The 144,179-nt window shown below is 44.9% G+C and overlaps 4 protein-coding genes, 1 long non-coding RNA gene and 2 pseudogenes across 7 annotated transcripts; 2 read left to right on the forward strand and 5 right to left on the reverse strand.

Annotated features, from left to right (window-relative positions):
* Window positions 1–20,261: 20,261 nt before the first annotated feature.
* Window positions 20,262–24,115, reverse strand: LOC136471764 (uncharacterized). The gene is made up of 4 exons (XM_066469520.1): window positions 23,229–24,115; window positions 21,744–23,150; window positions 21,169–21,283; window positions 20,262–20,834 (listed from the first exon to the last, which is right to left on the reverse strand). Exons 1-4 carry the CDS (start codon window positions 23,970–23,972, stop codon window positions 20,617–20,619), a joined length of 2,484 nt encoding a protein of 827 aa, XP_066325617.1. The 5' UTR covers window positions 23,973–24,115; the 3' UTR covers window positions 20,262–20,616.
* Window positions 24,116–28,058: 3,943 nt separating this feature from the next.
* LOC136471765 (receptor-like protein EIX2) lies at window positions 28,059–30,584 on the reverse strand (annotated as a pseudogene).
* Window positions 30,585–33,538: 2,954 nt separating this feature from the next.
* On the reverse strand, window positions 33,539–36,682 carry LOC136471766 (uncharacterized). The gene is made up of 5 exons (XM_066469521.1): window positions 36,328–36,682; window positions 35,395–35,612; window positions 34,266–34,394; window positions 34,015–34,146; window positions 33,539–33,921 (listed from the first exon to the last, which is right to left on the reverse strand). The coding sequence occupies exons 1-5, from the start codon at window positions 36,662–36,664 to the stop codon at window positions 33,808–33,810; spliced, it is 930 nt and encodes a 309-aa protein (XP_066325618.1). The 5' UTR covers window positions 36,665–36,682; the 3' UTR covers window positions 33,539–33,807.
* Window positions 36,683–38,914: 2,232 nt separating this feature from the next.
* Window positions 38,915–40,310, forward strand: LOC136468937 (receptor-like protein EIX2; annotated as a pseudogene).
* Window positions 40,311–40,803: 493 nt separating this feature from the next.
* LOC136468938 (uncharacterized) lies at window positions 40,804–45,048 on the reverse strand. The gene is made up of 4 exons (XM_066467331.1): window positions 43,740–45,048; window positions 42,121–42,416; window positions 41,817–42,014; window positions 40,804–41,328 (listed from the first exon to the last, which is right to left on the reverse strand). The coding sequence occupies exons 1-4, from the start codon at window positions 45,046–45,048 to the stop codon at window positions 40,804–40,806; spliced, it is 2,328 nt and encodes a 775-aa protein (XP_066323428.1).
* A 6,178-nt stretch (window positions 45,049–51,226) lies between these two features.
* LOC136476242 (uncharacterized) lies at window positions 51,227–63,777 on the reverse strand. The gene is given in 16 exon segments (XM_066474010.1): window positions 51,227–51,552; window positions 51,697–51,887; window positions 52,178–52,266; window positions 52,359–52,449; window positions 52,533–52,661; window positions 52,759–52,815; window positions 52,910–53,002; window positions 53,111–53,176; window positions 53,254–53,340; window positions 53,436–53,482; window positions 53,485–53,504; window positions 61,080–61,205; window positions 61,285–61,385; window positions 61,482–61,561; window positions 61,660–61,957; window positions 63,278–63,777. Coding segments are annotated over 15 exon segments (1,524 nt in total). The 5' UTR covers window positions 61,895–61,957; window positions 63,278–63,777; the 3' UTR covers window positions 51,227–51,440.
* A 15,968-nt stretch (window positions 63,778–79,745) lies between these two features.
* On the forward strand, window positions 79,746–83,322 carry LOC136476244 (uncharacterized). 3 transcript variants are annotated; one of them, XR_010763455.1, is made up of 5 exons: window positions 79,746–81,060; window positions 81,148–81,433; window positions 81,787–81,975; window positions 82,162–82,337; window positions 83,272–83,322. It is a non-coding gene; the product is annotated as an uncharacterized lncRNA (long non-coding RNA). The 3 variants fall into 3 exon arrangements; XR_010763456.1 differs by lacking the exon at window positions 83,272–83,322 and having other exon boundaries at window positions 81,790–81,975; window positions 82,162–82,929; XR_010763454.1 differs by lacking the exon at window positions 83,272–83,322 and having other exon boundaries at window positions 79,747–81,060; window positions 82,162–82,929.
* The last annotated feature ends 60,857 nt before the right edge of the window (window positions 83,323–144,179 follow it).

The following is a 144,179-nucleotide window of genomic DNA, read 5'->3' on the forward strand; positions in this document are numbered from 1 at the left end:
GCTATAACCAACAATTGTACTCCTGTTATTATAAAAAAAACAATTGTACTCCCAAATGTCTGGCTACAAACTCTAAAAAAAGTCTGGCCATAACATGCCACCAAGGAGGTCAACCGTTGGTTCACTGATAAACATGTACAACGAGATTGGTCACAGCAACAATTCTAGCATCCCCTGCATTTTCGGAAAGCAACACATGCAGTACTGAGGTATTATCAGAGAAGAAATGAATTATTTGATGATTCTCCAGACCCAAATTTTGGTACTATTTGGTTCAGACTCGTAGAATGCCGTGAGAGCTCTCCAGCACATTTTTTTCTCTACATAATAAAGACCCAAACATTTAACGTGTTTAGTTTAATAGACAAGGGGCCGATTATATCTAAAACAACTATCACCGACTACCTAGCACAATCAGACTAACACAAGTACACAACTACCATCAGCAATACAGTACAAAAGAAGTTACCAGTATACGAGTTTATGAAAAATATCTTATCTTACAATGAAAATGGCTAACTTGAAAAAAAGGTCATGTATTAAATAATATATAATACAGAGATGCATCCTTGTCAAGTTACATGTAACAAAGTACGAACAGAAATACACATGAATAGAAAAGCACAAAGTCAAGCAATAATTAGCAAACACACAAGTTAGCTTCAAATTAGCAACGCAATCAACATTTTGTAACCATTGCACACACAAATAACACGTATGAATCCTTCTAACAAGGTACTTCTCTGTTCCAAACTGTAAATCATTCTGACTTTTTTAGAAACATAGCTTTTGTAACGAACCTAATAAAAACTATGCATCTAAAAAAATCAGAATGACTTACAATTTGGAACGACAGGAGCACCTAATATCTGCACATATTTCAGTGAATACCTTATTATATTAAGTGGCACATTACGTCACCAAAATTTTATATCACCTTCCTTCTGAGTAAGCAAAGGAAGAACCAGAAGAAAAGGCACTCAAATATACAAGTATATAAAAACACATGAAATCAAATTAATGATGGGGTGTTTCTACGCAGGAAGACGATGGGCAAACAAAGATGACAAATCAAAATGGCCTTACTGTGGTCTTTTGTCCAATGATTCCAAAGTAGTTGCCAACTGTTTTACCAATGTCTCAAATGCTTCACTCCGCCATGTCAAATTGTCAATAAAAACCGCAGATGAGTCAGCACACCATCACCAGTAGTAGAACAAATAAACAGCAACAAATACACACACAAAAATGAAGATAACTGAAGTGGAAATAAATCAAAATATAGCACATGGACCAAGGTGAAAAAGAAAACTGAGTCAATAAGCATAGGATGAGGTGAAAAAGAAAACCGCAGATGAGTCAGCACACCATCACCAGTAGTAGACACCGGTGCGGCAAGGCTTTTTGCTCCCGGTTGGAAAACCCCTTTAGTCCTGGTTTCCCAACCGGGAGCACCAATCCGGGACTAAAGATACCCTCCTTTAGTCCCGGCTTGACGCCTGGAACTAAAGGGGGACCTTTAGTCCTAGTTGAAAACATCAACCGGGAGTAAAGGGGCCCTCCAGGCCTGGCCATGGACCGCCACGGGGCAGGACACTAAATGTCCCTCTTTTTTTTCTGGTTTCTATTTTTGGTTTCTTTTTTCATTTAATGATTAGTTTTGATATTAAAATACATTTTCGAATACGCTGCTAATAGTAATATATATGTGTACTTCGCATGCGTAAGTTTTCGTTTGAACTTTGTACATAAATAACAAACGAATATACGCGTACATGCATATATATATATGATGATCATATATATACACACGCTATTTTATGTACATATAATATGTGCATACATACATACATACATACATACATACATATATATATATATATATATATATATATATATATATTACAAAGGTTTGATATATAAATTGTTTATGTCCTTAGCAATTCACTCCTCCGATCTAGATTTGGCATCCACGTTTCGTTCGGGTCATTGTAGAACTCGCCGTTGGGGTTGATGACCTGGTCATTTAGAAGTCTCTCGAATTGCTTTAAGTTGGTCAAGTCGTATGACTCTTTCCCTCAACCATTCAGTCTTCAATAAAAGTTAAAGGAAAAAGTATTTATATATATATATATATATATATATATATATATATATATATATATATATATATATATGTATGTATGTATGTGTATTGCTCATGTAATTACTTATACAAATGAGAGCAATAAAGAAATTATAAATATACGATCAAAATAATATAAAGGAAAAAGTATTTATATACGTACTTTGAGTTGCTCTTCAGGAGTTCTCTTTGAGTACGCCATGATAAACTCGCAAACATAGTATCCGCAGTAGTTGTTGCCCTGCTCCTGCCTTAGAACCCACTTTTACGACAAAAAAATCAATTAGGGTGAATTGAAATCATCATATGATGTTAATTGAATATAAATGTGTAGTTATAGTACTTACTTTGTGTGCGATTACACCCAGTGGCGCTTTGCAATGTTTCATTTTTTGTTCCTCAATGAACCTTTTCCAAACCCTGCTCCCAATAAAATAAAAAAATAATTTAACCTTTAATAATTATTGAGAGATCGGCGCCATTATATATATATATATATATATATATGTTGTTATAGAGAAACTAAATTAATTATCCTTGTATAATATCTATCATGTCTTGATACTCCGTTTGCGGTTTTCTCAACGAGTCTAAGATTTTCAATCTACTATTGGCCATATCGATGACCATCAATATCCAGTGATTGCTGCATAAACATATATATATATAGAATATGTGTGTGTGTGAGAGAGAGAGGTAACTAGCTAGTAAGGAAATATTGATGTCACATATATATGATCGACATTAATTACTTATAATAACACTCACTTGAAGTTGTAGGGGAAGAGTATCTCCTTCTTGTCGCGTTGGTTCACTAAGAAATTCATGAGATTTCTCTCAGGTTGAGGCTTATAATCCTTCGGAGGGTTAGGGTGTTTGTATACGACATACGGATCAACGAACCCAACATCATTATCCTTTCTCTTTCTAAGTTTTATCATCTCATATCTGCATACATAAAAATTGTGAATATATATATTGTGAATATATAATAAAAAATTGTGAATATAGTAGAAAATAATCACACTTACAGATAATAGCAGCTAATAAGACTTTTGTCGAGAGAGTCCAGGTGGCATAGTTGGTGTAATTCTGGAAGCTCGACATAGATAATGTCATTGCCACGGAAGTAATGGTGGTTTCTAATTCTGACAGAAAGATAGATTTGTCCCGCATCAGACGCCGACATGTACCACCCGTTTAGCAGGTACATTTGCGTACCCAGTTCACCTAATTTCTATGGGTTGTATAGACTTTGGCCTGGTATAAATTTCTTGTAAGGATCCACTTCCGGAGCAGATGGTCCTTCAACGAGCACTTCGGTAAGGTTCAAACCAGTGTCCTCATAAAACCGAAGAAATGACTCATAGCCGCCTACCTCCTCCACTAAGTTTAAGTTTGAACCATATTCGTTAGGAACGATAAGGGGGGGATTGATTGTTGCGATTGTTGTCCGAGTTGTGCAACACCTTTTCCTACTCTCTTCTTTTTTTGCGCCACCTCATATGACTTGGTGAGAGAGTGGTTGTTTCGCGGTGCTCTTAAGAGAATCCCATTTTTTTTGTTCCAACTTCTTTCTTAGCTGATCTAGAGGTAGGAAGAAGTATGATGGCTCCGTGTTCTCCCTCACTCATCGTGCCTGTTTTGCACCTTCAAAGAAATCTGTCACTTCTTTTTGTACTGTATCCTTTAATTCCTGTTCACTTTTCTCATAAGATAGTTTTTGGGGAATAACTGGATGAGTATTTGCTTTCTGCTTCTTTGCCAGTGGGCAGGGCAACGGCTTCGTTTGTGGGGCGGACCTCTTAGGGGCTGGCTTCCTTGGAGGTGGGGGAGGCATTGGAGGCCGCCTTGGAGGTAGTGCAGACTTTGGAGGCGGTGGAGGCGTTGGAGACCTCGGCGGAGGAGTTGTGGACTTCCTTGGAGGCGGCGGAGGAGTTGGAGATGGTGGGGATGCAGCAGTGCCTTCGAAGGCATCATCATTGCCCTGAGCACTATGATGGTCGGGAGAAGCAACAGCTGGACTTTGGTTGGCGGAGGCCTTGCTTTGTGAGTACAAAAAATAATGAGATATAAGTAAATGCTTATTATTAGTCATGCCCATAGAAAATTATCAAAAATTTGTTTTGTTAACGTCTGTCCACACCTAATGTCTGCTGGCGGTGGAGCAGACACCCCAGGGATAATGATGTAGCGCTTGTGCCATAGTATATATGCCTTCTCTGCTTCTCCTAGAGTCTTCTCTCCATCACCTCCAAGAATGTCAAGAGCTAGATCCTCATAACCTTTGCTCACTTTATCCACTACGACCCTAGCATATCCAGGTTGTATTGGTGTCCCATGGATTCTTGGTGTCTTGGTAGGGTCTAGAGAAGTAAAAACACCGACAGCGACCTTGATTGTGTCATTCCCCCTTGGAACATGTAGCTCAATTGATGTCATTGGAGCAGTGACATCATCCATGGGGAAGCGCAGCGCTACGTCATCTTGCTTTGGCAGCTCAGTGAAAGCGCAGCTGCTTTTCAACTGACCAGGGGGGCTAATATTAGCATTCATTCCTAGCTCTGATGCCTGCCTCTGGGCACTCATTGCTATCTGCACTTGCTTTCTAATTTCTTCCTGCATTCTTGCTTCCATTGCTTTTTCTCGCTCCTTTGCTTCAAGCACTATTTCCTCTAACATTGTCACCCGTGCTGCTTGCTCCTCCTTGCTTCTCTGGCGGCTTTGGTAGGTTTCCCTGTCATTAGGGAAACCATGAACCCATGGAGTGTTGTGTCCTAAGCCTCTGGTTTGGCTAGTGTGTTCAGCAGTCCCGATGGTATACGTTAGCTCATCCTTCTCTCTATTGGGCTTGAACACACCAATCTCTTTAGCTTCTATAGCAAAAGTCAATCGGCATGCTGCTGTTTCGAGTTTTTGCCCATACACTGCCAGACCGGTCTGTGGGTCGAGTCTTCCTCTATGACTGAAAAACCAATTCTTCGAGCGTGGGGGCCACTTGGCTGATTCTGGTTTGATCCCCTTGGCAATAATGTCCGCTTCCATTTTTTGCCACTTTGGAATGACAGTATCGTAGCCACCTGATCCCATGTCATGGTGGTATACCTTTTTTGGGCATTCTCTTGGTTCCTTCTCACCCATGCCTCACCCTCTGCTGATGTCTTGTACTCTACGAAATCGTTCCAATAGGGCCTCTGTTTCGAGATCGGGCCCGTAGCAGTATTGAAATTCGGCGTTTCGTTCTTCTTGATGTATGTGTTGTATAGGTGTTTCTTCCAAGTCTGGAATTGTGTGGCCATCTTCTTCATAGCCCACGATCAAACTAGCTCCTTCAATTCATCATCGTTGATATCATCATAATCATCCGCTTGCAACGTGAAATGGGCAAGGATATCATTCCAGAGCAAATTCTTGTCAACATCAGAGACAAAACTAACATCAGGCTCGTTGATCTTTTTCTTCCATTCACGGATACTGATCGGAATTCTATCCCTTACATGGTACCCACAGTGTTCCATGAATTTCCTTTTATGTGGACCAAGTGGTTCGCCTGTCTCGATGTTGAATTCCGATATTATGTACCGGCCCTCCAGTGGTTTCTTCGGTCCTCGAACATTTTTGCTCTTCGCCGTTGTGGTCGCCGATCCAGAGAGCTACATATAAAAAAATAATAAATAAATATCTTTTGTACATAGAAATATATACAATATTCACATATAATATATATTTAGTATATATACCTAGCCTGTATTTTCTTGCAAAACATTTTCTTGCTCATTTTCAAGAGCTAGGTATTGACTTCCGTCATCAACATCCTGCTCACCAGCATTGGCAATAATATTCATTATTTCTTCCTCCATGTTGTCTCCCGGGGCAGCCATATCTAACAAATTTAACAAAATTTAAGTCACGTATATAAACAGGTCATATATATACAATAAGTCATATACAAATTTATCTAAGTCACATATATATAAACAAGTCATATATGTAAACAAGTCATATATGTACAATAAGTCATAAACAAAATAAATCTAAGTCACATATATAAACAAGTCATATAAACAAGTCATATATATAAACAATTCATATATGTAAACAAGTCATATATGTACAATAAGTCATATACAAAATAAATCTAAGTCACATATATAAACAAGTCATATAAACAAGTCATATATATAAACAAGTCATATATGTAAACAATCATATATGTCAACAAGTCATATATGTAAACAAGTCATATATGTAAACAAGTCATATAAACAAGTCATATATATAAACAAGTCATATATGTAAACAAGTCATATAAACGATGAATTCGCCCTAGCGAGAACGACGAATTCGCCCTAGCGAGAACGACAATTCGCTCTAGCGAGAACGACAGGGTGAATTCGTCGTTCTCGCTAGGGCGAATCATCGTTCTCGCTAGGGTATACAACAACGGGGCGACGTTGCTCCGCATATACAGCAACGGGGCGGTGTTGCTCCGCATATACAACAACATGGCGACGTTGCTCCGCATACAACACAACGAGGCGGCGTTGCTCCGCATACAACACAACGAAGCGGCGTTGCTCCGCATACAACACAACGATGGCGTTGCTCCGCATACAACACAACGAGGCGTTCCTCTGTATATATCACATACAAACACATATTGACGTACGTAGGGGTTAGCGGTGACGATCGACGTACGTACGGGTCGGCGGTGATGGGCGTCCGGAGGCGGTGATGACGAGGGCGGTGTCGGTGGCTGGGCCGGGTGGCGTCGGTGGCGGCACGAGTGTCGTGGCCGGCCGAGCCGGGGTGGAGTCGTTAGGGCCGCGCGCATGGCGTCAGTGGCGGCGTGGCGGCGGGCGCCAAGGGCGGCGTGGAGTCAGGGGCGACGTGCGTCAGGGGCGGCGTCGGGGGTATGGCGCGGTGTCAGGGGCGGCGTGGCGTCGGGTCGGGCCATAGTGTGGCGTCGGGGCCGAGCGTCGGGGCGGTGGGGCGTCGGGGCGCCGGGCTAGGGTGGTCGGGGGGCGGCGCGTCGGCGAGCGCGCTTAGTCGGGGCGTGCGCCGTCGGGGCGGTGGGGCGCCGGTGTGCGTGTGGGTGCTTGCGAGGTGCGGCGTCGGCAGCGGATCGGACGAGCGACGACGGGTCTGTTAGGGCTTGGCTCGGCAGAGGGGAGGACGAAGAAGAGGGGCCGGGGCGGGCGCAGAGGCTATATAAGGGAGAGGACCTTTAGTCTTGGGTGCCACCACCAGCCTAGACTAAAGGCCCTTAAGTCCTGGGCCCTGTTAACGCCCGGGACTAAAGGTCATACCTTTAGTCCCGGCTGGTGGTGGCGCCCGGGACTAAAGATTTTTGGTGGGCGGACAAACTGCAGTTTCGCTGCCCGTCAATTCATTAGAATTTTAATATATTTCTTTTTACATAAATGATAAAAGAATAGTTAATTGCACAGAAAATTAAATAAAAGTCATAAAAATATTTAAAAAATATAGATTCTATTTTGCTTTATTGCACACAGGAAAATTATGTGACCTAAAGTTTTAATTTTTTTAACAAGTTTTAAAACACAATATAGTGTTTAAATTACTATTTCGATAATGCAAAAATATAGTGTTTAATTAAATTCAGAAAAACTCTTGTGTTTTGACTGAAAATTTGTTTTCACATCATTTGAACGTGACATAATCCCACCATCAGACATAAATTTATTTTCACATCATTTCAACGTGACATAATCCCAACATCAAATATAAATTTGTTTTCACATCATTTCAACATGACATAATTCAACATCAAACATAAATTCACAATTATTACATAATATCTCTAATACACACTATTGAACATCAATATATATATCAAGCGGGCACAGTAATGAACTTCTTCTTGACGTATGTCCCTTGGTTATGATCGCGCCGTAACCATGGAGTGTCCTCATCGTTTAGCTGGATGCTAGGGTCTTTGTTCACTGTGAAGGATGAAATTCGGTCATCGTTTTCATAATCTTCTGGCATGTTTGACTTGTCTTCGATTCCGACGATGTTTCTTTTTCTTGAAAGAACTATATGGCGCTTTGGCTCATCATTGATTGGGTGGTTGTCGTTTTTCCCTCTCTTTGGTTTTGTAGACATGTCCTTGACATAGAAGACCTGAGTCACATCCTTCGCAAGGACAAACGGTTCGCCTTTGTACCCAATATTGTTGAGGTCCACTATTGTCATTCCATACTGGTTGTCGACTGCTATGCCGCCTCCAGTCGTCTTTACCCACTAGCACTTGAACAAAGGTACCTTAAAATGAGATGCATAGTCTAGTTCCCATATCTCCTCTATACGACCATAGTATGTTTGCTTGTTCCCACTAGGGTTGGTGGCATCTATGCGGACACCACTGTTTTGGTTGGTGCTCCTTTTATCTTGTGCTACTGTGTAAAATGTATTCTCATTTATCTCGTACCCTTTGTATGTGAGGATATGCCATGATGGCTGCCTAGCCAACAAATATAGCTCCTCATCAATACTCTCATCACCCTGACATTCTTTTCGCAACCAGTCGCTGAAAGTTTCCATGTGCTGACGCGTAATCCATGCTTCAGACTTCCTTGAGAACTCAGATCGGAGGAGGTTCTTGTGTGTCTCGATATACGGATCTACCAAGGAGTTCTATAGAACTGTGTAGTGTGCTTTATTAAAATAATTATCACCCTTACCAATATATGTTTTCTTCCCTAGTGTCCCCTTTCCACTTAGTCTCCCCTCGTGTCGCAATTCAGGAACACCAATCGGGTTAATATCAGAAATGAAGTCAACACAGAACTCAATGACCTCCTCTGTTTCATAGCCCTTGGCGATGCTTCCTTCTGGCCAAGCACGGTTGTGAACATATTTCTTCAGGATTCCCATAAACCTCTCAAAGGGGAACGTGTTGTGTAGGAACACAGGACCGAGAATAGTAATCTCCTTGACCAGATGAACTAGGAGGTGTGTCATGATATCAAAGAAGGAAGGAGATAACACCAACTCAAAGCTAACAAGACATTGAACCACATCATTTTGTAGTTTCACTAGATCCGTTGGATCGACTACCTTTTGAGAAATTGCATTGAGGAATGCACATAGCTTCACAGTGGCTAGACGTACATTTGGCGGTAGAATTTCTCTTAATGCAACTGGAAGCAATTGAGTCATAAGCACATGGCAGTCATGGGACTTTAAGTGTCCAAATTTCTTCTCTGGCACATTTATTATACCCTTTATATTTGAGGAGAATCCAGACGGTACCTTAATGCTATCTAGGCATTCAAACAAGCTGTCCTTCTCTTCTTTGCTAAGAGTGTAGCTAGCAGGACTTAAGTACTGGCATCCATCATCTGTCTTCTCTAGATGCAGGTTGTCTCATTCTTTCAAACACCGTAGGTCCTATTATGCTTCAATTGTGTCCTTAGGCTTCCCATACACGCCTATGAAGCCTAGTAGGTTCACACAAAGATTCTTCATCAGGTGCATCACGTTGATCATGCTGCGGACCTCTAGGACTTGCCAATAGGGTAGCTCCCAAAATATGGACTTCTTCTTCCACATGGGTGCGTGACCGTTGGTGTCCTTCAAAATAGGTTGGCTGCCAGGTCCCTTTCCAAATATTACTTTCACATCATTGACCATATCGAGGACGTCCTCACCAGTTCGGTTGCGAGGCTTGGTCTAGTGGTCTGCCTTACCTTTAAAATGCTTGCCTTTCTTTCTTACGGGGTGATTTGCAGGAAGAAATCGTCGATGCCCAAGGTACACGACCTTGTGACACTTTTTCAAGAATATACCTTTCATGTCACTAAAATAGTGTGTGCATGCATTATATCCCTTGTTTGATTGTCCTGAAAGATTACTTAGAGCTGGCCAATCATTGATTGTTATGAACAACAATGCTCGTAGGTCAAAGTGCTCCTACTTATGCTCATCCCACACGCGTACACCTGGCTTGTTCCACAAAAGTAGAAGTCCTTCAACTAGTGGCCTCAGGTACACATCGATGTCATTGCTAGGTTGCTTTGGGCCTTAGATGAGCACCGGCATCATAATAAACTTACACTTCATGCATAACTAGGGAGGAAGCTTGTAGATACATAGAGTAATAGGCCAAGTGTTGTGACTACTGCTCTGCTCTCTGAAAGGATTCATACCATCCGTACTTAAAGCAAACCTTAAGTTTCTTGCATCACTTGCAAACTCGAGGAATTCTCTATCGATTGCTCTCCACTAGGACCCATCAGCAGGGTGTCTCAACATATTGTCTACCTTATGGTCTTCTTTGTGCCATCGCAACAACTTTGCATGGTCTCTATTTCTAAAAAGACGTTTCAAGCGTGGTATTATAGGAGCATACCACATAACTTTGGCAAGGATTTTCTTCTTAGGACGTTCGCCCTCAACATCACTAGGGTCATCTCGCCTGATCTTATACCGCGACGCATGACATACAGGGCATGCATCCAACTTCTCGTACTCCATGCCACGGTAGAGGATGCAGTCATTAGGACATGCATGCATCTTCTGGATTTCTAATCCTAAAGCGTAGACTACCTATTTTGCTTCGTACATAGTGCTAGGCAATTCGTTATCCTTTAGAAGCATCTTCTTTTGGATTTTTAGTAACTCCGCGAATCCCTTGTCAAATACACCATTCTTTGCCTTCCATTGCAGCAATTCCAATATGGTACCTAACTTTTTCTGCCCCGCATCACAAGTTGGGTATAGCAATTTCTTGTGATCCTCTAGCATGCGGTCGAACTTGATCTTCTCCTTTTCACTTTCACATTCTCTTTGTGCGTCACGAATGGCCTGACCAAGATCGTCAGTGGGCTCCTCCTCTGCCCCTACCTCTTCTTCAGCAGGCTTCTCCTCTGCCCCCACCTCTTCTTCAGCGGGCTTCTCCTTTGCCCCCACCTCTTCTTCAGCTTCCCCCATTGCAGTATCATTGAAGGCACCATATTCAGCAAAAATGTCATCATCGCCCCATTGTTCTTCTTCACCTTCTTCCATTACAACTCCGGTTTCTCTGTGCTTCATCCAACAAATATAGTTTGGCATGAAACCCAACTTGAACAAGTGTGAATGAAGAGTCTTTGAGTTAGCATATTCCATCGTATTCTTACATACGGCACATGGGCAGCACATGAAACCATCGCGTTTGTTTGCCTCGGCCGCACGTAACAAAGAATGCACGCCGTCCATGAACTCTTGGGAGCGACGATCAGCATTATACATCCAATGCCGACTCATCTGCATTACATAACATAAATATCGTATTAAAACCTAGAACATAATTAGTTAATTATACAACATGCATACCACCACAAAAGCTATAAATTTAAGAAAGCGTCGCTACAATGTAGACAATCCCAACTACCACTAAAAACACTAAAGCTAAAATGCACTTCAGCAGCACAAGGATTTTGCGACCAATCCCAACTAAAACAGATAGATCCCCCGTTTGTTCAACATCTTTGGGCTTCTTCGGCTGAATCACTGCCTCATTAGCCGTCATATCTTCCTGTTGTGCAAGATATTTTTGCACGAGTTCAACATACTCTTCCTCCCAGTAGAAGCCTAAACATCCAGTGCCATCCCACTGAAATTAAAACAAAAAAATTAGAACTTTAATCACAACCATCATGAAAATAGGTATAAACTAACCATAGTCATTAAATATGATAAAATAACTCACATTGCAATCTGGACACTTATAGAAAATGCGACCCTTGTTGGGACTCTCCTTCTTCACTCGGTACTCCATCACAATCTTCGTCTCATCACAACACTTGCCGCATGCAATGAGTGGGAGGCCCGGCCTAAGTCTCTTTGGAAACCCATGAGAGGCCGAGGACCCGGAAGCAGTTGCCATCTACCCTCTATACTCATTTTTTAATACACTATAAATTTCTCATTTTATAAACAAATAAATTAAAAAAACTTTAAAATTCTCTATATCTCTAAACAATGAAGTGTGCTATGCATGCTACAAATGAACGGTGAATACTAGTTTTTAATAGCTACTTTAATCTTCCTTCATGTAAATATGCAAACTTGAAGTGATTTTGAGCTCAAATTGCTTACAAATGAAAAAAACCACAATAAAGAACCATATATATATAGCGAACAAAATGAGATAAGACAATGGTGAAACATGAGAGTATGAAGTTGATAACCTTTAGAACCGAAGAATCGACGGAGGAATCGAAGAAATTGACGGAGGAATCGAAGAATGGATGGAGAAAGAGCAAGAACACTGCTTAAATTTGAACTGAAGCTCTCGAGTGGGCTCAAGGAGGAAGAAGACGACCAGTAGGATTAATAGGGGGGACCTTTAGTCCCGGTTAATAGATCCAACCGGGACTAAAGGTCACTTTCCAGTCCCGGGCCATGCCACTAGCCGGGACAAGAGCTTTACTCCCGGTTAGAGACACCAACCGGGAGTAAAGGTCAACCTTTAGTCCCGGTTGGTGGCTCCAACCGGTTGGTGGATCCAACCGGAACTAAAGGTCACTTTCCAGTCCCGAGCCACGCCACTAGCCGGGACAAGAGCTTTACTTCCGGTTGGAGCCACCAACCAAGAGTAAAGGTCGACCTTTAGTCCCGGTTGGTGGCTCCAACCGGGACTAAAGGTCCCCTACCACAACGGCCTGACGCAGGAGCCGTTGGGCAGGGACCTTTAGTCCCGGTTGGAGCCACCAACTGGGACTAAAGGTCTCTCTAGTCCCGGGCGCAATATTTCCCAGGACTAAAGCCTGGTTTGGCCCTTGGATCAAAGGTATGTTCTCTACTAGTGAGAACAAATAAACAGCAACAAATACACACACAAAAATGATTTTTTTAAATTTTTAACACTTTTTGGAAACTAATTTTAAATCTAACACGACCATTTTTTTAAACTAACACTTTTGGCCACGCCTATTGCCCTAGCGCGGCCAAATGCCTGTGTCGCCCCATGCATGATGGCGCAGCACAGGACTGACGTGGCGGTAATCGGGTCCGCTGATCATTGACGGGGTAGATCCTGCTGCGCCACCGATCTTGGCGCGGTAGTGCCGCGCCATAGAGCATGGCGCGGTTGTGCCAAATAAAATCCCGCTGCCAGTCATGCCTGCCCGAGCAGCAAGCAAGCCTAGCCGTCGTGCCCGCCGCCATCCCAGAACGCATCGCGCCGATAGTGGGAGTTATTATAAGTATTGCTTAACGTAAAGTCAATAATGAATTTGTTTCTATTTTTTGTTAAATTTTTTTCATAGCCGTCGCGTTGCTGGTGCGTACGGCTCGTACCCTGCAAGTATGTGATATGCACGATTACTTAGAATTCTTTATGATCATTAGTTCATGTAGCCTACGTATTTAAAGAAACTACCTTTGTTAGTACCTGTGAGGCTCCTTGGGTACCAAGCAGGGCACCACCTAGCTGAGACATGCTGATCTCGTCCTGCGACCAATCTTCCCACTGGTCATCGTTGTCATCGTCGTCCTCCTTGTCTTCGGTTGTAGGGTCCTTGCCAGTGCTATGATGTGGTGGTGTACGCACCGCGGAAGTGACACCTGTCATCTGCTAAGAAGAACCGGCTGGTGTCCTCAAAGAGGCTAAAGACGTGCCACTCGACCACGCCAGGAGTGGCGGTTCCTCATAAGGAGTGTCCATGCAGCTCAGCTTCTGAGCTAGCTTCCTATAGCTCTTCTTCACCTTTTGCATAAATGGACGTTAAAGTTAGTGCATTTCCCAAATACATATACACTGAACAAACATTTTTGGAATGGACAAGTTTATGTTTATCTCCACAAAAGCCGTGAGAACGCCTGGCCCTAGCCCTCTAGACTCATAAAGCCGATACGCTGCTTCGTTGGATAGCCTCGACAATTGTGTCGCCTGGGTACAGAAATGCGGTTGAACAGTTTTAGTATACATACTTAATACCAAATGGATAACAAATTGTACCATTCAAGTATCTTACCACGTATCTTTGTAGCGGGGCTCTCTGTAGCTGTGTGTCCTCTCTAGTGGCAACGTCGTACACATCTTCGATCACATCTTCCTTCGAGTCCTCGTCAATCGCTTCCTCAGTGTATGGGGGCTTGATATGTGTCCTCGTAGACCTGTGAAGCTAGCGCAGGTACTCGTCGAAGGTGTGCTGGTCATGTGGAGGACCCGCATGGACCGGCTGTCGTTCCCTGGTCTCCCACAAGTGGATGTGCGCGTTATGTGTCATGCGCCAATCCTTGGTCTTGTACCTCTTCCTGCGGTCATACCTGCAACAAAACGATGTTAGTTGTACCACACACACCTCTAAATTATAGCTCTATTATTAATCGATAACTCACTTGTGCAATCCTTGGTTGGTGGAGTAAAGAGGTGGTGGGTAGCCTGTCATTCTTCCAAATTGTCTGCAGACCATGATGGGCATGTGAATCTCGACCATGTGGAAGAAAATAAGAGGGATGTTGCAGCGATACTCGTCTGACTCATCCCTAGTGACAGGACTAAGATAGTACTAGAGCTTCGGAGCATCCCAAGGACACCAATGCACCTGAACATTTCATAATTGAGTTAGGCTGTGATATAGTGTAGATCGAACAAGACACATGTATGATAGTAAAGAGAGCGTAACCTGGTGCTATGTCAGGACATCAAGACCGTCCGTGTACTCCCTATACTTACGTCTCATATTCCCTCTAACTAACTCTGATTCCGTCTAGATAAACAAAGCTGTAGGGAGTGTATCATGTCTGTTCCAGTGCTGCATTGAACACGATAATGAATTAGCCATTAATAAACTCATCATATGTAACCATATTGAAGAATATAATAAACTAAAGTACTTACCGGTAAACCAGTATTAAAGGCCTCCTAACGGGCCATCGTTCCCAACATCAAACCTAGAGTAGGTACGAGCAACCCCCAAGGTTTGCGTACACTAAGGTGCGACGACAGGCAACACATAGCTATCGATACGTCCATGCCAGGACTGCGCTGCCCTAGCTGTATGCCGCTATGTTCTCCTACGGCTGGCATAGTATGTCAAGAAAGATCCAGTTGATGGTGTTGCTCGAGACGTCTGGGAAGAGGAAAGCACCAAGAAAGTGCTAGAGCCAAACTCAAGCAAACCTGTCGATCTGAGCCTCCTCAGTCTGTGGGTCTAAGTAATCAAAGCACTCCGTGATCTAGGATGACAAAACACCAGAAGTTTTCCTGAAATTTACCAAACAAAATGAGACCCGATGACTACAGGAAAGCAATGCAAGTATTAAATAAGCTTCAATTTCTCACTTATTTTTCTTGGAAGCCTCGTCATCCGGTGAAAGAAAGCCAGTAAACTGAGCCACCAACTCCCTTCAGTGATCGTTGTCAACTATCCCTGTCACTAGTAGTCCCCCCAACCGAAGGCCAAAAATAACCTTCACGTCCTGCATGGTCAAGGTCATCTCACCACAAGGTAGGTGGAATGTGTGGGTCTCAGGCCTCCACCTGATATAAGAATAGAATGACTGTTACTTGCCTCAAATTTGTTATAAGAAAGTTTACATACAAAGAATGCACTCGCACCTATCTACAGCTGCAGTAAGTAGTGCTAGGTCAAGGGGCGGAAGACCATGGTTGACAACATGGACAAGCTCGAGAAAACCAGGACGCCGTATGTACGGCGAGTAACGCTCGTCCCACTAGTGCGCCCTGGTGTGCGTGCGGGGCCTCAAAGGAGGCAAGGCCATCTCTGTGTCGTTGTCACTCAAGATATGTGCTCGGTGCTGGTCGTCGTACTCCACCTCAAGAATAGGGTACAACGGGTGCTGTGTGGGTGGGGCCACAAATTGATAAAAAAGCATTAGAGTATTCAAATTAACATTATGCAGCATTGCAAAATTTGAACTACTTGTTATGCAATACGAACACAATATGAAAGCACATGTATATATTCAAAGTAACATTAACAGACATATCACGCACTTGTAACATAAACAACTTCACTAGGAATATAAGCATTTGACGAAACTTCATGAAGTCATCAAAATCGACGTATCACGCACTAGTAAGTACCGATGTTTGTAAACTAGTAGGTATACCCAAAATCCCTAACTAAATAACTAACTATAAACTAATTAATAAATACCTAATCAATCCCTAAACCCAAATTCCTAGCTATACTAGAACACACAACCTCGAACCTAAAAACTACCTACGTAAATCACAAATAAATTCACTAACCTAACTATCCTAAATCAGTAAGTATCCTAAATTTGACAAACTATCATAAACCAATAACAATCATAAAACCCTAACTATCCTAAATTACTAACTATCATAAATCACTAATTATCCTCAATCACTAATTATCCTAAAATAATAATAATCAAATAACATGAAATCGAGAGGGAGGTACCTTAGGAGCTGACGGCCTTGACGCGCCGGTGTTCGTGGCGCGGTCGGCGCGGGCGTTGCGCGGCGGGACTGGTCGGGCGTGACGTGGGTGGGCGCGGCCGGCGCGGGCGCTGCGCGGCAGGAGTGGCCGGGCGCGGCGTGGGTAGGCGGGCGCGGTGTAGGCGGCCATGGGAGTTGCGCGGCGGTGGGGCAGAGGTGGCTGGCGGTGGGCGAGCGGGCAGGGCAGCGGGCAGGCGGCCTCGCTACGGGGTTTTATTTGGCGCAGCCGCGCCATGCTCCGTGGCGCGGCACTGCCGCGCCAAGATCGGTGGCGCGGCAGGCCTTGCCCCGTCAGCGATCAGCGAACCCGGTTACCGCCACGTCAGCTCTTTGCCGCGCCACCATGTATGGCGTGGCACAGGCATTTGGTCGCGCCAGGGAAATAGGCGTGGCAAAAAGTGTTAGTTAAAAAAATGACCGTGTTAGATTTAAAATTAGTTTCCAAAAATTGTTAAAATTTTAAAAAAAATCGATGTCTCAAATGCTTCACTCCACCATGTCAAATTGTCAATAAAAACCACAAATGAGTCAGCACACTGTGAGACCCCGTTGATGGGCCTAGCTAGGCCCGACAAGTGATGTGAGCTACTATAGCATCGCAGAACACTGTAGCTACCGGAAGTTTAGTACCGTATCGGTAGTTCAGAGTTCGCCGAACCAGCTTAAATAGCCAGGCCAAGGACGCGTAGTAACCTTCAGTTAACCGTTTTACGCGAAGCGAGGACGAAAGTGTAAGCGGGTTGCTACGTAGGTGGGGCCCACCCCTCGGTAGAGTGGGCCCGCGCCGTGTGCCGGGCCTGGGGCGTTACAATTGGTATCGGAGCCAACTCTCACGGTTTAACGGATGTATGGCTCGGGAGCTCGGACAGGTTGCGCATGGCTCTGCAAAAGCATGGCACTTAGGCCAGGGAGCTGGGAATATGTACGTGGGCCAAGAGAGTCATCCTGGACATTTGTCCTATTTGGGTAGGCTGGTTCGAGAGCTCGACGAGGACGTCGAATCCTAAAGGGTGGGTGTATGTGAGACCCCGCTGATGGGCCTAGCTAGGCTCGACAAGTGATGTGAACTACTGTAGCATCACGGGAACACTGTAGCTACCAGAAGTTTAGTACCGTATCGGTAGTTTAGAGTTCGCCGAACCAGCTTAAATAGCTAGGCCAAGGACGCGTAGTAACCTTCGGTTAACCATTTTACGCGAAGCAAGGACAAAAGCATAAGTGGGTTGCTACATAGGTGGGGCCCACTCCTCGGTAGAGTGGGCCTACGCCGTGTGCCGGGCCTAGGGCATTACAAATGTGTTTTCTACTGAGAACATCCGCAACCACATTAGCTTTTCCTGGATGGTAGTTAATGGTGAGGTCATAATCCTTTATGAGCTCAAGTCACCTCCTTTGCCTCATGTTTAATTCCTTCTGAGTGAATATATATTTGAGGCTTTTGTGGTCACTATATAGAACACACTTAGTCCCACTGAGATAAGAAGCTTTCTAGGACTGGCGGGATACTACCGTAGATTTATAAAAGGGTTCTCCTAGATTTCTGCACCGCTTACTAAGTTGCTAAGAAAAGGAGTTGAGTTTGTTTGGACATCAGCTTGTGAGAAAAGTTTCCAAGAACTAAAGAATAGGTTGACCACTGCACCAGTATTGGCCTTACCGAAGAGTGGAGAAGAATATGTAATATATTGTGATGCCTCTAAGTCAGGATTGGGGTGTGTTCTAATGCAAAAAGGTAGAGTGATAGCTTATGCATCTAGGTAGCTGAGGAAACATGAAGAAAATTATCCTACACATGACCTTGAACTGGGAGCTGTGGTCTTTGCACTATAAATAATAACCCTGGCCTATGATTTATCATCCAACAGATACAAGATTTGTCAAATAATAAACCATAACAAAGTTGGCAACAGAGAATAGCTAGAGGGTACTAATAATTATTACAATACCATTCTACGCACTTAAGTCCTTGAAGATGAGCATTCTCAGTTGGGTGAAGAAACAAGGAAAAAAGCAAGGTTTGATCAAAGACCCATGATGCAACAGACACGAGCAAAGTCAGGTGCAGGATCTTCCAGCGAATATGTGAGACCCCGCTGATGGGCCTAGCTGGGCCCGACAAGTGATGTGAGCTACTGTAGCATCACAGAACACTGTAGCTACCGGAAGTTTAGTACCGTATCGGTAGTTCAGAGTTCGCCGAACCAGCTTAAATAGCCAGGCCAAGGACGCGTAGTAACCTTCGGTTAACCGTTTTACGCGAAGCGAGGACGAAAGCGTAAGCGGGTTGCTACGTAGGTGGGGCCCACCCCTCGGTAGAGTGGGTCTGCGCCGTGTGCCGGGCCTGGGACGTTACAAATGGTATCAGAGCCAACTCTCGCGGTTTCACGGATGTATGGCTCGGGAGCTTGGACAGGTTGCGCATGGCTCTGCAAGAGCATGGCACTTAGGCCGGGGAGCTGGGAATATGTACGTGGGCCAAGAGAGTCGATCCTGGACATTTATCCCGTTTGGGTAGGCTAGTTTGAGAGCTTGACAAGGACGTTTAATCCTTAAGGGTGGGTGTATGTGAGACCCCACTAATGGGCCTTGGGCCGGTCTGGTGATGGGCTAGGCCGAATGACCGAGGACTGTAGCGACAGGGGTGATGTGAGTTATTGTAGCTTCACGGAACACTGTAGCTAGGGGAATTAGTACCACATCGGAACCTAGGAGGCAACAGAACCAGCTTAAAGGTCTCAGTCTTGGAAAGCTGAAGAACTCCGGTTCGAACTTTTTGCGCGAAGCGAGGACGAAAGCGCAAGCGAGTTAATTAGCAGGCGTGGTCCATTCAACGTGTAGAGTGGATCTTAGCCGTTTTCCCGGGCTGGGGCGTTACAAATGGTATTCAGAGCCAACTCTCGCGGTTTCATGGACGTATGGCTTGGGAGCTCGGACAGGTTGCGCATGGCTCTGTAAGGGCAGGTAGCTTGGTTCGGCCTCGACGAGGATGTTGAGTCCTCAAGGGTGGGTGTATGTGAGACCCCACCAAAGCCGGTCTGATGGTGGGCTAGGCCATCGAACTACTGTAGCTCAGGTTATCGGTTACTGCACCACGGAAGCTACTGTAGTAGCAGACTTACTACCACGGAACCAGAGGAAGGGTTGAACCAACCTAAAAACTTGAGCTCTGGGAGGCTATTAACTTTGGTTCGAATCTTTTACGCGAAGCGAGGATAAAAACGCAAGAGAGTTAATTAGCAGGTGTGGTCCATTCAACGTGTAGAGTAGATCTTAGCCGTCTTTCCGGGCTAGGGCGTTACACACACCATCACCAGTAGTAGAACAAATAAACAGCAACAAATACACACAAAAATGAAGATAACTGAAGTGGAAATAAATCAAAATATAGCACATGGACCAAGGTGAAAAAGAAAACTGAGTCAATAAGCATAATTATGGGCACAAATTTCAATGGCTCAATTACAATAGTCGATGGCAAGTATTTTTTTCAAAATATTAAGCAAATAATTGGATGGGTCAACAGAAATACTATTACCTTTACCTCACAACTTACATAATTATGGGCACAAATTTCAATGGCTCAATTACAATAGTCGATGGCAAGTATTTTTTACAAAATATTAAGCAAATAATTTCGGAGAAGTGACACTACACTACACACTGATAAAAACAGAGAAAATGGACACATTATAGGAAAAATATATCACTGTAGACAAAAAGGGATGCAAACAGATGCTTGATTTCCCTTCATCTCATCTCATGCATTTTTTTTTTTACTTTTTCTTTCATCATTTCTACAGAACATCTGTTCCCATAAGATACAGAATCTAGCTAGCTACTTTCATTTATACAAGAAATTACAGTTTTCAGTTCAAGCATTCGCCTCAAAATTGGCTTGACAAAGTTAACAACACGAGAGGCGGGGGGAAAAAATAGCCCCACAGCTTATCAAAAGCCAATCTCATGGGCGATGATGCAACCAAAGAAAAAAAAAGAGTATTTCCGTTGCCCTCCACACAAATCAATGAACAGCCCATATTCTTCTTTAGTCGAGGATAGTACAAACAATATCTCGGGAAGAGTCAGATATCCTAGCAGCCTCGGCAATCCTGAGAGCCATGACGGATTTGTATGCAGCCAGCTCTGCGTTTGTCATGAGAGACTGGGCTCTGTTGCGCAGTTGAATAGCTGTTTCTACAGCCTGCTTTGCCGCACGTTCAGCTTGGGCAACTCTCTGCAAAGCTGCCTCCTCTTCAGCATTGTCTGTCAACCATAATGCACAAACAAATGAAATAAGATTATTCTACCTCAGTAGAACCATAGTGATGTGATAAATACTAGACTGGCCACCACTTCAGCAATCTAAAGTCGGTAGACATATCATATTTAGGGCACATATCTTATTGCTTAAATTTTACTGACAAGTGCATAACAAGTTGGCCCGAGAAGAAGGAAGTCCATGACAAGGTCTTAATGCTATGGATTTCAAATGTCAAACAAAGGAGAAAAATGTTGTTTACTTTGTAGTCCGAACAAGTTCCACATTATCAGATTTAAATGTATTGCTCAGTAGGGTTTGTTATGCAGTAGTAATTACCTAGCAATAAAGCTTCAGGCTTTCCACGACCGGCTTGGCTTTTTTGTCTCTTGAAAGATCTCTTTCGCTTCATGGCAGACTTTTGTGATAGATGTCCTCGCCTTATGGGTGCGCCCTAAGATTGAAACAGTGTATCGATTAGATAATACAATGAATGAAAGCTTGACAAAAAGAAAAACAACAGGACATAGCTGTAAAATGAATTAAGCTTTGGTAATAGGTACTCCCTCCGTCCTTGAATAAATAGATTCCTAGAGTTGTCTTAAGTCAAACTTTTTAAACTTTGACCGAATTTCTTGAAAAAAAAAACAGAGTTATGGTATCAAATTAGTATCATTAGATTTACCATAGAATATATTTTCATAAGGTGCTCATTCTATGACATAGATGTTGTTACTCTTTTCTATAAAGTCAGTCAAACTTAAGGCACGGATTCTAGGAATTGATTTATTTGGGGACAGAGGGAGTAATTGGTATCAGTAGATTGTATAATCAAGGCTAGACAGAAGAAAAGGGAAACGATATAACAAAGCAGTGATGAGCTTGGAAATGGGTGTGACAAACCCCAAAATTACCTGAAACACCCTTAGCAATGGTGCACCTCTCTTGGACCTCTTACTTGTCCAATATTCATATGTAGCATGCACGTTATCATCCTTTCCTAAAGCAGGATATCTGGAAAGAAGCTCACTCAAATCATTTTTTCCTTGGGGATTGTTGTAGGCATCCTTTTCAAATATGCTTATTATCCTCTCAAAGTTTTCGTAAGTGATATGATTCCTTTGAGAGCTGTTTGGATCGGAATCTGCATGATTCAAGTGAATGAGCCACTGTTCATCCTCTGAGTCCATGTCATAAAAAGAATCCCTTGAGATAGCTCGTCCAACTTCATCATCCACCGTCCTGATATAGTCTGGCACAGGGCGTGAGAAAGGATCTGTAACAATCCCTTCCATGTCATCAGAAACTTTATGTACCCCAGGAATTGGGATTGTCTTCCCCAGGGAATTACGCTCACGGCCCACAACATGCAACTCTTTGAATAACAGCCAGTCCCATTTATCAGTGAACTCAAGCTTCCATGCATCATCAACTGCCCACATGTAGGCTTGAGTATGACGATTAACAACATATGACCTCATATCTGAAGGTTTAAGCGAGTACCTAGTAACACCTTGTATCTTCACAACTATACACCACTTATTGGTATCTGATAGTTCTAGCATAACTTCAGCACCCTCTTCCCTCCAGCACCTATCAGCTTGAAGATTTAGAAGGTTTGCTTTGCTGTGAACAGAATCTATGTTCTGTCTCACCTCAGCCAAGGCCAGCTTTTCATTCATTCTCTCGACAGGGCTCTTCAAAGATCTCTTTCTCCTAGTTGATCCCATGGGAGTCGAAACATCACTTTCATCCATGTTTTCAAGCAAATCAAGAGAAATTTCTAATGTTGCTTTAGGTTGGACAGGCTCCACAGGAGGTTCTTGCCTACTTGATCGCAGCTTTAATTCTGTTTGCGTGGCAGCCATGCTGTGCTTCATCCCAATTCCATTGTCAGGTAACCTAGCTATAAGACGCCGCTGATTTCGAGGATGTCTCATAGTTCTCCTCCGCCTTTGATGCTTCTTTAGCCTCAGACCATGTGCCACTAGTCCAGCAACTTGTTCAAGGGGCATGTAGTTCGGAACCACTCTGCAAGGTTCATTGCTGCCCACGTCAGTAGTGGCAAAACCACTGCTTTGAGCACCAGAATCCAAATACAAAGGAGTGTGAGGATAGATTTCTTCAGATCCCCCATCCAGCAGCCTGCTGTGCCGAATCATAGCTGGCAGATACATCGAATCAAGAGCTACGGCATATTGCAAGCTCCAAAAGTATGAAGGAAGTGCTGAGAAATCGACTGACAGCAATGGTTCAGATTTCTTGGAACCATGAAGCGCACACCACCCACAATGCGCAAGAGGCCTATGTAACAATGCAGACTGCAGGAAGAAGCACAAATGTTACACCAATTATACCAGAAACTAAAATAGGGCAGATGAAGGCTGTAGAAAGCTTACAGCACTCCGGCGCTGGAGCTTGACAAAGTGCACCCCGTGGGATGCAAACGCAGCAGCTACACCAGCAGACAAGATGAAAGTAGCAAGGTTCCGGAACTTTCCCCGCTGCCTACTGCGGCGCATCCACCGCAGCATGGGTAGAAGAAGGCCAAGGAGCCGGTGAGAGCTCCCAGGGCAAGACGTATCAACAAGGATGATCAGCGTCTGAGCCCCAGAGTGAGTGGCGGCACCATCTACCAGGGCCGAGAAATGGGCATCCAAAAAGCCAGTTCTTGACGCAAACTCCCGGGAGGAGCATGGAATCGCGGCGGCGAGGTCACAGGGGGCCTCTGGCTCTTGCGGGAGAAGGAGAGGGCTGACCTTCGATCGCTTGCCCTTCCTCCTGGTATACACTATCCCAAACCTCCTGCTGCCGTCCTCGTCCTCAGCGACGACCTCAGCGGCGGAGTTGCTCCGGCGGCGGCGTTTCCTGCTGTACACGATCCCGAAGGACTTCGTCAGAGGTGGCAATACCGGTTTGGGGCAGTCCTCCTTTTGGTGCTGCTGGCCGTGGCTGTGCCCGTGGTTGATGTCGACGTGGAAGGCTGCGGGCTCCTTGGCGTCCCAGCGGATCCGGTCGGCGGCGAGGCGCTTGCCGGAGCGGAGGACCCGGGTGGCGGGGTCGGCCTGGTCCTGGGATTGCGGAGGCTTGGGCGCCTTGGGCATGAAGACGCGAGTGGAGCGGCGGGCCCCGGCGGCCGGCATGGGCTTCACCTCCCCCGCCTCGTCGTCCTCCTCGCCTCCGTCGTCTACCCTCGCGTCCGTCTCGTCGGGCCCGGGGCTCCTCCCGGGGAGGCGGCCGCGGCGGGGATCCGATTGCGATCAGATGGGGGCGAGTACGGGAAGCTTCGGGGGCGGCTAGGGTAGGGTTACAGCGGGGCGATGGCGACGTGCGCGTGCGATTGTGATGAGACTGGGCCGGTCGTGGGCTGTCTGGGCTGTTTCTTTCGAGTTCTGGATCCCCAGAGGCCAAGCTTACATTTGCCCGAGTACGGGTCAGGCAGGCGAACCGCCGCCCGCCGGTTCGGTTCGGGTGTTTTTATCGACTCCACCTCCACTCCGAAAAAAAAAATAATATATCGACTCCACCGGGTTTAAATTACTGTTCCTTTTTTTTTTTGAAAATTTATTAACATACTGTTTGTATATCAGTTTTTTAATAGGAGCACGTATTAACCTCCTGCTCTTAAGCTCTATTTGGTTGGGCTATAACTTTTGAAAAAGCTGTGGTAAGCTATGAGCTTTAAAAAAGCTGCTTTGGCTATTGAGCTTTCAAAGAACCTCACAGCCGCATGGTTGCACCTTTTGGAAAAACAGCGGTCAGTGGGTCTCACCTGTTAGCCGACCCCACCTGTCAGCCACAATGTATTTTTCTGCGCGTTTCTTCTTCTTCCTCGGTTTGTCGATCTGCATGGAGAGCAGAAGGTCGGCGAGAGGCAGTGCTCTGGTGAACCCACAGCTCCAGCAAGGGCGGAGCTGCTCGCACGCTCGCGTGCGACGCCGCCAGCGCGAGGCCACGGTGGAGCACAATCGCCGATAGGAAGGTCTGCGAGGGGCCACAGCCGTGCCTGCTCGAGGGGCCGGAGAGGGGGGGGGGGGCGTGGGGGTCGCTGAAGCCGAGCACGAGAGAGGGAGGAGTGCCGCCACCGGCCAGAGACGCTAGAAGGGACAAGAAAGAGGCGTGGTCTCACGAACGGGGAGAGGTCGGAGACGGGAAAGAAGAAAATAAATTGAACCGGTACCTTCGTAAGTAGTGACAGATGGGTAATTTCTTTGCCCAAAAGCAGATGAAAGCGAGAGAGGAGGTGTTGTGGGTTTTGTACTAGAGCAAAATCAGCTTTGTACCTCAATTTGTTGAGGACCTGGTGACCAGCGAGATTGCTATGTCTAATAAGTAATGAATCATGCGTTTTTTTTAAAAAAAATGGCTTTTGGTTTAAAGCAGTTGTGGCTTTTCACACCTTTCGTTGACTTTTGGCTTTTAGGAAAACAATAGCATGTTAAAAAGTCCAACTAAAGACCTTAAAATAGGATCCACGTCTATTTCTTCCCATCCATCTCAGTCTTTTCATTTTCGAGCGTATGTGCTGTCTGCCGTACGCGCTGGCTGCAGACCCACGACAAAGGAGCTAGATATTGGTGGCCACACAAGAAGAAGGCTGGAAGCGAGGGGTGCTCACGCACAAAAAAAAAATCGCTCGCACGTGAACTATGAAACTATCGCAGAAGCTGTTCCACGGAGGAGGGCACATGGGGCTCAACAACAAGGGGGATGCCCCTAGTGCAACATCATCGAGGAGCATCCGTCCTTGAAGCAACGGTGCCTGAGCAAACTCAATTCACTTATCTAGAGGTGTTTGGCACGGCTCCTCCTGAGGGACTTCTGGCTTCTCAAAAATGGCTCCGACTCCTCTGCTTTTTACTTAAAAACGGTTCCTCCAGAAAAATGTTTGGCATGGCTCTTCCAGAGAAGCCAGAGCCGAAGCTAGGGAGGAGCCTGCCAAACAGACCCTCAGTTTATGGGATACTAGTAGTTCCTCTTTGTTTGATTGTTTCCTATCCAATCCCTAAATCGAGTAATTGACTGCTAGTTACTAAATTTGACTCATGTCTACGTCATCCAATTGATTGGTGGTTCAGTTAGACATTGATGTGTTGGAAATTAAGGAGGAATAAGACAGGAATACAGACTGAGAGTTTAGAATTGCAACCTGGGTGATTTTGGTTTTGTTGCTCAGATATTGGTTACATGTGGTACTGTATGATGGCATATTATATAGATCTGGTCATGCAGTATGTGTGGTATTAATTTGTTGTGTGTGATATTAATATTTGTTTCTATGGATTGTTAGTTGAAATGCTGTCAATTTTTTCTAAAAATTATTGAGTTTTGCACTGATTGAATTGTATAATTCTATATCGGAATTCCCAAATTGATGATATGAAAATAGGGATAAAAACACAAATATCAAAATAAAACAGGGATAAAAAACGCATGCGTAAGGTTGTCCTTTTATCCAAAAATTAACACCGTTAGGTGAACTTTAGAGTAGGGGTAAAGTCTCGCTTTATTTGAAAATCGTAGGGATAAAATCACAAAGTATTTAAAAAAAGGACAAAGTCATCATTTTGCTTCAAAACAGATATAGGAACGCCTAAGCCCCTTCGTTTTTTTAGTGTTTCATTGCTTATATCCGTGCCTTATTTATTTGAACTATCTTGATTGCACTATTTATTGGATGATTACATTGCGAGTTTTCTAACTTGATTAGACTATTTATTTATTGGATGTTTACATGTGCACATGCACATCATCGCTCCGATACCCTCAAGGCTCAACGAAGGCGACCGTGGCATGAACAGTGTCAGCCAAGGCATCCGAGGGCTTGTTTAGATATTTATGCATTCACTTCAATCTACTTGATATAGATTGAAGTGTAATTTAATTTAAGTTTCACTCCAATTTATACTAACATACATGAATTAAAGTGGACTGAGGGTATCCAAAATTTTAGTGGTGCGAGATAGGCTCAGCTCAGCGCGAGGCCGTGAGCCCAGCAGGTCATGGGCTCAGCACGTCTGGTCGAAAACAAAAACAATGACATTTTTTAGGCAAGAAAACAATGCAACGTTAACTGAGCAATTAACGTCGAGTGGAACACTACAAGAGGTATATATTTTGTTACCCTATAAATTTATGTAACTATACAAAAGTGAGGTTGAACCAAAACTATGTCTATATGACGAAAATCGTATCATAGATAAATTATATTTTTGGAAATCTTTTGGTGGTTACATATAAAATCATATCTACTGAAATCATATTTCTGAAAATCGTAATTAATGTACTCATATATGATCGATGCAGCCGAAGACGAAGATCCTCCAACGCCTCAACTCTCAAGAACAGCAGTGGCCCAGACCATAACAAGTGTTTTTTGGCATATATAACCAAAAAAAAATGTCAGCCCAACTAATACGGAGTAACACCAGCTTTAACGCTTCAAGCTCTTGGCTCTGGTTCAGCTCAGCAAACAGCTATTGTTTGCTAAGGAAATGACAATTAAATTCCGGATGATGATGCTGACAACTTGTTGCAGATACTGCATTTTTGTCAATCTCCCAACCTCCCTGATGGGAACTGTCTTGCACATGGAATGGGACTGTGATCTCTGGCCAGTTCACGAATAAACCTGGCAGAATTTTCGAAGCACAGATGCTTTGGTACACTGACTAGCCTAACGAACAGTGATTAGAGATCTGGACCTCGAATGAATCAATAAAAAATCAAATTGATAGTTTAGGGAGCTTAATGACATTAGTGAATAAGTTTAGGGACCACTGATGTGTTGTTTCCAAATTTAAAATGCTGGTGCTGGCCAATAAATATTTGATAGGTAAATCGAGACTACCGCTTCACCAGAGCTAGGGTGTGTTCGGTAGGGATTCTCCAAAAAATAGTTCTCCCAAAAAACACATCTGAGTCTCCATACGGAACAGATTTTTTCGAGAGACAGTAGAAACACTGCAAAACGATTCTGGAATTTTAGTCATCATCAGAAACATTCATCGGATTTTCTTAGAAGTTAGAACACAGAAGCTAGAAAAACCAGTTTCACTTGAGAAATAGAATTAGTTTCTCTCTAGGAACGTTTATTAGAGTAGCCCAATCCCTGCCAAACACACCCCTAATGTTAGATTAACACGATTTTGAAACGTAATTAGTGTTGCAAAAGAAGAAGAATAGTAGAGAACAAATAAAACAGGGAAAACTACTATATTGTTAGGGCATTTCACCGGAAAGTTATGTTATTCAAATTTGATTTGGATCTGAAACATTCCAGCCAAATTAACACTCCCACTCCAAACGGGACTTTAACTATTTTACAATTCTGTACCACATCAAATGGAGATTAGATGGCGAATATCCATTTTGCAGACCTATCTTGTATATGGTCAACACAGCGGAGTATGGCAACCCTCCAAGACTTGAAGAGAAGCAGTGGCCCAGACCATAACCAGAATCCAAATGTCAGCCCAGCTAATACAGAGTAATACCAGATTAGGGCTTCAATCTCATGGGCATGGCTGTGTCCAATAAGTGCTGCTGTAGAGTTTGAACCATTTGAACATGCTATGTCCAGTGGGAAACCACATAGCCCAAAGTTGTTGCTGTAAATTGACGGGTCCACAAGCGTTTGGAGTTGAGAACCTGTTGGCATCTCACCTGACAGATGGTTGTTGGAAAGGTTTAGCAAATTAAGGGACAGCAATTCAGAGATGCTTGAAGGAATAGAGCCAGAGAGTTCATTCAAAGATAGGTCAAGGGTCTCCAAAATCACCAAGTTACCAATGTCTTTAGGAATACCGCCAGATAGATGATTTCTTGACAGGTTTAGGAACCTGAGACCCACAAACTTTGTAAACTCAGGAGGAATGTCACCAGAGAGATAGTTACTTGACAAATCAATACCTGTCATAAGTGCAATGGCTCCTTCAAAAGTATGATATTGCCTCTTCCAGTTTATGTTGATCCGCTCAGTGTATATATATAAGACAAGATGATGTAGAATTTGGTAGCTGATTTGCAGAGGTATGTTGAATTCCAATTTTGGTTGCATCATGGATGTTAGATTGGAGAGATTTCTAGGGATGGAACCTATAAAACTGTTGCCTGATAGATCAAGCAGCTGGAGGAAAGAGAGCTGTGATAGCTGCCAAGGAATACTCCCATGGAGCATGTTTGACCGTAATATGAGCACCCTTAGCAAGGGATTGCTAAATCCTATCCATGAAGGAATTGTATCAGAAAGCTTGTTCTCACCAAGATCCAGAATCAGCAGCCTTCTGCATCGCTTAAGGAAATTTGGGAATCCTCCATTGAGACCGTTATTCGCTAGGTGCACTGATTCTAGTGATAAATTGAAGTTCTTTGACATTTGGACATTCCCAGAGAAGGCATTGCTTGACAAATCAATGAACAGTAGATCATGCATGTTCCACAAGCAGCGGGGGAGTTTGCCATATAACTTGTTGTTTGATAGGTCCAAGATTTGAAGACACGACTGTTGACAAAGCACTATAGGAAATACTCCAGTGAAGCTATTGTTTGCTAAGCTGATGGCAAGCAACTTCCTGGTATTGAGGTATGGTATTACACCAGATAACTTATTGTTGCTAATGTCGAGGAATCGGAGACTCTGGAGGGCTGAGAGGGCTTGGGGCACCTCACCCTCTAGCTGATTGGTGTCAAGATCAAGGGACTCCAGTGCCGTCAAATTGACAATTTCTAGTGGTATTTTCCCAATGAGGTTGTTGCAGAAGATTCCCAGAAGCACAAGACTTGTTAGGTTTCCTACTGAATGCGGAATCGGTCCAGTGAGGGAATTCTATGACAACATGAGACGCTGCAAACTTGCTACTCTTCCAATCTCCACTGTGATTTTACCATATAAGTTGTTGCGGTGGAGAAACAAGGTCTGTAGTTTGGATGCGTTGCTGATCTCTGGAGGGATGCTTCCAGCGAGGGAATTGCTCTGTGCGTAGAACGATGTGATCTCTGGCCAATTCATGAACAGATCCGGAGGAATGACCCCAGTGAGCTTGTTTCTTGACACATCGAACACTCGCATGTCACGCATGTTGGAAAGCGACCGTGGTATCGAACCGTACAATCCATTGGCGGACAGGTTGAGGTACCTCATCCTTTGCCTCATCAATGGTAGGGTGTCCGGTATCTCCCCGGACAAGCTGTTCTGCGACATGTCAAGGTACGTCAGGGTGGAGATGTTTGCCGGGATGCTGCCACTGATGTTGTTGTTGCGGAGGTCAAGCTTGGTGAGCGCCGGGAATGAATCCAAAATTTTAATAACTTTCCACTCAAAAAAAGATTATATCATTTGCAAGGGTTTAGATGAAAATCAAAGCATTTTGTTCTGTTGCCTTTAGATCCAGGTCTTTAGATCTGACGATGTATTTTGACAACCACAACTAATTTTGGCTCTATTCTTTTGCTAAAATGCACTATTAAATATTAAGTCTGAGCGTGCCATGGAGGCCAGCGCCGGGAAGGCTCAGCTCGGCGACACGGCCTGTAGCGTCACACATGATGCCACGCCAGGAGCACGTCGGCTTGGTAGCCAGCCATGAGAGCAAAGGGGATAATGGCTCTTCCCCGCCATTGGCCGGCAACAACGTAGATTTCCACCGGAGAAGTGAGCCTGATTCTTCCTCGGTACCATGGGATGTGGATGTGCAGAGCAACAGAAGAAAGAAGGCTTGCAGGAACCTTGATTGATTCCTTGTTCGGAGCGCCATTGCTAGATGCTGAAGGTTCTCATGCTCTTGTCCACACGAGCAATAAATGGATCTGCTCTGAGTGGATGAACCAAGACACCACCCAGACCAACGCGTTGTTCGTTTTAGCTTGTTTGGCTGATAAACCATAACTGAAAGTACCGTTAGCTAATTTAATATAAAAGAAAAATACTTTTCGTTACTGAAAAAATACAACTTGTAAACCAAATAAGCCCAAATCAACACAGCTTTAGTCGACGAGTCCTAGTGGCAGAGTCAAGGCACGTGGGAGCCTTTAGTCCGGTGTTCACACAACGGCCTTCACAAGTCCTAGTGGCAGAGTCAAGGCAGGCACGTGGGAGCCTTTAGTCCGGTGTTCACACAACATTAAATGAAGGAGGCACGTGGGAGCCTTTAGTCCGGCCGTTTCGTACTGTAGCGGCTCTGGCTCCGCCCTCAATCCCCATCCACCAAAATGAAGGAGGCTTTTCTCTGTGTACCATTAAAAAAGATAGTCTTTTTTTACAGGCCACTAAAAAGTTTGGACTTATCTAGGTGTCATGACACTTTATTTCTTTGCCTCTCAAGCCATTCCGTCCATTTTCGCTGGTAACGGTGTGTAACGACGAGGAGAAAAGACCGAAGTGCCCTCAATCTATGAGGATGAGTGAAATTACCATTTGTCCTGTGTGCCACTCCCTGACAAGCCCTTTTTGGTTCCGGCCCGGAGGCTACCTGCTGGCCATCCATCATCTGCGGAGCCGATTCCGTGGCGTCCAGCCGAGCAGGGCGATGCGACTACGCGAGAAAACAGTGAGTGGCCCCTCTCATCATTGACGCGACGACCAAACATGAATACGAATGACCAGACCAACAGCAACAGGAGTACACACTACTTCACTCAAAACTCTACACGTACTCCTCCGCCGTGCCCTTTCTTTGCCTTTCCTGATATCCGGCGCAGCATCTCGTTCGAACGCTAGCTTCAGCAGAAAGGACTTGCTCAGAAAAAAGAATGCTTGCTACGACGTATGCCAAGATTCCAAGCATAAAAAGCGCAGGATTCCTCCTGAACTTGCTACACGTCGCTCATTTGCGGGGTACCCAGAGGTAGTCGTTGGGCAAGCATTGGTTTTTGGCTGCGATGATGGCACGCAACGTGTTAATTTGGTGCAGTAATTAGGATTAATCGATTACCCTACCGTTCAGTTTTGTCCCATCCAATAGGTTCCAGATCCAAAAGGAAAGCTTCCCGACCTGAGCAGCCTCATCTCAAGTCGATGTAACAAGCAACGGCAGCAGAATGCAGGTGTGAGATACTGCCTCCGTCCGGTAAAACATGTAATTCTAGTATAGTATCATGTTTTACTATATTATATCTTTAAACAGTTATAGATAAAAAAAACTTAAATTATGAAATATATTTTTATAATAGATTAATTTGGAGTTATAAATATGAATATGATTCACTAAAATTTTGATTTATTTGGCACGCTACCCAGAGGGAGTACCATCACCACACCACCAGCGACGCGAAACGAAAAGCTGTGATTTGGACTCGCGCCGCCGAGCAAGCACGCACACGCACGCTTTGTAGAGTTGCGCAGGCAGGCAGGCAGACAGACACAAAGAAAGAAAGGTATCGTGGCTTCCAAAGCATCTAGCCTGCTTCCGCACGCGTAAGCGTAACCCCAGTCGCGCCACGCCTAATCCCATGAGTGATCAGAGACTAATCACCTGGCCATGGCCGGGAAGGAAGAGAGATACAGAGAAATCAAAAGGGCAAGGGTGCTGCTGTGTGCTGCGTTGCTTGTAATAAACAAATTAATAAATGCAGTCAATCCAGAGGCTCCGTTCAGCTTGCTGAATCTTGGCTGAAACTGACTGAAAACACTGTTCTGGCTGAATTGTTGTGAGAGAAAAACACTGTCCCAGTTAAAAAAACGAGTCGAATAAGCCGGATATAGGGTAAGCCGAACGGGTTTGTTCCGCTCTCCCAATCTACCATTTGGCCATCCCGTACGTCCATGGTCCATCCTCACTTTGATATTTTTGCTGCTGCTTCATTTCTACTGATCCTCTCTGTCCGTGCGTGACTATCTTTCCTAATGCATGTATCTTATCACTGACAGAGAAGTTTCGTGTTGATGGGCACCATTAGATGAGAGAGACGCAGGAGCACGACGGGCGTGTGGGCGGTGGTGTGATCTGGGAGCCTGCCCGGCCCTGCAGCAGGGATGGCCCGCCGGGTGCTCTCTTGTTATTTTACTATCAGGGATGGTCCATGCGCGCAGCGAGACCGAGAGCGAGACCGGCCGATGGTGCCGCGGCAAGCCACGGTGGGGTCCGACGTTGATCGTAGCTAGCGTGGTCAGGGAGTGGCACACATGGCAAACGGCAATTTCACTCATCCTCCTAGACTGAGGACACTTCGGTCTTTTCTCCTCGCCGTTACACACCGTTACCAGCGAAAATGGACGGAATAGCTTGAAGGGCAAAGAAATAAAGTGTCATGGCATCTAGGTAAGTCCGAACTTTTTAGTGGCCCGTAGAAAAAGGCCATCTTTTTTAATGGTACATAGAAAAAAGCCTCAAAATGAAGAGCGGCTCTGGCTCCATCCTCAATCCCCATCAACCCAAAATGAAGAGCCGGTGAAGGCATTTGTTTTCTTCACCGACTCCTGCTACAATATTCACACCTCTTAAGCACAAGAATATGAACAGTGGTGAAGCCAAAGCTAGTACTCCCTCTGTTCTTTTTTACATGTCGTATTAACTTCGTCCTAAGTCAAACATATCTTTGACCATTCATTTTAAAATTTTCTTATACTTTCATAACATACGAATTATATACTATGAAATTATTTCTCATAGTGAATCTAAAAACGCAAATCGCGTGTCATGAACCTATCTAATCTAAATTTTTTGAAATCGATGGTCAATGATACAAATATTTGACTTAGGTCAAAGCTAATATGACAAGTAAAAAAAAACGGACGGAGTATAAGCCATGCCAAACAGGCTCAAAATCTTGTTAGGTGGAACCACATTGCCTCTATGATAAGGTTTAAGACATGTCTAGTCCCAGTTTGATTTTACATTTCGACACCGATGGCAGCAAACCTTTCAGGCATTTTGTTTTGACACGACACCAAAAAGTATACAGGGAACAAGCAATTTTCTCTATATAGGTAACATGCAACTGTTTTGTGATTCTAACGAAGCTCATGTAGATGAAAACATTTTATAGGACTTTAATCTCCTTGAGCCAAGCTGTGTGTAGTGGGCAAGGATCTGGCTTTCCTGCTGCAAGCGCCTTCTCGGTGAGGGAGTAAAACCAACCATTCCTCCACTTGAACTGCTCCATTCAAATTAGCATATTTTAATTTAGCAGGGAATAAAACAATGTTCGGGCTTAACTTCTCAATAGATCCTCATTGGTAGGACTTGCCTCTTTCACAGCTGTAGGGAAGTGTGCCACAGCCCTGGAGTAAGCACAAAGCCGCTCCTCTATGCCTTCGCCGAATGTGAGCCCTCTCTCTGCAGCCGCAGCCGATGTTAATTCAGCTATCAGGCTCGCAACCTACCAAGATAACAGTGCAATTCAGTCTCTTGAAAAAAGATCCTTGCTTCTCAGTGATAATTGGACGAAAGATAGCCAATGATTTGGACTGGTTGTAAAACATTCATGACAGAACAAACCTCAGATCGGTAATCTTTTTCCACCACACCAACAGTAGCCCCTGGATGCCGAGCACCAACAAGCATGAAAGCTGAAATCCATATCAACTTTTCTAGCATCTGCTTCTGAAAGGCTTCCTTTTCAAGCACCTGATGGGGTAGGTTGCAGCACAAATACACAATTACTACAAATGATCATAATTCAATACTTGAACATGCAAAAAAAAAAAGTAAGTGCAAGGACCGTTACATGAGAACATCAATAGACGTTCTCAAAAAAAAAGAGAGAACATCAATAGACAAACATGAAAACAGTACATTACTAATTACTAATATTTTGATTCCTATTGCAAGAAGATAATTTTGGTGATGAACCATAACTCCCTGAGCTCACTGACTTTGATGATTTTCATCATTATGGTTATTATAATGTTATTTTAATCTGGATTAGGCACAAGGAATAATAGATTGATATGGAGGATATGATGTTACACATATATAGGCAAGGATGACATAAGGTTTACAGAAGTAGAACCAATCAATGGTGATACTTGCCTAATCAAGATCAATTTATCTATCCTAGCCATATGCGCGCTAGGCCCAACAGGGGCGCACAGGCCCAGAAAGAGGAACCAGACGACAGTCCTAGAGGCTGCCGTACCCCTTTGTCTAACAGTTATGACAAGTAAATGCACAACTTTCATGATTTAAGTAATGTATTACTTGCACCTGCTATGTAATACAGTGTGCAGAAATAAGGAGGTTCCTGCAAATGTATAGGCACAGACCATGATTTTTCAAAACTTTATCTTTGGTACCCATTTTTTAGAATAAACATATTCATTTCCCTACTACTCACATCTTATAGTAGGGAGAAACCATTTTGATGCGTTGAACAAATTTTTACAGGATGAAAATAAATAATGCATAGGGAAGGGATCATGATTTATTCTAAGTTTTGTCTGACACAATTCAACGTAAGGGTCCAAACTTTTGCAAGGGCTGCCCAAACAATTCTTTTGAGTAGATATCTATCTTGTTTGCACCTTACAACAAAAGTAATATAAAATTTGAAAATGGCCAACACAACATGGGAAATTTATGGATGAACGGAATACAGAACTTCTGAAGCAAATGCTCATAACCTCACCTTGCAGGTAAGTCCGCCGTTTTGCAGGCGGGCAGCCACTGCAGGAGCCCAGCTGCCAAATGCAGCAGTCAACCCCTCTGGGTTGGTATCAGTAATCCCATCGACTGGTGGCTCTCCAAGCTTTGATATAGCGAAGTAGGCCAAGACCTGGTTTGCGTCCACTAGACCCTTGCTCTCGAACCATGGATCCAGCATTCCATTCTGGAAGAACACCAAATCTGCTGCAATATTAGCTCACAAGTCCCAACATGCAACAACACTACACAAAAATGGTACACAATGCTGTAGTTAGCATGCATAAGATAGAACCATGGCAGATCACTTTTTGATAAAGTGACTGGAAGTGAAGCCATACTATTGATGGCAGATATTATTTACCAAACTTACATATTTCAGGAAACGAGCTTCTGTGTAATGACATCCTGAAGCTCTTCTGGAATGTTTACTATCCAAAATATTGTACTTGTGAGTGGATGCACATAGGATCTAACTGTTAGAATTTAGAAACAAAACAAATGTTACATAACTTCCCTTGAGTTTGCCAATCCATCAATGATCACTAGCTCAACTGCTAAACCTTCCATTTGTAAAATGGATCCAACCTCTTTTTTGTTACTAGATGAGGACTAGCTCAACTGCTAAACCATGACATCACACCCCTGTTGTGCAGATTGTACATACAAAAAAAAAAAATGAACTGAGTAACCAGAACAGCTTGGCTAATCCAGCTCGATTTGTTCAGTATTTCAGGCACGGCACGGTTTGCCTAAAATGCAAGCCCGATGCAAAAACACGCATAGACAGACCTGATCGCACACAAGCAGCGGCACAGAACGAACGCGGACTCCAACGAGCAAATGCTAGCGCCCACCCAAAGCACATCGGCCGGGAGAGCACAGGCAGACGAGGTGGGAGGAGTTGGAGAGCACGTACCGCGCCAGCGCGACTTGGGGGTGGCCTCGAGCACGCCGTCGAGGTCGTCGTTGCGCGTGCACACCAGTATCGGTCCGGGCGCGTCGTCGGGCACCTTCTCGCCGCGGCCCACGAGGACGTCCCCTCCCGGCGGGCCCATGGACAGCAGCGCCTGGCCTACGCGGCCGCCGCCCACCACCACGGCCGGCTGCACCGCCGTCGTCGCCATCGCCGCGGAAACCTTCGCGATCCTGCGAGCCGCCGCGGAGCTAGAAGAGGAAGAGGGGGAGAGCAGGAGACGGCGGAGGGGAGGCGACGGCAGCAGCGGGGTGACGGAGACGGCGGCTTTGAGGGCCATCTCGATGCGAGTGCGAGGGGGAAGTGACGGCGTTTGGTTTTGGAGCTGGGGTGCCGTTAGCGCGGTAAACGGGAACCACCCGATTCGGGATGGGGATGCGCTTATCTTGTCGGTTTGTGGTCGACGTATGATGGGCCGTGCCGTGCTAGGCCTGTGACCTCGAATGGGCTTTCTCACGTACTACTGTGATTGTCTCATTTTCCTTCTCAAACTTTAAAACGGATAGATTTAAAAAAAAATAAACGGATATCATTTCACTCAGCTCATCTATGTATATCTACATAAGTAAACCTCACTAACTTTGAAGCTATGCATGTAATCTATCCATGTGTCATATTCCAATCTAGTTGCATCTTGTCTTTTTGTTGTGAGAAGTTTTCAAAAACATGTTTCGAAGTAATTAGAATGCTTTGGGATTTATTTATTTTTATATTTTTCATTTTCTAGAGATAAATCTAATTTTTGGAAGCTTTTAGAGATACATTCACGGGTTCTAAATACTTTTATTTGGGGTTTGTATGTCGCAATCTATAATATTTTTCTTTGTCCTATCCCATCTATCTTTAAAGACTTTTTTCTTAGAATTTTTAGAAATTTAGAGATATTTTTCATGGTTCAAAAATATTCTAGGATTTTTTTTAAAAAAACTAAAAACAAAGATGAAAACAGTTCTAACTAGGGTACGGATGTAATTTAAATGGTTATGAAAGATGAGGGGGTAAGATGTCCAGTTTAGGATTTTGAGGAGGAAATCAAATCACACCGCAGTTTAGAGAGGTAAAAGTGATGTTCTTCTTTTCTTATCACGGATACTTTTTTTCTACATATTGCCTTTTAATTATCTTTTCGTCCCACATTACTATTATCTTCTTGTCTTCTGTTTTTTTCTTTCTCTATCGCTCGATTCCTTAAATCTTTTCTTTCGTCAAAGATCATGCCATCTTTGTAGAAAAAAAAATGCATGTCAATTCATGTACTTTAGAAATGCCTCTTTGAGATGGGTGTCTTGGCCTCTCTCACACATAATTTCTACGTACACCACTTATGCCCAAAAAATTAACATTTATGTTTGAAAATTCAATGCTGGAGCGTGATGTTACAATGTATGGAGCTACTGCTCTTAAATCCTGATAGCGACCAGAAGCGTGTAAGGTTTGTTGTTATGAAGGTAGTAGCAATGCAAGCGACTCCTGGTGGCCTCGTGGGTGTTTCAATCTTTTGTTAGCTGGAATAGCCACTACCTCTGCAGTCTAGGAAATCACAAATATCTGTGACGACATAGAGCTTTGGAGCATATGTGGAGGTTAGGGCTATTAGCCACGCTGGTGCTTTTGGGGCTGCTCTCATTATCCATACAAAAAATCCATTTACTAGATGACATAGACAATGACAAGGACAAAGACGTAGTAGAAATGGCCTCTGCAATGGAAATAATGGCGTTATAGCTTTGGTAGTGTCAGTTTCCTCCATCAATAGGGTGACGAGGAAAGGGGTTGATGATGACTAACAATCCAAGTAGTATTAAACAAAAGTCCACTGATTTAATTTGAGGAACAAAGTGTATTCATCCACTGCCACCTTATTGTTTAAGTATATCCACCAGGTTCAAATCTTCATATCCATATTTTGAAATAAACATAAAAATAGATGCATCCCTTTTTTGTTACATATACCATAGACTACCACCATTATCTAAGGGGCCACCATAGGCTACCATTACTATTATCTAAGGACTCATTTGGATCTTAATATGTAATGATCCTAGCTACCAAGAGCTCCAAGCCTCCGATCGCTTCAGCTACTTTTGACTATGTTGCGGCTGTGGCTATAGGTTTAAAACTGCAACATTGTAGCACAATATTAGTGTCGCTGCAACCAGATGAAATGATCGGGCTAAATTGCAAAGGGCTAAAGATTAGCCATTTCCTTTTAGCCCTTAGAGATCTAAACATGAGGACTAAAAGGGGGCTAAACTTTAACCCTCCATTAGTCCATTAGTCCCTTCAAGGCGGGCTAAAGGAGGCTAAAAGGTGCTGTGGAGGACCCAAAGATCATCTTTTAACCACCTTTTAGCCCCTCTATCCAAATAGAGTTTAGCCCATGGGATCCAAATAGGCTCAAAATCGATTGTCCGGGTCGCTGCCTAACCAGGCAACTATATGCTTGGGCGCCGAACCAAACTATACCCTAAAAAAGTTAAATGACATAAATGTAAGGAATGGTATTTTCTAATCAAATTCATGAGATGATCCAGTGGAAGATAATTCAACCAAATAAACACTTGATACGTCACTAAGATATTTCACGTGCCATCAGTTTAGTCTCGTGGTTCGATTGCAAGTCTTTTTTTTTTGAAAGATTCCATTGCAAGTCTTGCTTGATACTGTACGAGATAAGGTTCAGGCTTGAGGGTGGCAGCTCAGTTCAGTCACTTGCACAACGGATGATTCCCAAAATCCCATCCATAAAAGAATAACTGGTCACGCTCCCTCCCTGAATCGCCCGCATGCCCGGCCATGGCACTCCGGACGAAAACCCATGCAAAGAATCTTACACGCCTCCTTCCTTATGCTCCTCCTCTGCACATCAGGTGCCATCGACGAGAAGGAAGCTGAATCGCTTCTCCGATGGAAGTCCACCCTGCTGCCGGCCAACAACGGCGAGAAGCCATCACCGTCGACCCCTCTGCCCACGTGGTCGCCTACCCTGCCGACGTGCTCCTGGTCGGGCATCAAGTGCGACGCCGCAGGCCGTGTCGCCGGGCTCATCCTCCCCAGCGCCGGCCTCCACGGCACGCTTGATGCGCTCGACCTCATGGGAGGATTCCCTCTAGTCCTCAAGAGATGCACGAGTCTAATGATTCTAGATCTTGGTGAGAACAAGTTTTCTGGAACAATTCCTTCATGGATAGGATCTAGCCATCCATTGCTAAGGATCCTTCGATTACGATCAAACATGTTCCTTGGGAGCATTCCATGGCAGCTACGTATCACTGCTCTCTTCCCTACAACTGCTGGATCTGGCAGGCAATAGTTTGGTAGGTTCTATACCAAGAGGTTTCGCCAATCTAACATCCATGCAGCAGCCAAGAACAGAGTTCAACATACCGTTGGAAGTGACCTGCCAAATTTTGCATGAGTCTGTCATTTATTCGTACTTCGAACGAATCAACGTAAACTGGAAGAGGCAATACCATACTTTCGCTGGAACCATTGCGCTTATGACAGGTATCGATCTGTCAAGCAACTCTCTCTCTGGTGAAGTTCCTTCAGGGCTGACAAAACTTGAAGGTCTACGGTTCCTAAACCTGTCAAGAAATCGTTTCTCTGGCTGTATCCCGGAAGACATTGGCGGTTTCAAGAATTTGGAGTCTCTTGATTTATCTTGGAATGAACTCTCCGGCTCCATCCCTCCAAGCATCTCGCAGCTGATGTCTCTTGATTCGCTCAATCTGTCCAACAACCATCTATCAGGTGAGATACCAGCTGGTTATCAACTCCAAACACTCGCCGATCCCTCGATTTATAGCAACAACTTTGGGCTTTGTGGTTTCCCCCCACTGAACATAGTATGTTCAAATGGTTCAAATTCTGCAACGAAGTTCAGTAGAGACCACCAAGAGCTTGAAGCTCTAAGCCGGTATTGAAAGAGTGGAATACACGATGTATTACTCAGGCATAGTCAATGTACATATATAGGCTAGGTGGGGAGTCACGGTAGACAGGCCCACGGGCCCAATTACATTCCAACACTCCCCCACAGTCTGAACTGGGAGCACCGCGAACATTAAGACTGGACCTAAACTCGGAGAAGACGGACGTCGGCAATCCTTTGGTGAAGACATCGGCGTACTGGGACGTAGTGGGAACGTGCAGGACACGAACTTCACCGAGGACGACTCGTTCTCTGACGAAGTGCAGATCAATCTCAACATGCTTGGTTCGCTGATGCTGGACCGGGTTGGTCGAGAGGTAGACGGCACTGACATTGTCATAATATACCACAGTGGCGCGGCGAAGAGGGTGGTGAAGCTCTTGCAGAAGTTGTCGCAACCAGCAGACTTCAGCAACACCGTTGGCCACAGCCCGATACTCCGCCTCAACACTGGACCTGGACACCGTTGGCTGACGTTTGGACGACTAGGAGATGAGATTGTCCCCGAGAAACACCGCATACCCAGATGTGGATTTGCGCGTGTCAGGACATCCCGCCCAATCAGCATCCGTGTAGATCGTGAGATCAGCTGGTGAGGTCCGGTGAAGATGAAGACCAAGATCCAAAGTGCCCTGAAGGTAGCGGAGAATGCGCTTCATAGCGCCAAGATGCGGCTCCCGAGGGTCATGCATATAGAGGCAGACCTGCTGAACAGCATAAGCAATGTCCGGACGGGTGAAGGTGAGATACTGAAGTGCTCCAGCAATACTGCGATAGTGAGTGGGGTCGGCGACGGTGACACCATCAGCAGAAAGCTTGGCATGAGTATCAACAGGAGTACTGCAAGGCTTGCAGTTAGTCATACCGGCACGCTCCAGAATATCCAACATATACTGACGCTGTGAGAGAAACAGACTGTCCTGGTAGCGCTGAACACTGACTCCCAGGAAGTGATGCAGGGACCCCATGTCGGTCATAGAGAATTCTTGGCAGAGAGCTACAATGATCCGCTGAAGAAAAACCATGGAGGAAGCCGTCAGAACAATATCGTCAACATATAGTAGCAAGAAAGCCATCTCTGAGCCTCGGCAATATATGAACAAGGAAGTGTCGGACTTTGCTTCAGTGAAACCAAGAGAGGTGATATGAGAGGCAAAGCGACGATGCCAGGCGTGCGGTGCTTGCTTCAACCCATACAGAGACTTGTTCAGGCGGCACACATAATCTGGTCTGGAGGAGTCGACAAAGCCAGCTGGCTGAGCACAGTAGACTATCTCAGACAAAGTGCCATGGAGAAAGGCATTCTTCACTCGAGCTGATGGATGGGCCATGAGCGAGAGAGCGCCAAAGTCAGTACTGCGCGAATGGTTGCTGGCTTGACCATTGGACTGAAAGTTTCATCATAGTCAATTCCCGGACGCTGTGTGAAGCCGCGCAAGACCCACCGAGCCTTGTAGCGGTCGAGAGAGCCATCGGACTTGAATTTGTGGCGAAATACCCATTTGCCTGTGACAAGGTTGACGCCGCGTGGTCGAGGCACCAGTGACCATGTGTCATTTGCTTGCAGGGCATCGAACTCCGCCTGCATAGCAAGGCGCCACTCAGGGTCCGCCAGAGCCGCGCGAACAGAGGTGGGCACCGGAGAGAGGGTCGCCGTGTGAAGGTTCAGGCGGTCGACGGGATGACGAGTACCATCCTTGCCACGAGTGCGCATGTTGTGCGCATTAGTGACAGGAGTGATCGCTTGGGCCGCGCGTGGCTGTAGTGCGACCGGTGAGGCGACCGGCGCCGCTGGCAACAACCTGGGATGTGGAATCCGCAGGGGCAGCAGCACCAGTGGGCCCAGAAGAGGCCCGGCTGGGCGCGCCGGTGGCAGCAGCACGGCTGCTGTGTGCGGCTAGGGCAGCAGTGCTGCTGCTGGGAGCGCCGGGGGCAGTGCCGCTGCTGCTGGGGGTGCCAGGGACAGCACCGCTGCTGCTTGGAGCGCCGGGGGCAGCAGCGCTGCTGCTGGGAGCAGTGCGGGCGGGCGCCTGCATGGGCGCCGATGCACCAGCCGGCGGTGGGCTGGGTGCAATCGCACGGCTGCTGCTACGGGTACCTGCATGCACAGCTCTTGACCCATTGGGTAAAGAGAAATCATCAGTGTTATCAAAAAAAATCAAGTGCGGTGGGATCCTGGGGCGAGGTGGACATATCGGCGAAAGGAAACACCGTCTCATCAAAGACAACGTGTCGGGAGATGATGATCCGATTAGAATGAAGGTCAAGACACCGATAGCCTTTGTGATCAGAAGAATACCCCAGGAAGACGCACAAGGAGGAACGTGGTGATAATTTATGTGGAGCTGTAGATGACAGGTTGGGATAGCAGGCACAGCCGAAAACACGAAGGTGGGTGTAGGAGGGCTGCGTGCCGTATAGTGCGAAGTATGGTGTTCGGCCGTCTAAGGTTTTTGTAGGGTGGCGGTTGAGGAGATAGGTAGCAGTGTGAAGGGAATCCGCCCAATAAACCAGAGGAAGACTGGCCTAGAACAGAAGAGGGCGCACGATATTATTGATGGTGCGAAGAGCACGCTCAACCCGCTCGTTCTGCTGAGAGGTGTATGGGCATGACATCCGAAAGGCAACCCCGTGAGTGAGGAAGAACGTGCGGGCCGAGGAATAATCAAATTCACGGCCGTTATCGCACTGAACTGCCTTGATAGTGGAGTCAAATTGTGTGCGCGCATATGAGAAAAAATGAGTGAGAACGGTAAAGGTGTCGGACTTGAGGCGTAAAGGGAATGCCCAGCTATAGTGTGTGCAATCATCAAGAATAACAAGATAATATTTGTAGCCAGACACACTAACAATAGGTGTCCAAAGATCACAATGTATTAAATCAAATGGGCGAAGTGCACGGAGTTTGACAAGCTAAAAGGGAGGCGCACATGGCGACCAAGCTGACAAGCGTGGCAAACATGAGTGTCATGGCGCTTATTACATGTGATAGCATTGGAACTAAGGAGCTTGGACAAAGCTTCAGGACCGACATGACCAAGGCAGCGATGCCAAAGGGTGGTGGAAGGCGCGGCAGCAGTGAGGGCGGTGGCGGTGGTGCTGGGTGTTGTCGGCGAAAAGAACGGGTAAAGATCTCCCGTGCTATTACACCTGGCGATCACGCTCCGTGTCTGTAAATCCTTCACAGAAAGGCCGAATGGATCAAATTCGATGGAACAGTTGTTATCAGTGGTAAAACGACGAACATAAATTAGATTCTTAATCATGTTAGGCGAAACTAAAACATTAGAAAGAACTAGGGGACGTCGTGCGGTAAAAAAGGAGTGTGATCCGACGGAAGTAACAGGAAGCGAAGCCCCATTACCAACAATGATAGATGAAGGACTTGATGACAAGGGAGTGTGGGAGGAGGAAATTATACCAGCGTTGTTGACCATGTGAGCACCGGCGCTGGAGTCGACGTACCATTCGCTTGGTCCGAGTGGAGTTAGCGACATGGTGCTGAAGTTGCTGGCGAGGGAGGACGTGTCGAAAGACCCTGCCTGCATGGGAGTCCATGCCGGCTGCTGCGGTGGTGGCGGAGCGTAGCCGAACCCGGGCGGTGGACCGACGCCGTAGCCATACGGCGCCAGGTTGGGCTGCAGCTGGGGCTGCGGCACAGCCGCGAGCGCTGCCTGTGGTGGACGAAACGGCCCGCCGGGAGCACTGCTGGAGGGCTGCTGGTGCGGCCAAAACTGAACCATACCTCCCCAAGTGTTGTAGACGAGGGGAGGCGGACGAGAGCCGCTGGCAGCAGGTGCACCGGCCTGCTGGTTCTGCTGCTGCTTGCCACCACGGCCGCGGCGCTGTCGGCGGTTGCCCTGGCCACCACCAGAGCTGCCCTGGCCGCCGCTGGAGGTGCCCTGGCCGCCACCAGTGCTGCTGCCACGGGTGGAGGGGGCGCGGGCGACGGGGCCGGAATAGTCGGTGACGAGGGCCGACGGCGCGGGGGCAGGTGGTGGTTCGGTGTCGGCGGTGACGTCGTTGAGATCAATCTCCTCAAGGAGCAGAAGCGTGCGTGCCTCCGCGAAGGTCGGGAACGGCTGGCGCAGCTTGATGTTCGTCACCATGGGGCGGAACTTGGCGCTGAGACCTCGGAGCAGCGTGAGGACGAGGGTGCGGTCGCCGACGGGATCGCCGAAGTCGCGTAGGGTGGCGGCCATCGTCTCGAGGCGACGGCAGAAGTCTGTAATGGACGTCGACCCTTGCTTCACCGTGCGGAACTCGGCGGACAACAGCAGCGCACGCGACTCGCGCTGGCCGAGGAACTCGTCCTCGAGGTGGAGCCAGGCGACGCGGGCGTTCAGGTTCTTCAGCATGGTGGACTGCTGGAGGTCGGCGTTGATCGTCCCGTAGATCCATGTGAGGACGGTGCAGTCCATCTGCACCCACGCCGGCCGATCGGCGTTGACGACATCGTTGAGGACGTGATCGGTGAGGGCATATTTGCCCAAGACGACGAGGAAGAGGGCACGCCAACGGGTGTAGTTGTTGGCGACGCGGTCGAGGACCACCGGCACGAGCACCTTGATGTTGAGGACGGCAATGGCGGCGGCGTGGACGTCGGCGTGCTTGGCCTCATAGGCGTCGAGGGCGGCGGTGTGGGCGGCCTCAGCTTGGCGACGGCGGGCGTCCTCGGCGTCGCGTTCGCGCTGTTCGCGAGCGGTACGCTCGGCTTCGGTCTCTACCATGAGACTGGGTCGGACGGACGACGATCGGCGTAGAGACAGGGACGGGCGTCGCTGGCGGCCGGATCACGTGGATGACCTGCGACGTAGATCACGCGGACGTAGACGTGAGGCAGATCACGTACAGCACGTAGACGTGAGGCAGATTTCTGCCCTCCAGGTGCTGTGCGTGGACACGGCGAGAGGACACACGTGCAAGGAAGGGAGGCCGGCGAGCAACGTGCCCTGCGGCGGCCTGGAGCAGCCAATCGTGAGGATCAGCGGCAGCAGAACCAACCGGTCGTAAGGACCGGTGGCTAGGGTTAGTTGTGCGGAAGCGGAGGATACGGATCGTAGCCTCGCATGATACCATGAAAGAGTGGAATACACGATGTATTACTCAGGCATAGTCAGTGTACATATATAGGCTAGGTGGGGAGTCACGGTAGACAGGCCCACGAGCCCAATTACATTCCAATAGGTATTACTCCATATTAGCTGGGCTGACATTCTGCAACGAAGTTCAGTAGAAATTCTGCATCAGCCTGTTCGGCAGGCCGTAAAGGCTCGTGGATTATTTACTGCTGGCTGGTTTTGTGTGAGAGAAAAATACTGTTCCAGATTATATACGAGCAAGCGAACAAGCACTGTTTTTCTTTAACCTTTGAGTGTTGCAATCTTCAGCCGTGTCGATCAAATCTGATAAGGGCACACAAACAACCTTCAGCATTAGTTTGTATGATTAGTAATGTACAGCTCTTCCAGCTCTGTATTTTTTTCTGTTATTATTATTGTTATCTTGTTACAGCTCTTATTGTTTAAATAGAACTTTAATCCTGTTCACCGCTGATTCTCTGAAAGAATATAACTCATTTACTACTTGGTTGAATTAAGTTACAGGATGAAACCAGATGTCTACTGATTTTACAACCACTCCGTCAAAACAAGAACAAGCTGGAAATGATAACGCAACAGCAAACAATCATGCTCCAGGTTGTCATATTTACATCAATAATTCGCTAAAATTAACAAACTTCTCAGTGAACAGTTTAATAAATTAAGATCAACACTAACAAAATTATTTGCTACTTAGGGATCAAAGGGTACTCAGGTAGCACGGTACCAAATTAACTGAGTCACATGTCACACGGGAGACAACGGCGTGTTCGGCTGAACATGTCTGTTTCAGCTTATTCTCTCACAGAACACTATTAAATCATCCAAAATAAGTCGAACTACAGTGGACAAGGGTACCAGCCGAACACCCCACCAAGATCTCCTGGACGAATTACAGGCGCCATGGTGTTTTTAGCACACCATGGTAAAAGAACCATGTAGACCTACCCCAGTATAACAGTTTCCACAAACTCAACACTATCACTATTACTCTATTAGATTTGCCTCTACCAGTACAGTAAATTTTGTGGTCCAATAACATCAGCATGAATACAAACCACCCACCACCAAAAATATACAGATTCATTCATGGTATGAAGAATAAGACCTGTGACCAGACTGCATATAAAACTCAATAATTTGGTCTTCCATCAATGAGTCTCCAAAGTCAGCGGAATTTCAACTTTCCATGTTGCAGCACTGATCTTGCCTGGCACTCAATCCTCTCTGCCCCTGCCAATCCAGTGCAAGCATCTGATGCCCCCAAGGTTACTGCAAAGTACAGATAGATAGTGCACAGGAAGGCAAGCACAAGAAGTGTTGTCAGGAGGAACCGGTGCCGCTCAACCAGTGCAGACCAACTGTCATCACGAGATGACTGAGGCTTTTTTGCAGATGACACGAAGAATGTGTTTTGGGACCTCCTGTGAGGAGATGATAATGAATCAAGAACCATGGTGGTAATGTACTGGTTTGTTTGAATCCTGTCCAAAAGAGACAAGAATAATGAACTAAGTATTTTCAAGCTCTACACTCACAAGAAAGATTGCTTAAGTGAATAAACCATCAGTAGCTCAAATCAATCACGAACATGTTAATATGCTGTGAGACTTTGGTGACTCGACTAGAACTCAACAGACAGTAAACAGAGCAAACAAATAAACTAAGTTTCACATCTGGCTATACAGCTCCATTTTAATGGAAATATGATATGCACATATCTTGAACCCGAATCATGCCACATAGTAGATAATCATTTACAATTTTACTAAACAAGCACTGTCTTCTTCGATAATATGGGTAGTTCTATATCCATTTTTGAAAGGGGAAACATGTCACTCACTGATTCAAATATATTTCAGTGTATGTTGCATAGTTCATATTTCACAATTCACAATTCACAATTTTCTCCCCATTCTTAAATTCAAATCAGAATAATATATTAAGAGGAGAAAAAAAATCTAAGGAGCTATAGAACACAGAGATAAAAACATCTGGCTAAGAAAGTTTCAGTACATTTCTTTAGGGAAGGAGAGGATCTATTTTGTGATGGACAGAACAGAAAGGGATAAAAATGATTCAAGTTACTCCAACTCATCGATGTTTGAGTAAACAGAAAACACAACAGAACTGGAATTTCAAATAATGATTGCTGTTTGAAATGCCTGATTTCGCTGGATTTTCCAGTCCATGAAAAAACAGAAAAAGAAAATCTTTCCACTGTCAAAACTGCCAGCAGAACCTTAATGGATAATCATCATTTCTGGAAAAGAATTATAACCTACTGTATCACATCAGTCATAAAAAAAAAATCAAAGTTAAAGAGAGTCTGAACATTAATGGACAAGCAACATTTCTGGAATCATCATCACCTATTGTGCCACGTGACAATCCAAGGCTCCTAGGCATAATAAGTTAATAACATCAAAACAAACCAGGATCTATTACTAGAACTCTGTACTCATTGAAATTCTAGTAAACCACTGGGCGCAACATCAGTTCATCACAAAAGGCAGCACTAAAAGCATGTGCAAGCATACAGTTTCCTGGCACAAGGAGCATGGTTTAATTGTCACAAAGGAGAAAGCTAGTTCATTAAGTAAAGAAACTACAAGAGACAGTGCATGTTCCCCACCTCTCTGAATTCCAATAAATCGGAAAACATACGTGATACCAAAATAATAAATCAGGAGCCCAATATCACTTTTTTACAAGTGAGGGCCAAAAGTCCATTGTATATAAGGTAATTGGGCAGTGAGCACTAAACTAAAGCTCACATGTTTATCCATGACAGCATGAAAGGCCAAAAATATATATTAAAAAAATTACCACAGCTACTATCCTGAAAGAAATTAGAGGATTCAAATGCGCTACTATCTATATCCTTGCCCGGAACTTTTGAATTATGGGGATAAAAAAAGTCAACTAAAGTTCAGGTAGCACAGTCTTTGTTGAGAGTGGGATTGCTGAAGTGGAAGTGCAGAACGACACTGTGCAATGCATAGCGAAAACGACTCCTTAATGCGGCACTATCGTGGTCCCTATCGCAATGGAATCCCAGATTTTTTTTTTCTGCGTGTTGAAGGCTGAAACAAAAACATCCAAATCAGTTCTTTTCCCCCTAATGGATCAAAGATCCAGGCCAGAAGCAGAACAAATCGGCAACTATACTGAGAGCACATAGTACTATTACGCACCATCTATTCCGATTCACATTGACCCAAATTGATAATTCTGATTTAGTTTGAAGAAAACATTTAACCACGGAAGCATTAATAACGACTGAGGTACATTGGCGGAACGCACCGGGGTCCGGGGCAAATCCTAGAAAGAAATCGTTAAAATAAAAACCGACTGACTGGAAATGTAAGCGGAGGTTTGGATTCCAGCGCTCTCACATCAAAGAAGGGAGAGAATCCCGCAGGCCGAAACGAAACGAACAAGCAAGGCCATCCTATCCCTATCCGAACCGGCGAAGATGACTGGAAGGGGAACATACAACCCCGTTCGGATCTCCACTCCATGCCAGAGGCGTCCAGCGTAGGGAGGGGGTGCGGACGCCTGCCGACGGGGAAGGAATGGAGGAAAGAGACGCGGTTGCGGCTGAAGGAAAGAAGATGCATACCTGGATCTGGATCGGGGCGTGGCCGGCCGGCGCCGAGGGCGGTGGGGGGACGGAGCGGACGCGGCGGCCCTTGGAAAGGGAGAGAGGCCGAGGCGGGGCCCCGGTGAACCGTCCGAATATTGACGACGGCCGAGGAGGGGGGAAGTCCGGTAAAACTACCTCTCAAACAGGATTAGGATTAAAGATGGATGGGCGTGTCCACTCGCGTGTGTATATCCTTTTATTATTATCATCAGATTGTTTAATATTCTTTCCAATGTTTTAATCAGATACTGTACGCGTGGATCTTTTTACAAATATATAAACAGAATTTAATGCCTTATCTCGGTCGTTCATTGGTTGGTAGAGGAAAAAAAACTATTATTAGAATACATTTTTAGAGGAAATGTACAATTATCATATGATAGCATACTGATGTTTGTAGAATTATTAGGCAAGTCTTAATGGGTTTCATGAGCATTAAATCAACTGGCACAGTGTTAATAAAGAGAGATATAATAAAAATTGTATGGGATGAAAGAAGTTTTATGAAGACGAAACTTGTTTATATATACTGTTTCTAACAAGTAGAAGTCTTGAGATAAAACTCGCCTATTAGAGCAAACATTTACACCTTGTGCTCGTTACTTGATAATGTCATACTCAGACATTATTTGGCATATAAAAAGTGGTTCCTTTATTGCATATTGTGAGAAATAAACTGCTTACAAACTGGTGCTAGAATTATTACAGGGAATCATAGGTAGGGCTATGCAAATGCACACCGCCATTGCCGCTGGTGCACTCCACTCAGATATGCCTGGCGCCACACAACTGAAGACAACTTTGTTTTTGTTTAGGCCGGATTAGGGGAAGGTCAGTACTGTACGGGAGCCTGGCCGAACAAAAACCTAGCCATAATAACCTTTTGGCTGTTCTGGTGTTCTCTTGTCAACATGACAACAAAAACTTCCGGTTCCTAAAGAGTGCAGTTTTCTTTGTTTTTTAGTCAACTAATCTTAAGATGCACCAAATATGTAAATGTTAATATTTATAATACCAAACAAATATAATTACATTAACCATGGAATATATTTTATAGTAGACATATTTTGAGATATAGATTTTGAGATTGTTTTTTATAAACTCTGTTAAACTTAATAGTTTGATTATTCTAAATCTAAAATTGTTTTTTTTCGGAACAAAGGACATACATAAATCCTGACGTGTAACAGGTATGCCACCAGCAAAACTTATTTCAAGAGAAACCATTATCAACATGCATGCACAGTGCGGAGCTCGGCCATGAACGCAGAGGGGGGCAATATGATGTAAAATGCAAGAAGAGAGGGGCATATTAATATTTCGTTAACAACTAAAGCAGAAAGCTAAGACCTTCATTAAGAATTGATGGTGGGGGCCATGGTCCACTATGCCCTCGCGAAGCTCCACCTGTGTGCAAGCATTATCGAAATGCAACACACACGGTATCCTGCATGACGAGAACCACAAGTCGAATGAAAAATTATCCCCCTTTTCAGATTAATTGCAACACCAAAATTTGGAAAAAGAAACTAGGGTAAATATTTTTTATGGTAGAACCATGCGCTATTTCCCGCTCAACCATCTTTTAGTGTCCGTCCCTTTGTTTCAAGTTTCCTAACGTTGAACGAAGAAACTCTTGGCAGCGAAGAAACGCCATTCATGCCAATTATGACTTAAAAAAAAGATATATTTCCTTTTTTTATATTTCTTCAAGAGCTGTAGTTGACGGCTATTCCATACCTCTGTGCGCCCTTGATTCTTTATAAAAACGAAAATTTGATGATTCTAGAAAGAATGTACTATTCTCTGTTTAATCATAATAAGTTGTTCTAGCTTTTAGTTATATAGGTTTTGTTATACACCAACAGATATAGGGTATATCTAACTAGTAACTACTTTAATTTGGAACGAAGGTACAGTCGTGGAAAAAGACAGATTCACCAAAACGTAGCAGATCTGCTCCAGACATGACACAACAATAATGACCAGAGCTTCCCTCTTACGTCAAGCATGTCAGAAAAGCTAGGAAATACAACAGCAAAACATGAGCTATTGTTAGCCTTTTTCATTCAGAAAATTCAGTGAAAGCTTTTAGCCTATTATTTGGTTAATGTAGTAAATTCCGCTGCTTTTTAGCTTTATAGGCCTCTCTGAAGGTTTGGAAACATGTGATACAATACAATTTTCCCCTATAGATTGAGCCATTTTATGGATCAGCCACCTGTAAGCAAAAATGCCCTTACATAGCTTTATTTCATATTTACATTTACATGCATCACTGTTGGAAAAGCTTCGCTTCTCAGTTGCCTATGTAAGCCATGTGGGGCGACTACAAGAATTTCAAATATGAGTTGCAGAAGCCTTCAGCTTATTATGCCAGTACATCACCACCATTATCTAGACCTTGTAAGGGCAGCTGCTGCTGTTGCCGCAATCTCATTTCGAAGTCCTCCAAATATTCTCTACTGTTGATCTCTGTCAACCTGTAAAAGCACAAGGCATAACAGAAGGCATCAGTTAAATACGAGCTTAACGGGTTGATTGTGAATTGTGAATTGTGATTCGACATGGCAGGCAGAGCACCAATCTGAAATCTATATACATTAGCAAACACACATTTCCAGTACCTGCTAATCGTACGATCCTTGGCAAATCCTAGCTCATTGTCCACACATAGGTCAGGATCGTCACTTTTCTGTGAGCGCGAAGATCTTGGTGAAACCTTCTGTGCTTCAGCAACAGTCACGATATTCTCAAACAGATCTATCGGTCCAGCCTCAGCTGTACATAACAACCTTGCTTTGTTCTCGTACATAACCTAAAAAAACATTCATTATTTGAAGATAAGTACATGTAGTACAATATGCAAAATCTATTGGTGGAGAGGGGAAATGCATTTTTGTTGTTTATATTCAAGTATAATTTTGAAGTATGACGGACTACTGCATGTAATGAGATCTAATCTATGATAAAACCTCCTTATACCAACACTGAATGTTAGTTTTGAGGTGTCTTCAGTTGAAATATAGAAAAACAAAACATTGTCTGCTCATATTGAGGCCGAGACAAACTTAAACATAATAAAATGAGACATAACAAGGACCATACATCAATCAGTGTGACGAAACGATAAGCTGATGTTCTGTTACTAGACCCAAACTTTGGAACACCATCAAGTGCCAGGGTGTGAAATTTTTCTGCACAGCAACGTTTGGTTATCAGTTAGGTTATGTCAAGAGTAAATTTCGTAATCCAAATACTAGAAATTACATTGCAGAAATATACTTACTAAAGAGTCCAAAATAATCTGCTGCGCCTAAAGGTTTATCACAAAGATCTTCAAAAGGAAAATACGCACAACCATTTGCTCCAAGGGGAACCTGCAAAGTCATGTTTAAGTAATATATAAAAAATAATGTGTTTTAGTGGGTTGCTTTTGAATGCTTCTACCATACGTCCATACCAGTAATTTCCGTCCCATAATTACTTCAACAGTTTGTGGGCTGGGTTCCTCATCTCCAATTAAAGACTGGAGCCTCTGTTTCAGAAGCGTACCGTAATGTTTTCCGACGAAATAGAAACCTTGCTCAGCCTGCTCAGATATCAGTTCAAAGATATCAGATAACTAGATAAGGGAAGGGGGGAAGAAACCAAGGACTACTAGTAGCTTGCAGAAGTTGGTAACATACAGAACCCATTTGGCGATAGTCCACCGCAGATCCAATGGGGTGCACGATGCACCTTTCCTGCAATGGTCCACAAAAGTAAACACCACCATACTAGCATATTAAACTTCGATTGACAATGCAGAGAAATTGATAAATGTGAAACCACTCATACTTTCAAGGTGTCAATAAATGGCAAGAAAAGGTCCCGTTGTAAGCCACCTTCATAAAGCTTATCTGGAGCGCGGTTAGAAGTCGAAACAAGAATCTGAGCACAAGACATGCAAATAAATCCATGTCAAAAGTTGGTGTATTGTATAGATAACCTGAGTAATTAGTCCCCATAAGAAAAGGGAAGAAAATAGTAGCCACATACAACGCCTTTGCTGAACAATTGTCTAAACAGCCGGTTCAGAATCATAGCATCAGCAACATCAGTTACCTGTGCAGTATAGTTGGGCTTGTTACAAACATATATATTGGGACATTGTTGGAATATATAACCTCAGAAAAGTGTACCATAAACTCATCAAGACATAATATGATGGCCTCATCTGAAATCTCAGCTGCTACAACATCAAGGGGATCTGAAACACCTTTATGCATCTGCATATAGACAAGTGTCATGACAATGATTATCATATCTTCCTGAAGCTTGGAGCAGGGCACTTATGAAGGCAGTTTGCACATAAACAAATTACCTGAAGATGACTATGTACGTTCAACATGAAATCATGAAAGTGAATACTTTTTTTCTCCAGTTAGATGGCCTGCCAAGACACAATAATATCAGTTATCTAAAGTGAAGAATGCGTGCAAGTACCAACTTTTTGTCTGAATATTATTGTAAAAAGCCATGAGATTTGTATGAAAACTCTGTCGTTTCCAGATTATTGGGAACAAAACTATCTTGCTGAATGTATAAAATGACAAGAAAGATATGCCAGCATTTCATTCTTTCCATCTAGTTTATCCATCAACAAGAGAAATATGACAGGATATCTGTTGGCCACGGGCACTACAGATTCCATCTAAAAAATGAGAGAACTGCAAAGGCATCAGGCACAAATTTTGTCTATTTGCTTATCTTTCATCTAAGTCATTTATCCTGGGAGTCCATAAATTGGAATAGCCCCTGCATCGCGTAAATTTCGTGATATGTTCTACAGAATGTGCTGGGAGATAATCAGGGAAGATTTATAAACTTCACAATCAATCCCAAAATCAGAAAGCCTAAAAAAATTCCATTAATGATTCAGTCATTATCATAGTGACTAAGATGTATAGTCACATTGAATGATTTCATGCCAATTTCTTAACCTAGTTTTGCACTTAGGTTCTAAAAAAGCTTTTAACCAACAGATTGCAGAAGGTTATTCCTGGTACATGCCATGATAATCAATCTAGCTTCAGTAAACCAGAACAATTCATTTTCAAGAAATGGCAAGGGAATTTCTTTTTTTCTTTTCTCGAATGCGCAGGAGAGCTGCACATCTTTGTATTATAGAGAGAAAAAAGGTTCGGCCCCTTACATGAACACCACCACCTCACTCCGGGCCGAGCCATGAGGGGTTGAATGAAACAAAATAGGTTGCACTAAATAAACAACCAAGATGGATGAGACCTAACCAAACCACATAAGCTAGAATAACTAGCCCAGACCGTGACCTAGACCGAGAGTCCGTAGACCTCGTGCACCTGCGAGACACCACAACTCCTCCTCTTCCTCGAAAGCTTCCATGAGGCCAGAAATTCTTGGTTGAGCACCATCAAAGACACACGCATTGTGATGTTTCCAAAGGATCCAAGCCCCTAGAATAATGACTGTATTCAGCCCCTTCTTCTTATCCTTCTGTAATTTCTTGACAGCTTTGCGCCACCAATCAGCGAAGGAAATTTCATGAGGGCTAGGTATTCGATATTGCAGACCCAACACCGAAAATATTCGACACCAGAATTCTCGTGCCAAAACACAAGTGGTCAGGATATGTTGGCTATTCTCCTCCTCCTGATCGCAGAAAGGACAGTGACTGGGATGTGGAAGTCCTCTCCTAGCAAGTCTGTCAGCCGTCCAGCACCTATTCCTTATGGCAAGGGAATTTCTTAAGTAAAAGTGTGGTGAATTCTGCAATGAGCAAGGATCATCACTATATAGAGTGCCTAAGAATGCAACTCATGGTGAACTATTTCTGATTTCAAGTCTATTTCTTCTATATGGCTTGTGCCTATAATGAAATAAATCGAGGTATAGTTTATATGTGAACAAACATATTTGATATATATCTGTATGAACATTTTGTGGCTATAGACCAATTATCTAACATGTTTCTCCTATGCAGATAAAAATCAAAGTTTAGCACTGAGAATTCTCAAATATAGGGTACTCGCTCTAACTTTGTGTATGTAGCACCCAGTGGCATGGAATTACATTACAGGTAAAACTACAGTTACCATACTGCTAAATTCATAAAGCTCTTCATAGATAAAAATGTCAATGTGCCAAGTTTTCAGAGTACAGGTCAACTATCTGTCTAGAAATTTCAATGTTAGGTTATAGTATCAGAGCAACCAGTTAAAATTAGATTAATAAAAAATGATGCCATTTTACTTCTGCTAGCCAGGTACCTTCTTCTCATTCACATGCCACTGGTCTTCAAAATTTTTGACAACAATGATGTGTATATTATACTAATGCATTCATTATCTTTGCGGATAGAAGCCAAAGGCTGAGATTGATTAGCTTAATGAATGATTACAGTAGAGGTGTTACATATATATAGAGAGTACAAGAGAGCCCAAAGGGCCTGGCCAGCCTGGAGGCGGCGCCCCAAGGGGCCAGTCTAGCCTAGGGAATTGGCAACAATAAATAGGGACTAATAACTCTAACACCCCCCCCCCCCCCCCCCCCCCCCCCCCCCCCGCGCAGTCGGAACGTTGTTGGGACGAACGTTCAGGCTGGAGCGAAAATCCATGAAGACCGAGGAGGGAAGACCCTTGGTGAAGACATCGGCGAACTGCGACGTGGTGGGAACATGAAGCACACGGACAGCCCCAAGGGCGACCCGTTCCCGAACGAAGTGGAGGTCGATCTCCACGTGCTTGGTGCGCTGATGTTGAACGGGGTTGGTGGAGAGGTAGACGGCGCTGACGTTGTCGCAGTAGACGAGGGAGGCAGAGGCCAGCGGGTGATGCAGCTCCTGGAGAAGTTGCCGTAGCCAGGAGGCTTCAGCCACGCCGTTAGCAACAGCGCGGTATTCGGCCTCGGCACTTGAGCGCGAAACCGTGGGTTGGCGCTTGGAGGACCAGGAGATGAGACTGCCACCGAGGAAGACAGCGTAGCCGGAGGTGGAGCGGCGGGTGTCGGGGCAGCCGGCCCAGTCAGCGTCGGTGTAGACCACGAGCTGAGTCGGAGCAGAGCGGGGAATGACAAGGCCAAAGTCAAGAGTGCCCTGAAGGTAGCGAAGGATCCGCTTGGCAGCCACAAGATGAGCTTCCCTGGGATCATGCATGTATAGGCAGACTTGTTGAACAGCGTAGGCGATGTCAGGCCGGGTGAAAGTCAGGTACTGAAGGGCACCAGCAAGGCTGCGGTATGCTGTAGGATCAGCAACAGCAGGGACGGCAGCAACAGAGACCTTAGCACAAGTGTCAACGGGGGTAGAGCATGGCTTGCAGTCACTCATGCCGTGGCGAGCAAGAATGTCTAGTGTGTACTGACGTTGTGAGAGAAATAGAGTGTCCCGGTTGCGCTGAACAGCTATGCCAAGGAAATGGTGCAGAGGACCAAGATCTTTCATGGCGAATTCTTGTTTGAGTGCAGCGATGACCCGGTGTAAGATTTGCTGAGAAGATGCAGTGAGCACAATATCATCCACATAGAGGAGCAGATAGACTGTCTCAGTACCGCGCCGGTAGATAAACAGAGAGGTGTCAGACTTGGCTTCGGTGAATCCCAGAGTCAGCAGAAAGGAGGCAAACCGGCTGTACCATGCGCGCGGTGCCTGCTTCAAACCATAGAGTGACTTGTTGAGTTTGCAAACATGTTCAGGGAGAGTAGGATCAACAAAGCCAGCGGGCTGTGAGCAGTATACTGTTTCGGACAGAGTGCCATGAAGAAAGGCATTCTTCACATCAAGTTGATGGATCGGCCAATCCCTGGAATGAGCCAAAGTGAGGACTGTGCGAACTGTAGCAGGCTTGACAACAGGGCTGAATGTTTCATCATAATCAACACCAGGCTGTTGAGTAAACCCGCGAAGAACCCAGCGAGCCTTGTATCTGTCCAGAGAGCCATCAGCATGAAATTTGTGCTTGAAAATCCATTTACCGGTGACAACATTTGCCTTGGGAGGACGAGGAACGAGGTCCCAAGTGTGGTTGTCGGAGAGAGCAGCAAATTCCTCTTCCATGGCCTGGCGCCAGTGAGGATTGGCAAGAGCGTCGCGACACGTGCGCGGGAGCGGGGAGAGGACCTCGGCGTGCAGACCGAAGCGAGGCTGCCGGAACCCGATCTTCCCACGGGTAGCCATACCATGGGAATTGGCGACAGGTGGGATGGGAACAGCCCCAGTTGGAAGCTGGGGGCCGTGCTTGACATAGTTCGGTGGAGATGGGACGATGCTGGAGCGTCGAAGAGCGGGAGCCTCAACAGAAGGCTCGGTCGTCGGGCTTGGTGCAGGAGGACGCCGGTGGTAGACGTGGATGATGGGTGGCCTGTGGACCGGCACCTGTACAGGGGGTGCTGAGGGTGCCGAAACATCCTGCACAGGGGGTACAAGAGGCACTGTGGGCGCCGAAACAGCCTGCACAGGGGGCGCTGCAGGCACCTGTACAGCGGGCGTTGCAGGTACAGAGGGCGCCGCAGGTGCCTGTACAGCGGGCGCCATAGGTGCCGGGACAGCGGGTGCCGCAGGCGCCTGTACAGCGGGTGCTGCAGGTTCCTGAACAGGGGGCGGCCTGGGCAGGGAGAAGCCTGGCGGAGGCCCAGCAGCCCTGGGAGTATCTGCAGATAGAGGAGGGACTGACAGGGAATCATCATTAGTTAGAAAATCAAGTTCAGTGGGTGGAGGGGAGGGCCGACGGAGGGAAAAGGGAAACGTTGTTTCGTCGAAGACAACGTGGCGAGAGATGATGACCCGATTAGTGGTAAGGTCAAGGCACCGATAACCCTTGTGATCCGGAGAGTAGCCGAGGAAGGCGCACAAAGTGGACCGAGGGGCCAGCTTGTGAGGGGCAGTGGCGGTGAGATTTGGATAGCAGGAGCATCCAAAGGTCCGGAGATCATGATAGGAGGGAATGGTGCCGTGGAGAGTGAAGAAGGGGGTGCTCATGTGCAAGGTTTTGGTGGGGAGGCGATTGATGAGGTGGGTGGCTGTGGCGAGAGCATCGGCCCAATATGAGGAGGGCATGGAAGCTTGGAACAACAAGGTGCGGGTGGTGTTGTTGATGGTGCGAATCATGCGTTCGGCTTTGCCATTCTGCTGTGAGGTGTAGGGGAAGGACATGCGGAGAGAGACACCTTTAGCAAGGAAGAAAGCACGAGACGCAGAGTTATCAAACTCGCGGCCATTATCACATTGCACAGCCTTGATAACGCACCCGAACTGAGTGAGCACGAAAGCAAAGAAATTGGAGAGAACAGGGAAAGTGTCAGATTTCAGGCGAAGAGGAAATGTCCAAACAAAGTGTGAGCAATCATCAATAATGACTAAATAATATTTAAATCCAGATACACTGATGACAGGTGATGTCCACAGATCACAATGAATTAAGTCAAAAAATTTTATTGCTCTGGACAGGGAACTAGTGAAGGGCAAGCGAACATGGCGCCCAAGCTGACACGCATGGCAGATAGAATCATCATCAGGTTTGCTGCACACGATAGAAGAGGTTTGAGCAAGACGCTGAAGGGCAGCTTTGCCGGGGTGTCCGAGGCGGCGATGCCAAGTGGTCGGAGATGGAGGGGCTACGAGAGCGCAGGAGCCGGAGGATGATGATGGAAGCTGCAAGGTGTACAGAGGCCCCGAGCTATTACATCGAAGGAGGATGTTCTTGGAACGGAGATCCTTCACAGAAATACCAAGAGGGTCAAATTCAATAGAAACAAGATTATTAGTGGTAAACTGTCTAACGGAGAGAAGGTTTTTGATAATATCAGGGGCAACAAGAACATTATTAAGGTGAAAGGGGCCAGGGAGAGTGGAGTAGCCAGTACCCATGACCGGTAAAGTGGCTCCATTGCCGACAACAATGGAGGAGGGGAAGGAGGAGGATGGTGACAAAGTGACCATACCGGAGTTAGAAGCGATGTGGGAAGAAGCTCCCGAATCGACGACCCAGTCCGAGGCGCTCGGCGGCGGAGGGAGGGAGACGGTGCTGAACGCGTTGGCGAGCGCCTGAGGATCCCATGGAGACCACGCAGACGGGGGCGCCGGGGCGGGCGGCTAGTAGAAGGCAGCCGGCGCCGGAGGATAATATGCACCGGGGGCAGCAGGGCCAGCCATCATGGCCTACTGTGGTGGCTAGCCAGGGCGCGGTGGTGGGCCGCGAGAGCCGCCGGAGGAGGACCCAGGCCACATATGAATGGACCCAGTCCACGGGTTGAGGAAGGAGGGCCACTGTGGGCCACCAGGAGGACCGCCGGTGGGCTGTGGGCCGCCAGCCGGAGCCCCCCCCCCCCCCCCCCCCCCCCGCAGCTGGTGGATGTCGCGGGGACGCAGCAGCAGGGGTGGGCGTCCTGGGGGGCGTAGAGGCGACGAGAGCTGAAGGGGGCGCCGAAGGCGGTGCCATGTTGAGCTCGGCCAGGCGCAGGTCGGCACGAACGTCGGCGAAGGAAGGGAATGGTCGCTGACGGGTGACGAGTTGAGACATGAACCGGAAACGTTCATTGAGGCCGCGCAGGACGTTCAGCACGAGGGTGTGGTCCTGGACGGGCTCGCCAAGATCAGCAAGTGCATCGGCCATGGTCTTCATCTTGCGGCAGAAGTCGTCGATGGAGAGGGCACCCTGGCAGAGAGTGCGGAATTCGGCGTCGAGGAGCATGGCGTGGGACTCGCGATTGTTTAGGAACTGCTGCTCCAGCCCGAGCCATGCTCCCCGAGCGGTGATGCCTTCCCGCTCGTGGACGACGTCCAGAAGGTCGGGGGAGATGGTGTTGAAGATCCAGGAGACAACGACGCAGTCCATACGGGACCACGCCGGATCGTAGAGGCGGGAGTCGTCGCAGAGGACGTGATCCTTCAGGGCAAAGCGGCCGAGGAGGAGGAGGACGTAGCCGCGCCACTAGGAGTAGTTGGAAGCCTGAAGATCGAGGACGATCGGGATCAGGTTCGTGATATTCTGGACGGCGGCAGCCTGGCTGTGTAGATGGGCGATGGCGGCTGCTTCAGAGGAGAAGGAGCGGGCGTCGTCATCGTCCGGCGGGGCCTCGTCGCGATGGGAGTCGCCGCGAATGCGCTCCCGGAGGGCCGCGGCCTGCTGCTCCAGGGCGTCTGCCTGCGCGCGCTCTTTGGCGAGAGCGGCGGCGGCGAGGCGAACGCGCTCCTGGGCCGCGGCGGCATTCTTGAGGAGGTCAGCCTCTGCCTGAAGGGCCAGGCTGCGCTCGGTGTTGGTGGAGTGCAGGGAAGTAACCTCATCTTCCAGCTTCTGGGCGGCGGCGAGTGCCTCGTCGCGGAGCTTGGCTACGGCAGAGGCACCCAGGACATCGGAGGCGGAGGTGGCGGCCATGGGTGCGCGCGGGCGACGGCCAACCGAGGGGCGCGCGCGCGGGAGCCGGGCGGAGAGAGGAGACGGGCGCGGCGAGCGAACGGGCGGACGCGAGCGCCGAGAAGAGCGGCGCGCGCAGCGACCGAGAGGGCGCGCGCGCCTGGGAGTGCGGAAACGGAGGGTGGGCGGTACGGCTCAGGAGAGCGTCTGATACCATGATAGAAGCCAAAGGCTGAGATTGATTAGCTTAATGAATGATTACAGTAGAGGTGTTACATATATATAGAGAGTACAAGAGAGCCCAAAGGGCCTGGCCAACCTGGAGGCGGTGCCCCAAGGGGCCAGTCTAGCCTAGGGAATTGGCATCAATAAATAGGGACTAATAACTCTAACATTTGCAATGTGTTCTGTTAATTCACAATTGCACATGAACTAAAAAGAATGAAAAAGAAAGAATATTGAGCCTTAGAATGTGAATAGTTGCCATAACAGTTGTGATAGAATCACTTATACAGACTGATGTACCAGAAGAACAATTAGTATATTCACAAACTACTGGTAATGGACTAGGATTACTGAGGAAGTTCTAGTGGGATTCAAGCAGTATTTACACAATGACGATCCATAACTGATAGACTTACAGCTGTTCATAGAACAGGTCCATAAGCATCGTCTTCCCTGTACCGACACCACCATAGAGGTAAAGCCCCTTAACTGGAGCATAGGTAGAAGGCTGAGTAATGAGACGGGACCATAGCCATCGACTCCTTCAATATCAAAGACTAAGGTTAAGATAATGCACTATACACAGAAGATGACACCTCAGCGCACTAAAACTGCTCTTACCGTCCTGATTTCTCAGATGACTTATATCTGTCCAGCTGGCAGTCGTCTTCATTCTCAATCAACTCCTCATAGAGCCTTTGTAATTGTTGAATCGTATCAACCTGTATGAGCCAATAAAGAGGTGGGAAAACTTTTTACCACAGCATTGATGGAAGCTATCCAAGAAATGAACCTTTGGTCAAGGACCAGAACAACACCTGAAAGCTATCGCCATCTACTAGCTCTCCTGATGCTATTCTCCTCTCATATTCCACCATCGGACCACCTCTTCTAATATCTACAGCGAAGTTGAAGAAAGCAAATAAGTTGATTCAAATGCCCCCCAGAAATAAAAGATAGAAAGGCACCACACATAAAGGGAAATGAGAAGTGAACCTTTGATCGAATCAGCCGCTTCAGTGGAGAACATGGACCTCATCAACTCCATGGCAGGGCTTGCAAATCTGCTAGTTTCACCGTTACGACATAACATGCTCAGTGAACGAGTTGTTGAACTGCACATGATTAAAGCATTCTGCTGCCTGATCAATCTGGTGGCTGGTGAGTGCCTCGCTGCATGGTGCTGGGTGAAACGGCAAAGCTGGCGAAGCGACTGAGCGACTGATCTCATCTTCCACTACGTATCTTTTTTTTTTTCCACTTTCTAGGCAGGCACCACAAGGAAGCTATGAGCCTACAAATGCAGCAGACCAAGGTTCCATTAAAGAAAGATACAGGGTACACCTCCTAAGAGTAGCATATTACCGGCCGTGTGACCAAGGAAGCATCAATCATGTGGCACAAACAAGGAATCTCAAAAGTAAGTAAGGTACCGTTTAGATGCAGAAATTTTTGACGAAATGACCGTTGTTATTTGGCAATTAGTGTCTAATCATAGTCTAATTAGGCTTAAAAGATTCGTCTCGTGAATTTCGTCTAAACTGTGTAATTAGTTTTATTTTTTATTTATATTTAATGCTTTATGCATGCGTCCAAAGATTCGATGTGACGGAAAATCTTGAAAAATTTGGCATTTTAGGGTGGAACTAAACAGGCCCAAACAAGTTAAATAAATGGGGTGGGAACATGAGACATGGAATCTACCATCATAAAAGGTACGAGTAGTAGTCAAGAAATGACATGGAAAAGGTGCTCAATAGTAAAGAAATGCAGCTACTACACACTACTACGACCCTGCAATTAATAATTAGTTCAATATAAATACCAATAAAGAAGCACTAAGTTTCCAGAGAAGAACTAGGAATTCGTATCCAATTGAACAGTACGGAGTACCATTACAGCTCCATCGCTCCATCGATCGGCTACGAGTTCCATGGGTAGATGAAAGGGTAAAGTTCAATTTACAACCTTGAACTCTCGTCAAAGTCCGGATTTCAACCTCGAACTCCAAAACTAGATAACTTTGATCTTCAAACTCTTGAAACCGTTCAATTTTCAACCCTGGACGGGTTTCTGGGCGGTTTTGTGTATGAACAGTAACTTTTGATATTTTCGGGGAAATTTTATATTATTTTTTAGCATCTTAACGTCTTCAAATGAAAAAACTCAAAACTACAAAGTTATAGATCTCATTATAAAAAATATTTTCATTTAACTCCATACAGATAATATATTAGTGCTCTAACGCGGCAAGCGCTAGTAGGCGATTATTATGGTGCTGAAATTTTATATTATTTTTTCAAGCATCTTAATGTCCTCAAATGAAAAAAATTAAAACTATAAAGTTGTAGATGTCATCGAGGTCTACAATTTACATATAAAAATTATCTTCATCCGACATCGTATTGAAGGGTTTTCTATTTTTTGAAATTTGAGTCTCGTCACGCGACGAAACAATACTGTGGCAAACAGTATCAGCGCCCGCTAACGGCAGCAGGTAACAAGAAATGTACCAAATGGGGAAATCCGAGCTCCAGATTTTGCGGAATCACAGAGCAATCCTGAAGGAGTGATCTAAGGTTGAACTAAAAGAAGACCAGACGCCTTATCTGACCTGAGCGGAGCACGAACACGAACGGCCTGCTGCCCTGGCCCCGCCCGACACCTGACGGCGCCGCGCACGCCTTCCGAGGAGGGATGCCGCGTGCAGGCTGCGGCACAGCAGGAGACGCCCCGGCGCCGCATCGCGGCCACAGGACGCGGCGATTAGCAGGCGGGGTCCGCCGGCGAGCAGGCACTCCAACAGAGAGGGAGGAGACGGAGAGCGAGGGAGGGGACAGCGACGGCGCCTGCAGCTTACTCCCTCTGTCCCGCAATGACCGTCGTTCTATGACCAGGCACGTTTACCAAGAACAACAGGCACTGCTGATCGATGGGGAGTGGGGAGGTGCAGGAACAGAAAATGAGTGGAGGAGAGTGTGTCCACGCGTCTGACTCTTTTTTTTACAGGTGAGGCTGGTAGTGTGAGAGCAGGAAACGAGTGGACAGGAAGTTTGCTTCCTTTTTTATTACTGGTGACGCCAGCGTTCAACTCCCCAGCGACGGTCTTTACGGGACAAATTTTAAACTCTCCAGCGACGGTCTTTACGGGACGGAGGGAGTAAGTCTGTACCCGTAATAGAAAAGAAAAAAAATTCGAGAACAATCGAATCAGAGTTGTAATACTGGACCATGAACCAGGGAGTATTACGGAATATACGCACGCACCACAGGTGAGAAATCGAACTCGGGCCAGCCAAGAAACCGAAACCACGCCGGCCGCCGCTCCGTTTCAACTCGACAGCGACGACTGCCCCAGGAGCGCTCTTCTCGTCCTGAGACGTCACGAATGAAAACCGACAACAGTCACCACCGACGTCGTCACGTCACGTCGGTCGGGCCGGTGCCGAGTGGCACACAACCTCAGCACCGTTTGGTAGAGCTAACATCGACTCTAGCTTCGCTTACGTACCGTTCACACGAGCTTTTTTTTTCCTCTCCTCTCTCCTCTCACAGAGCCGAGAAGGAGAGAGTTTCGGTCTGTTCGCTGATTGATCTGTTGATTTAAGTTGACTGGTACTGATTTATTATGAGAGAAAAACACTATTAACTGATTAGTTTGGGCTGGCTGAAATCAACTAGCGAACAGGCTGTTTGTCTTTCGTCATGTTTTCTTTAACATTGTTTTAGAGCCTACCCAGCATGGTGAGTTAGCTGATGGTCTCGTTAGACCACGTAGGGTTGGATGCCACCTAGAGATATAAAGCAGTGGCTTGCAGAGTGCTAGCTGGATAACGAGCTGGCTCGGCTCGGCTCGGCTCGTTCTGGCTTGATAAAATAATGAGCTAGTTCGGCTCGGCTCATTATCCTAACGAGCCAGAAAGTTAGCCCGGCTCGGCTCGTTAAAAGCTCGAGCTGGCTCGTTAAGCTCGTGAGCCAGGTATAAAAAATACACAAAATATAATATTTGCATTTATCTAAAGTTTGAGAATAATAATAATATAAAAGAAATGCATCTAAACCAGTTACCAGTCAATTTATAGGGTCTAGACCAGTTACCAGTCAATTGTAAAGTATAAGACATGAAATAATACAAAAACTAATATAAGTTTTGATATTTTTTTCCTAGAAGCTTGGCTCGTTTAGCTCGCGAACGGCTCACGAACTGGCTCGAGTTGGCTCGTTATAGTTAACGAGCTAAAATCTTGACTCAGCTCGGCTCGTTATCATAACGAGCCGATCCGAGCCGAGTCAAGTCAGCCATGAACCGAGCGAGCTAACGAGCTTCGAGTTTTTCCTTCAGCCTTAGTGCCAGCGGTTCTTCTGCAGGCTCCTATAGCTTAGAAGAGAGAGTATGGTCCATAGAGAAAAAGCAGAAAAGGGAAAATGGACGAGGGCACACGCCAAAGCGAGCAGTCATGAGTATTCAGTTTGTTCGCTTGTTGGTTTCAGCCAGCCCAAACCAGCTAGCCAACAGTATTTTTCTCTCACAGCAAACCAGCACCGTCAGTCCAAATCAGCTCAGAAATCAACCAACGAACAGGCCGATTATTAACATTACCAAAAAATGTTGGGCCACGTAGACCGAGGCAAACTAAAATTATTTTTCACTCAACGCGGGCTACAATTCCTAATTCCGCAATTCACGTCAGTCACTGACACGTCAGCTTTTCCATCCCCGACTAAGGTCTGTTTGGTTTGTCTAGTAGCTATTAAATTTAGTAGTTTTTAGTTACTTTAGTAACTTTTTAACCAAATGCTAGATTAAAAGCTACTAAAAAGACTTTAGTCCTCTATAGTAACTCCAGAGTAACTAAAAGTGACTAAACCGTTTAGTAGCTACTAAAGTTTAGTAGCTCGAACCAAACATCCTCTATGGTCCTGGAAAGGTTATGTCACAGTAGATGCCTTCTCGCTGTAACGCTCTCTCCAACCAATGCCTTCACCTTTTGTCAGTCGAGGAGATCACAGATTCTGCGATATCTGATAGCCTGCGAAGCTATCAATTCGCGTGACCTGGAGAGACATGGCATATGACTACATGAGGCAGCACACCACCGTGGTGCGTTGGGCACGACCTGAGAGAGATAGGAAGTGCTTGTTTAGCTCTTAAAAAGTTTTTCAAAAAATGCTACAGTAGTCATCACATCAAATCTTACGATACATGTATGAAGAATTAAATGTAGACGAAAAAAAACTAATTGCATAGTTTAGTTGGAAATTGCGAGACGAACGTTTTAAGCCTAATTAGTCCATGATTAAACACTAATTGCCAAATAAAAACGAAAGTGCTACAGTAGCCAAATTCCCAAAATTCGCGAACTAAACTCGCACGAAAAGGAAGTGATGGACCATATAGTAAGGGCGTGATTGGTTTGAGAGCCAACCTCGAGCCAGGATGGCTAGGCTGTGCAGGACCAAAGAAATCGAGTTGAGCTCGTGCAAGTGGTCGTGTTTGGTTATCTTTGTTGTTGGTTCAGTATGAGATGAGATCATGTTTGGTTGCATGCATGCATTAAAATTTTGGGTGTCTGATACGTGGGCCCCTGCACCATGCGTGAATCAAGCCATCCTGCACGGAGAGGGAGGTGAAAATTGAAAAGGAGACGTGCGGGATGGAGGAGAGCAAATGAACGAAAGGATGCAGGCGAAAGGTACCAGCAGAGAAACCAAACACAACCACAATGCACCGAATGACCGGATGAACCTTCGAACAGCGTGAGCGGAGCAACCAATCACATCCTAAAAGAAGCAGCTGCCTCCCATGTTACTCTATTACCCTGAATAGTACAGGTACCTATGTGTACTAGTACTTTTAGCTCAGGCCAACCGCAAGTGCTGCCCCAGTTGGTGGTGGTGCCCTTACGCAATGGCTGGCTGCTACTGCGTGTACGCTGATGAACACTGAGTGGAAGGTTGTCTGTGTGGCAGCATGGGGAGCAGTAGCTCCATGCCTATTCCTTTTTCACAATTGTACTTCCAAATTTTTAGGAGGTCCATTGGTTTTATCACAGTGGATGATCGAATGTAGAAACATTTGTATGGTATTGACATTCACCAGCCAGATGCCAATCTGAATATTCATCATCATTATTACTATTAAAAATTCTTCGTTGTGACATTTTATTTAAATATTAGACACAATTTATTTCGTCTTCACCATTAGAAATCTCCTACAGTGACATTTTACTTATACACGTTAGACACACTTTATTTTGTCTCTACAAAAAATACAAACACATTTTTATGAGGTATGCTAGAAGTGTCTTCATATGGATCGTGTCAGTCTCTAAGCGTATTGAGAAGATATACAAACACATTTTTATAAGGTATGCTAGAAGCGTATTTATACACGTTAGACACACTTCCATGTAGCTTGCGTTAGTTGAACATCACTCTTATTTTCCAGCTCATCGTTACCATACATGTTTACTCTGCTGTGCAAGACGTGCAATGATGCACCAACTCTCGGCTCCCAAGCTCCTGATCTATCGCCACCTCCGGTTGGTAAGGGGGACAGATCCTGATCTATAGCTCTGCAGAGTCAACAAATTCATCATCCGATTAACCATCGTTTTATTTTGTGGCAAAGGCATTCTAGGATTCCAGGATTCAACAGACAATTTCTAAACAATTGCATAAACAGAACAAACACATTTTGCTAGCATTGGACTGAGGCACCCTGACATTCCGTACTTTAACACAATACATAGACTCTGTTTTTATCAAGTGCAAAAGTCATATTTAGAGCAATTATCACAGGAAAGTAAACGGAAGTGGGAATGCCTTAAGTTATTTAGCTGTGTTTACTTACTAGGAGTAATCCATATGACAGACATAAGCAAGTGATTCATATTTTGCTTGGTCTGTTGCCTTATATTTGTCTTTTCAAGTAGCAAAATAGAGGGGCCTCTCTCTATATATGAAAAGAGTTAAAGGGCCGTCAAGAGCAGATAAATGAATAGTTATTTCTAAAACTTAATCGCGTCGGCTAACCAAAACAAGTGCGGAATTAAAACTATCGGTCTAGCCAAGACTACACCCCTCTATCTATGTTCTCTAGCACCTTGCAAAGATCCTAATTAAGCAACAAAGGTGCCGGGCTAATTAGAGCTCACCTAACCAATTCTCGGAGCAAGGTCACACAAACCTATGCCACTAGTATTTCAAGCAATGAGGGAGCTCCTACACATGCTCAAACGCACAAATCCAACTAAGCTCACTAGCAATGCTCAATAACAAGGCAACCAATGCCAAATTAGAGAGCGCAAATACTTAGCTACACAAACTAAGCAGAGTGACTAACAAGGTTACACAAACCAAATTAGCCACGCAAGGGAGCTACTTCTATGCTACACAAGCAAGAAGGTAACTAGTGAGCTACATAAGCTAACTAATTACAAGAGCAACTATACAAGCACAATGTATATAAAAGTAATCACAAGCTTGTGTAAACGAATTGCAAACCAACGGGAAGAACAAGGTTGACACGGTGATTTTCTCCTGAGGTTCACGTGCTTGCCAACACGCTACGTCCCCGTTGTGTCGACCGCTCACTTGGTGGTTCGGCGGCTAATTGGCATCACCCGCCAAGCCACACGTCGGGCACCGCAAGAACCTACCCCGAAAGTGAGGGTAACTCAATGACACGCTCAACTAGAGTTGTTCTTCGCGGCTACCGCGGGGCGAGCACAATGCCCCTCACAAAGTTCTTCTCCGGAGCACCGCACAAGCTTTTTGCGGGCTTTGACGAAGACCACCACCAAGCCATCTAGGAGGTGGCAACCTCCAAGAGTAACAAGCACCACCGGCTTGCAACTCGATCACCTAGTGCCACTCGATGCAATCTCACAATGCAACGCACTAGAATCACACCCAGTCGCAATCGATTCGCACTCTTGCAAGCACAAGTGAGTTAGAGGGCATCCAAACACTCCTACACAAGCCACATAGGTGTGAGGGTGCTAAGCAACTAGCCTAAGGCCGGCCACACACTCCTTTTATAGCCCCAAGGGCTAAAATAGCCGTTACCCCTTCACTGGGCAAAGCGTGTACAGACCGGACGCGCAGGTCATAACAACCGGACGCTGAAACCCAGCGTCCGATCACTTACAGAGAGGTTCCAACAACATTTTTCAGCGACCGGACGTGTCCGGTCATCACTGACCGGACTCTCCTAGTGTCCGGCCGCTTCTGGACATGCTAAAAACACTGACCGGAAGCTGTGACCGGACTCACAGGTGCTGACTGGACGCTGGACCCCAGCGTCTGGTCGTTTTTCGCGCCAGCGTCCGGTCATAGACCTTTTAGCGCTGAAATGGCTATAACTCTTAGCTCCAAACTCCGATTTCGATGATCTTGGACATTTTGGAAAGCTTACTCAGAGGGCTACACATCCCACATGCATACTTGATCCAAATCACAATGGATCAAAGCAGTATTCCAATCCAAGGACCATCCTATAGTTCAGAGTACACCGAAAAACCTTTTTCTCTTCTCTAAGTTGATTCACAACAACTCTAACTTCTTCTCCTTTGCAAATGTGCCAACGCCATCAAGTGTGCACCACCATGTGTATGTGTGTTAGCTTTTCATAAAAATTTTTCAAAGGATTAGCCACTCAACTTGCCACGCCACTCGATCCTAGCGATGATGCAAAGTTAGATCACTCGAGTGGCACTAGATGACCGATATACAAACAAGTTTGCCCCTCTTGATAGTACGGCCATCTATCCTAAACCCGATCATCGACTTCTCTACACACCTATGACCGGTGAAATGAAATGCCCTAGGTTATACCTTTGCCTTGCGCATTCCATTCCATCTCCTCCAATGTCGATGCAACACATGCACCAACATGATCAACAATGATATGATCCACTTCATATCATCATGTGATCATATTGGTTCATCGATCTTGCCTTCACTTGCTTTTCACCATTGCCTTCGTCCATCGGCGCCAAGTCTTGCTCAAGCTTCACCGCCACGCGGTCCATCGCTCCAAAGCCTCCGACTTGCCCTTCACGCTTGCAACCGGTCCATCAAGCCAAGTCTTGTCTTGATCTTCTCCACCTTGATCACATGACTCAATGCCTTGTCTCATGTGCAATAAGCTCCTTCATCATCACATGTGTGAGCTTTGCAACATCTCCAAGCCATTTTCACCTTCATGGCATATGTTGCTCACACATATGTACCTATGGACTAATCACCTGTGTATCTCACATAAACATAATTAGTCTACTTAGGTTGTTAGTCAATTACCAAAACCACACAAGGACCTTTCATATTTAGATCCACAATGTCCACAAACAACATAATGCATATATTCAAAGTCCACAAACGACAATTCAAAACAAATAATTCATCATGAGTCCAGTCCGGTCCGGTCTGATCCGGAGAGTCCGATAATAACATTACATACACATGATTCACAAGTCCAGTCCACAAAGTCCGATAACATTACATACACATTATTTTCAATGACCTGTGCTTAGTCTTTCCCACTCACGAAGAGCTTGGTACCGAGGTTGATGTCCTAATAGAGACTCTGGTTCATGGTACAAACCTTTGACATGTACAATCTGGTCCATTATAAAGCTGCAAAGGTCCCCAACGAGCTCCAAGAGGTTATCAGGGTCAAGTGGTGTCGCTCTAATTCCTTTTTCTTCAGGCCACTATAAGAAAACTATGTTAGGTTTTGAATTTCATAACATACGTCAGGACACTACGAGCGAAGTAGTTCTAACTTACCTTTTAGGGGTGTCTCCTGTATGCACCAATGTTACTCATGGTAGTGCACACGTAATATCCACAATGTACACTCCCAGACTCCTGCTTGTGGCACTGTTCGCATATGAAATTGTTAAGTAATACTTGTGTTAGTAACGTAATGGAAATACTAAAGTTACACTTACCGACCACTTTATTTTGATATATAGGTTACTCTTCCTATCTGGATGATGCACGCCTCTGAGAGTGTTAATGTAGTACCTGTACGCCCTATTCGAATGAATTTAACAGATGCAAGTTGTTAGTATCCAATGGTCAATGTTACAATTATATATACAAATATATAAGGTAATGAGGATGGTTGAAATGTGTACGTCTTGAGAATGCTTATGAAGTCTTTGTATCTCACCTCATCGACATCCAATGGATCCATGACCCACGCCATGCCTAGCTTGAGATCGACGTCTATACAAATCTAGTGGTTGTTGCACGTATTTAATCATAGAAATAGATAAACTCTTTTGCACCTATCAAAATAATGTGTATTTTTTAATTTAAAGGATATAGTGGAACTTACTCGAAGTTGTAGGGAAGATATATAGGACTTTTGTCTTGCATCCTGGAGAAAGCTCTTGAAATGTATGCCGCCACCTTATAGGACTCGTCCCTTATTCTTTTTTGCTGGATTTTCTCTTTCTCCTCAATGGTCTCCCTAGTGGCTAGGTTTTCGTCATCCAGTTTCCACTTGTTGGGGGTAAGTAAACAATGTCTAGGCTATTAATTTAGGGTCTAAGTACCCTGATCGCGCACTTGGCATTTGATTTGAAATGTGCACTTGCATTCTACAAATCAAGTTGTGGGTTAGTTATAAAGATGACAGGGACACATTCTACAAATCAAATCAAGATGACAAGGACTTACAGGCACCATGTTTTGATGAGATTGGTTTCCATTTCTCTGAGGTGAAACATTGTCGGGACATCATCAAATGTAAAGGCAATTTTTCCTTTTGGGCCTTCAAATGTCTTGCTAGGGTACCTTGCTTCAATTACTTCTATGTCCGTCGAGAGAGCACGCAAGTAACAATCATGAAACCTTCTCATTCCAAGTGGTAGGTACTGGATCGACCGGTTGGGTAGGAAAGGTTTGCCTCTTTCATATTGTTTCGGGCAATTCTTTGACCATTTGATGCAATCAACATTTACATACTTGACTTTGCTTGGTGCCTTGGCTTGGACTAGTTGTCGTTTGCTGGTGACATAATAGTTGCATGCCGTAATTTGACGTTGGTCAAAATTAAAACATACAATATGCTTCTACATTAATTCTACATCACCGTTGGACAGAAATAGAACTAATGCATAGAAAAACTCATGAATAAAAAATATAATATTGTTATTGTCAACGTTGGTCAGAAAATAACAATATCATAATCCAACTTAACCAAAAAAGTCACTACTCCTCCAATTAAAATTTCCCGTGGTTTGGTAATACACCAATTTGTCCACTATTAGTAGATAAAATGATTTCTTTCACTTCACAATCCCAAATAATTCGTTTAGGAGTCCGTACATAAATATTTAATTTCATTTCTTCAATTTGCTCTCCTCTTCTAAGTTTATAGCTTTCGTGCTAGCTTCATCGATGTTCCCCACTAAATAAAAAGCCTGTTCGGGTAGGCCGTCTAATTCTCCGGAAAGGATTAGTTGAAATCCCCTAATTGTTGGTTCAAGATTAATTAGAGGATATACTTAAAACATAGCAATAGAAACATGAAAAACTACTTTTTCAGGAGCATTACGTACTGATCTACTCTCTAAACAATATACACATTGGTGCAAAATGAATAGAGATTTAAACATGCAAAATTGAATAAAACATCAAATAAATGCTTCTGAAAAATATAAACAAAAACGTAAAGCATACTGTGCATTTAGGCCAGCAGAGCAGCAGCCCATGGCCCAGCAGCGCCTGCGCGCATGCGCGCGGCGCCTCTCCCGCACCCAGGCCGCAACCTAGGCCTGGGCCGGGATTTCACCTCCCCGCCTAGGTCGAAATCGGTCCGGTCACTGCCAGCCGTTGGATGCGATCGGATGAACCTCCGCGTATTTCGCCGGATCAAAACCCCCTGGTCGGCCGCGCTCTCCTAGAACCCTAACTCCATTTCTTCCCTTTCTTCACGCGGCGAGCCGAGCGACGACGAGCACCACTGGCGCCCTGAGAAGGATGGCGGCGCCACCGCAGGCCCTTTCACCGGCACGCGCGTTCAACCGCGGTTGAGCGCGCCGCCGTCGAGGGGTCCTGCGCCGGTGCCCGGAGCCCAAGCCCCCGCACGCGCGATGCGTCGTCGAACTAATCTTCTCGCGTGGCGGTGGAGCGGCGGCTTGGGCTCATCTGCCCGCACGGCAGCGGTGGCCCGCACACCGATGAGGAGTTGTCGAGCGGTGGCTCGAGGGTAGGTAAGCCCCTTGTCTACTTCTCATCTCGGGTTAAGGTTAGGGTTTCGATCCGAATCGAAATTCGTTCATCTCCTTCTTTATTCTTCTTGATTTCTACCCCAAGAACTAGATCTACACCTAGAATAGGCTCATCCGATAGCATTGTTATAATCTTTGGATCAACCAGGAGTAGATCAGTGGGTAAAAACTTCCTTAGCAGTAGTAAAACATCGACTCACAACCTAGAACCGGTAGATCTAAAAGGAAAAAGGGGAGAAGGAGAGAGGGGAAGTGTTACCGACCATCGGAAGGCTTGGCGGAGGAGGACGATGTAGCCATGGCGAAGGTGTGGTGCAGCTCGGGTTAGTGGTGAAGTGGTAGCAGTGGAGTCCGGCGGCGGAATCGAAGTCGGTCGCAGTGCAGTGGCGGCGCACGGCGTGGTGGCGGAGCTTCCCGTCGCTGTTAGCGCTGCCCTCTCGATCGGACTAGGGTTAGGATGTCGGTGGGGAGTTAGCGGCTGCGGTGAACCTAGTACCCAGTGCCCCGACCCCCACCTTCCTCTCTATAGCACTGCATGACGGGGGCCCATCGACCATGATTGGGTTGGGCGCCCCCGTTCAGGGTGCGAATCAAAGGCCGGCCAACTTGGTGGAGATCAACCTAACATAGAGCTGTTCTGAGGAGTACTCTGAAATAATAAGTGAAGAGATCCATCAGAATTTTTTTACATGACTCTGTAAACTATGTTAAAGCTGTCATATGATTCGGTAAAAGGTGGAAAATATCATACTATATTTGATATTCCTTGAGTTCTGTTATTCACTCACCCAATTAGATCAATGCTTGGGAACATGTTGTTTAATCAGGTACATATACATATAGAAAACTCCATGGTAATTATATGGTATAAGACAAGAAAAATTACAACTTCATGGGAAAATGTTGTTAACTAGTCGCAACAATGGGATTTGATGTATACGTTTGGACCAAACAAATATTATGTAATTGAGGGCATGTATCCTTATAGATTTTTGGCCCAACTAGCTCGCTAGGTCAGACCCTAAGACTTTCATCTTGCTGCTAATATTAAGCATAAGCTTCAACTCATTCAACTGAGAGTCATCTGTCTCCCACAGGTCATCTAAAATAATAAGTGTCTTCTTATCATCTAGTAATTCTTGAAGGCGTTGGTAGATGAACTCCCTACTATCTCCATTATGTCTTCCTTCTTTAATACTTGAGACATTATGGTGTTACCTATTTTTCTCAAGTCAAATACCTGGGACACATAAACCCATACCCGATGGTCATAACCCTTGAAATAAACATCATTGAAAACTAGTTGTGCCAATGTCGTCTTGCCAATGCCACCAAGCCCAAAGATACGAAGAATTATAGGACCTTCTTTATCGTTGCTTGCCGATAACAATTTTATGACTCTCTTTCTTTCTCTGTCTCTCCCGAGGATGCCTGCTTCATTGACCTTGGATGTTGTTTCTCTGTCAGTAAAATGATGGTCCATGTCAATCCTTTGGTAACACTCGAATTTGAAATCCAGGTGATCCTCTTTGATTTTTCTCAGTTGGTCACGCATCTTCCTCATTTTATTTGCCATGCTAAGCTTGGGTGCAAGGTTAAGACATGAGAAAATTCCCACCGCCTACAAGATAATTGAAAGTTCATAGTTACGACAAAAGGAGTTCAAGAGGGGGGGGGGGGGGGGGGGGGGGGGGGGCTCCGATTCAACAACCATGCTGGGAACCATTTTACTGTATTAAACAAAAAACATTTTAAAACAATGCCACCTCCAATCCTCTGTAACTTGTGCATCTCTGCGTTCCCTTTGAGCTTTCACCCGGTGACTCGTAGGTAACCTGCAGTTCGTGCCCCGTGCTTGCATGTCCGGCGGCGGAACACGTAGTAATTCGGATATGGATGCCAGGGGCGCACCACACAACTCGAACACCTGTCGTGGTGCATGCATGTCGCGGCCAGGGCCAGCCCGCGCCTTGTTTAGATGCCATCCAAATTTCAAGTTTTTTCCCTCTCTCTCTATCACATCAATTTTTAGCCGCTTGTATGGAGTATTAAATGTAGGTAAAAAAATAACTAATTACATAGTTTAGTTGGAAATCACGAGATGAATCTTTTGAGCCTAGTTGGTCCACGATTGGACAATATTTGCCAAATAAGACGAAAATGATACTATTCATCGGGTTGAAATTTTTTCAGCATCTAAACGAGGCCCCGGTTGAGTAGAGCTGTTTCAAATTCAATTCAAAGCTGCATACAGCTGCACGCACCAGCACCAGCAGCACAGATGCATATGCATGCATTGCGTGTGCTTGCATTGGCGGCGGGTGTGGAACATTAAATATCAGAAGATGCCTTTCAGTAATGAAAGACTTGTAAAGGTTATTATAAGTTCCATTTGAAGCAAGTAATGTGGATTGGGCAAATGATACAAGAGGATTTTGAGTTATCAGACATGTAACGGTCGGATCGGAGTACGCCTCATCGAAATAGACCCCTGCTGTATACAGTACATAGACCCTTGCTATATATACTTTTCCTTTTTTTAAAAAAAACGTGCTGCATAAATACCTTTGTACTTTTGCTATTCTGTGCACAACCGCTGTATGTACGCAGAGAGAAAGGCCCTGTGCGGCTTACCAGAAAGCAGCTTGTTCTGCTGGTTTTTTTAGTTGGAATAGTATTTTTTTCTCACAACAATTCAGTCAGAATAGTATTTTTTAGATAATTTCAGTCCAGTTTTAACGAGCCGAACGAGGTCAAAAACCAGACATGAAAAGCTGCAGAGAGACCTTGTCCTCTCCTCTCCTCTCCTCTGCACTCTCTCCCTTCCTTTACTCCGTTATATTGCCCGTTGGCAAAGGAAGCAGAGACGCCTCCGTCTCCCCCATTGTGAACTTGGAGCGTCATCAGCTAGCATGGGACGCCGCGGGGGCCGGCTCCTGCCGGCAGTTGCGGCACTCAGGCCTTCTTTAGTTTGAGGGGATAAGGGTTCCAGGTGTCATATTAGGGGTTACATTGAGGTATTGTATGTGGTGTTTGAATATTAATAAAAAAATAAATTATAGAATCTATCAGTAAATCACGAGACGAATTTATTAAGCCTAACTAACCTGTCATTAGCATATGTGTTACTGTAGCATTTTATTGTCAAATCGTGGACTAATTAGGCTTAAAAGATTCGTCTCGTAAAGTAGTCATAATCTGTATAATTAATTATTTTTTAAATCTATATTTAATACTCCATGCATGTGTTTAAACATTTGATGAGATATGATATAAACTTTTTAGGAGGAACTAAATAAGACCTTTGTACGCAGTTGGTATAGAAGTGCCCGGCTCTACGTGTCATGTTTCATTCATGTATGGAGTGTTTAGGAGGTGTCACGTAGGAGTATTGCATGGGGTGCTCAGATACTAATAAAAAACAAATTACATAATTCGTTAGTAATTCGTGAGACGAATTTATTAAGCTTGATTAATCCGTCATTAGCACATGTTTACTGTAGCATCACATTGTTAAATCATGGATTAATTAGGCTTAAAAAAATTCGTCTCGTAAATTAGTTGCAAAGTAGTCTATTTGTAATACTTCGTGCATATGTCCAACTAAAATTAAGCCCTTGTTTAGTTCGCGAAAAGTTTTTCCAAAAAGTGCTACAGTACCCGTCCCATCGAATCTTGTGGTACGTGCATGGAGCATTAAATGTAGACGAAAATAAAAACTAATTGCACAGTTTGGTTGGAAATTGCGAGACAAACGTTTTGAGCCTAATTAGTCCATGATTAAACACTAATTGCCAAATAAAAATGAAAGCGCTACAGTAACCAAATTTCCAACTTTTCACGAACTAAACAAGGGCTAAGAGGCGAAACCAAACGCCAGCTGGACTCTCGGGGTGGCCAATTGCTGTCCTCGCAGTTCCTCAGTGTGTGAGGAGTGAACTGCGGCATGCGCGGATGGATGCACGCGCCGACTGCCGTGCCGTAAAGTCAGTCCGCATGGGACATGCACGCTGCGCTGCTGACAGCAAACGATTTGAGCTCTCATTCATTCATCGGGTCCCACTGCCACAGACATTGAGCTCTCATTCTTCGACTAAGAGCGTGTTTAGTGGAATTTTGGGCTATCGTAGCACTTTCATTTTTATTTGGCAATTAGTGTTCAAACATGGACTAAGTAGACTCAAAACGTTCGTCTCACAATTTCCCACCAAACTATGCAATTAGTTTTTTTTTGTCTACATTTAATGCTTAATGCACGGACCGTAAACATTCGATGTGATAGATACTGTAGCACTTTTTGGGATTTTGGGTGAAGCTGAACACGCGCTAACCAATCTACTACTGTATAGTAAGATGGGAGCCAAAAAAAAAAAAGAACATTAAAAAGGGATTCGTCCTTGTCTACACTAGGAAGCAACGTCGAAATGAAAATTCTGCCATGCATTTCATGGCAAACGTCTCGTGCATTTTTCAGAAAAATCCGTTGCAAACCCCTGTAGGTATGTGTCCATGCCAGCAAGCAACCAAGAGCGGGCATCGGTGGAGGAAGAGATCGGTCGCTGCTCCGTACGTTGCGCATCGAATGGGAACTGGACCACAGGACAGCGAGCAGAGCGCTGAGCCGGCTGCCGAGTCACTGCGGCCACCACCTGCCCTGCTGACTGTCTGAGCCGCTCCGTATCGTTGCGCATCGAATGGGAAACTGGACAGCGAGCAGAGCGCTGAGCCGACTGCCGAGTCACTGGGCACGGCAGCGCTACGCCTACGTACGCTATACGCTAGTACTAGGCCTTGTTTAGATGAGAAAAATTTCAACCCGATGAATAGTAGCCACTTTCGTCTTATTTGGTAAATATTGTCCAATCGTGGACCAACTAAGTTCAAAAGATTCATCTCGTGATTTCCAACTAAACTGTGCAATTAGTTTTTTTTTTTTACCTACAATTTAATGCTCCATGCAAGTGGCTAAAAATTGATGTGATGGAAAGAGAGTGAAAAAACTTGGAATTTTGGGGTAATCTAAACAAGGCCCTAGTGTTGTGGGCCAGCAGTAGCAGTACCCACGCCACGCCCTACCCCTGCACTGCCCACCAGGCCACCACGACAAGGAACGACGGGACGGGACGGGTACCACCGCGGCAGCAATAATAAATGAGAACCAAACAACGACAAAAAAAAAAATCACACTACAGCAGAGACGCACTACGTACAAAAGATATGATGCGTTATTCTACTGCTTTTGAACGAAGGGCCTTGTTTTAGATTGAAGAAGAAAATTTCAACCCGATGAATAGTAGCACTTTCGTCTTATTTGGTAAATATTGTCCAATCGTGGGACCAACTAAGCTCAAAAGATTCATCTCGTGATTTCTAACTAAACTGTGCAATTAGTTATTTTTTTTACCTACATTTAATGCTCCATGCAAGCGGTTCAAAAATTAATGTGATGGAGAGAGAGTGAAAAAACTTGGAACTTTCAAGGGAACTAAACAAGGCCGAAATATTTAGGCATATAAGTAGTATGGATGAAAAGTACAATAAAAATCAATAATCGATAGATTATGAAAACTGAATATTAGACTATAGAGTACCTATTATAGCTAGTATTTTAGAACACTGGTGAAGCAAGAAAAAATTAAGTATATGTAATATTCGTTAGTATAAGTGTCTTATAAGATTCTAGCCGCACGGGTTGATCAACTAGTCTTAATTAAGTATATGGTCTTCTAGTGATGTTGACCACTATTGCCCAGTTTAGACGACCCGAAATGTTTTTGGTTTGAAGAATCGGCGCCAAACGCATTTGCCTCGAAACGTTTCTCCCTCAAAAACGTTTCTATCGATTCTCTGTTCGGCAGGATTTATTTTGGCTTTAGCTTATTTCTTTGATTGATTTGCTGTGAGAGAAAAATACTATTTCTGACTGACTACTCAAGCGAACAGAGCCAGCCTGCGCGAGCCAAACGCCTTGGGCTGGTTTGATTGGTTCATGTTTCTCCTCTCTCACGTGAAACTAGCAATGGATTTCTTTTGTACTTATCCTTTTTCGTTTAGGTTGTTATTAGCCCACAAAAAGATCAATTTTTTTTTGAAGCATATTTCATATTTCTTTACAAAAAGATCTTGCGTTGGGGGATCAATTGCTTCATAAAAATGTTATTGGTGATGTGGCAAAAGCATATTTCCAATAATCCAAAAGTTACCATCCTTATCTGGGAGGTTGTGTTTGGGAATCTCCTGCAGATGCTCTACAAGCCTGTTCGTTTTTGGCTGTGGCTTGTCGTAACGATTGTAAATTTCCAGCCGGAACAGTATTTTTCTCTCACACAAACCAGCCAGCAGTACTTCTTCACGAAACAGCAACGATATGAACCAGCCAACCAAACAGGCTGCTAAAGTATACCAACACAGCCCAAAAAAAAAAAAAAGATAGCTATCCAAGGTTCAAAAAAAAAAAACATTGACGCGTGTTCCTCACGTTTCCGGTTCTAGCTAGTTTCCAATAGTTAGATATTTCTGAAACATAGGACTGTTTGTATACCGGTACTAATTGTTGGTCATTTAAAGTTTTTTTACAGCACTCAAATATATAGGTGAATTAATGGATTGATTTAGTTTTTAGTCCACGCACAACCTATCAAGCAACTAGTTCATTAATCCGTATGAGAGTGCTAAAAGAGACTAATAGCTGTTAGTCTATCTATCAAACAATGTAGGTTAAACTTACTCGCCTAATAATTAGCCATAGTAACCAGTGGACTAATAACTGCTTGTAATTATGGACGAATTCGCGCGTTTAGTTCATAGCCGAGGAAGGAACGATGACCCCGACCCCGACCGCGACCCCCGACCCTGAAACCCTAGCCGCCCCTGGCGGGCCCCTTCGCGCCGCCGCCGCCGCGGCCGCCGCCCCCGACGTTGGCGCCCGCACCAGTCGCCCCCTCCCCTCCCTCCCCCACCTCTCCACCACCCTCTGAGCCGCATCCTCGCGGAGGTCCGGGTTTTGGGGCGCGCCACAAGGCGCCCCGGGCGGTGGTGGCGCCGGCGCCAGCACCGGCCGCCCCTCCCCTCCCTCCCCACCTCCCTTTGAGCCGCATCCTCGCGCGGGTCCAGGTGCTGGGGCGCGCGTCGAGGCGCCCTGGCCGCCACCATCCCTGTCGCCGCCCGGCGGCCGTGCGTCTCCGCGGCGTGGACAGGTGACTGCCGGCGCCCTTCCGCCCTCTATGCCACCAGTGGAAGAAGCTGCCGCCACAGGTGCCCCGCGGCCTCGCGAAGGGCCCAGATCTGGCGCCCCCCCCGCCCCCTCCACCGCCAGGACCAGCCCCCGCAGCCGACGCGGCCTCCCATGGGGCCTCAACGCTGCTGGCCGGCGCAGGGAGCGCTGCCTCCACCGCCGATAACCACTCCACGCCGTCTGAGGCCAAGACTGGGCCTTCTAGGTCCGTGGGCGTCGGTGGCCCAAGTCAGGACGCTGTGGTGCCTCCGGGCACCCCAAGCTCACCCACCCTCTCTCCGAATGCAGCTCTGTTCTACCCTAGTGCACTGCGGGAAGGCGCACGGAGTCCGACGATGACCACCCCGCCACCTACCAAGATGCCGCTTATCGTCCGGCAAAGCGGGTCGCTGTGTCCCCGTTGTGCGCCCAGGCTCATTCATTCGTGATTTTGGGCTATGGGAAAGCGGAGGCGAGTCGGTAGGGTTCCGGGCGGAGCACAGCTGGCCTTCCTTTGCTCTCTCCACTCCCTCTCTCCCTTCCTTTGCTCCATCGGCCGCTGCCCGTTCTGCTGTATCGCACAGGAGGCACGTTGATGGCCATTGCCCATTCTTTAGGGAGAGACGAGAGGAAACCGCACGAACCCAGCAGCTGCCTTCGCTTGCCTCTGCATTGCCCGTCTCGTTCCCTTTCCCCTCCCCCTCTCTCCCTTATCGTGAGCTTCGGAGCTTTCTCTCCCCCATTATGATCTTCGGAGCTTCATTAGCTAGCTGAGAGCCGAGCATGGGCCTCGGACAGCTGAAGGACGCCGCACTCAGGGAGCGTCGCCGCCGTCTTCTTGGCGCGGACATGGTGGTGGCGGTGAGGCGTCCAAGTCGTGCCCAGCTCGGTGCGCTCGTCGACGGAGAACGGCAAACACATAGCCACCTTGCTGCCGTAAGTGAAATGTGTTCTACTGTTGTCGAAGGGAAGGCAAGCTGTTTAAATCGTGGGGGTCTTTTTTTTTGTTTGCTTCTTTTTCAGACTGTTGCAAGTGAAGAAAAAAGAGGATTGGAGACTGACGATGGGTCGCCCCCACAAATCCTCTGCATACCTCGCCAACAGTAGCGGGGAAATTCACGATGGAGGCCCCGTGCAAGCTCGGGCAAACATGTTAGATGCGAGCCCGATTCACCATTCCTGCGGGATGCAGGACCCAGTAGAGGTAAGGGACTCCTCTGCTCCAATGCTCCTGAGATCCGTCCTCATGCCCCAGCTCACTGGTGTGGCACTCATCGATGGAGAACGGCGAATCCATCGCCACGCTGCTGTGAGTGCCTGCTCACTTAGTGCTTACTCCAATCTATGAGATCTGTATGTATCCTGGTTTTTTTCATAAAAATTTTGAAGTTAGATTTCGTAGATCCTCCCCTGCTTTTTAAAGTTGATATTTTTTTATTTAAAGGGTGTAGAAAAATTAGTTCTGTAAGTATTGAGTTGATTGCTACAACATATATTACCAGGAAAAAGAACCTTTTTTTTTTTGCAATTTCAACTCTTTGCTTAGTTTATTGTTTAGACAAAAATAATATGCATCTCGCAGAGGCTCACTGTTTTCTATCAAAGGGAAAGTAGTTTAATTCCTCACATCTTTCTTTTTTTTCCATACCACAACGAGTGAAGAAGTAGTTGGGCTGCAACAAGTGAAGCAGCAATCGGGCCGGAGACTGTCCTGGGCCAGCGGAGGACTTTCTTCTTTAGGTTGAGGGACCTCTTTGCTTCAATGTTGGTTCTGAGAGTCGTCGTCCTCATGCCCAGCTCAGCGGTGCGGCGCTCTTTGACGGAGGATGCTAGACCCATCACCGCGCTGTCGTAAGTGTCTGCTTAGTGCTTACTCCTTCCAGATGTGTGTATATATATCCTGGTTTTTTCATTGGAATTTTTTAGTTGATTTCGTATATCCTCTTCTACTTTTTAAAGTTTAGGAAATTTATTTAAATGGTGTAGAATTAGAATAGACTAATCATCAGATCTTCTTTTGTTTTGTTCCTTCTTCAGACTGCAACGAGCCAATAAACAAGAGGGCCGGAGACTCTCATGACTGGTTTCAGCACAAAGTGCACTGCTTTTCTTGTCAGCAGTAGCAGGGATAGGGAAAGACCATGGTAGAGCAGACCCTGATTCACCGTTCCCACGGGATGTCCGACCCAGCGGAGACACATCGCCGCGCTGCCGTAAGTGCTTGCTTACTGCTTTGATATGAATGGAGGAGGACGCGTGGACCCCATAGCCAATCGTTATCTGCCGTGTCCAGAAACAATCATACGTTCAAGTTAGAGCATTATCGAAAGTCAAACTCAAACCGAACCACATTTAAAATTCAAATCAAACTCGTTCTAGATTTATTTTCTTTTTGACATACATTAGTGGTAGCTATAGCAACATGGAGCAACTGTGCCCACCTACATCTGGCCGCTTGGTCTGCTCAACACAAGCTGGAGGATTGGTTCTTGGCAATGACAGATAGAGGCACAAAGGCAGCGCACTCCTTAGCCATTCTCACCCAATGGCAAATATGGAAGCAGCGAAATGCGATCGTTTTTAATGGGAATAGGAAAACCGGAGCACGCTGTATTCGCAGAGATAAAGGACGAGTGCTCTACCTAGATAGCGGCCGGGGGAAGGATACTCAGCACCCTTAAGATAGACCAACGTTTTGTGAGTAATCAGCTAGTGTACAATCATCACCTCATATGGCTGTCTGCTATATGAGGCAGCGCGCCTCACGCTTGTAAGATCGCAACTCTCCATTTCCAACTATTAATATAATGTCGGGCAACCGGATCTTAAAAAATTAGTGGTAGCTGAGTAATCCTCGACCTTCTCAGGTTGTCGTAGGTTGGTGCTCGATGAAACACTCCGCGACAAGAATGGCTCTTTCATGGTCAAGAGCACATGAGGTGAAAGTATGGCCAGCACGTCGTCGAGCAGTGCGTTGATGTAGGTTAGTAGGTCAATCGCCAGCTTGAACAGCACGAGGACCTCTGCGAACCCATCCACCATTGTACTACACCCTGATCTGAAAGTCGTGTTAATGTACACGTTTAACATCCATCCCAACACTCTCTTTCTCAGAGGTCTCAGTCTTTGTATTTATCATCCATGCAGCGGTGCTGTAGACAGCAAGATCTTGGTGATGGGCTTGCCGATCAAGACAGGTAATCTAAACCAGTAGCCTGCTGACTGAAATTACTGACATACTGTCCCCCGAACATATATCATGCAGCTAATGGTGATGAAATAACAGGGCGAAACATGGAATGGAGGTTACTGAAGGAGATGAAAGTGCTCATGGTTGAGCTACCAGGGGTATTCGGTATCTCCCCACCCATCCAAAAAAGACATGTCAGCTACCGAGGTACGGTATGAAAATAGTGAACAAGCATGCTTGTAGCTAATAATATGATTAAAGTAGCTACTACTTGGACCAAGTAGAGAATCAGAGAATCATACATACATATGTCTAATTAACGCTCATCTATGAATGTAGCATAAAACTGATTAAATTACAACAGTCTGAATACGAATAGCATAAAATCTGATTAAGTCACAACATTCTGAATACAAATAGGTACAATTAGATTTATTTGCCAAAAACAACAGGCATGGCATCCATCACAAACAGAACACTAATGCTAGCATTAATCCATGGACAGAACCCCAGCGCTCTTGTAACGAGTACCTTCGGATCCACCTGTAATGATAAAAAGCAAAGCTTCAGACAATGTCCATCTGCAAACATAACGTCTTATCTTCACAGGTGAAAAGAGACATTATTATAAGTAGCATCAAAAGATGGTACTGTCCCATCTGCCAAACCTTAATAATGTCATATATTCATATCTGAAACTGAAACATTATAAGCAGCCGATGGGCTTGTCACATAAACATTAAATCAGAAAGTTTGTAATAGTAACACATTCTACAAGCATCAGACCTAACGCCTGCCTGCATGCATAAACCATAAGACATGCACCACTGCCATTGTTATGTAAGATGTCCTCTTGCAAGTCTTATATCATCTCTATAGACTATTGATTAAAAAAGGATGTATATTTTTACACAAGTTGGCAAACAAACCTAAATATTTTTAGAAAATGCCAAGTTCTCTAGAAGGCTCCAGGTTATTTATTATCAATCGTAGCAAAAGAAAAATACCGGTAAACTAATAGGTGAAGAACATCCAACAAGGAAACAAATTTGATAAACTTTCTGATGCTAAATTAAATATGACTAGCTGCAGGACGTTTTGAAATTTGATATAACGTTTTGATGCTAAATCAAGTATGACTAGCTATATGACGTTTTGGTGCTAAATCACGTATCACTAGCTTCTCTTCAACTCAGATTCAATTTCTAAATACAAATTAGATAGGAGATAATGTTCTTGACTTCTGTATGACTAGCTATGGAACATTTCTATGCATTTCACACATACCTTACTGATCAGATCGTGTCCACCAGAAGTTCATTATATGCTGGATGTGAAAAGTAATAGAATAGAAGAGATATATTATGCAGGGGTAACTGTATGCCCTAGCACTTGGATGTGAGCAAAGGCCGCACTTGGCCACGATGCCACTGTACTTATTGGTTCCGGACAAGACAAGAACTTACAGAACCTTGCATTGAGGTAGCCTAAATCAGGGGAGAACCACAGATCTAAACAAAAGCAGACTGTTCAATCAGACCTAGCTCAAGGTTCACACTAGAAACCAAATAGGCCTCACTAGTAGTGCTTTAATATTAGATTATAAATCCCAAAACATATAGACATGATTCAGTATAAACTAAAAAAAACATAAAGAGTACCTAATCAGAAGAATCACAGATGTTGCAAGCACACAAAATAGTTGCATACAACCTGCATGTGATAATAAGTTAAAACTTTCCACATAATCTGGCTAAAAATTTTGAAGCTCAGATAGGCATACTCTGCGCTCAGATCAATATTTCTCAATAAGGTTTTTTATGATGTAAGGAAAAACTCATTTAAATGTTCATTGGCAGGTATCATCAGTTCAATTCCATCACCAGACTGTGGTGCATTAGGATTTTCCTGAAAATAAAAACAAGAACTCAGTTTGATATTGCACTTAAACTTTAATAAAATATTTTTTTTCTTTTTCAATCAAGCCCAAAAATTCTTTATAGGACTAGCATAAGCTAACATGACATGACTTTATGACGAACTAAAGTCACATGATGTCACAACTATTCTCGAACTAATTTTTTCTGTTCTTTATAAAGAAATAGATAATATAAGGCAACCAAGCCATACAGAAGTGACCGTTGAGAGGTGTTTATTGTTTGGATTGCTTTGGACACTTGTGGGCTATGGGGGTGACCAAAGATATGATCTTGGAACGTACTAAAAGGAAGCTAACTAACCATGCAAAAATAGCAAATTACTCTCATGCCCGCCTCTTTGTTTAGAAAAAAAGATTATTACAGCTAAAACCTACTTGGAAGTTATCCTGCTGCATAAGTTTTATTTGGATCAATAAATATACCACTATGCTGAAATAACAGTTACTCTAACTGAGACCATGTTCCCCAATATCACAGCGCGTTGAACACAACAGAGCAAATAAAAAAGATGCACTAAGTGAAGATGATTAAAACTTAACTTACACTATAATCTGCAGCATGCATAACCACATCTCTCAAAAGGGTAAATGCGTTAGTTTTGTCTTTTAGATATGGTTTGCCGGCGTTGATTTTTTTTGGAATAAAATAACTGAACATTGCACTCGTGGAGAGATTTGTGCGACATGTAGGTGGGCGAGTCGAATCATTTATTGCACTTTTCCAAAGTGAAGCTTCATTTTCATCCGCACCTTCATACTTGCGGAATAATTCAATAATAAGTTTTTCTCTAGCATAGCTTGTCATACAATATACAAGTGTGTTAAGAAGTAGTTTGTACTTATTTGGTAAGGGACCGGTTACAGCAGCTAAATGTCCTATTATATCAGGTGCCACGAGATCATACAAAATCCTTAAACAAGCTTCTATGTATGGTGGACGCTTTGAGACAATATTTTACATGTCACTGAATAGCAGGATGCTTTCTATTTCCTTAACAAATTTAGTAATATCAGCTGCCCCTGAACCAGGTTTTTAGTGTCTCGTTGGTTTCATTGTTGAGCGGACATGACCTTGAGCAAATATAAAGTCTACTAACTCAAACTCATCATTCCAACTTCTGCTTGTAATAAATGCTTTCGTAAAGCAGTTTATGCATGACGAAAGGAACTGACATCCTAGTCTGGTCATTTGTAGTGAAGCACGACCACGAGGGAGAGGAACCACTTGTACAAATTTGTGTTTTTTGTTTATATAGTCTTGTAGGTTTGGATCATTCCTGAAATGTATGTAATTTAATTATTAGTGAAATAAAGATATAATTGTGGCAAGATATAAAGTGTGGCAATATATATCTTGCTACACTTATATCTTTATTTTACTAATAGTTAAATTGTATATATTTCAGGAATGATCTAAACCTACAAAACTATATAAACAACAACAAACATAATTATACAAGTGGGTTCTCTGCCTGATGGTCGTACTTCACTACAAATGACCAGACTAGGATGTCAGTTTCTTTCGTCATGGATAAACTTTTTTACAAAAGCATTTATTGTAGGCAGAAGTTGGAATGGTGAGTTTGAGTTGGTAGACTTATATTTGCTCAAGGCCACGTCCGCTCAACAACGAAACCAACAAGACACTAAAAAATCTAGTTCAGTGGCAGCTGATATTACTAAGTTTGTTAAGGAAGTAGAAAGCATCATCCTATTCACTGACATGCAAAATGTTGTCTCAAAGCGTCCACCATACGTAGAAGCTTGATTGAGGATTTTGGATGGTCTCGTGGCACCTGATGTAACAGGATAATTAGCTACTGTAACCGGTCCCTTGCCAAATGAGTACAAGCTACTTCTTAACATACTTGTGTGTTGTATGACAAGCTATGTTAGAGAAACACTGATTATTGAGTTATTCCGTAAGTATGAAGGTGCGGATGAAAATGAAGCTTCACTTTAGAAAAGTGCAATAAATGATTCGACTTGCCCACCTATATGTCGCACAAATTTCTCCACGAGTGTAATGTTCAGTTATTTTATTCAGAAAAAATCAACGCCGGCAAACCATATCTAAAAGACAAAACTAACGTCTTTACCCTTTTGAGAGATGTGGTTATACATGCTGTAGATTACAGTGTAAGTTGAGCTTTAATCCTCTTCACTTAGTGCATCTTTTTTTATTTGCTCTGTTGTGTGCTACGCGCTGTGATGTTGGGGAACATAGCCTCAGTTAGAGGAACTATTGTTTTAGCATAGTGGTATATTTATTGACCTAAATAAAACTTGTGCTGTAGGATAACTTCCTGATAGATTTTAGCTGTAATAATTTTTTTCTAAAATAAAGAGGCGGGCATGAGAGTAGTTTGCTATTTTTGCATGGTTTGAGTTAGCTTTCTTGTTAGTACCGTTCCAAAGATCATATCTTTGGTTATCCCTATAGTCCACAAGTGTCCGGAAACAATCCAAACAAAGTAACAACCTCTCAACGGTCAACTTCTCTGTACAGCTTGGTTGCCTTTCTTTATCTATTTCTTTATTAAAGAATAGAAAAATTTAGTTTAAGAATAGTTGTGACATCATATGACTTGAGTTAACTGTCGTAAAGTCATGTCATGTTAGCTTCATGCTAGTCCTATAAAGAATTTGTCTGGGCTTGATTGAAAAAGAAAAAAAATAGTTTATTAAAGTTTAAAGTGCAATATCAAACTGAGTTCTTGTTTTTTATTTTCAGGAAAATCCTAATGCACCACAAGTCTGGTGATGGAATTAAACTGATGATACCTACCAATGAACATTTAAATGAGTTTCTTCCTTACATCATAAAGAGCCTTATTGAGAAGAATATTGATCTGAGCACAGAGTATGCTTCTATGAGCTTCTAAACTTTTAGCCAGGTTTATGTAGGAAAGTTTTAACTTATTATCATCTGTAGGTTGTATGCAGCTATTTTAGTGTGCTTGCAACATCTGTGATTCTTCTGATTAGGTACTCTCTATGCTCTTTTCAGTTTATACTGAATCATGTTCTATATGTTTTGGGATTTATAATCTAATATTAAAGCACTACTAGTGATGCCTATTTGGTTTCTAGTGTGAACCTTGAGCTAGGTCTGGTTGAACAGCCTACTTTTGGTTAGATCTGTGATCCTCCCCTGATCTAGGCTACCTCAATGCAAGGTTCTGTAAGTTCTTGTCTTATCCGGCCTCAACAAGTGTAGTGGCATCGTGTCCCCTATGCGGCCTTTGCTCACATTCCAAGTGCTATGGCATATAGTTACCCCTACATGATATCTCTCTTCTATTCTATTGCTTTCCACATCCAGCCTATAATGAACTTCTGGTGGACAACGATCTGATCAGTAAGGTGCGTGTGTGGAATGCATAGAAATATTCCATAGCTAGTCATACAGAAGTCCAGAACGTTATCTCCTATCTAATTTGTATTTAGAAATTGAATCTGAGTTGAAGAGAAGCTAGTGATACGCGATTTAGCACCAAAACGTTCTATAGCTAGTCATACTTGGTTTAGCATCAGAACGCTATATCAAATTTCAAAACGTCCTATAGCTAGTCATATTTGATTTAGCATCAGAAAGTTATATCAAATTTGTTTCCTTGTTGGATGTTCTTCACCTATTAGTTTACCGGTATTTTTCTTTTGCTACGATTGATAATAAATAACCTAGAGCCTGTTCTAGAGAACTTGGCATTTTCTGAGAATATTCAGGTTTGTTTGCCAACTTGTGTAAAAGTATACATCATTTTTTAACCAAGAGTTGAATATAGAGATGATATATGCTTGCAAGAGAACATCTTACATAAACAATGGCAGTGTTGCATGTCTTATGGTTTATGCATGCAGCAGGCGTTAGGTCTGATGCTTGTAGGATGTGTTACTATTGGGAACTTTTTGATTTTATTTTTATGTGAAAAGCATAATCTTTTGATTGCTGCTTATAATGTTTCAGTTTCAGATATGAATATATGACATTGTTAAGGTTTGCAGATGGATAGTACCATCTTTTGATGCTACTTATAATAATGTCTCCGTTTTACCTGTGAAGATAAGATGTTATGTTTGCAGATGGACACTGTCTGAAGCTTTGCTTTTTTATCATTGTAGGTGGATCCGAAGGTACTCGTTACAAGAGCGCATGGGTTCTGTCCATGGATTGATGCTGGCATTAGTGTTCTGTTTGTGATTGATGTCATGCCTGTTGTTTTTGCAAACAAATCTAATTGTACCTATTCGTATTCAGAATGTTGTGACTTAATCAGGTTTTATGCTATTCGTATTCAGACTATTGTAACTTAATCAGGTTTTATGCTACATTCGTAGATGAGCATTAATTAGACCTATGTATGTATGATTTCTTTGATTCTCTACTTGGTCCAAGTAGTAGCTACTTTTATCATATTATTAGCTACAAGCATGCTTGTTCACTATTTTCATACCGTACCTCAGTAGCTTTGACATGTCTTTTTTTGTGGGTGGGTGGGGCATACCGAATACCCCTTGTAGCTCAACCATGAGCACTTTCATCTCCTTCAGTAACATGCATTCCATGTTTTGCCTGTCATTTCATCACCATTAGCTGCATGATATATGTTCGCGGGATAGTATGTCAGTAATTTCAGTCTGTAGGCTACTAGTTTAGATTACTTGTCTTGATCGGAAGGCCCATCACCAAGATCTTGCTGTCTACAGCACCGCTGCATGGATGATAAATACAAAGACTGAGACCTCTGAGAAAGAGAGTGATGGATGGATGTTAACCGTGTACATTACACGACTTTTAGATCAGGTGTAGTACAATGGTGGGTGGGTTCGCGGAGGTCCTCGTGCCGTTCAAGCTGGCGATCGACCTACTAACCTACGTCAATGCGCTGCTCGACGACGTGTTGGCCATACTTTCGCCTCATGTGCTCTGACCATGAAACTGCCATTCTTGTCGCGGAGTGTTTCATCGAGCACAATCTACGGCAACCTAAGAAGGCCGGGGATTACTCAGCTACCACTAATTTTTTTAAAGATCTGGTTGCCTGGCATTATATTAATAAGTTGGAAATGGAGAGTTGCGATCTTACAAGCGCGAGGCGTGCCGCCTCATACAACAGATAGCCATATGAGGTGATGATTGTACACTAGCTGATTACTCACAAAACGTTGGGCTATCTTAAGGGTGCTGAGTACCCTTCCCCCGGCCGCTATCTAGGTAGAGCACTCGTCCTTTATCTCTGTGAATACAACATGCTCCGGTTTCCTATTCCCATTAAAAACGACCGCATTTCGCTGCTTCCATATTTGCCATTGGGTGAGAATGGCTAAGGAGTGCGCTGCCTTTGTGCCTCTATCTGTCATTGCCAAGAACCAATCCTCCAGCTTGTGTTGAGCAGACCAAGCGGCCAGATGTAGGTGGGCACAGTTGCTCCATGTTGCTACAGCTACCACTAATGTATATCAAAAATAAAATAAATCTAGAACGAGTTTGATTTGAATTTTAAATGTGGTTCGGTTTGAGTTTGACTTTCGATAATGCTCTGACTTGAACGTCTAGTGTTTTTCAGACGCGGTAGATAACGATTGGCTATGGGGTCCACACGTCCTCCTCCATTCATATCAAAGCAGTAAGCAGGCACTTACGGCAGCGCGGCGATGTGTCTCCGCTGGGTCGAACATCCCGTGGGAACGGTGAATCAGGGTCTGCTCTACCATGGTCTTCCCTATCCCTGCTACTACTGACGAGAAAAGCAGTGCACTTGTGCTGAAACCAGTCATGAGAGTCTCCGGCCCTCTTGTTTCTTGGCTCGTTGCAGTCTGAAGAAGGAACAAACAAACAAAAGAAGATCTGATGATTAGTCTATTCTAATTCTACACCATTTAAATGAATTTCTTGAACTTTAAAAAGTATTAGAGGATATACGAAATCAACTAAAAAATTCCAATGAAAAAACCAGGATATATATACAATCATCAGGAAGGAGTAAGCAATAAGCAGTCACTTACGACAGTGCGGTGATGGGTCTGGCATCCTCCATCAATGAGCGCCGCACCGCTGAGCTGGGCATGAGGACGACGACTCTCAGAACCAACATTGAAGCAGAGAGGTCCCTCAACCTGAAGAAGAAAGTCCTCCTCCGCTGGCCCAGGACTGAGTCTCCGGCCCGATTGCTGCTTCACTTGTTGCAGCCTGACTACTTCTTCACTCGTTGTGGTATGGAAAAAAAAGAAAGATGTGAGGATTAAACTACTTTCCCTTCGATAGGAAACAATGAGCGTCAGTCTAGTGCGAGATGCATAATATTTTTGTCTGAACAGTATACTAAGCAAAGAGTTGAAATTGCAAAAAAAGGTTCTTTTTCCTATTAATATATGTTGTAGCAGTCAACTCAATACTTACTGAACTAATTTTTCTACACCCTTTAAATAAAAAATATCAACTTTAAAAAGCAGGGGAGGATCTACGAAATCAACTTAAAAATTTTCATGAAAAAACCAGGATACATACAGATCTCATAGATTGGAGTAAGCACTAAGTGAGCAGGCACTTACGGCAGCGCGGCGATGGCTAAGGAGTGCGCTGCCTTTGTGCCCCTATCTGTCATTGCCAAGAACCAATCCTCCAGCTTGTGTTGAGCAGACCAAGCGGCCGGATGTAGGTGGGCACAGTTGCTACAGACCACGCCGTTGCACCCCATCTGTTCGCTCGCGCCCCGTGGCTCATGTGCCTCTCGCTCCTCCCGTTGCTTGTGTCGCCAGCTCCCTCCCTAGCTGGCGGTGGTGCCCCTCACCCACCCCGACGTCCTCCTCTCCCTCCGCGACATCCTCCTCCACCACCCGGTGGCTCCTTCCCCCACACCGACGGCTCCTTCACCCACCCCGGTGGCTCCTTCCCCCACCCCGGCGTCCTCCTCCCTCATCTCGGTGGTGCCCCTCCCCCCACACCAGCGTCCTCCCACTACTACAAATTGACTAACCACCAACACATCTATCGCCGCCAGTATCAATAAAAACGATGGTGATAGGTATCACCAATGGTTCGTAATATGAACCGTTTGTGATAAGGGTATCACCGTCGGTTCATAAGAACGTCCATGTAGCACCCCTGGTGTTACGAACTTGCTTAGTACCTAGATTAAGGCTTAAGAGAATTAACAACAGAGTGCCTCCAAGTTTTAAAATTTTAAAGGCACATGAAATGGTACATGTATCTTATATGACTCACTCCTGTAGTTAAGAAAAACTAAATGAATGTTGTAAGTTAGTTTATTTTAGGAGAAAATATGCTAATGAGATCCTAATAAGAAAAATAGAATAAGTTGTTTTAATCGTTTGGGAGAAAAAACAATTTCTATAAACCAAAGTGTAATATAGCTTAGGATTAAAAAGTGTCATTTTTGGAGGATTATTTTGTACAAAATATTTAAATAGTGTCTACATATTTTGTTTCTATGAGTTAGTATGAAGTATGGGCTATGTTATGATATGTTTGTTAGTTGAAATCGACAAGGTTTAGACCTTTTAAAAATTGTAACAAAAGTGTTAATGGCTGATAGTTTGAACTGAACCTTAACTTTTCTAAGTATGGGAAAAGTAGTAAGACAATGCTATTTTGGCATTTAAAATCCAACAAAAATGCCTAAACACTAACTTCATGTGTCCACATAGTTGGTTACATCAAAGTGAATACTTGGGTAGGGTGTAGTCCCGAGTTGATTGGAGTTGTCGTGGTGTCGCAAGAATTTCCCCAACATCGCTAGAACGCGTTGCGGTCAGGTTTTGGCGCTTCGTTCGTGAATCAGTGCCTGGCTTGACGAACCTATTTTGGCGTGTCTCTATCTCTCTCGGTAATTCATCTAAATTTGGGTTTCATGCTCCTCGGGATAGCCCTTAGGACCCTCTTGAGCCTTGGCAAATTGGTTTGGTCTCAACTGAGCTGGTTTGGTTTTGGTCAGAGCTTTAAAAGTCATGCAAGTCACTGATAGCAGCCGCTCGGCCGGAGTTCACGGTCACCGCATGCATGGCGTGGTTGGCGATGAGCTCAAGCATGGGTGGGTTATTGCCGCTCGATCGGCGCATGCCCGGTCAATGTCGCGTGGCATCCCTGGCTATGCATGGCCGTGCTCGGCGGCCCGCGGCCTAGCTCCTGCTGTAGCTCATGGGCTTACCGGCCTCGGGTGGTCGGCCGTCGTGCCGAGCACCAGTTCAGGGTAGGGTTGTAGCTATCATGGCTCAGCCGACGTGGCGGCTGCCCTACCCCTCGTTCTATCTACCACGATGATGACCCGGTCACCATAGAGATGAGAAGACTCACTGTCTTGCTGCTAGCCACCATGAGAGCTCTGCTTGGGTCCGGCCACTCCGAGTTAAGCGAGTCGCGACAAACCCTCCCCGCTTCACCAGTCGAGTGCATGTGCTCGTGTCATAGCGGGTGATCAGAGCCGACCCGTCTTAATCCTCCCGCCCGTGCACGTGTGCCTCTTCATGGCATGGCATGGCCAGAGCTCACCTATCCACCCCGAAATTCATCTAGCTCAGGCCCCTCGCAACCTGATTCTTTGCACCAGTAAGTGGCATTGGAAGCCAACTAGGCGCTCCATCTTTCCCACCCCCGGCCAAGAGCTATCGACCGTCAATTGGTAATTTTGCTCGCCACGGTTCATGGTCGCCGCCATGACCTGGAACTAGGGAGATAGGCAGGGTTGGAGCGATAGTAGTTCGATTGCTTGAGACCGTAAACTCGTCTTGACCTCCTCCACTTGGTGCTCGTGTTGTTTTGTCTAGGAGGCTCACCATCAGCGTGGTGACGTGCCGGTGCCATGCTTGCCATGCCACCGTGAGGTGTGGGCACACGTAGCAAGGTCTCCTCGTCACTCCTCCGTCTCAGCCGCTGCCGTGACGCGAACCCCAGCGAGCCACTAGTGCTTATGCGTTACCTCTACCGCCTCGATAGCACCTTAGGCCACCGGAACGGCCACGCCACTACCGCAAATGACCCCTCACCACTGCAGCTCATAGTACTGTGTCCCCGAGTCCCTAACCGCTACCCAGCCATGTGCGTTTAGCCTTAGGTAGTGGTCGACCCCTTACCCCCATCTTAGTGAGTCTAGGTTGCAGACGTAGCTGCCCGCTGCCGTCGGCCGCCGCGTTGGCGAGCGTGAGGGAGTCTAGGGACCTCCCCGTGTTAAAGGCGACAACATCTAGGGGCCTATTTGCAAAGATGTTGACTAGAGGAATAGCATGTATGGTGTTTGTGCTATTACGAAGAAGAATAGGGTCTCTTTTGCAAGAATGCCACCGCATGCGCGCGTCCTGGCCTTGGGCTGTATTGGGCCAGCGCGGCGCGCACGCGGCCGTGCCCCGCGCTGGGCCGGCAGGCCAGATTGGGTTATGGTCGGCCCCTTTTCTTTTCCAAGTATTTGCTAATTTAGTTTCTAAGCTAAACTTGTAAATCCAATAAAAAATTGTGTAGTTGACCAAAAATTGTGAAAATAATTTTGTTAGGTTCCTCAAATCATAACCTATCTGTTAGTGTATTTGGTTCCCATAACTCTAAAATAATTCAAGGTTGCTTTAAATGCTTTGACATGCTTTGATATTATTAAAATATGAACTTGTAGGAATTTTTGAGATCAATCAGTGCTAGTGTTAAATCTAAAAATTTTATAGTAGGTTCCTAGTATTATGATAGGCTCTCTGTAATTTTTGTGGCTCTAGAATAATTATTTTGCTAGGATAATTAATGAGCCTTAGATCGAATATATATATTAAACAAAATAAAGAAATGCCTTGAAGTGGTATAACTAAAATACTTGAGTAAAGTAGCGCTCTGATGACAACCTAGATACATAGCCTAGTACGATAGCTGTAGAGCTGACTCGGTAGCTAGTGGAGTGTGACCGTGTTTTAGAGTTGCGATTGCTGTCAATTATTTACGCCTCTACGTTGTATCCACGCATATCGTAATAGGCTCGATGATGGATCGCAAAGTCATCTGGAGTAGCAGGAGCAGTTGGTGCTTTGATGATCGTGTCACCACAAGAGAGTGCTAATCTTTGAGTAAATCTTACCTAGACAAGCCCTGGTGCATAACCTCTATTATTCTGCACTTTATTTTATGTTCATGCAGCAAGTTTTAAGGAGTTGAATGAAACCCACTTGCATATATATATATATATATATATATATATATATATATATATATATATATATATATATATATATATATATATATATATATATATCCTTATCCTAAGAGCTGTACTAGTATGACAGGATTGTGTAGATTGCTATGCTATAGGACTTCGGTAGAAGTCGAGTGACTGCCTGTCACTCGTGAGAGATAGGAAATATGTTATTGTTACTATTATCATGTTACTATCGCATGAATTATATATGGATAATAATTGGAGACTGGACGGGACCATACTTTGGATTTGGATTTAGACATGGTTAGGCAACCGAGCGAGGCTCTGGCTGTAGTTGTTCCGCCTGTGTCGATTGAGGACCATCCATTGCTGTGGATGGTAGTTAGGTCACAGACTTATTATCCTGAGCACATACTTGCTTTTGGGAGTGGGAAGACTTGTTACTCTCTTATCATGGGTTCCGGCTCTTTTCAGACCGACTTTTAGGGGTAGGTATTAGGTGGAGGTCTAAGCACCATACTAAGATCGGGTCTCAGGTGTTAGGGGCTTGGAGTCCAAGTTTAGACAGGACCTGGACCCCTTGACAAGAGTAGAATGGGTTGATCTTGTTTGTGTTTCGGGGTACCCAGCTGGGATACATTGGTTCGCGAACCGCTGTGTGATACGGTATGACTTGGCTATGGTCTAGCACCGTAGTAAGAACTAAAACATAGAAGATGATAAAATGGTTCGGTTTGCTTACCACCTGCTTGAAAATAGCAAAGGTGCTTACCTAGAATGGTGAGATAATGAACTAATGATGACTGCTAATACAATTGAATATAAGGATGCACGTTTAGTAATGCTCATGCAGATGCAATAAACTCACAAGCCAGATAGCCTTGCATATCCTTGGAGTCTTTTCTTTCCTCCTAACAGGTAAGTCTTGTAGAGTATAATAGAGTACTCAGGGTTTTATTCCCCCTGTTGTAGGTGATAGGTGAATGCTAGAGCTGACACTTATGTGTGGAAACCTCCTAGTGGGCTCAGCGCGGATTTCCTTACGATGCGGACATAGAGTTATTTATAACTGTCACCCAAAAATGTGTTATAAAGAAAATACTTGCAATCTGTTATCATTCCATGTATATAGATGCTCCTCATGTTAGTGTTGAAATTGTCATTACATAAATTTTGTTTTTCGCCGAAAACTCTGATAACATTGTTATATTCCGCTGTTAGAATCAATTAAGGTCGTATTCTGCTGTTGTATAAAGTGATGTAAGAAATGGTTAGGGATGTTGTAAGCTTTATCCTCTCATTTATGATCCTGATGAAAAAATATGGATTTTCGAGTTCTTCCTCGGGGTGTGCTCGACAGAACTACAAGTTTGGTGTTTTCGCTTGGGTACTTAGTGTCTAAAGGAAGACGAGTACTCTTGCGGGAGCGTTAAATTAGACAGTTCTGCCATAGGCCGTGTCAATAACTTTCACTACCGGTTTGAACCACCAGCCGGCGGTGATGATGTGCTCCTCATCACTTCCGCCTCGCCACATGAACCAGCGGTGAAGACATTTTCACCATCAGCTCGTTGTATGATACGACAGTGATAACCTTGCTGCAGTATTAATAAATTCATAACTTTTTCAAATAAAGTTAGATGAAAACAAACTTTCTATTAAAGTTGTAGATCATGATGCAATAAAAAATTTTGTAGTTGATGACTTTTTCATTTGAAACCATTTACGGTCCTAGAATTTTGTTTGAAGCGCTCAAATTTTGAAATTCAAAATTTTCAAATTATACAAACGACCCTAGATGAAAAAATGACCAAAACCAAATTTGTAGATCTCGATGAGATATGCAACTTTATAGTTGACAACTATTTCATTAGATATCATTTATAGTCTCAAATTTGTATATGAAGTTTTGAAATTAAAAAAAATATAATTTTCAAACAACCTCGGATGGAAAATCGACCAAAACCAAAGTTGTAGATATCGATGAAATCAACAACTTTGTAGTTGATGAGTTTTCATTTGAAATCATTTGAGGTCCCAAAAGTCTGGCTGAAGTTTTGATGTTTTGAAATTCAAATTTATCAAACAACCTCGAATGGCAAAACAACCTAAATCAAAGTTATAGATCTTGATTAGAACAACAAATTTGTAGTTTATGACTTTTCATTTGAAGCCGTTTAGGGTCTTAAATATTTATTTTAAATCTTGAAAAGTGAATACTAGGGAATGAACATGCTATATAGACACAAGTGACTTAGGGATGGAGTGGTTAGAGGAGAGTTGTTGGAGTAGCTAAGGACAAAGGTCTCAGGTCCAGTTCCTAGCACCACCGCGTACCATGAAAAATAGCATGGAGCTGGAGCAGCTTCCTGGTACCATGAATCTAGAGCTGGTGGGGGGCTTCCCAGGATCGAAACAAAAATGTTTTGATATTTTTTGGCCTGTTTTTGGGATTTTTGAAAATTCAAATCACCACCGGCTAGTCATATGAACCGACTGTGATGAGCTGCCGAGACCGAAAAGCATTTGTGATGGGCTTTATGAACCGCTTGTGAAAGGTCTGAATGTAGTAGTGTTCCCCACTGGGAGCCCCAATGCCCGAAGATCTGTCGGCCATGGCGCTCCCCGCGCCAGTCTCTCTCTCAACCCTATGTTGCAATTGTATGTTTTAATTGTTTCAGACATTTTAGAGGTATGTTGTAGTTAAATCATTTGGATGTTACAAAAGTAGATTGGGGATATTGCACATGGTGCATATGTTGCAAGTGTTTTAGAGGCATGTTGCAAGCATTTTGTTTGAAATGTTTCATCTGTTCCCATACATATTGTTGCAAGCATTTGATCGGGATGTTGCATATATTCAACACATATGTTTCAACAATATGTTAAAAAATGTTGCATCTGTTTTAGTCTTCTGTTGCAGCAAGTGTTTTTCATGTTGCAAGTTGTAAGTGTTTTATCAGGATGTTGCATATGTTTTCACACATATATTGCAACTGCATGTTCCAGATGTTTCATCTATTTGATACGTATGTTGCACTCAAGTGTTTTATGTTGCATGTGTTTCATACTATTCGGAGAGTCATGGGTGCCGGGAAATGGGGGCAATGAGATGGTGGATGTGGCATGCGGCGCTCTAGGGGCCCGTGTCGGGGGCACGACGGGGCGGGGGTGCGCCTGTTGGGGCAAGGCAAACAAATGGGGATGGGGACCGGGGTCGGGGGGGGGGGGGGGGGGGGGCATCCGATGGAAGCTAGGCCCACGTGCATGTGTGTGGGAGCAAGGGGTTCTGGACGGGCACGTGGGCAGGGGCAGAGCAGTAGTGAACGCGGGCGTCCGGACACGTGCTGTCCATCCGGACGTCCGGGCACTAAGCGTGCCGTTTGACTTTTCCTACACAAACAATTAGAGCTCAAATGAAAGAATCTCTATCTCTATAAGACAAAATGTGGGCCAAGCTCTGCCCTCTCATTGGGCCACATCGCCCGTCTTTATCCTCTATTGGATGTTGATCGAACGATCCACACGGTGCAGCAGCTAACGATTCTAGAGCCTTCGTCTCTAGCGTGAAACAAAGCCACCGCCGCCATCCCCACATCGGGTCACCACACCGCCGGACTGGGAATGGGTCCGCCACTCCATGGCTGGGAGCCTACCGTCCTGGGACAGCGCACCACCATGCCGTAGGGGTAGACCATCCTTGTAGACTTATCTGCCAGATCAGCCAATGCGCACGCGGACACCATGAGGCAAGCACAAATGCTGTCGTGGCGTTGCGATGGAGAGCCCCACGTCGACGGCATGAAAGCCCTAGTTTGGTTTTGGTTAATTGATGAAACCTATTTGTACTAATCCTTGTATCTAAGTATGCGACTAGATAGGATGGTCCAATCCATGTGGTGGAGCAAGATGAAGTCCATGGTGATGTTGGTGGACATGTGATGATGATGATCATACTTCCTATGGTTCGACTATACCATTGTTTAGCTCTTCCCTTTAAAGAGAACAGCAAAAACTACCATCTTAAGGTTTTGTCAGACATGCCAGCGATACACAAGCATGCACAGGTCTATGCAAACTCCCATAGGTGTGAGTATGAGTTTTTGTTGCCTTCTCTTGAGAAGGATTAATTGTTCCCGAATTAATTTTATTAAACACAGGCGCATCTCATAGCCAGGTGTTATGATAGGCACTGAAGATTTTGGTGGCTTTAGGCTTGCGCTCATGGGTTTAGCATATTGATATATAGGTGTGTTATCGATGCTAAAAGAAAAAATAAAATAAAGAAAGAATAAAAGATAAAAGTTTAAGCTAGGCTCATAGTTAATTCAGCAACCGTTTCCCCGGCAACGGCGCCAGAAAGCTTGTTGGTATTTATTAACGCACATAGATAAATCTACAAGTGCATGGATACCGTTGTACCTTTGACCCAAAAGTATTCCAAGTATTGTATCCGTGGGGAAACGTGTGAGACTAACTACGGTCTAACTTAACTAAGGGTAGCAACAAGGTTAGGATAAACATGAGCTTAGAGAGGATAACTAAGGTTCTCTTGTTCTGACTTTGGTAAGCTATGTCTTCTACTATTCAACTAGGGACATTACTTAGGGAAAGACACCAACAGAGGATGCTTTCCATAGTAACCAGGTCCTACTTGGCCTACAGACGGGAGGTGGACTACAAAGGACTAAACGAGCTATATTGTCACCATCGTGATCTACCACCGATCCGAAATGTAGGGTGCATCCACAAGTAACCAGAGTCTAAGAACCACACTTACACTACAATTACTACTTTACTCTTCCCTGATAAAGAATAAAGCACTTAAACGAGTTGTGAACCTGATGAATAATATAAACAAGATGCTTACTTGAATCAGAAGTTGATTACCAGAGAAATCTCAGAGACAAGCTCAGATAGAATTTGGATCTGCCAAGGTACAAGCTGTACAGAGAGCACCGACAGGCCGGCACCTCCTCCAAACTCTTCCCTCACTCTCTATCTCACTATTTCTATTTATAAGACTAGATCCTATGGAGGACTAATCTTCTCTTGATAGCTGGCTCTGATCCTATCGAGGAGAATATGAATTGGGGTTTTAGGATGACTCTCCTAGTGAGGGTAGAGGGCGTCTTATATAGGGGAGATGGAGTAGGGGGCAAGGCATTGCCACGTCATCGATCCGCGTCATCTCCTTCGATCACCGTTGGATAAACCGACCTATAACCGCCTTAAAATCAACGGTGTAGATCTTAGGAAGGAGTATGAGGTGGCGGAGGGCGAACGGGATCAGGAGCAGGCTGGCCGGTCTAAGGGTTGGGTCAGCCAGCCCACTTTCATGGCCATTTGGCTAAATCTTCGGTGGTAAGTCTTCTGTTGTCTTCTAGAATCTTCTTGAGTTGTTTACATCGCGGATAAACATGATTAAATATGACGATTGGGTCCACCTTGCTCGTTTTCTGGATAAATCCTCCTGCATTCACATATTCATCAAAACTCATGGAATTTATTAGTTTAAACCCCTATACCTATGTTTGGTGATAGAATTAAGCATATATGTGGGTTATGTTGATGGTTTATAATTGATGTTAATGACCATCAATGAGTTGAGTGATCAAGAGCTTTGGCTGAGATCCACCGCGAGGGGAGGAACTTCGACAAGGGCACATGGGCCGCCATTGCTCCCCACTGCATGCGCCACCACTGGCTAGGGGTACGTGGCCCGCCGCCACGACACGCGCTACCTCCCACCACTGGGCCAGGGAGGGAGAGCTGAGAGAGAGAGAGAGAGGGAGGAGGAGAGGGAGTCCAAGAGGGAAGAGAGGAGAGAGGAGCGCCATGCCAGGAAGATGGGGAGAGAGAGCTGAGAGAGAGAGAGAGAGTGCAACTGAGAAACTCTAAGTCCTTTATTTATATGAGCTCGTTAGAAGTCTGATTCCTCGGCCACGGTTAATAGAGGCGGACCTCTTAGAAAGCCCATCTCTATAAATGAATTTTTGGAGGCGGTTGTCTTAAAACGACTGCCTCCCTGAATCGTTTTACGGAGGTGGGCATTTTCCAACCGTCTCGGTAAATAAAATGATCACCTCTATAAATCAATTTTGCGCAGCGGTCATTTTTTGATGCCTCGGTAAATAAAACGATCGCCTCCGTTAATCGTCGGGCATTTTATGAAGCGATTGGATTTTGTGACCATCTCGGTTAATAAAAGGGCACCGCCTAGCAGAATCATTTGTGTAGCAGTGTGAAGAGCTTATTTGTGTGGACTCTCTAGTTGTTTCACCATCCACTAGTGCTATGGTGAGCAACTGATCGTGGCCCATCGCCAATTGAGAGGTTAGAAGATAACAGAGGTAGGTGTTGAACTATGCCTAGATGTTAGCGTCGATAGCTATTGGCTTGAGCCTTACAAATGGGCCCCACTTGTAAGGCAGACGCTTCGGATACTACCACATATATCTATCAGATTTTACAGCCCTAACCATGAACTGTGCGGTTATGGAAGATGGAAGTGGCACTGAAGAAAGGGGGAAAATACAAATAGTGGCCTAGATGGGATCGCATAGCCCCTTTTGGATCAACCACACTTTTTATAAGCTGCAATCGCTGGTACTCCCTCAGTCTCAGAATAAGTAGTTTTCTGAGGTTGAGAATTTGTTAAAAAATAACATTCTACAAAAAGATGTGACACTACGTCCAAATGCGGAAGCTAATTACAGTGCCTGCAATGATAACTATGAAATTTAGTTGATATCCTCCGGGAAAGGAAAGAAGATGACGCTAAATACATCTTTTGCCAACGTTTTAGTCTACTAGAAATTTTGCACAAAATTACTTATTTTGAAATAGAGAGAGTATATTTCTATTAATTAGGCTTCAAGGACAGATGTAACCGTTTTACTTTTGTTCAAAGTGAACAACTACGTTTGGTCTTTTCAATTTTTTCTCCTCTATAATGTACTCGTTCCATGCTAAATTATAAGATGTTTTGACTTTTTTATATACATTATTTTTACTATATACATATAGGTATAAAATATATCTAAGTATATCGGCAAAAGCTAGGTATAAAAAAAACTAAAGTGTCTTACAATTTGGAATGTCAATTGGGGAAGTATATATCAGAAACAAACAAGTTTAGGGTATAATTTTAGAGGTGGTTCAGTTTGATTTTGACTTTTCCTGCACAACAATTTTTTAGAGCTGTCATTTCGCATGTGTGCGTTGGAGTAGTGATCGTGGAGGCTTTTGTCGTATCGTGGCTCCTGAATCGCAAACATGCACTTTCCCCAATCCCCATCCATCCATCCCCTTCCCCGACTCCGCCGGCCGCCGCATCGCATCCCCGTCATGCCTAGACCCAACCCTCTATCCCTACTGCCGTCGATCTCCCATGTCGCGGAGGCGGCATGGAAGAAGCGGCGAACGGCATCAGGAATTGCTCCTAGACGTGAGCGCCCGGCGACGGCGTGAGGAATTATTGGGGGAGGTACCACCTGCACCGCTCCTCCCCTGATCTTCGACCAAAAGCTACCCCGATTGACTTGGCCCTCGCCCTGGACATCACCCCCGCATCGAGGGTGCCCTTGACCAGTTCCTCTCTTTCGTGTGTTTAGTTAAATGGCTCGGGGGTCAGCCGCACTAGAGGAGCATGGCAAGGGAGCCGTGACATGGTAGCAGTGAGCTGACCCTTGCTCAGGGAATGTGAAGGTCACCGCTCGTCATGGCACGAAGCCAGCCTATCAGCAACTGGACCTGGGAGTGGTTGGCTGAGGAAGGAGGATTACTGTTATGCCCCTGACTTTTGAGTAGAGTGTGCCAGCTGGGGGCCGACCCCGATGTAATTTCACCGCGTCTCCAGGCATGGCCTATAAATGCCTAGAGCGCTCATGTAAGAAGGGATGGATCTTTTCTAGACAAATTAATGAGCATTTAATCCGCATTTTCCACGACATGTCATTACCCTCGCCCATCTCCCTACAATGGTCTAAATTCTTGACAGTGGGAAACCCTCGGTGTCGATAGAATATCGTTGGTAGTCCTCCGAGGGGTATCCCATAAAGGTATATTGATCGGCAGAAGTGCGCGTAATCTAGAATAAGAAGGCAACAGAGACACAAGAGTGAGATAGGTTCGGGCCATCCGCACGACGTAATACCCTACTACTATGGTTTATTGGTTTGTATTGGCTATCGTATGATATGGCATGTGTTTTGAGGGGGTCCCCTACCCTCCTTATATAGCCGGGGGTAGGGTTACAAGTCGGTTAGATCTAGGAGATAACCGATAAGTAAGTAATAATAGATTTATAGGAATCATGGGATCAAACATATCCTAACAGATCTCATAGCATCTTTAGGATATCGCCCTTGATGTCTTGCGGTACATGCCGAGCAGTACCGTGCACCATAGGTCTTCATCTTGTGGGCTGGACCACCCCTGGCGGCGTAGCCCATGTAGTCTGCCATGGGTATCCGTGGTCGTAACCCCCACAGCTAGTCCCCGAGTGCCTTGTATCCGCTATGCAACGCTGTCTTGAGCTTGTCCAAGCAGGTGTAAACAAAGCCGAGCAGTTAGACTCATAGTCCGACCACCCTAATGAGTCACCGAGCAGTTGTGGACCATAACCAACCAGCTTAACTATCCGGCCGAGCATGGGCTTACCTAAGTAAGGCTTGCCAGAAGGATGTAAGGAGCTCAAGTTCAAAATCAAAAATTTCCACACTATGAACCAAGTGTGCCCACTTAGAATCCGACCACGAGAAAGGGAGATAATCTTCTTCAACTTTAGGAGGCACAGAGTCTTCCAAATTAAAGAAAACACACTCACCACAAGGTGAAGTGTGTCCACTTAGTCCCCGAGCCTAACAGTAGGTGACGTGGTCACATGGTGCCAGGGTCCAAAAAGTAGAAGAAAGGTAGAAAACCAGCCGAGTAGGCAACCAGTCCATGGGCTAAGCCCTAAAATGAAAAGCGTACATGCACCCCAAGGTGAAGTGTGCCCACTTAGTCCCCGAGCCTAATAGTAGGTTATGTGGTCATGTGGTGGCATGGTTAGAAACAACAGTAACCAGAAAAAGTCCCCAATGTGGTGAGAAACCAAGTCATAATGATGGCGTAGTCCCCGAGCCACAAGTGGAAATCTCGAATAAATCAAGAAGTGTCGATTACTCAAATCGTGGAGAGGTCGACAAATATTCGGTGTGCAGTACCGAGTTGCATTGAAAAATGGGCGACATGGGCGTAGTTGCATGGAAGCCCAGATATTGGCCCACCACGCTGCTTTGGGTAATTCAAAAGGGCGCAAATCAGTATGGTGCGGTTTCCCAAAAACCCTTGAATGTGAAAAGTAGGTTGGGTGTCTTTATAACTGCATCGCCACACTCCATGCTCCCACCTTTGCCACTCCACCACTTCATCTTCTTCCTTGCCCTCGCGCTCTCCACTTGCATTCACACGCACTCCAGATTTGAGGGATGGCACCAAAGAGGGGAGGTGGTAACACGAAGAAGGCGGCCGCCAGGGTGAGCCATGACAAGGAATGGGTACCATCACTCAGGGGGGAGATGGAGCTCAATGAGATGGTGGAGGTAGGCATTCTTCCTGACTGTGTCACTGTCAGTTGGCGTCCGGCCGACGGTGAGCCCTATCCGATGCCACACACAGACGAACTCATTGTATTCGAAGATTACTTCTAGCATGGATTAGGGCTTCTGGTACATCCTTTCTTGTAGGATCCGTTGGAGTATTGGGGAGTGAGCTTGTGTAATCTTCATCCAAACACTATTTTGCACATTTCTATGTTTATCCACTTCTACAAGGTTTATCTTGGCATTCTTCCCCATTTCAATCTCTTTCAATACTTTTTCCGTCTCAAGAAGAAAGGAGGGGGTGGTTCCAAAGTTGTCGGCGGTGTGTATCTATAGCTCCATGATGGGATGGTGGGTGAATACATTCCTGTGCCACTAAATACCTCACTGAAGGGGTGGAATACCATGTGGTTTTGTATGAAGCAAAGTCATCCTGCCATCCGATGCAATGTCGACTAGATTCCAAAGAATCAAAGGAGCTGGTTAGAGAAACCGACCAGTGCTGATATGGAACAGGTGAAAGAGCTCCTCGAGCTAATAAGGAGCATGAAGATGAGCGGAGTGGTGGTGGCGGTGAACTTCTGATAGGTACTAAACTATTTCAGTATGGGAGTTGGCCTGATCTTCACGACAGTAGGTCACGATCAAGATAACTTGCAACGAGGCAGCGGGAATAAAAGGATAACTTGCAGAAGAACAGCGGAGTAACTAGCTTTATACCTGACCAAGGTTGGATGCGACCAAGCGACGGGGAGAGAGACACCGAAACCACGAAGACTTTGACTCGATCTCCGAACGACCGCAGAACCACAACTGGAGCTAATCCACACAAGGTGGGGCAGTCGTACTGGAACCCGTAGAGCACGAACTAGTGGATTCCAGAGGAATCTCTTGACAGGTCCAGGAAGAACAAGGGTTTGAGTAAACACTCGACAGCTCGACTGCAATATCACTAGAATTATCAAATCATCAAAAAGTACTTTTCTAGTAGCCTAGAGGTGGTATTTATACTATGAGAAGTCTCTAAGATAGATGTGAACTGAAGAAACCATGTTGGGGAGGTGGAAGGGCAACTGGCTAGAGCTTTTATGAGGTGGCCTTTAGTTCCCGCACGTCTTCTGGGCTTCTGTACAGTCTTCATTATTTTGGTCATAACTCCTTCAATTTTGCATGGGATCTTTAGCTTCATGCAGACTGTTGAGCTTCAGAGCAGTCTTCACTAAAACTGGTCAAATGCCACGCTGGATTGACTCAAACGTAGCTCTTCTCTCTGATCCATCCTTGATGTATCCTTGTCTTCCTTCTCGGAGAACCTGAGTAATAACAACATGCACGACTTAGGTAGCTCGAAATTACCATCAATGTTTAATTGAAATTCACAAAGTAGCACGTGCACCTCTTGTTGTATCTTTTTGGTGCGGCTATGAGTGATTGGTCTAGTAGGGACTTGGAGTGGTGTATCAGCCGGTGAGGTGGTCGGAGAGGTCATCGAGGTCTGTGAAGTGGTCGGAGAGGTCGCCGAGGTGGTCAGAGAGCTCGCCGAGGTGGTCGGAGAGGTCGGTGAAGTGGTCGGAGAGTCGCCGAGGTGGTCGGAGAGATCGCTGAGGTGGTCGGAGAGCTCGCTAAGGTGGTCGGAGAGATCACCGAGGTCCCCGACGCTGGCGTGGTCACATCAACTTCATACTGCGCCCCATCTAGCCCTGCAAGGAGAGGGCTCATGCGGGCTTTGACTTCAAAGGAGATACTGACGACACCTGGGAGAGGACGAAGAATCTAGCGAAGGAGGCTGTGCTACACCGGGCCGCTGAACTATTCGCTCCAAACATGTCATACACCATGCCGGGGCAGTCGAAACCCTTCAACTGCATGAACCCACCTCCTTAGGTAAAAATCTTGACTGTTGTTCCTGGTGCTTTTTATCCCATGCCAGCGCTAAGCCATGGACTGATACGCTTGTGGAAAGATCCATTGGTAGGAACGGGTGGCGTACTTCTCAGGCGTGCCGAGGAGCGATTGGCCAAAAGCAATGGGCGCTAGGCTGACCACTCAGCCATTTGAAGGTGCCGTCAGCACCTCGTCTGAATCTGGAGGTGAAGGTGCTGGTCAAAAGGAGAGTGCCCACTGTATTGGAGAAAGTTCGAGGGAAAAGAGCGGCGAAAGATGAGCCGGCCCGAAAGAAGAGAAGAACGGCGGATGTAGCCCCCTGTAAGCCGGTGGGCATCTCACTTAGTGGTGGTCGGACCGCTTAGACTTAGAGTGCGGCGATGTTCGAGTGGTCGGACGATGATGAGGCTCTAGCAGCTCCCCCTCCGAGCACTAAAGCATCATTGCGCAACACGTGCTCAAAGGTGCAATCGAAGGGAGGGGAAGGAGTCCTCGAGCAGCAGGTGGAGAAGATGTCGATGGCGGGGCCGCAAGACCTCTAGCCCAGGACACACGGGTTGACCCCAGAGCAGTGCCTAGGTGCTTGGGGAGATAGCGCTGGTTCAGAACCATTTATCGGGAAGCTGATGTGTAAGTACCTTTGCCTTGTGGTCGGTAGCTTTCTGATTTTTGTAGTTGTGGTAATCGATGAGCTAATCTGATGCAGAACGGGGCACGTGGAGGATCTGAATCCCTCAGGCTAGACTAGTGAGCAGCAAGGGGCTAGACCCGGTGTGGAGACATTGTGGACAGACTCCGTCCTAGAGTCTCCGAGCACTCATCGGTTTGCAGGGGATTCAACCACCGCTGCTGATGGAGTTGGAGGTGGAGAGTGGTTGGCGATAATAGTGAGCGATTCGATAGAGACACTAGGAGGAACGGCGAGAGCCACCGAGTCTTCAGAGGTGGGAGCGGGAGCTTCTGACGTCGTGCCAGAATCTAGGGCACAGAGGCCGGCATCGTCGGAGGAGCAAGCGGCATGCCCTGAGATTCCGCAGGGCGTGGTCGATCATTCTGTGTGGCCACTGAGCCCCCAAGGAGCACCACCGGTTGTGGAGGGAGAGGACATGGTTGAGGAGATTGAGCGTGAAGGATCATGACCTCAGACTGTCTGCATCTTCCACAAGCAAGGGGAGGAGATTGTGGTCGTGGAAGAGGAGGACACCACCAGGGAGGTGAAGAGGCTACGGTCCACCCTTTGCACATCTATGAGCAAATTGTGGTGAGTGTTGCGTCAGTGGTGTCCGTCTTTGGCGTTGGAGACTATGGTCTTTTATAATCTTGGTGCTTTGTAGGGCATAGCATGGATTGCCGAACAATGGTAGCAGTTGATCAAAAGGATGGAGCCCCTCACCAAGGAGAATGAGAAACTAAGGGAGGCGATGAAACTGATGGAGAAGAACGTCTAGAGGGCCCAGTGCGAAAGGGATCTTGCTGAATCAAACACCAAGGACCTAGAGTACCAAAAGGGGACCTTATCTGAGCAGTTGAAGACCATCTCTGAGCAGCTGGAGCACACCTCTGAGCAGCTGAAAAGCATCTCTGAACAGCTAGAGCATAACTCTGAGCAGCTGCAAAGGGTCTTCAAACAGAAGAAGGGTATTGCAGATCGGTGAGTTTGTTCTGCATTGCCGAATAGTCTTGATGTTGCTGTTGACCGTTACATTTGTAGAGCAAAGTGCAGAGCTCAGCCGGTTGCGTCAAGTCATCGATCAACTCCAAGAGGAAAAGGAAAAGGCATCTATGCGAGCAGAGAAACTGGTTGAGGATCTAGAAGGTGAGTCGTTCATGGTTGAGGGTGTTGCTGATATGATTTCTTCATTTAACGAATCCCTTTGGTGTCTGCAGAATACCATCAAAGAACCAAGGTGCAGTTCGCCGTGCTGGAGCTAGAGGCAAAAATCTAGAGGGGAAAATTTGACGATGTGGTGGCCGAAGTCAGGCCGGTGCTCGACTGTATCGATATGGAGGTAGCTCATTAGCCCGACGATAGGCCAGCCCATCCAGACGCCATCATTGATAGGTGCAAGGCAGCGTGGGAGAACTTCAAAGGCTTCAACCGAGATGTCGCTATCTCCATCATGACGCATGCCCTAGCAGTGGTCCGGTCTCACTACCCTACAATCAATCTTCGAGCAATAGGGGCCGAATTCGCCAGAGGACGGGTGCGACGAAGGAGGAGCAGCTGAAAGATGAGGTGGAGGACACGGCGAAGAAGCTGGCCAGTGATGTCGATCTATTTGGCGAGGTAGACAGTGAGGGCCAAGCTCAATAACCTAAGTGGAGAGGAACCCGTATGGGACAACTGGAAAGGGGAGTTAGATCATGAGGGCCTAAGCAAACATTTGTATATTTGTATAAATGTTGTAAGTAGATGACATGTGCGTGTTCAGGTGGCTTGCTAGCGCTTGCGGTGAAAAAGAGACGTGTTGTTAACCCTAACGCGTTTATACGTAATATAAGTAGCGTCCGAGTAGTTAGTTAGTTACTGGGCTCTTGGCCTTAGCTAGCCCATATTCTATAACATCGAGTGCTAGAGCCCGTGCACGTATAGGAGGAACAGACATGACCGAGGAACCATAGCCAGCCACCCATAACGCAGAGCGCTGGAGCCCATAGCACGTGTAGGGAGAGATAGGAGATAGGGTTTTCTCAAAAGAACACAGTGCAAAACGTTTGCTGCTCGATGATTGGCGGAATATCTTAAAGATATTTTAGTATGGAGAAACAGGGCAAAGCATTTATGGAGATCACGTATAATTGTTGGAGTTTGTTAAGGAGTAGCTTGGAGCTAGTAATCATAAATAGAGATTAAACTGGAGTGGAGAAATAATGGAGACAAATTACGGTGACAAAAACTTCATTCATTATGGAGTGAAGAGTACATATCTAGAGCATTTCAAGGATAGAAACATATAAGGTGCTCGATGTGCCATGAATTGGGGATATCGATTCTCTCCATGTCACATAGCCAGTAAGACCCTGGTCGGGTAACCTCTTTGACCACGTAAGGCCCTTCCTAGGGGGAGGAGAGCTTGTGCATCCCTTTGGTTTTATGCTTTCTATGGAGAACGAGGTCGCCGACTGCAAATGAACGACCTTTGATATTGCGATTGTAGTATCTTCACAGGCCTTCTAGGTATTTGGCTGTGTAGATGCAAGTGATCAGGCGTTCTTCTTCGGCTCTGTCGACATCCTCTGTCCGAACAGCTATGGCTTGCTCTTCATTATAATGTTCCACCCTAGGTGCTCGGAAGGCAATGTCCACAGGAAGTATGGCTTCTGAGCTGTGGACCAAAAAATATGGAGACACACCGGTGTTACGACTAGCTTGAGTGCGTAGTCCCTAGATCACAGCTAGGAGCTCTTTGAGCCATTTGCCCGGATGCTTTTTCTCTTTCTTGTATAGTCTGTTTTTTTAGGATATCTAGGATCATGCCGTTCGCCCGTTCGACCTGGCCATTGGCCTAGGATGGGCAACAGAGACGTATTTGATGGAGATGCATCAGTCTTCACAGAAGTCCCAAAAATGACGACCAGTGAATGTAGTTCCGAGGTCGGTGATAATGCTGTTCGAGAGACCGAAACTATGGATGATATCTTCGAAGAGCTCGACTGCCTTCTTTGTAGTGGCCAAAACAAGCGGCTTGTATTTGATCCACTTGGACAACTTGTCAGTGGCGATGTATATGTACCAAAAACCGCCTGGCACTGGCTTGAAAGTCCCGATCATGTCCAGTCCCCAGCATGCAAAAGGCCAAGAAGCTAGGATGGTTTGTAATTCCTACGCCGGCATGTGTATTTGCTTGGCGAAAAATTGACATCCTTCACAATGTTAGATGAGGTCTTCCGCGTCGGAGATGGCTATGTGCCAGTAAAAATCAGCTCAAAAAGCTTTGCCGACTAGGTTTCTGGAGGCTGCGTGATTGCCATAGGAGCCAGAGTGAATTTCAAGGAGTAATTTTGCACCCTCTTCTCGGGTGATGCATTTCTGTAGTATCCCTTCCTTGGCGCTTTTCCTCATCAACTTCCCATCTACCAGCACGTAATGCTTGTTGCGATGGATGAGGCATTTAGTTTCGGTCTTATCGGCAGGTACGTCAATGTTGGTGAGGTACTTGATGAACCGTTCCCTCCAATCTAGGACCGGCGAAGGTACTATAAGTACCAGCTGCTCGGTGGTGGGAACTTCTTGAACTTCCTTCTCTTCCGTAATAGATGGCGTAAAGAGGTCTTGAACAAAAACCCCAGGTGGAATCACGGCGCGAGAAGAACCTATCTTAGACAGGTGGTCAGCGAGCTAATTTTGGTCATGTACCATGTGGTGGTACTCGATACCGTAGAACTTTCCTTTGAGTTTCCTGATCTTGGCATAGTATGCGTCCATCTTCTCGCTAGAATAGGACCAATCTTTATTGACTTGGTTGATGACCAGCACGGAGTCTCCATATACCATGAGGCGTTTGACGCCGAGCTCGACGACTATACGAAGTCCATGGAGACATGCTTCATACGCTGTGGCGTTGTTGGAAGCTAGAAAATGAATTCGGAGGACGTATCAGAGCTTGTCCTTAGTCGGAGTAATAAACAAAATGCCAGCGTCAGCACCATTGATGTTGAGGGCGCCGTCGAAATACATTATCCAGTGCTCGGGGACCTCTGGCTCTGTCGTCATTGTCGTTGTCCTTCTTTTTGGCCTAGAACTCCTTAGCCAAGCCAAGACAGTCCTTTATCTTGTGCTTGCTGTTCTTGTGGAGGGGGCATGGGCCTTTGAGGATTGTCTTGTACTACTCGTCGTAGTTACGTTTGGCGTGAGGTTCGTCAACGGTGGCGACGATGTTGTCTAGTCAGCGGCGGCGATATTGACCAGCTTTGGACCCTTCTGGTCGATCGCGGCCACTGTCCTGATGGTGGCCATAGTTGTCGTAGCGGTGGTCACTGTGGCATGATTCGTTGGGGTGCTTGTCGATGCGGTGAGTGCCCTTATCCTCGTTGAAGCAAACTTCGACCTCTTTAGCGTCGGCGTATTGATTGGTGGTCGTGATCTTCTCGCCAATCCCCTTTGGCGGCTTACGATTGAATTTGGAGCGGAGGTCACGATGATGGAGTCCTTGGACAAAGGTGGTGATGACTTCTGCTTCCATGATGTTGGGAATAGAATTCCTCATCTCAGAAAAGCGTTTGATGTAGCTACGGAGAAGCTCCGATGGTTTCTGATAAATATGATTCAAATCGTGCTTGGTGCCTGGCCGAGTACACATAGCCATGTAATTGTTGGTGAAGACATTCTTCCACTATTCCCAAGATCTAATGGAATCTGGGGCAAGACTCGTGAGCCAGTTCATTGAGGTTGGCATGAGCATGACAGGAAGATAGTTTGCCATGACACTGGTATCTCCCTCGGTGGCGCGCACAGCGGTGGCATAAGCTTGTAGCCACTATGTTGGGTTCATCTGCCGCACATAGGGCTCGACCCTGGTGATTTTGAAACCACGAGGCCATTGGAGTGTTCGGAGTGCTCTCATGAATGGTCGGGGCCCTTCAGGATCGTCACCGTCAGGATCGGCAGCATTGCCGGCATTAAGTGGCTAGAGGGCTGCCTCCGGATTACCGAACTCTTGCTCGTATTCTTGACGCCAGCGTACTTCCTCCTCATGCCAAGAGAAACGGCGCCCATCGATATGAGTTCGTGCATCCTAGAGGTTGTTGATGTGTGCTCGGACATCTTGATTGACTTGTTGGTCGTGTTGGCAAGGGTAGTTGATATGGTTCCCCCTAGCTCCCCCTAGGAGGGGTTGTCCATCATCACGATGTTGATCAGCGAAACAGCTTTTGCCGGGGTGGCGATTGGATCTTGGTGCGGTAGATCGGTGATTCGAGCTTGTCGAGTAGGAAGGTCCCTAAACCTAGCGGATCTCATTGACCTGGCGACGCGCATCTTTAAGCATTACGGTGACCTTGGCGACCTCCGAAGTTTGTTCGAGCCGAGTGAGCTTGTTAGCGGCCACGACCAAGTTGGTGGGGGTCTTGTAGACATCGTGGTCGTCAACACGGATGAATTCGTCGTCGAGGTTGCGGCAGAGTGGGCATGGCCTTCCTTGCGAGTCGAGTTGTTCTCCGTTGTGAGCATCCTCAGCTAACACAATGGTGGCCTCATTAGCCTGGCGCTACGCATGGTTGGTGTTTCTGTTGACATGAGCTGCATGGTCCTCACTGGTTTCTCCATCCTATGGAGGGTTGTCGATGCTGACATTAAAAATCCCACCTCCATGGAAGGGTGGAAAAGGAGGTTGGACGGCGGTGGCTTCGGCGACAATCTCCGTAGAGCCCTAGGACTCAATGTCTAGATTTTTCCTCTAGGATGGTGTGGAGGGATTCTTCAGGACGTTGGCTAATTTGTAGCATATTGACAGTCAGCGAGAGCTGGTCGGCGATCGGGTCGGTGAGAGGATAGATGTCTCCCATCCGGCCAACATTTTTGTCCCTTAGGGCATCCTAATGGATGGTGGCCATAACCCCTAGAGTTTCCTAATCAGCTTCTGATAGATCAGAATTGAAGGGTGGTCGGCACTAAACCAGAGTGGTCAGAGCCGATTCCGCGAGGGAGAGGTAGTCAGCGAGCTTCTGGCTGACCTGATCGATGGATGCGTTCAGATCATCGTTGTCAATCTACTTCCTTGGGTAGCGGGGGAGCAGGCACTGAGTTGTTGGTGAAGACGACATCGAAGGCGGTTCTAAGATCAGATCTACCATCGCAGGTGTTGGTGTGGTTGGCGCAGAATTGATCTGCACTAGTTCGATGATCTCTCCATCTCTATTAGCATTGATGACCCATAAGATCAATCCGACCGTAAAGATCTAGCCGGGCTTTGGAGAGGACGAAGAGCCTGCAAAATGTACCATCTTGTTCGTCATGGAAACAATATGCACACCCCTACCTGGTGCACCAACTTTCGACAGAATATCGTCGGTAGTCCTTCGAGGGGTATCCCACGAAGGTAGATTGATCAGTAGAAGTGCACGTAATCAAGAACAAGAAGGCAACAGAGACACAAGAGTTAGACAGGTTTGGGCCATCCGTATGATGTAATACCCTACTCCTATGGTTTGTTGGTTTATATTGGCTATCATATGATATTAAGTGTGTTTTGAGGGGGTCCCCTACCCGCCTTATATAGCCGGGGGGTAGGGTTACAAGTCGGTTAGATCTAGGAGATAACTGGTAAGTAATAACATATTACAGGAATCATGGGATCGAACATATCCTAACAGATCTTATAGCATCTTCAGGATATCGCCCTTGATGTCTTGCGGTACATGCCGAGCAGTACTGTGCATCGTAGGTCTTCGTCTTGTGGGCTGGACCACCCCTGGCGGCGTAGCCCATGTAGTCTGCCGTGGGTATCCGGGGTCATACCCCCCACACTCGACCTCTCCCCTCATGTTCCCCAGCGAAGGCGAGAGGCTAGGAGTGACCCCATAGTTGGCACCGACTGTGGGGACTCTGTCGCAGAACCGACCAATTTATAAGAGTACAAGTACAATGGCAGCCCGCAAGCGGTCGCACTGTCATACTTGAACCCATATAAACCCGGTAGTCCATCGAGTACCATGATGGGTCTCGATAAACGATTTACAACAACCAAGATCGTACAGGATTCAACATACATGCCACATATTACATAAAGTTCACAGATACATTTCTCCATCAGAGTACGAATAAAAGTTATTACAAACCGAGTTTGATAGATAAAGCGGAAGCAATTAAGTTTGAAAATAAAGTTTCCAACATAGTTTGATACAGTGCCAAGTAGGATCACGGTCCACAAAAGCAAAGATGGGAAATAAATAAAGAAGCCTGCCCAAGGCTTACTCCTCATCCACGGCGAGATAGAAGCAACTCTTGCAATAACCGTGATACACAGTGCCATCTGCAACAATGGGAAAATAAACCCTGAGTATGAGAAGGTACTCAGCTAGACTTACCCGTCATGAACCAGAAATAAAATGACTCCAAGGATTATGCAAGGCTGTATAAAGTGGATGTAACTTGACAACATTTTGCATAAAGGCAATTGACTCATTGTATAATGACTATTCCTTTATTAAGTTAATTATAACTATCCATTTCTAGATTAGCAACTATCCTGTGCCAAACATGTGGTATATCAATTTAAAAGCATACAATAGTAACCATAGCAGGTATTGTAATTCCATATTCATCCGAACCATCATGTTCCATAACACAGTTACTATGATGTTGGGACTAGCCAAGTTTCTCACTATCCGGGAGAGACGGCGATTCGAATTGATTTCAACCAGCTGGGAATTTATTCCTAACACAAACCCAGGTCTACCAGCCACGATAGCCTTAGGTCACCTTTGGTACAACTCAGGTACACATTTCGTGGGTCCGTACCACGCCGCACAATCTGGAACACCAGATGCCAGGACGTTCAGGCCTAGCCTGCCCTTGGGCTCAGTCTGATCGTTCCCCGGAAGGAGCGCACAACAGAACGGGTCCCGGCCTGAGTTGAATTACTCGGCTTCGCGGTCGGAACGAGTTATCCGGCCAGCTAAGTGAGAGGCATGCGTTCAATCTTGTCAGAAGCGCCAACAATGGTACGGTCCTTAATCGACACAGACGGGGATAGATCCACACCCAAGACCTCCATGTCTTGTTGCTTCTCTATCGATATCCTGCCCGGTCTCGATTTTCTTTTACCCCATGGTTCTGTTCCACGATAGCAATTATAGCCAACCGTGCTCCGGTATCCACCTATATCTCGCAGGTGACAGGACATCACCCGACTTCTACCGGTCTAAGCATGGCAAAGCATATATTTGATCCTAGACCTATACCGGTTAAAGGTGTAATATCTGGACAAGGAATTTATATGCATCAAGTGGTTCCATTCAACTCTTATAACCTAATGCATCAATCATAAGTACTTAAGTAAACATTTGTAAATTACTGGGAGACTTAGAATGCTCCGGGGCTTGCCTCACAGAAAGGAAGTGGGGCGGTGGTCAGGACACTCCGGAAGCTCTTCAGGATTCTGCTCCACGCCTTCGGGAGCTGCGGCTTGCAGATTCTCCTGCTGGTCCCCTTCCTCTGCTTATTCGAATTCCAGCAACGTTATCTCTTCCTCTGATCCTAGATGCATGAATATGGCATAAGTATTACGAATGCATATATGTTAACAAGTGCATCATGTTTATTGAGTAGGTGCATATCTCTTCTCGATTATTTAATTATCTACTTCCACAATGCATCGATTATACCACAAAACAATAGCTACTTGTTTCACTCATAGCAGGAGTTCTACTAATCCAAATACAGTGATCCTGGACTTTCTGGAAAGCTTATCAATTTCTCTATAACATGGTTATTAACCATTTTTACAGTACACATCACTTTCAACATGCAACTCATCAAACTCCAGAATCTATCCGGAAACTATTCAATATGCAATACAAAGTAACAATACTTCTACTTCATGTAATCACTCAAAATTTGACAACATAAAGCTTACCAACAGTTTAAGCATACCAAATACTTTTAAGATAATATAATGGTGAAGCCCAAACTATTTATTTAAATGGCTTTATTATTTTACAGAGATATTTAGGTTAAATAATAAACATATACCAGATGTACTTCATAAATTCTCAAAAATTTACAGTGCCTTACTAATGCTATCAAAGGACTACTGTAAAAGTTTCATGCCATTTTGCCAAGTAGAACATCCTATACAAAAATGACAAGGCAGCAAGGCTTGAAATAGCATAAATAGAAAACCTTATTGAAAAGTGTCAAGCAATAGATTTCCTATTTTTCTTAGCATCCTTATGGTACTAGGATAACCTCCAGTAAATTTCATGAGTATTGGATTCCTAAATAATTTATAAAAATTTACACAAAGATCTCCTAATTATAAAAGAAAAATCTATAACTACAAATCTACACATGCACTCATCTTCAAATTTTTTACCAGAGCTCATATATGCTAAGACTAGCTTACCATAAAAATTTCATAATTTTTGGAGCACAGGAACTCTAGATATAAAATAAACAAATTTGAATGCATTCAAAAGCACATTTCAAATCTCTATTTAAATCTTCAAAAATTTCTACTGTACATGTCAAGAACATATTTTTCCTAAATACTACACTTCCTAAGGAACACTACACAATTTATTGCACAATTTTTGAAGCTACCAAACTGGAGATCTAAAATTCACAAAACATATGAAATCTGCATTCAAAATGAACTAGCTTTAACACATGGAGTCGCTGACCGGTGGGACCCGCTGGTCAGCAGGGCCCGCCTGTCAGTGAAACCAAAACAGAGCCGGCGGCGCTGAGCAAGCTCGCGCGGCCACGGCTCATCGACGGCGAGTCCACCGGCGGTGACGTCTTCACGACATGACCCCCACTATCTCCCGGACCTATTGACCTACTTGACCGAGCCTATCGTCAGAGCTAAACACGGTGGCAGCATTCATGGCGGCACGGCAGAGCCGGACAACGGCGCTACGCCGGTGGAGGCCACGGCGATGCACTAAAAGGCGCGGACGAGCTTCCATGGGCTCAGGCGAACCTAACGCACACGGTTGCACGGCCGACGGTGGAGGGAGGTGCCCCAGCCACGGTGACGGGTGCGGCAGGGATGCTCCGGCGAGCTAGCGCATGGTGCTGTTGCTTACCAAGTGTGGTCAGCGAGCGCGGGCCGAGGCGGTGAGTCACGGGAGCTCTGGTGGAGGTGTTGCAGTGGTGGAGAAGCGACGAGGGCGAGCTGGCGTTGGCTATGGCGATGGCGGAGCTGCTGGAGCTCGGCGGCTGTGTTCGTGGGTGCTGCGGACGGCGAAGGAGGAGCAGAGGAAATGCAAAATGGAGCGCGGGAGGGGTCGGGCGGTCGCTGGCGATGTTAAAGGCTCGCTCTGGCTAGCCTGGCCGCGGTGGGCAGGGCGCTGGTGAAGCGTGGCCGTCGCGGCCACCACGCGGCGTGCGGGTTCTGCCGGTGTTGGCCACTAACGACTGAACGATCGGCCGATTCAGTTAGTTCAGACATGCAGCGTGATGCCTGACAGCGCGTTTTCACGTCGATCAAACTGCTAATCCATGGACTTCTAGCCAAAACTTCCTAAACCAAAGTTGAAGCCCGAAGTACCAGCTACAAATCTTGTTCAAAGAACTTGTTCTAATTCGCAACAGAAACGGAGTAAAATCATCCCAAACATCGGCTGTCAGTCTACCAGTGAACAAGACTCAAAGAAATTTTGTTAAGTGTTGAAAAGTTGGTTTTGCTAATTCTTGTGATCTCAATTCAAGCATGTTAGGAGCTAAATCAGTCAATGACCCAAAAATAAAAGTTGTTCCTTATGTCAAATACTACAACTTTGCTTTAGTGATCTCCTCCATGCAAGGTTTCTAACACCTAGTTCAAATTTGGTCAAACATGTCACTTTTAAATGATGATACACATCAAAGCATGGCTTAATGACCTATTTACCCCTAACCATGAATATCCAAGTTGTTCATAATGATACTCTAAACATGTTTAAGCAATTTGCAAGGTCATTCAATCATTTCATGTAGTAGTCACTCATAGAGCTAGTTAGTGTAATCACATGAAAGCTTAAGTGTTGGTTCATGAAATGTGACCATGAACTAAGTCCTATTGGCTAACCTAGGTGTTGCTACATGTTTGTGTGACTCACATCCACCAAGTACATGTGTACACTCATGATCATATGCATAGATACATGGAGACATGAAATAACGAGAAAAGTTGCATATGTTTAAGAAACATGCGATAACAAGCAAACGTTGTAGATGTTTCAATCCAATGTTTCAATGGTAAATGCTTGTTTATGAATGCTTGATGATCATGCTCATGTTATGCAAGTCAAGTTATGCAAGGCTAACACCCGAGGTGTTATAGACCCCCAGTCCACCACTCCTCAAAAATAGTGGCGACAACAAGAAGAAAGACCCAAAGGGATCCACTCCCGCCACGAGGGTCGGACCCAGCGGCGAGAACCTCCCCCAGCCAAGCTAGCGGGACTCCAGTGTTGTAGCTCACCGCCCAACCAGCGAGTACATAGCTCAGGTTGGATGTGGCTGAAGTGGCCAGAACTAGAACCAACCCCAATCCAAACCATCCAGAACGGAAGAAACCAGCCACATACCGAAAGATGATGATGAAGGTGCAGAGGCGAGAGGCCTCGAGGCCTTATACCAAATGCATGAAGAGCTCCAAGAGAAAAGATGATGGGTTGGGGCCCACCAGGGGCAAACACGCCTGCAAGTAATAAGGCAGAAAGCAGATGAGGTGATGGGGATGAGATTCTCGATCTTCTGTTAGGTCCAAGGTAGCTATCGATTTGGTGGATTTTGACACACCGATCTGGCTTCATATCACAAAGACCCGAACCCTGCAACCTTAGCACCACGTCTCCTCTGGTTATTAGCCATGTCACAATCTGGTTGAGCTTGCCAACATGGCTAATCCCTGCTGTGAATTGAAGAACACAACCAAGAACAAGATAAAATGCAACTCAATTGAAGTGATAATTGCAGATGAATGATTAAGCACTCAAAGTTGGGGTTTCATAACCGATAATGGCGACTGTTCGATGCCAGATTAATCTAAAATAAAACTAAAACCCTAACATAGGTGGCGACTACTGATTATATAGCCCAATGGGCATCCAAGGACCCCTGTTCATGTCCCTAAGGAGTCCCGACACGTTACAAGGCCCAAATGGCCCAAAAGATGGCGACGCAGCACCCTGATAGATTCTGGATGTCAATTTTTTTCGATGATTCCTATTGATTCTGAAGGAATTTTGATGTTAGACCACTTCCATTGGTTAGATTATCAAATTATCTTTCCATCCATATATGGATCATCGAAAGCGGAGTCCATATGCGACCTAGGCATCCATTTTACTATACGCTGCTCCTAGAGCCCGAGATGGACTCGAACTTGACTTGGATTGGGCCTCCAACTTAGCTTGGACGCCCTTGCTTGGCTCCTAAGGTGGTGGCCAAGGAGTAGGACGTCCTTGGGCATCTCTTAAGTGGTCTCCATCTTCTTGGGGCATGCTCCAACTTGGGCCTGGGTCCCAAGTGTGGGTAATATGCCCGTGACGACGTCGTAGCACCCGACAGAAATAGTGGCAGAATGTCTTGATGATTTGAAGTCCTTTCTGATGTGATATTGAGGTAGGACCAGATTTATTTGAAAGTATATCAAATAAGCTTTCCATCAAGTTCTCATGGACCTCAAACTCGCTCCGAATGAAAGAGTTATGGCCTTCCCAATGGAGTATTGTCGGCTACCGATGACCTGAAAGTTCAACTTTGATGGATTTGTACTTTGAGACACATTTGTACCTACAATCAAATAATGACATGTACATGTGGAACCAAGTGAATTGTACCCAAAATCACTATGCAAACGTAGGAACAAGTGCACCTTATAATCAATGGTCGTATTCGATGGTGTCATGTCCTCATCACGAGGCCAGGGAACAACTCAGGCAAGCTAGCCGCGATCGAAGCTGATCCGTACTACTTGCCCGAGCCACACAACTTTCCACCTCCGCCCCATCCAAACCCACCTCTGCTCCACCCAAACCCACCCCTGCTCTACCCAAATCCTCCACCCCCACCACCACCACCTCGATTCAACCAACTCTACCCAGAATACATCCCCCAGCCGCGCAACAGCACCATAGAAATGAACGCCCACCAATGCCATACGACCCAAAATCCCCATTGACCCAGGTACTCCAAACAAGGAAATGGCTGCCTGAGTACAAACCACAAAACCTTCCAAGGTATGACAAAAGCATCGACCCTCGCCAATTCGTAATGAGTTACGAAGTGGCAGTAGCAGCAGCAGGCGGAGATGAGTACACCATGGCAAAATCCTTTGTGATCATAGCACGGGACATCGCCCAGAGCTGGTACAGTAACCACACGCCAGGCTCGATCGATTCCTAAGGAACCTTCATGAGAAGTTGTGCGACAATTTCAAAGGCATCAGACCCTTGACAACCAACCCCATGGAACTGTTCACTTACACCCAAGCCAAAAGAAAACCCCTTTGAGACTTCTGACGAAGATTCGTCCAACTTAGGGTGAGGACACCAAACATAACAGACGATGTCATGATTTTGGCAGCTGTGAATGGAGTAAGACTAGGGTCGTACTCCTTGAGGCTAGCGCGGAAGCCACCAAAAACCATCGCAGAGATGCACGAGGTCATGGACAAATACATCAGATCAGACACCGTCTTCCGATCGAAGACAGAGGCTCTAAAACCACAAACGTGCCCGCCTCCAAGGCCACAGCAACGAAGCTAGTACCCTCGTAATGAACCGATCAACGTGAACAACATAGAGTCTACACCTCCGTAGTATCGAAGACAGCAACAAAACCAAGAATCACAGTAGGCCCCAACCAACGGCCAGGTCGACAACAGAGACAATACCCAAACCAGATCCAACCCAAGGGACCCGGTGAAGCTATACTGCCACTTTTGCGGACCAGGCAAAGGCCACTCAACAAAGCAATGTGCATGCTTCACGAAGGGAAAAGAGTTCCAAGAAGCACAACAAGCCGCCGAGTCAGGCCCACCAAAACTTGTCAACTACACAAGGAGGCAGTCCACCCCTGCAACCACCCCATGCCATTACACCCTAGTAAACTACGGCATCCCCTCGCAACAACATCCACAACAATATCCAACCTTCACCGGCTTCAACCTCGCTTACCACCACTATAACACCTATGACAATCACCAACCATCCTACAGCTACAACAACCGCTCACATACCCAACCATACATGGTTACTCACCCACCCACCCCAACACAGATACAAAATCAGCACCCAGCCATACCACCACCACCAACTCAGCCCCAACAACAGCAAGTAAAACCATAGCCCACAAGCCAACCTATCCAAACAACAATCAACAACCCAGTCGCAACCTTCGGTGTCATACTGGCAATCACTGGCGGATCCAACAACGATAACGACAACAAAAGATAGCGCAAAGAACACATGAGGCGGGTGCACCACCTAGACACCAAAGGACCACACAAGAACTCACAATGGTCTCATATCCCAATAACCTTTGACAACATAGATCTCAAGCTAAAAGACTACCCCCACACTGACACATTGGTCATCGAAACAAATCTGGCCGGCTAGGCAGTAACAAGAATCCTAGTCGACACTAGCAGCTCCGTAGACATCCTATTCGCCTCAACCTTCGACAACATGAAATTGGATAGAAATCTCCTCTAGCCGGCCGGATGTTCGCTATATGGATTCGGGGGGTAAACAAGTCAAAGCCATAGGCAAAATTACATTACCAGTAACCTTTGGTGACCTAACCAACAACAGGACATAGCACATAACATTCGATGTGGTCGATATGTTATACAACTACAACACAATATTTGGCAGAGGGGTCACAAACATTTTTAGCGTAGTCCTACACCTCGGCTATCTTTGCATGAAAATGCCCTCAGCCGGAGGTGTCATTGCCATGTATGAAAACTAAGACCTCGCCAGAATAGCAGAAGAAACAATAGCCCTAGGATAGAAAAATGTACATAACCTAGGAAATGAAAAGGTAAAGGCCAACATACCCTCACCAAAAGAATCAACACAACAGACCAGAGCAAAGCCAGCAGAAGAAACCAAAAAAGTACCACTATACGAAGGTAGTAATAGCAGCAAGCAGATTATCATCTCCGCTATGCTGGATGGGAAAACTGAGGCTGAACTCATCCACTTCCTGAGCGACAACAGCAACATTTTCGCATGGTCCGCAGAAGACCTCTGAGGGGTAGACAAGTTCATCATCGAGCACACATTGGACATCGATAAAAATCAACCTCCAATCAAGCAAAAACTTCACAAAATGTCGGAAGAAAGAAAGCAGATAACCAAGGCGGAGGTCCAAAGATTGCTCAATGCGGGGGTCATTAGACCAGTCAAATACCCAACTTGGCTATCGAATGTCGTGCTAGTCAAGAAGAAAAATGGAAAGGGGAGAATGTGCGTTGATTTGACAAGCCTGAACAAAGCATGCCCGAAGGATGATTTCCCATTACCAAGAATAAGCACCCTTGTCGATGCAGCAGCTGGTTGCGAACTCTTGTCTCTCCTAGACTATTTTTTAGGCTACCATCAATTCTAGATGAACCAAGAAGACGAGTGTTGGCATTTCTTAATGCAGTCACCAAGTGAGGAGGTATTAAGTCCATCACTGGTAACGACACCAGAAAAGCCAGTTGATATTCCTTAGCACCATTACTAAGATTGAGTTAATCTTAGCAACGCCGCTAAGAAACACCAACTACGATAGTCCTTAAAGTTACAGACAATATCCTCAAGAGTATGGACCTATCATTGTAGCATTTCACCCAGAAGTATCCAGGGTATCATTCTATATATTTTCCCAAAGGAGGGCAAGGTGTACCAAGTCTATCATTGACATAAATAGGATCACATACTTGCATAATAGATTAGAGTTCATGATAGGGGTAAAATGGGTAATCAAGGATAGTGGACACACATCTAGGCTAACCTTAAGGATAAAAGGAAAATAAAGAATGAAATAATATTCCTACGTGGAGCCGGCATGTTCTAATATAGCCGTGCAAAGAATAGTTAATGGTCATACAACCTATATGACTAGAGTTAGAGCTAAGTTTAGGATGAACGAGGAGATCTCCGGACACTGGTCTGCCAGCAAGTCAGGGAGACTTTAAAACTCCTACATAATACCTGAACATGGGAGAATACAAGGGACGGACAGGGCTATCACCACCTGCCGCCTACCCCAATACCGTGGGATACTGTCATATTCGTAGGATCCCGTGTACCCGAGCACCACGCCCTTGTACAAGGAATCTACCTATACCTCCCCGGGACTCCAACCCTATGGATTGACAAGCAAGGATATATGCAACCCTACCCTTAACTCTACTTCTACTCACACAACTCATATGAATGATTAAGCTTAAAGTTAAACATGTTGAGATCATAATACACAAACTATATACTAGTTCATATATGATGATCATAACATGAAAACTATACTCTAGTTCATATGCATTGCTATATAATAGATATGAGAGCTTGAAATTGGAAGAACTCTTTATAGAAGTTTTCATACCGAGTAACTCTTATTCCAAGGAGACAAGCTCTCCATGTAGCTTTGCCTTTGCTCCAAATTAACACTAAAAGCTAAGAACTAAAGAATTACAAGTAGAGAGGGTAGGGTAGCTCCAAATGGTGTGTGTGTGAAGAATGAACCCTAACCCTTCTTTTATAGTGGATCCAGGTTGGTTTGGCCTTTAAGAATTAGGAAACAACCAAGAACCGTCATTGCATGGCGGCATGCAATCGCCTCTGAAATGTGGGCACGGGAGGTGGAGGCGGTGGTGCGGCTGCACCCAGGGTTCGACCGCACCCTGGTGGGCCCGCCTCATGACCGCCTTCACCTAGTCAGTTCCTGGATGGGCCTAGACCCTGCCCACAGTGGTGTTCTGCCCTGGTAAGCTGTGTAGATGGGCCTTTGCTTGTTTCTTGTCTTTGCGCGTTCTAGAAATACGTGTTTGCTTATGCGCTTTCTTCTCTATTTTGCATATTTTCCACTTGATTCGAAGATATGTCCTACAAAACATATTTTCTCGAATACAAGTGGAACTAGGTCAATAGCATGTGCATATGTGCTAAAAGTATGCTTATTTCTCCTGTTTTGGATAGTAATTGGCAGTCAAATGTTATCGTTAGTGACTGCCAACAAATCCCTCAAGCTTAACCTTTGCTCGTCCCGAGCAAATAGCTAATACTTGGTTATTGATCAGGAGTTGCTACTATGCCGATATATTTCACAAGTGCCATGTCTATAACAAAGAATTCTTCCACAATTTAAATACGTTGGCATTTTATCCACCCTTTACCTTGATTCATATGGGGCTTATAGCTTTTCCAAGTTCTTGGGTGGTTGCAAGATAGAATGGTTATAACAGAATCACTAGTCATTCATTCTTTGATTAACCATCTATCCGGAGGTTTTATGAATTTTTGCAAAGAAATGTAAGTTCCTCAAATGATTACTCTCGATCGCTCAATGTGTATGATACCTCACCAAGGCATTTGGAACTTTGCCTTCTTTTCATATCCTACCACTAAAGGCTTTTTAGTGGAGTTTTGGGTAGATATGAAAGTGGGGCATACTTGCATCACATATTTTGCTAACTCAAAAACCAGACCTCAAGGAGATGCAAGTCATACAATTAGATCAAGACGTGCAAGTGTGTGGAATTTATATAGTGTTCTAATTCTAAATATTTTTGTTACTCCTTGAATCATGTATCTCTCTCTTTTGAATGTATGCCTTTATTTTGAAAGTATGGGCTATCTTTATTTATTTCTTTTCTTCATGCTCTTTGGCATACATTTTTTCTCTCATGCCTTTTGGCATGGATATTTTTCCCTTTTTTTAGCATAGCCCATATCTTCCTTTTTGGCATATGAAACTTTGGAGAGAGAGACATCATGATAAGTGAATGGAGTATTTTTTTGGTGGACGGAATGAGCATGTTATTTGTGGGTGTATGTGTGTCTCGATCATGGGTGCATGGCAAGTATCTCAACAAGGGTCACAACAATTTGACAAAGCTCAATGATCAGACAAGTAGCATATGACTAAAGGTTTGAATTTGAATATCATGTCATATGGCCTTGGTAGGTATTTATATTCATTGAGGAACTTTAGATTTTAGCATTTTAAAAATGAAAATCTCCGGATGTTAGGTCTCTCTTAGAACTAACTCATAGCAAACTCTATTTGTACCATATCATATCCGGCAACAACTTAGAAAAGGATCATGCATTTGCAACCCACATTTTATCAAGGTTTAAGATGTGACATTTTTAGCCAACAAACTTAAATTTTGGGGAATACTAAGTTATAACCTAGGCACAGATGAACTATAGATAGAGCAACTATTCATCATTTCAACTTAGGAGAAACTAGCATTCCTTTAACACATATGAGAGTGGAATTCATATTTTTGGTATTTTTATCATATTCTATTTTGGTATTTTATATTTCTAGATTTTTTATATGCTAATAAATAATAAATGCAGAAAATAAATGTGAAAAAAATAAAGATACAAGGTACCTCTATGGGGTCCTCCCCTAAGCTAGTTCCAGGCTATTGGTCCAGAGTTTGCTTGGCGATGATTCCAAAGATGGTACATTACTTATATATTTTTATTTAATTATTTTTGTTGTGTTTTCGTATCCATGTCTATACTTAGTATGTTTTGATTCAATGATCAAGCTAAACCATGCTTAATTTGATCAAGGTAGACTAGTCAACCTAAGCACCATGCTAATTTGACAAGTCTATGAAGATATGATCGATCACTAACCATACTTCAAATAAAAAACATGCTTTGTATAAAACATCGAGGAAAACTTTATTTTAGATATATGCAAAAGTAATTGTTTTTATTTTTAACATAATTCAAAGTTTAAAGGATAGGATAACTATGATTTATTTTATGGTAAAGAACTTTTTGTCTTGGTTTTACCATTCAAAGTCTACACTTAGCAATTTTTGGTACAATGATCAAATTTAACTTTTAATCAAGGTAGGCTAATTAACCTAAGCCCCATGCTTAAATTAAGAAGCCCATGAAGACATGATCGCGCAAAGACCATGCTTCAAACCAGAACCTGCTTTGCCTAGACTTTGAAGAGAAACCAAGATTTTACTGAATTGTTTATTTTGATGTAATATATTTTTTTGAGATTTTGTAAGCAAATTGTAAAGTATAACTACTGATTTACCTTCGGCAAGGGCTCATTGTTTAAAGTCCAATGAGCAGGACTCTCCTCCTTCATTGTTTACTTAACGAAGGTTTGTCTATACCCGGAGAAGTAGGTGGTACCTTCTTTATCTGCCATACATGTTTAACATTCCTGCGTGGCTTTTTCTTGGGCTGGTTGTTTTTATCATTTTTATTTTTGTCATATCCATTAAATGGGCATCTTATCGTTCGCCCTTGTATATGAAAGTAAGCATGCCCAGAACCCACATGTAAAACAACGTTTGTGGTGTTTAGGAATGTTCTCCCAAGGAGGAGGGGGACCTCCTCCCTTTGGCCCATGTCTAGCACAACAAAGTCCGTTGGGATGTATTCATCATGAATTCTTACCAAGATGTCCTTGGCTATTCCCTTAGGTTTCCGTGACGACTGATCCGCCATCTGCATTCTAAAGTTTGCGGTGGACAAAGGTCCTCCCAAAGTTTTATCATATATTACCTTGGACATAACATTTATGCTTGCCCCAAGGTCACAACAGGCGTTGTGGAAGACATGAGGGCCGATGGAACAAGTGATTGTCGGGTGGTCGGTATCTTCTTTCTTAGTAACGAATGGTGGGTTTACAAGATACCTATGACCTTCCCAACACGGAGGCTTACCAAACCTCGTTGAGATCATATTAGCAGATTCGAGAGGAGTTTCGGGTTTCCCTGGATTCTTCCCCAAATCAGAAACAGGTAATGCGGCAGCAATCTGAGCTATTTGTGTTTCAATCATTTTGTTGAAGCTTAGTTGGTTTTTAACAGATGATGATAGGTTTTCAAGTTTAGAATTTATGTTCTCTATCATTTTATCATTATAAGAAAGCTTTTTGGTAAGATTTTCATTAATTTTAGCCTGGCCTAGTACCAGGTCTTTTAAGGAGGGTTGATTTGAATTGAAATTATTACCTCCTTGCGGGCGGGATTGATTGTTCCACCCGTTGTTATTACCTTGTTGTCGGGACCCGTTGTTGATATATACGATGTCTTCATGGGTCTCAGGACAGTTATTCCCCGAGTGTCCGACTCCTCCACAGACTTCACACGCCATGTGTGAGTCCATGGCCTAGACGGTGCTTGTCGTGGATTCCTTTTCAGCAGCACGGTCGTCCAGTCTTTTCATAAGCAAATCTATTTTTACGGCAAGCATATCCGTCTCCTTCACGGAATGCATGCCTTTTTGTTGTTTACGCTCCTCCCCCCAGCCATGGTTTGCCACCATTTTTTCGATGAGAGCCTTCGCTCCTTCGGCGGTGAGGGAGAGGAATGCTCCTCCAGTAGCGGCATCTACGTGCCCCTTAGACATGGGCGTGAGCCCTTCATAGAAATTCTGGAGCATGAGCCAGTCTTCCATCCCATGGTGCAGGCAGGCTTGGATGTAATCGTGAAGCCTTTCCCACGCTTCGGGGATGGACTCGAGTGAAGTCTGCTGGAAGTTTAAAATTTCCCCCCTCAGGGCAGTTGTTTTGCCCATGGAGAAAAATTTCGCGAGGAACGCCGTGGAACATTTGTCCCACGTATTGATAGCATCCTTGCTCTAATAGAACCATTGTTTCGCCTTCCCCACTAGGGAGAAGGGAAACATGCAGAGCCTGATGCTAGCTGGTGCAACATCCTTTATGACTATGGTGTCACACAGCTCAAGGAAGTGCTGGAGATGAGCATTTGCGTCCTCGATAGGCAAACCACAGAGCTGGCTTGCCTGTACCATCGTGATCAGGCCAGTGCAAAGCTCAAAATTTCCAGACCCGATGTTGACAGCGGGCCCAACGGGCACGTTGGCAACCACGGGGGTGGAGTAGTCGCGGAATGACTTGGCCATGGAGATAGTAGCGGATGGTACGGGGATGACTGGTAAGACTGCCGGTGGAGTAGCAGAAGAAGAAGAGGTACGAGATTGTAACACCCTAAAATTCACTTATTTAGAAATAGAGCTAAATTGATTTAATTAAGTATTTTTGTGCTCATGAAACATAGGAAAATAATATTTTTCGTCAAAATAAAATTTATCATAGGATGTAGAAATATGTCTGAGCATACATGCCATTGCATTTTATTTATTGAGATGAGTAGTTTTGACCAAAATCCAAAATTCAAACTAATTCAAATTTACTTTTGAAATCGGCTTTGAAATAAAAGAAAACAGAATAAAAAAGGAAAACTCGTTTTTTATTAAACCTTGTACGACTCGGCCTTGGAGCAGGTTTCCTCACGCTAACTTTGGCCTTCTGATCTTCTGGAGTTTTGGGGCCAAGGCCTGTTAACTCCTACAATCTGAACTTGCACATTCCAGCCCAAAGAATTCCATTGATTCCTTTTTTTTTCTACTCGCAACTTCGACCCCTATATGGCTGGCTACAAAATAACTTATTCTGTAGTCATTTTGAGTTACGATAATTACTATGTTAATTTTACGAGATTATAATAACTCCTTGCTAAGTGGTTTACTATAACGTTATGATAAATATCCCCATGTGTCATAGTAACCAACTATCGTAAATATGTATTGACATTATCGTAAATTAGTATATAAAATTATCGTAAATAGAGGTGGCTACAGAATAACTTATTTCATATATATATATATATATATATATATATATATATATATATATATAGAGAGAGAGAGAGAGAGAGAGAGAGAGAGAGAGAGAGAGAGAGAGAGAGAGAGAGAGAGAGACGCCCGTGTTGCTCGACGCCTAGGCCGCTGCAACCTTGTTGCCGCCGCCATCGCGGTTCGTCGTCGAAGCAAGTGCGGTGCCACGACTTCGCGCGTCGTCAAGCCGCAGGCCATCCCGACGAGGTCGACGTCTTCATCCACTGATTGCCACACTTTCCGTTCAGAAGTAGCTGCCGGCCATGCATGTTCGCCGCCGCCTAGTACTTTCAGCCATTTCATCTTAACATATGTAAGTTCTCTCTGCATACCAAGTGCCTGCAACACTCCTGTCTAGCTTTTGTTCAACAGCAATAATAGATCAAAGAATATTCAATCTTTTTCCTTCACTATATGAGATCAGGAAGCGTCCATGGATTAAACCATATATATGCCTCTTTAACTCCGTTTCCGTAATCACGTCATGCTAGCGTCATTCCGATTGTGCCACAATTCAGCAATTTCTTTTCTTTTGAGCTCCACTTAAAATTACGTACATTATTCATATCGTCTTGTTAGCGTCCTTGGTCATAAGCCACGCGGTCTTTCTATCCCTGTTGTTTATCCATCTTGCGTTCAATTCATGCTGACATAATCTACGTGCTAGTATCAACTTCGTGATGCCACATGTATTTCTATATATTGAAATACTAAATTGACTAAACCGTCTTTCTGAATTAAAAGCAACATAGGTGTTATACTTTGGTGTTTTACACATAAATATTAATATGGTTAATTGCTCACTTTAATATATTATTAAATTATAATAACTTGCTTAGTTTAAATGTGTATATTAAAATTAGTATTTTTAAGCTAAAATTTAATTAGCGTCAATATATCAAATTATTTCTTTAAATAAATCAAGCTTGAAGTTATTCCTTTTCACTATAATATGAAATACCAGTAGTCGTTCCTTTTTCACCGTGGCTCCGATTAGCGTGATTTTCGCGCCTATGCGTGTAGAACATCTTTAAAACCTTTTCACTTGCTGTTTCATATGTTTGGTTTACTGTTCTAATTTAGTTTTATTGTTTGCTTCGTGTATGATTGCATGGATGCTTGTGTGGTGCTTTATGATCATGTCCAGTCGGTGAGCTTTGCGTTGGTGATCAAGAAGCAGTTCCTAAAAGGTTTGGACTAGCAAAAGATTAGAGTTTAAGGCAAGTATAGCATGGGATTATCCTTATTGACCTATATATCTTTAATCATTTAATTCATACGTTATGTATCTACCTTGCTTACCACTAAGGATTTTCTAGTATTTTGTTACCGTGTACCTTGATTCCTATAGGTTTATGCATTTGGGTGGTATGATGCTAGCGCTCAATAAACATCATGATCTTGTAACTTGACTAATGGTATATGCAATAAACACTAAAAGATGTTTTTAGTAACATGGCTCAAGAGGGCTAGAGCATTAGGCTATTATTATGGTGCTTTAGATTCCTCTCCGTAAGGACTTATCTATAATTGGTCAACCGGGGCTTACAGTACAACCATAAGTGCTACATGGCTCTGGCTTTAGTTAAGTGTGAGGACCTTTTCTAGCTCGTAGTAGCTTACCGAAAGACGCAAGAGGGGCTCCGATTGGTTTGATCTCGTGGCCTGCCAAGGGAGTGTACTTTGGTTTCATTATCTTTTTGTTAGTCATACCTTGGGGTAGGGATCTTACTAGTTGATGGGGAATCCTTAGTGGGCTACACTTGTTAGATGAACCTTTGAAAGACTTCATAATGAACCCAGTCGATCTTCCTTAGAAGTGGGTCAAGAGGTTGGCCGCCTCGGGCGAAAGGGTAAATCACGGCTCATGGTGAAAGTGTATAACCTTTGCAGAGTGTAAAACTGTTATAACAGCCGTGCTCACAGTCACGAGCGACCTTAGAACTCTTACGGAATAGATGATCATTAATGGTTAATTGTTTATGCTATTCATTATTCATGTTTACCTGATCATGTGTTTATGTGGGCTTGTGAATAAACTTGTTGCCACTCAATTGCTAAATTGTGACTCACTAAAAGATAACCGCAGTAAACTAGTGTCATCCTTTTGAGCCACATGAACCCCATGTTATATTTGCTGAGTACGACATGTACTTACGCTTGCTTTACTTTTTAAATCTTTGGAAAATCCTGGATGGATACCAGATTACTAGAGTTTGAAGGAATTAGGCTTGTGATCAACCAGTCAGTTGTGCCTGTGGAGTTGGAGTCTTCACCTAGAGATCGGAGTTGTCTTGCCACTGTTTGCTGTCTAAGGTTATTTCCTTTATACTAAGTACGTTTTATATTGAGCATTGTCTTTTGATATTACCCTTATTTGTAGCTATATATCAGATTTGACTTCCTGGGCTCACATATGGTGCGTATCTAGTTTTGTTCTTAAAACTGGGTGCTACAAAGACCTGTTCTTCCTTAGGAGTGCCTCCGGGTTATCAAGGTAGTTGTTCGGCAAGTCAAAACCACTCATGCACTATCATGTTTTCATTCCACAACAAGGAAGAAAACAAGCAGAATTAGCCTGCATAAACTATGGCTACCATGACATGCATTTTATCATTCTTCATATTATTCTAGACTTAGTATTCCATTGCCCTCCCTGGCAACGACGCCAGAAATGCTTGTTGGCATTTCTTAACGCAATCACCAAGTGAGGAGGTATTAAGTCCATCACTGGTAACGGCGCCAGAAAAGCCAGTTGATATTCCTTAGCACCATTACTAAGATTGAGTTAATCTTAGCAACGCCGCTAAGAAACACCAACTACGATAGTCCTTAAAGTTTACAGACAATATCCGCAAGCGTACGGACCTATCATTGTAGCATTTCACCCAAAAGTATTCAGGGTATCATTCTTTATATTGTCCCAAAGGAGGGCAAGGTGTACCAAGTCTATCATTGACATAAATAGGATCACATACTTGCATAATAGATCAGAGTTCATGATAGGGGTAAAATGGGTAATCAAGGATAGTGGACACACATCTGGGCTAACCTTAAGGATAAAAGGAAAATAAAGAATGAAATAATATTCCTACGTGGACCCGACATGTTCTAATATAGCCGTGCAAAGAACAGTTAATGGTCATACAACCTATATGACTAAAGTTAGAGCTAAGTTTAGGATGAACGGGGAGATCTTCGGACACTGGTCTGCCAGCAAGTCAGGAAGACTGTCGATGTTTTACCACCGATAGCCTGCCACGGGGGTACCCGGGACAGTTGTTCGGGCTTCGGCGAATAGCGGAATTCAGCGATTATGCAAAGAGACTCATGATTTATACTAGTTCAGGCCCTTGACTTGGTCGAGTAATAACCTTACGTCCAGTTTTGGCGTTAGCCTGTTTGCGTTGTATTGCTTTGTGTATCGGGTATGCGTTCTCCTCTTACAATGGGTACCCTCACCAGCCCTTTATAGTCCAGGCGCTGAGAGGCGTTGTTTGTGTCCTATTCGGATACAAGGTCAGAGTCCTAAGCTACGCTTCGGGCGCCTTTCCTTGTATAGTTTGTGTTGGAGTTTCGGTTTTGCACGTTGCTTTGCTCCGCGTTCTTCTTGGCGATTGGGCTGTATTCCTTGTTACCAAGGCCTACCTCCCTGCAGTATGGTCTATGGGGGGCCCATAGGGTTCCCCATCGACAAGCCCCTGAGCATTTCATGATTGAGCTTCAAGGGCCGAGTTGTTGTAGTCTTGATCCGGGTCCTTCTTGAAGTGAAATCTTGAGATGGTCTTCTTTGATTCTTCTTTTGGCTGATGTGCACTTTTGCTTGATGTCCTCTGGGTTCTTTTTCCTTTGAGTGCAGCGAGTGCAATTTTGAGTGTAGCCCCCGAGCCTTCTGTTTTTTGGTACAAAAAGCTGGAGGGTCAAAAAATTTGAAAATATGTTTTTCTATGGTAGGTACTTGCAGCCCCCTAGCCTTCTCCGGGTTCTTTTCTGTTGAAAAGAAGCCGGATGAAGGGTCTTGATTTGTACTCCTTTGATCTTTGTCTTTTGCTGGTCACGGATGGGTCTTGTATAGCCATGAGTGAGCGTCTTCTTTTACTTTTTGTCAGGAATCTTGCTTTTGGGTAACGATGATGTCGAATCTGTGGGTAGCGGGTCTCCAGCAAGGAACTGATGATGGTTGGATGCGTTGTCATTAGCCCTCGCTTTGATGTTGGCGTAAAGGATATCGAAGGGCAGATTGTTCGGTCGTAGATTTATCTTGGTGATTTGATGTATGTAGTAGTCGTGTTCTTCTATGATCATCATAAACTTTGTTTCCCCAATTTCTCTTTTCCTTTTCTTTTGATGTGGCTTCTTTTGTTTCTCTGTGTGGATGTCTCTGCTTTACTTATTCGTCAGACGAATTGTGTGAGTGATTAGGATTTCTTCCGAGCAGTTGCTTCGTGGTACGTATCCGTAGCTTTGAGTAGACGAGTTGTTTCCATTTGTCGTGAAATGACTCTTTGATAGGTGGAGTGCTTTGTCTGGCTTTCGTTTGCGCCATGTAAACAACTCGGTATGTGTAGAACGTCGTCTTGAGAGACTATCTTTGAGTGCTTTGTCTGGCTCTCGTGCAAACAACTCGGTATTAATTGTTGTTTTGTCAGACTTCATGTTCTTGCTAGTACTGAAAAGACTTAGGATCGGCGATCTTGAGATTGATAAGCCTCTGAGTAGTTCATGGTGGAGTTCTAGGAATTTCTTCTTGTTCCTTCAGGTCTTTGCCAAGCAGGGATTACCGGTGCTTTTTTCCCGGTTTTATGATTTTGTGAAGGGTGGCTTTTACCGGTGCATCAACAATGTGGTTTCGTATGTCCGGGTTGTTGCCCCTGATGCTCCTTTTGAGCGGATTACTGAAGCTTCTGTAATGGCTGAGTTTTCAAGACACTTCTTTTGATGTCCTTGTAATATACTTTGTCTCTGAATTTTTAAGATGTGAGCAGGCTTCGTCCTGTCTTTCTTTTCTTCTGAGTTGTCTTTGAATAATATGGACAAGTTTTGCCCTGTCTTTCCTTGTGGCTTTTTTCTGCTTTGCCATAGCTTGTTTCTTCTTGTGATGTAGTAGAGTTGATGGAGTTGATAATACTTTTCTTGGGGTAATCGACTGATTTGTACTGTAGATCTGCGTCATTCTTGAGGCAGGATAGTTCTGAGGGTAAGCTCCTGAGTTGTAATTGTTACTTGTGCCGCTTTTGGGGTGAAGTGGTCGATTATACTGCTCTTGGAGTAAACGGCCAAGTTGTTTTTGTTGATTGTGCCGCTCCTTGGGCGATGTAGTCGATCGTACCGCTCTTGGGGTAGGCGATCAAGTTGTTGGAGTGTTTGTGCCCCTCCTTGGGCGACACAGTCGATCATACCGCTCTTGTTGTAGGCGACCGAGTTGTTGGAGTGTTTGTGCCGCTCCTTGGGTGAAGTATTCGATCGTACCACTCTTGGGGTGGGCGACCGAGTTGTTGGAGTGCTTGTGCTCTTCTCTGGTCAAAGTAGTCGATCGTACCGCTCTTGGGGTAGACGATCGAGTTGTTGGAGTGTTTGTGTCCCTCTCTGGGCGAAGTAGTTGATATTACCACTCTTGGGGTAGGCGACCGAGCTGTTGGAGTGCTTGTGCCGCTTCTTGGGTGAAGTAGTCGATCGTACCACTCTTGGGGTAGGCGACCGAGTTGTTGGAGTGCTTGTGCCGCTTCTTGGGCGAAGTAGTCGATCATACCACTCTTGGGGTAGGCGACTGAGTTGTTGGAGTGCTTGTGCCGCTTCTTGGGTGAAGTAGTCGATCGTACCACTCTTGGGGTAGGCGACCGAGTTTTTGGAGTGCTTGTGCCGCTTCTTGGGCGAAGTATTCGATCGTACCACTCTTGGGGTAGGCGACCGGACCCGTATAGCACAACCGTTTCCGGGTTGGCTGTTTGCAGGGTAAGTAAGCAATCATACCAGCTCTTGGGGTAAGCGATTGCGCCCGTATAGCAACAACCGTTTCCAGGTTGAGCTGTTTGCAGGGCTGCCCCTTTTTCCCCAACCTGATTACGGGTTGGTTCTGTCCGTTGGACAGGGCTGTCAGTCGTACCATCTCTTTATGGTAGAGTGACAAATGCTAGCTTGGGTCTCCTTACCCAAGAAGCTATTTGGCCGTTGGCCGTCAGTCAGACCATCTCCATATGGTTGAGTGACAAGATTGCCCATGTAGCGTAACCGTTTCCAGGTTGGCTGTTAACAGGGAAGCCCCCTTTTCCCCAACCTGATTATGGGTTGGTTCTGTCCGTTGGAAACGACTGTTCTTCTTGAATAATCTCTGTTTTATTTCTCTTGAAACTTGAGTACAATCTATTGTACTTAATTGTAGAATCTTTTGAGCTGGCTGATATGCCAAGTGTTCTTTATAGGTATTTCATCTGGAGTCATCAACTTGTATGTGTCGGGTCCTGTTGCTGTCTTCACGATGAAGGGTCCTTCCCATGGACTGAGTAGTTTGTGTCGTCTATCTTTCTTCTGGATTAGTTGTAGTACTGAGTCCCCTGGCTTTAGTGATCGGGGTTGAGTACTTTTGTCATAATGTCTTCGTAACCCTTGCTGATATCTTGCATTTTGTATGATTGCACTGTCTCTTATTTCTTCTATTGAATCAATTTCTAACCGCCTTGTTTCTTCTGCTTCGCCTTCTTCATATTATTCTATTCTTGGAGATAGCCATATCAAGTCGGCTGGTAGTACTGCCTCTGATCCGTAGACCAGAAAGAACGGTGAGTATCCAGTTGCTCTGCTGATCTAGGTTCTTAGACCCCATACTACTTTTGGTAATTCGTCGATTCATTTTCCACCATAATCTTTCAAATCTTTATATAATCTTGGTTTTAAACCTTGTAATATGAGTCCATTTGCTCTTTCGACTTGTCCATTGGCCTGCGGGTGTGCTACTGATGCAAAGTCAATTTCTATCCCACAATCTCTTGCCCACTATTGGAATTCTCTTGCTGTAAATGGTGAACCAAGATCTATGATTATTCTGTTGGGCATGCCGAACCTATGCATGATGTCTTGTATGAATTCCACTGCCTTTTCTGCACTATATTTGACCAAAGGTTTGTATTCAATCCACTTTGTAAATTTGTCGATTGCCACAAATATGTATTCGAAGCCTCCTTTTGCTTTTTTGAGTGGTCCGACTTGATCCAGCCCCCAGCATGAGAACGGCCAAGCCGGCGGTATGCATATTAAGTTGTGAGCCGGCGCATGTGATTGCCTAGCAAACATTTGGCAATTCTTGCATGTTCTGACGAGCTCTTCTGCATCTTTGAGTGCTGTTGGCCAATAGAAACCGGTTCTGAATGCTTTGCCGACTAGTGTCCTAGAGGCTGCATGATTTCCATAGCATCCTGAGTGGATTTCGTCCAAGATTTCCTTTCCTTTATCTGTCGGAACACATTTAAGCAGTACTCCTGATGATCCTGCTCTTTTGTATAGTTTATCCCCCACCAGAATGTAGTTTTTGCTTCTTCGTACAACCCGGGTTGCTTCTGCTTTGTCTTCGGGTAGTTTCTTCTCTTTGATAAAATCAATGTATGTTTGTCTCCAATCACTTTGTATGACCATGATTTGTCTTGACTGGTCTGGTTCTGCTGCTTGATCTATTTCCATTGGATCTGTTGTCTCCTTCTCTTTTTCTGTGTTCCCGAGTTGTTTGATGGATGGGGCTTTGAGTTCTTCCACAAATATACCGGGTGGTACTTTTGCTCTATCTGATCCTAATTTGGCTAGCACATCTGCTGCAACGTTGGAATCTCTTAGTACATGATGGATTTTGAGCCCTTGGAAAATTTTCTCCAATTTTCTGACTTCTGCACAGTACGCATCCATATTATCTTTTGTACAATCCCAATCCTTGTTGACTTGATTGATTACTACAGCTGAATCACCGTAGACAAGTAGTCTTTTGATCCCAAGCGAGCTTGCAACTCTTAGACCGTGTATTAATGCTTCGTATTCTGCCTCATTGTTAGTTGCCTGCCAAAGTATTTGTAGCACATATTTTAACTGTCTCCCTTCTGGTGATATGAATAGTACTCCTGCTCCAGCTCCTCCTAACTTTAGGGAACCGTCAAAATACATTTTCCAATGATCAAGTATTGGTTCGGGTTCTTTTGACTGATTTCTGTCCATTCAGCAATGAAGTTGGATAATGCTTGAGATTTGATTGCTATTCTTGGTTTGAAGTCTAGGTTGAGAGCACCGAGTTCTACTGCCCATTTTGATATCCGACCTGTTGCATCATTGTTGCGTAGAATGTCTTGAAGTGGAAAATTGGTTACCACTATAATTTTTGATTCTGTTAGTACTTCACTTATGTAATAGACTGGTCTTTGCATTTTGTATGCGTGTCTGGGTTCTTCTCTCTCAACCACAATTGCTGTGCTGACAACGTTCTTGGTTGCTGTAATGTATAGCATCATGTCCTCTTTATCTTTTGGTGGTGTCATTACTGGTGATGATGCCAAGTATTCTTTTAACTTTTGGAATGCTTCTTCTGCCTCTTCTGTCCATTCAAAATTTTCTCCCTTTTTCAATAATTTGAAGAAAGGTAGCCCTTTTTCTCCTAGTTGGGAGATGAATCTGTTGAGCGCTGCCATGCATCCTGTAAGCTTCTGTATGTATTTAACTTTCTTTGGAGGTTTCATATCCATGATGGCTTTAACCTGCTTTGTACTTGCTTCAATTCCTCGATTACTGACTAGAAACCCGAGTAGTTGTCCTGATGGTACCCCAAAAACACACTTTGTGGGGTTTAGCTTCCACTGCCATGCTTTTAAATTCTTGAAAGTCTCCTCGAGGTCTTCCATCAATGATCCAGGTTCTTTTGTCTTGATTACTACATCATCAATGTATGCTTTTGTATTTCTTCCGACTTGACTCCCCAAGCAAGTTTGAATTGCTCTTTGGTATGTTGCCCCTGCATTTTTTAGCCCAAAAGGCATTGATTTATAGCAATATGCCCCAAAGGGTGTAATGAACGATGTCTTGCTTTGGTCTTCTTAATGATAGCCTGAATAACAATCTAGAAAGGATAACAGAGCTGATCCTGCTGTCGAGTCGATGATTTGATCAATCCTTGGTGGGACATATGTATCTTTTAAGCAATGTTTGTTGAGGTCTGTGTAGTCGATGCACATGCACCATTCTTTTGAATTCTTCTTCTCTACTAGGACCGGGTTGGCAAGCCAATCCGGGTTGATTATTTCTCTGATGAATCCTGCTGCCATGAGCTTGGTGATCTCTTTTTTTATTGCTGCTTTTCTGTCTGGAGCGAATCTTCGTAACTTCTGCTTAACAGGTTTGGACCCTTTGTTCACATCAATTATGTGCTTAGCCAACTCCCTTGGGACCCCTGACATGTCTACTGGCTTCCAAGCAAAAATATCTTTGTTGTCCCGAAGAAAGTTGGTGAGCGCGAATTCCTATTTGGTGTCAAGATTTGCACTGATGATTGCCGTCTTCTCCGGATCACCAGTCAATAGGTCAATAGTCTTGGTAGCGGCTTCTTTTGGTGGTGCGAAGTTGCTTGGCTTCTTAGCCGGTATCTTAATCTCATCTGGGTTCATTTCATTGGCCAGCATTGCAATCTCCTTTCCTTCCTTTATATCTTGTAATCTTTCGGATATTTGTACTGCTTGTACGTCGCAATCATGTGCTTTCTTTAGATCTCCTTTCAATGATAATACACCCTTTGTTGTTGGCATCTTAAGTAGTAGGTATGGATAATGTGGTACTGCCATGTATTTTGTTAAAGCTAGTCTCCCAAGTATTGCGTGGTAGCATGATTCAAAGTCTGCAACTTTGAATTTGATGAATTCCGTCTGGTATTTGTCTGGTGTGCCAAAGGTGACAGGTAGGGTTATCTGTCCGAGGGGCATAGCTGCTCTACCGGGTACTATTCCATAGAATGGTGTGCTTGTGGGTGTCATTAGACCTTCACAATCCAGATTCATCCTTTTAAGAGTATCTGCAAAAATTATGTTAAGCCCGGCTCCTCCATCGATGAGTACTTTAGTTACTGCTACTCCTGCGATAGTCAGACCCAGTACCAGTGGGTAGCATCCTGCGTTTGCTGCACTGGTCCATTGGTCTTCTCTTGTGAAGTGGATGGGGTACTCTGACCAATCTAGATATCTTGGGATGGCTGGTTCAGCTGCCATGATGGCTCTGTGAGCTAGTTTCTCTTGCCTTTTGCTTCGTGTGTTAGGAACACCTAAAAATATCACCGCTAATTGGCATTAGGGTTCTTGATAATCTCCTTCAGCTCTCTTTTCCTCCTTCTTGGATTCTTCTTGCTCTGGCTCCGAGTTGTTTTGATTCCTGTTTTCTCTCTTCATGAATTGCCGCTAAAAAGTGCTGCATTCAACTAACTTGTGTCTGGCCCCTAGGTGTATGTGACACGGCATGTTTTCTATGTTTTCCAGCGCTCTTCCTCGGTAGTTGTTACTCTGATAGTTGCTATTACTGTTGTAACCGCTGTTGTTACGGTTGTTGCTATTGTTGTAGTTGCCATTGTGATTGCTACCATTGCTATCATTGCCGTTGCCATTGTATCTTCTTTTGTTGTCTATGGTTGCCACCATATTGTCCTGCCTTGGTCTTTTGTCTTGCTGTCTATAATCGGGTCTTCTATTCTCTGGGTTGTCCCTAGCAAATCTGTGCCGAGTTCTTTCTTCTGACGAAATTAGCTTCTCAACAACCCTCTTGAAGTCTTCATTTGTTCTTGGGTTCTCATTGAAATAGTCCTTGTATTGCCAGTTTGCCTAGATTCCTTCTGCAAAGGCCTCTATCACCTCCCTATCAGTAATGTCGTGGACTTGAGCCCTGAATTCTCCAAATCTTCTATAGTATTCCCTTAGACTTTCTCCTCTCCTTTGCTTTACTCCTTTCAATTCGGCTGCAGTCATTGGATGGGTAATAATGCCTGCGAAGTTGTTGCAGAAAGCTTCTTGCAAGTCTTCCCAATACCTAATTGATCTTGGCCTCAATTTGTCAAACCATTGTAGCGGCATTGCTTTGAGGGCCATTGGGAAGAATAGAGCCTTGATGTCGTCGTCTCCTCCAGCTAATTCAATAGATTGGGAGTAAACCCTTAGCCATTGTCTTGGTTCGACTTTGCCATCATACTTGGAATGATTTGCTGGTTTAAACTTGTGCGGTAGCTTTAAAGTTTGTAGTCTTCCTGCGAAACAAGGGAATCTATCGTATGGTTCCGTCCTTCCATAATCTAGCGATCTTGCCCTACTGTAATAAGACCTGTCTTCTTTTAACTCAGACTCTCCGTAGTCATCTTCTTTGTCAAATCTTCTTGATATTTCTTGGTAGTGTTGGCTCAATTCTGGTTTGTCTTTTTCTTGTTGCTTTGAGTAGTGTTCCTTCCTTCCATTGATATCAGCACTTTCTACTGGTCCTATCCTTTGAAAATTCGATTTTTTGGGTGGCTGCTCCCTTTGTGGCTCTGTGGAACTTCTTCGCCGGGTTGTTTTTCTGATCCCCCGACTTCTTTCTTCTGGTCTTCCTTTGCTTTCCCGTTATTCATGAGGGTGTACAACTCCTTTGTTAATTCTTCAATTCTTTCCCTTTTTGTATTTTTTGTGGCTTCTTTTTCCACCTTCTTTCTATTGTATTCTGTTAGCTCCGCTTTGTATTTATTCTAGACTTGCTTCCTTTGTTTAGCCCGGTTCCTCCTTCCAGCTTTCAATTTGTTCTTCTTTAGCCTTGCTAGTCTTTGTTCATCATTTTCGTTGCTGTCGCTTTTCTCATCTGGCGAGATGTTGCCTTCTGATTCGTCTGAAGATTTTATATCTGGTATCTATGATGGTTCCAAAGGTTGTTCTAACTACTCTGCCATGTATATAGTATACCTCTTCCGAGCTCTTCTTGTACGGTATTCCATCCTTCGTTTGGTTGAGCTATCTGTAGCTTCTGAGCTGGATCCGAGTTCTTTTCCTTCTTGATAAGGTAGTTCTTCAATGCGCGTGCCAGTCTAGGCTTTGCTTGAGGTGAAAGAACCTGGCCAATGTATCACACAATCTTGTGGGGTAACTGTCATGATCATCCCTTCTTGTGCTCCCTCTAGGAGTATTCTTCTTGCTAAGTTCATCTTATTTTGGGTAAAGTGCTGATAGACTGATGCCGCGTTGCACAGTCCGTAAGTTCCCAAGTTCTTTTTCAGTTGTACGGGTCGTATCCCTTCGCGACCGTTGTTGTGTCTCCGAGTCCAATTAGGCTTGGCTCTTGTGCCGTGAAGATTGTCTTGGAATCGGGTTGTATCTCTTTTTCAGAGTCGGTTTCATATCCGCCTTCTTCCTTATTCCGAGTTGTATCCGAAGTTGAGAGTTTCGTCATCTTCTCGGCGAGTTTGTATTGAACTTCATCATCGAATTCTTTTTCTTCTCGGAGACGGGTACGAAGCTTGCCATCGCCGTCAGCCTTGCAGATCTAGGATCTGAAGACAAAGGTTGTTCCCGCCGAAAAGGTCATCTTGAGGTTGAGGTCCGCCGAAATCTCGAGAAAAAAATTCATCGAAAGCCCCTACCTGGCGCGCCAGCTATTGAGGTTTTACCACCGATAGTCTGCCACGGGGGTACCCGGGACAGTTGTTCGGGCTTCGGCGAATAGCGGAATTCGGCGGTTACGCAAAGAGACTCATGATTTATACTGGTTCAGGCCCTCGACTTGGTCGAGTAATAACCTTACGTCCAGTTTTGGCGTTAGCATGTTTGCGTTGTATTGCTTTGAGTATCGGGTATGCGTTCTCCTCTTACAATGGGTACCCTCACCAGCCCTTTATAGTCCAGGCGCTGAGAGGCGTTGTTTGTGTCCTATTCAGATACAAGGTCAGAGTCCTAAGCTACGCTTCGGGCGCCTTTCCTTATATAGTTTGCGTTGGAGTTTTAGTTTTGCACATTGCTTTGCTCCGCGTTCTTCTTGGTGATTGGGCTGTAGGCCTTGTTACCAAGGCCTACCTCCCTGCAGTATGGTCTATGAGGGGCCCATAGGGTTCCCCATCGATAGAGACTTTAAAACTCCTACACAATACCCGAACGTGGGGGAATACAAGGGACGGATAGGGCTGTCACCACCTGCTGCCTACCCCACTACCATGGGATACCGTCATATTCGCAGGATCCCGTGTACCCAAGCACCACGCCTATGTACAAGGAATCTACCTATACCCCCTAGGACTCCAACCCTATGGATTGACAAGCAAGGATATAGGCAACCCTACCCTTAACTCTACTTCTACTCACACAACTCATATGAATGATTAAGCTTAAAGTTAAACATGTTGAGATCATAATACACAAACTATATACTAGTTCATATATGATGACCATAACATGAAAACTATACTCTAGTTCATATGCATTGCTGTATAATAGATATGAGAGCTTGAAATTGGAAGAACTCTTTATAGAAGTTTTCATACCGAGTAACTCTTCTTCCAAGGAGACAAGCTCTCCTTGTAGCTTTGCCTTTGCTCCAAACTAACACTAAAAGCTAAGAACTAAAGAATTACAAGTAGAGAGGGTAGGGTAGCTCCAAATGGTGTGTGTGTGTGTGAAGAATGAGCCCTAACCCTTCTTTTATAGTGGGTCTAGGTCAGTTTGGCCTTGAAGAATTAGGAAACAACCAAGAACCATCATTGCATGGCGGCATGCAACCGCCTCTGAAATTTGGGCCTGAGAGGTGGAGGAGGTGGTGCGGCCGCACCCAGGGTGCGCCCACACCCTGGTGGGCCCACCTTGCGACTGCCTTCGCCTGGTTGGTTCTTGGATGGGCCTAGACCCTGCCCACGGTGGTGTTCTACCTAGGTAAGCTATGTAGATGGGCCTTTGCTTGTTTCTTCTCTTTGCGCATTCTGGAAATACGTGTTTGCTTCTGCGCTTTCTTCTCTAATTTGCGTATTTTCCACTTGATTCGAAGATGTGTCCTGCAAAACATATTTTCTCGAATACAAGTTGAACTAGGTCAATAGCATGTGCATATGTGCTAAAAGTATGCTTATCTCTCCTATTTTGGATAGTAATTGGCGGTCAAATGTTGTCGTTAGTGACTGCCAACAACAAGGAAAAAACAAGTTTCATCACTCCTTTCAGGACGTATTGTTTCAAAAGAATGACAAAGGGGCTACACAACACAGGATCAACCTTCACCAGGATGACAACAAAATTATTCAAAGATGACATCGTTATACAAAGCAAGCACAAACAAGATCACATTGATGACCTCTGTAGAGGATTCAACAACCTCCTCAATGCAGGGCTCAAACTAAACCCAGAGAAATGCATATTTGGCATAAGCAAGGGAAAACTACTCGGTTGCCCCGTCTCAGCAAGAGGAATCGAAGCCAATCCAGAGAAAATTGATGCAATCATCAACATGGAATGCCTGACCTCGAGAAAGCTAGCACAAAGGCTCATGGGGAGACTAGCCGCATTAAACAGATTTATCTCAAGGTTCGCAGAGCGAGGGCTCCCATTCTTTGAAGTACTAAAAACACAGACCCGTATAGTTGGGGACCACAACAACAAGCCCCCAACCCAACAAACCGCTACTTCTATATGTTGCAGCCTCGCCACACGCAGACAGTGCAATGCTAGTAAAAGAGAACCACGAAGAACACTAGAAGAAGTAGTTACCAATATACTATGTATCTGAAACCCTTGATGGAGCAAAAA

The sequence above is a fragment of the Miscanthus floridulus genome, chromosome 8 (assembly GCF_019320115.1).
Source record: "Miscanthus floridulus cultivar M001 chromosome 8, ASM1932011v1, whole genome shotgun sequence".
Classification (NCBI taxonomy): domain Eukaryota; kingdom Viridiplantae; phylum Streptophyta; class Magnoliopsida; order Poales; family Poaceae; genus Miscanthus; species Miscanthus floridulus.

What these genes read in the sequence shown, in the direction of transcription:
- LOC136471764 (XM_066469520.1), bottom strand. Translation starts at nt 23,972, where the DNA reads ATGCCGGCCGCCGGGGCCCGCCGCTCCACTCGCGTCTTCATGCCCAAG. An exon ending in AGCTCCAGCGCCGGAGTGCT is followed by an intron (nt 23,151 to 23,228) that starts GTAAGCTTTCTA and finishes TTCTTCCTGCAG; the next exon opens with TCTGCATTGTTACATAGGCC. An exon ending in GCCTGAAGCTTTATTGCTAG is followed by an intron (nt 20,835 to 21,168) that starts GTAATTACTACT and finishes TATGGTTGACAG; the next exon opens with ACAATGCTGAAGAGGAGGCA.
- LOC136468938 (XM_066467331.1), bottom strand. Translation starts at nt 45,048, where the DNA reads ATGGTAGAGACCGAAGCCGAGCGTACCGCTCGCGAACAGCGCGAACGC. An exon ending in TCACATGGTCAACAACGCTG is followed by an intron (nt 42,417 to 43,739) that starts GTATAATTTCCT and finishes CTGTGCATGCAG; the next exon opens with GTACCCGTAGCAGCAGCCGT. An exon ending in CTGCGGATTCCACATCCCAG is followed by an intron (nt 42,015 to 42,120) that starts GTTGTTGCCAGC and finishes ACTCGTGGCAAG; the next exon opens with GATGGTACTCGTCATCCCGT.
- LOC136471766 (XM_066469521.1), bottom strand. Translation starts at nt 36,664, where the DNA reads ATGGCCCTCAAAGCCGCCGTCTCCGTCACCCCGCTGCTGCCGTCGCCT. An exon ending in AAAAAGATTACCGATCTGAG is followed by an intron (nt 34,147 to 34,265) that starts GTTTGTTCTGTC and finishes TTATCTTGGTAG; the next exon opens with GTTGCGAGCCTGATAGCTGA. An exon ending in TCCCTACAGCTGTGAAAGAG is followed by an intron (nt 33,922 to 34,014) that starts GCAAGTCCTACC and finishes TGAATGGAGCAG; the next exon opens with TTCAAGTGGAGGAATGGTTG.